The sequence below is a fragment of the Mytilus galloprovincialis genome, chromosome 9 (genome assembly GCF_965363235.1).
Source record: "Mytilus galloprovincialis chromosome 9, xbMytGall1.hap1.1, whole genome shotgun sequence".
NCBI classification, from domain to species: Eukaryota; Metazoa; Mollusca; class Bivalvia; order Mytilida; family Mytilidae; genus Mytilus; species Mytilus galloprovincialis.
The window spans coordinates 17856237-17993091 of record NC_134846.1 but is presented as its reverse complement, the minus strand read 5'-3'; the positions used below and the strand labels follow the sequence as shown (position 1 = coordinate 17993091).

The 136855-nt window shown below is 33.1% G+C and overlaps 3 protein-coding genes across 5 annotated transcripts; all 3 read right to left on the bottom strand.

The window, feature by feature from the left end:
• Positions 1-27551: 27551 nt before the first annotated feature.
• Positions 27552-32130, bottom strand: LOC143044542 (uncharacterized). Its single transcript, XM_076216602.1, has 2 exons — positions 30496-32130; positions 27552-28127 (listed from the first exon to the last, which is right to left on the bottom strand). The coding sequence occupies exon 1, from the start codon at positions 32075-32077 to the stop codon at positions 30509-30511; it is 1569 nt and encodes a 522-aa protein (XP_076072717.1). The 5' UTR covers positions 32078-32130; the 3' UTR covers positions 27552-28127; positions 30496-30508.
• A 3380-nt stretch (positions 32131-35510) lies between these two features.
• Positions 35511-85366, bottom strand: LOC143046504 (multidrug resistance-associated protein 1-like). Its single transcript, XM_076219660.1, has 33 exons — positions 85219-85366; positions 84149-84313; positions 78704-78823; positions 77778-77918; positions 76783-76905; positions 76266-76336; positions 75101-75232; positions 73943-74095; positions 73306-73486; positions 71480-71648; positions 70209-70294; positions 67342-67407; positions 66237-66374; positions 64472-64618; positions 62024-62108; positions 61297-61363; positions 58503-58629; positions 57310-57486; positions 56467-56634; positions 53979-54171; positions 52347-52413; positions 51672-52061; positions 50201-50312; positions 49231-49476; positions 48198-48518; positions 47269-47468; positions 45872-45998; positions 44530-44631; positions 43136-43282; positions 38294-38452; positions 37285-37451; positions 36677-36871; positions 35511-35724 (listed from the first exon to the last, which is right to left on the bottom strand). Exons 1-33 carry the CDS (start codon positions 85222-85224, stop codon positions 35610-35612), a joined length of 4863 nt encoding a protein of 1620 aa, XP_076075775.1. The 5' UTR covers positions 85225-85366; the 3' UTR covers positions 35511-35609.
• A 7095-nt stretch (positions 85367-92461) lies between these two features.
• LOC143044541 (multidrug resistance-associated protein 1-like) lies at positions 92462-128756 on the bottom strand. 3 transcript variants are annotated; one of them, XM_076216599.1, is made up of 32 exons: positions 128642-128756; positions 126461-126622; positions 125158-125289; positions 124076-124210; positions 123530-123664; positions 123005-123081; positions 122246-122377; positions 121160-121336; positions 119830-120007; positions 118884-119052; positions 118056-118141; positions 117063-117128; positions 115425-115562; positions 114135-114281; positions 113573-113657; positions 111870-111936; positions 111211-111337; positions 110519-110695; positions 109324-109491; positions 108040-108226; positions 106731-106785; positions 105975-106125; positions 104338-104548; positions 103369-103679; positions 102891-103090; positions 102133-102259; positions 101597-101698; positions 100854-101000; positions 99322-99480; positions 98450-98616; positions 97389-97583; positions 92462-92658 (listed from the first exon to the last, which is right to left on the bottom strand). In XM_076216599.1, the coding sequence occupies exons 1-32, from the start codon at positions 128657-128659 to the stop codon at positions 92544-92546; spliced, it is 4503 nt and encodes a 1500-aa protein (XP_076072714.1). In that variant the 5' UTR covers positions 128660-128756; the 3' UTR covers positions 92462-92543. The 3 variants fall into 3 exon arrangements, with proteins under 3 accessions (XP_076072714.1, XP_076072715.1, XP_076072716.1); XM_076216600.1 differs by having other exon boundaries at positions 126461-126616; positions 128642-128745; XM_076216601.1 differs by lacking the exons at positions 92462-92658; positions 97389-97583; positions 98450-98616; positions 99322-99480; positions 100854-101000 and having other exon boundaries at positions 101596-101735.
• Positions 128757-136855: the final 8099 nt, after the last annotated feature.

Genomic DNA, 136855 nt, shown 5'->3' with positions numbered 1-136855 from the left:
CGCACCACATAACCATCTATCCAAAGAATATGAGGTTTCTTTTTTACATTTGGCAGCACATCATTTGCATTTACAGTCTGACATGAATCAGAACGACAGGAATTGAATATCTCCTTTCCGGAAAATTTCCAGCCATCTTCACAGTTGTTGGCAGCCTTATCCCAAGTATGGTTTAATTGACTGACATTAACATGACGAAAAGCTGAAAGATAGGGAAAAACATTGAGCATATATTTTACAAGGATGTTTTCAACATTTCCAATTCAAGCATTTTTTATACCTCAGATACAAATATGTAAATTTGATTCACAGAATAAAAATAAAACAACTGAAGAATAGTATTTGGACGATATGATACCTTTTGGTTTTCAAACTCCTACGACTCGAAAGTCATTACCACGGAGTGAAAGTTTATTTGTTGACGGGCGACAAATTTCTCTGGTGCAACAGTATGTATTGCTGTTTCAGTACAGATCCGCCGGCATTATACAATTTAGGATATTGAAAGCTGCACTAGGCAACACCAAACGAACAAGCCACAAAGCATGGTATAATCACACCTTCACAGTTATTCTCGTACTTTCATTTAGCGAAAAGAATTGAGGACATTTTTTATGAAAACAATATTTACTTTCCATTTCTATATATAACTCCAAATTGATACGATATTCCCGGGCATGTATGTGCTATCATGATTTTCTTAATATAGGGTTGTTTCTCACAAGGAAGCTATTAAACCACGAGTTCCAAATGGTGAATTAAGTCATTCCTTCGTAAATTGTACGGACGCCATCACGAGCTGATTGACCGTTATAGAATAACCGTTTCAAAGATGATATCGGATATGTTCCTGATGTCGTACATGTATCTACAATCCCCTTCTCATTTTATGAATATTACCTACTGAATTAGACTATTTACCGGGTTTGTAATAACATGAGCAATACGACGGGTGCCACATCTGGCACAGGATCTGCTTACCCTTCCACAGCACATGAGATCACCACCAGTTTTTGATGGGGTTCGTGTTGCTTAGTCTTTAGTTTTCTATGTTGTATGTCGTGTACTATTATTTGTCTGTTTGTCTTTTTCATTTATAGCCATGGTGTTGTCAGTTTTATTTTCGATCTACGAGTTTGTCTGTTCCTCTGGTATATTTTATACACACAATACAACAGTAAAGAGTTAATATGTTGCCATATTTGTGTAGTATTTTTTTTGTCTCTTTACAGCGAAACTGACATTATACGACATTTAAATATCAATTATTAAAACACGTTAAAAAACTTACATGTAGATGTAGATGGATATGTTTGAGATAACAAATTTCCAAACACAAAAATGGGTATGACACAATACATATATCTTTTTACAGTTACATAAGTGTGAATATTGTGTTAAACTGAAAGATTTATCGACAAGTACTTTTACGACATCCGACAAGGCAGGAAACAACTATGAATTAGTCTGAACCACATAGTTATTAAACACGTTAAGTGCTTGAGGTGGTTTCTTGTTTTTTTCTTATGCTATCTGTAGTAAACTGCTCACGCCTAACTGTTGTTTTGTATTCATATTTTCATATTCAGTATTAGATTTATATATTATTGATTTCTCTTTTGATATCACATGACCCAAAGGGTCAAATGAGTTATTGCCATCACGTCTGTCCTCGCCGTAAACTGTTTTAAGAACTTTTGCTTTTTAAACAGCATAAATGTTCACTATATATTCATCGATGCAAGATCTACACAATAAATTTCAGGTGAGCGATGCAGGCTCTTTGGATCCTCGTGTTGGGTCACTGATCTTACATATAGAAACAGATATAACGGTGATAGGAATATATATTGATGTTACCGAAGTTTGATATAATATGAAAGGCGTTTTGTTTGACCATTACCATGTTAAATACTGCGATCCTGAGTATACATATGACATTTATTACAACCGGTGTAGCTCTGTAAATGCCAGTTGATATGATGTCATGGATATATGGATTGCTGTGGTTCCTCAAGCATTGATTTAATCACAACAGATGAAAAACACTCATAGTAATTGACACAACAGTAACTACGTGTTGTTGTATATGCATGACAGATCACACGGCGGCCATACGTATTCGCATGCTACTTGATACAATAGTTTTACATGTGGAATTTTTATTTCCCGGTGGTTTTACCAGCCCAGAAGCCAGCACTACCGTGTTTACCTGAATTATCATTGAAATTATAAAATAACTGTTTAGACAACTGCGATTTGTTTTATAGACTAAGGTTTTTCTATTTCAGGAATTAATACCTTAGCTGTATTTGCAATTGGCAAAACGTTTTGAAATTTTCGCTCCTCAATGCTCTTTAACTTCGTTCTTTTTTGGCCTTTTTCTCTTTTTCATTGAGCGTAATTGATAAGCTTATGTAGACGAAACGCGCGTCTGTTGCAAATACAAAATTTCAATACTGGTATCTATAACAATTAAGATAACAGTCCTGTGTATAATATTATCTTTAGAACATGTCAGTGTATATCTTTAGTTTTTTATATCAGAGTATCAGTGCATATATTTTGATATGAGATAACAACAAGTATGACACTCTTATTATGAATTTTAGTGTCTCGAAGTAATGATATGTATAAGAGGACATATAAACATAAATCCTATGGTTGATATTCACTTACATACTGAGTGAGAGTTATAAGTATGGAACCAACTGATTGCAGGGTATTTTTAATTCCATTCGTATCTGACAACAATTACAATAATTTCTACGGGAGTTCAATTATATTTTGTATTGGAAATCTAGCTACTTTCTTCAGACCAAACTAGCCGTCATGATATCACAACGGACTCCGTGCATTGATTATGTTTAACGCCAACAAACAAACAATTTCAAATGTTGATTATTGCCAATGTTGTGCAATACTGAACGTCACATTGCAACGTATAGTTGCTTATATCTGTTCTGGACCATATGAGTATTTGGACCATACGCGTATGGTCATGACCATATGGGTATATACTCATATGGTCCGACCATACGCGTATGGTCCGACCGTACGCGTATGGTCGGGGTAATTACTATTCTGTTACAGCTTACTTTTAATTTCTTATAAACTCTTCATATTGTATGACCGTTCATTAAAAAGACGCTATCATATAGGTCATTTTATTATAATATGATATTGTAATTATTATGTTTATTTATGTTGGCCTAATTTGTGTTGTATGGCCTGATAGTTGTTTACCAAATAATCTTATAACTGTGCAGTTTAGGAATCACTGGAACAATCACAGAATGATTGGAACTTTCCAGAATGATCCTTATAAAAGATGCGTAATTTAAACTTCTACGTTATTCCAGAAACTTCCGTTGTAACTTTTCAGGATTTTCCACAATGTTCCATTATAGAGTGTTCTAGAATTTTCCATGACAACACTATATATACAGACACTAAAGTTAAACTCTCATATTTAAACTTGGACATAGACATTGATAGACATTAGTATTGACAGCATTTGGATTGACACTTTTATTCTATAAACAACATCATACTGGATTGTGACATTAGTAGTGAACGTAATATTCAAATTGGATTCCGAAAGATTTCCGGATACAGATAAAGATAACAGATTGGACTCATATTTTGACAGTTAAGTTAACAGTAATATTTGTGTAATACCTTTTGTAAACTTTTGTATATTAAATATTGTTAAATTTTACTATTGATTTGTGTCTTTTGTTGGCTACAATTTAAAAGCGATTTCTGGCCGTAACAGAAATTGGGGGCTCGTCCTGGGATCTTAAAAATATTTTATTCAAAATTTGTTTAGTATTTGTATTATAACTAGCCAACAAAATTCTACAAAATGGCATTTGATGCTGGTAAATTTTTGAAAACGCCAGACCTGGAGAGTTTTGATAATTTAAAGAAAGAGGAATTAGTGTTGCTTGCTAAACAACTGAAATTAGTTTTTAAAGTATCTATGAGAAAACAAGTTATAAAAAATTTGGTTATAGACAAATTAGTTGATGCAGAAATTTTAGGTGAAGAGGCTCTTGAACTTAAGGTCGAAAATGTTGACGCCTTTAAATTAAAACAGCTTGAATTAGAACATGAACTCAAATTAAAAGAACATGAATTTAAATTAAAACAAGCAGAACTGGAAATGAAGGAAAGGTTGGAAATAGAGAAAAAAGAAAAAGAAGATGAATTTAAATTAAAAGAACTTGAAATGAGAGAAAGGCTAGAGATGGAAAAACTGAAAATTGAAATGGTCAAAGAAGAAAGCAACACTAAAGTCCAGTCGAAATCAGAATATTTTAATGCAGCAAAAAATATACGTTTGGTTCCCAGATTTTGTGAAAAAACAGTCGATAAATATTTTCCACAGTTTGAGAAAATTGCTCATAATTTGAATTGGCCAAAGCCATATTGGACTACAATGCTACAAAGTGTTTTTGAGGGTAAAGCCGCTGAAATATACTCCGCACTTCCATCAGAAAAACGTTCTGATTATGGCACGGTGAAACAGGAAGTTTTGAAAGCTTATGAGCTAGTACCAGAAGCATATAGACAGAAATTTAGATCTTATAAAAAGTTTGATTCACAAACCTATGTGGAATTTGCTCGAGAAAAAGAAGATCTATTTGATAAATGGCTTACTTCAAAGAAAACAGATAACAATTTTGATAACCTAAGACAATTGATGTTATTAGAAGAGTTCAAACAATGTGTTCATTTAGACTTAAAAACACATTTAGACGACAAAACTGTTGGGACAATACATGATGCAGCTGTAATTTCAGATAATTATACCCTTTCACATAAAAGAAGTTTCAAGGGTCAAAATGTTAATACTTCCAGTGGAAATTACAAAAATCAAAGCACTGAGCATACTGATAGTAAGCCTGTTCCACAGAATAAGAGTCAGTCCAGTTATAATATGTCTAGTCCAAAATTTGATACTTTTGAGAAGAAGTCACTGACTTGTGCTTATTGTAAGAAGATTGGTCACCTGATGGCTGATTGTTTTAGACTCCAGAAGAAGAATGAACGAGATAATAAGCCGAAGTCCAGTGCTTGTACGACACCTTATATTACCAGTACGTTGGAATGTCCTGCGAGTCAGGCTTTTAAGTCCAGTTTTTGTGATTACATGGAGGAATATAAACCCTTTATGTCTGATGGGTTTATTTCTATTGTTGATGATACCACTCTTCAGCCTATTAAGATTTTACGAGACACTGGAGCTTCTCAGTCTTTATTGTTAGAAGGTGTGTTGCCTTTGTCCGAGAAGACTTCTGTTGGTGCCTCCGTTTTGTTACAAGGTGTAGAGTTGGGTTGTATAGATGTTCCTCTCCATCGTATTTATCTGAAGTCAGATTTGATAACTGGACCAGTTATTGTGGGTGTTCGTCCTAATCTCCCTGTTGAGGGTGTTACATTATTGCTAGGAAATGATCTAGCTAGGAACAAAGTGGTTCCTGAACCAATTGTTACCAGTGAACCAGTGGTGAGTGTTAAATTACCTGAAGATGATGCTGAATTGTATCCAGCTTGTGTTGTCACTAGGGCGATGGCTAGAAAACAACAAGATGAGGATTTGCAAGAAAACCAGTTTGATTACATGGACCTTTCTGACACTTTTATAGCTGATATTGAAGATCCTGGTAACTCAGAAAAGGCTATTATAAAACCACCTAGTGTTAACAAAAAAGTAATTATGCCATGGCCAGATGTAAACAGCCATTCATTAGACCGAAAGAATTTATTCGAAGAACAACATAAAGACCCTGAGGTTCTTCAGCTCAACCAGCGGGCTCAACCACAGGAGGAAGCAGACAAAGTGGCCGAATGCTATTACCATCAGGACGGCATTTTAATGAGGAAGTGGAGGCCTCCTGATGCTACCCCAGAGGAGGAATGGAGAGTGGTATACCAAGTGGTGGTGCCTAAAGTTTATAGGCAAGAAATAATTGGTCTTGCCCATGACACCCCCTTGGCTGGACACTTAGGTATAAGGAAGACTTGCCTTAAGATCTTGCAGCATTTCTACTGGCCCAGACTTCGAAATGATGTCGCAGAATACTGCAAATCATGCCATATATGCCAGGTTGTTGGTAAGCCTAACCAGAAAATACCACCAGCACCACTTCTGCCTATTCCAGCCTTTGACGAACCTTTCAGCAGAGTTTTAATTGACTGCGTTGGACCTTTACCAAAGACCAAAACTGGAAATGCGTATTTATTGACAATCATGTGTACATCCACACGCTTTCCTGAGGCTATTCCGCTGAGAAATATCAAGACACCTACTATTGTCAAAGCTTTGATCAAATTTTTCACATTAGTAGGACTTCCTAAGTCTATACAGTCCGACCAGGGATCAAATTTCATGTCAGGTTTATTTCAGCAAGTCGTATACCAGTTAGGGATTGCTCAGTATAGATCAAGTGCGTACCATCCAGAATCTCAAGGTGCCTTAGAACGTTTTCATCAAACATTGAAGAACATGATTAGAACTTTTTGTCTTCAATTTGACAGAGACTGGGATGATGGAGTTCACTTTCTACTTTTTGCAGTCCGAGAGGCTGTTCAAGAATCCCTTGGATTTAGTCCCTTTGACTTGGTATTTGGCCATACTGTAAGGGGACCGTTAAAATTGATTAAGGAAAAGTGGCTTACTGAACATACTGACTTGAATCTTTTAGACTATGTATCTAGATTTAAAGAAAAATTGTATACTGCTTGTCAAATTGCTCAGAAAAACTTAAAAAATGTACAGAACAAGATGAAAATTTGGTATGATAAAGATGCCAGGGATAGAGTTTTTGAGCCTGGTGATAAGGTACTTGTATTTTTGCCAGTCCCTGGACATCCTTTACAAGCTAAATATTGTGGTCCTTATACAATAGAGAGTAAAATCAATGATTTAAATTATATTGTAAAAACTCCAGGTCGGCGCAAACAAAACAGAGTGTGTCATATTAATATGTTAAAACCATATTTTGAGCGTACTAATGAATGTCAGAGTAAACCAGTTGCCACTTTAGGCATGGTTAAATTTGAGAACAATCATGACAAACCAGATGTAATTGAACCACCTTTTAGTTCTAAAACTCTGGAAGAGACAGTTAGACTGAAAAATTCAGAAATTTTGTCAAATTTAGACTCAAAACTTGCACATCTGTCTTTTGATCGTAGAGAAGAAATAAAAACTTTGGTATTATCTTTTAAAAATCTTTTTCCAGATGTGCCAAACAAAACCACTGCTGTTTGTCATGATGTTGATGTAGGAGATGCTTCTCCAATTAAGCAACATCCTTATCGGCTCAATCCACTCAAACTTGAAGTTATGAGAAAAGAAATTAAATATATGCTTGACAATGATATTATTGAGCCGAGTAACAGTGAATGGAGCTCTCCTTGTCTCCTTGTGCACAAACCAGATAAAACTTTTCGTTTCGTGACTGATTTCAGAAAAGTAAATTCAGTCTCAAAATCTGATTCCTATCCGATTCCAAGGATAGACGATTGTATTGACAATATTGGTCAAGCAAAATTTGTGAGCAAATTTGATTTATTGAAAGGTTACACCAGATGGCTTATTTCAATATACTGTAATGCCGTTTGGCATGAAAAGTGCACCAGCTACATTTCAAAGAATGATCAATAATGTTATAAAAGATTTAAACTGTTGTTATGCTTATATTGATGATCTAATTGTATGTAGTGATAGCTGGGAACAGCATTTAACACATTTGTATGATACTTTTGATAGATTGTCACAATCAAATTTGGCTGTTAATCTTGGTAAAAGTGAATTTTGTCAGGCCACTGTTGATTATTTAGGGCATACAGTTGGCCAAGGTCAAGTAAAACCTATTATGGCTAAAGTGGAAGCTATTTCCAAATTTCCACCTCCTACAAATAGAAAACAACTTATGAGATATTTAGGCATGATAGGATTTTTCAGGAAATTCTGTTCAAATTTTGCTACTGTTGTTCAACCATTGACTCATCTTTTACGAAAAGATTCTAAATTTATCTGGAGTGAAAATTGTCAAAAAGCTTTTGAAAATAGCAAATCACTTTTAATTAATAGTCCAGTTCTGATTACTCCAGACTTTGAAAAACAATTTAAACTTGCCGTTGATGCAAGCGATGTAGGAATAGGAGCTGTTTTATATCAAGAGACAGATGATAATGTTGAAAAACCTATATCATATTTTTCTAAGAAATTAGATAAACATCAGAAAAATTATTCAACTATTGAAAAAGAGTGTTTTGCAATGTTGTCAGCACTTCAACATTTCGATGTATATTTGAATCCCACTGTATATCCTATTCTTGTTTATACTGATCATAATCCTCTCACCTTCATGCATAAAATGAGAAACAAGAATCAGAGGTTGACTAGGTGGAGTTTATTGTTACAGGAATATGATGTAATTGTAAAACATATTAAGGGTAAAGATAATGTAATAGCTGATGCTTTATCTAGAGCTTATTAAATCACTTTGTATATATAATGTATTTTTGTTCATATTATTCATGATAAGTTTTTGTTCCACTAAAACTTCTTTTAAGGGGGGAGGTGTTATGATATTGTAATTATTATGTTTATTTATGTTGGCCTAATTTGTGTTGTATGGCCTGATAGTTGTTTACCAAATAATCTTATAACTGTGCAGTTTAGGAATCACTGGAACAATCACAGAATGATTGGAACTTTCCAGAATGATCCTTATAAAAGATGCGTAATTTAAACTTCTACGTTATTCCAGAAACTTCCGTTGTAACTTTCCAGGATTTTCCACAATGTTCCATTATAGAGTGTTCTAGAATTTTCCATGACAACACTATATATACAGACACTAAAGTTAAACTCTCATATTTAAACTTGGACATAGACATTGATAGACATTAGTATTGACAGCATTTGGATTGACACTTTTATTCTATAAACAACATCATACTGGATTGTGACATTAGTAGTGAACGTAATATTCAAATTGGATTCCGAAAGATTTCCGGATACAGATAAAGATAACAGATTGGACTCATAATTTGACAGTTAAGTTAACAGTAATATTTGTGTAATACCTTTTGTAAACTTTTGTATATTAAATATTGTTAAATTTTACTATTGATTTGTGTCTTTTGTTGGCTACAATTTAAAGGCGATTTCTGGCCGTAACATTATATTATGATAAAAAGATTAGCTCAATAAAAAGTTTATTTTACTTACATGTCAAACCTATAATAAACACATTTCGATTTTTTTTTACGAGTGAATGGCAATATGTCGACTTATATATTTAAATTTCAAACATTTCTTAATGAACTGTTACACAAGGAGTTACTGGAAAGTAACATAGTTTAAATTAAATGTCCTGTGAATATGGTGTATTGCAGTCATTTTGCGATATCTGAGATCTAGTAAGAGCTTCTTAAAAACACCGTAGAGATCAGAATGGTCAAAGACCTCGGTATCACTGTACGCAGCTGCAACAAGGCTAGCTTTTCACTCGCAAACAAAAGGTGTGACTGAAAAGGATCGTGCACTAACATGACTCGCAAATGCAAAAAAAAAAAACCATGATACCGTGCGGTAGTAAATGTCACCCAAGCCTACATGCAAGAATGTAACTAGCGATGAAAACTAACTATGGCACCAATATTTAATTTTTACGTAATTTTTTAATTATAAAATTAACAAACTGTCTATCCCAAATTCATGTATTTGGTTTCGATGTTATATTTGTTATTCTCGTGGGATTTTGTCCGATGCTTGGTCCGTTTCTGTGTGTGTTAGTTACATTGTAGTGTTGTGTCGTTGTTCTCCTCTTATATTTATGCGTTTCCGTCAGTTTTAGTTTGTTACCCCGATTTTGTTTTTTGTCCATGGATTTATGAGTTTGAACAGCGGTATACTACTGTTGCCTTTATTCATGTAACCATCATTAAAATTGAGAATGGAAATGGGGAATGTGTCAAAGAGACAACAACCCGACCAAATAAAAAACAACAGCAGAGGGTCACCAACAGGTCTTCAATGTAGCGGGAAATTCCCGCACCCGGAGGCGTCCTTCAGCTGGCCCCTAAACAAATATATACTAGTCCAGTGATAATGAACGCCATACTAATTTCCAAATTGTACACAAGAAACTAAAATTAAAATAATACAAGACTAACAAAGGCCAGAGGCTCCTGACTTGGGACAGGCGCAAAAATGTATGTTTGTGAGATCTCAACCCTCCCCCTATACCTCTAACCAATGTAGTAAAGTAAACGCATAACAATACGCACATTAAAATTCAGTTCAAGAGAAATCCGAGTCTGATGTCAGAAGATGTAACCAAAGAAAATAAACAAAATGACAAAAATACATAAATAACAACAGACTACTAGCAGTTAACTGACATGCCAGCTCCAGACTTCAATTAAACTGACTGAAAGATTATGATTTCATCATATGAACATCAGTCACAATCCTTCCCGTTAGGGGTTTAGTATCATACCATCATAACATATATGAGAAGAACATAACCCGTGTCATGCCAACAACTGTTTTTTAAAAAAAAAAAAAAATGTGTTTAGTTCCGATGCAAAGACCTTATCAGTGACTCAATATTAAAGCCAAAATATGCAATCTTTAATGACTTGACAACAGTATCGTAATTATATCCCTTCTTAATAAGTCTATTCAAAGGTTTTGTAAGTTTCTGAGGTGAATACTGACACCTTTGTGCTTTATAAAGAATATTACCATAAAAAATTGGATGTGAAATACCTGAACGTATTAGAAGTCTGCATGTTGAGCTATATTTACGAATGATGTCTTTATACCGATGATAAAATTTAGTATCATTGTTTGTTTAGATAAAGTTATTGTATTATCGAAACGTTTATAATGTAATTTGAAAAAAATACCTAAATGGTCTAAATACTCATATATATATGGACCGGCCCGTTAATAACCAAACGAGTATTATACTCATATGGTCCGACCATACGCGTATGGTCCAAATATTCATATGGTCTGGAACATATCCAAGCACTTTGGTATCCCTCTGTTAAATGTGCGAGTACCTGCATGCACATATACTTTTTAGCAACCAATTTCTATTTCATTTGTTATTGCATTGATGCAAGCATATAGTATTGTCTTATCCAGTTGGAGGTATTATGTTTTTTTATTATCCTTATTAACCTACCCTACATGTACCTGTTACTGAAAACATAAATCCGAACAGAAAATATACGTGATGAAACATATTGTCACAATATTTTGCATTCAAAATGGATGCAAAAATGGAAAACTTTGAACAATCTAAACACTAAACGCAAACATTTTTCATCTCAAATAATAGGGAGATTTTGTAATAACCAATTAAAAAGCACCTGTGGTGTTCATGTGGCTGTACGGATTTATAACAAAAAATTGCAGCCGCGTTTGGTCAAAATGAAGACATTAATTTCGATGTCTTGAGTAGAGATAGTTCCATGCTCCCCCCACTTCTAAGACAATTTTATGTGACCCATTCTTTTTTTGGAAAATATGAAGGCACTCGATGAGAAAAAAAATTTATAGGAACTATCCACTCAGAAAACAATAATATTCAGTTTGAACCTAATAAGAAACCCATTTCTGTTCGTCTTTGTGTAATGTGCATCAAGTAAATAATATTGTATTATTTTTTTTTTTTGAAAGAAATTTCTTCTAAACAGTTCCATAGATATACTGATATGGGAAGTAGTCAACTGACTACATTTCTCTTTTTATGTACTGTACATGTACAGTGTGTTTACCATTTTCATGATCCTACCATAAAGGGCCCTACATAATTACTATTACAAAACCATATTAACGTGAAAGCCAACGGTCTAATATGTATATAAAAAAAGAAAAACGGTGAACACTTATGAACCACATCAACAAAACACAACTACTGAACATCAGATTCATGACTAAGGACAGCTGCAAACAATTGCAGCGGGTTAAAATGTTGGTATCTGACCTTCACATGTTTAAGTCTGGTTGAGAATTGTTCTATTTTACCCTGTCGTACTGCATCATGATGTACTGACTTTTTTTATTCATAAATGTATTCAAGTTTTTGTAGTAAAGGAATACATTGAGATATAATCCTGTACAACGAACATGTACCTTCTATACATTTCTGGGAATATGATTGGTTAAAAGCAACCTCGTGAATACCGTGTATATTCCATATTAGGTTAGAAGAGAGCCGGGGTTTATTTCAATACACGATTTGTAGTGGTATTACGTCACTTTATAAAAACAAATCTTCACTGAGAAAAAGGTTTAACAGACGAAAACATTGGCGATGAAAGATTGAAATAAATTCATAAAAAAATTTTGATATTTGTTTTTGTATGACGAATGGAAGCAGTTCCTTAATGCTAACGGTATTGAAGACTTGCTCATTTTGATGTGTCACTAGTCTTAATACCACATGTAAAGATAGTTGGTACGAGAACTTTTTACAAAGTGTGATAGTGACGTAATTCGGAATATATGTGGGCAGTATTTCGAACTTCAATATGGGTATTCGAGATTTGCTCTCTCCAAATATGGAATTCAGTAACTCCATATAGACCGTACTAGTTTAAACATATTTATATATAGTGAATTTGGAAACAAGTAATGGCAACATATATTGATCCCTTAATGGCCCTTTCCACTTTTCGGGTGCGAGGTGCTGACTTGTAGCGACATGAAAGATGCCACAACCCTTTATAAAACAACACGGTGTTGAGGAAAAATCTGAAAGGATTCAACAGACGAATAAATTGACGATGAAAGGTTGAAATAAGTTCATAACACATAATTAAAGCTAAGTTGTTACTATTGGCATAACGGAGTTACTTTCCTTTCAAAACAAACAAAAAAAGAAATTTGAAAGGATTCAACAGACGAAAAAATAAATACGTGTAATACATGATTGAAATAAATTCATACAACAAATATAGAGCTAAAAAATTGTTATTGTTGGCATTTGTTTTCTGTAAACATAAATAAAAGTATAGGATCTTAATACTAAATATTGAAAACTTGATCACTTTGATAGGCCACTAGTCAAAATACAACATGTGTAGATAGTCGGTAAGATAAATTCGTTACACGGTGTGCTAGTGACCTAATACGAGATATATGGGGTCAGTAAATTCCATATAAGGATTCGAGCTTTGCTCTCACCCCATATGGAATTTCCTGACCACATATTTCTCGTATTAGGTCACTAACACACCATGTAACTAACAGTATCATGACATCAAAACATTGTAACCTCACTTTTTCAAAAAACAAAATCATTGGAGGACTCAAACTACGATATGTCTACAACATCTTAAATATGTCATGTTCAAAATCGAACACATTTAATGTGCATTGTAAATGTAGCAAAGAGCATTACACAAAAGTCAATTATAACACTTTAAGATATGAAAACATATTTAACATCTGGCAAATCTCTCCTCTTCGAGAAGGAACATGGATATTTAGATTGGAGGGACTTACGTAGTTTATCTTTTTAGGTCAACGTCATTTCCCATGGTTCACTGACAGTTACTAAAGTATATTATTCTTTCGTAAAGTTACACATATCTTGAAAATTTTCGCATATGAAATTACCATTATCCGTTTCTTTATTTTTCTTTGCTGTTTACTTTTACTATATAACTGTGTATTTTCTATATACGAGGAACATGACAAATACTCAAAAGTTGTTGTGCACATTAGTTCTTCTCATACATGTCATAGAAAATGTAAAGAAAAAATAGTGTACGTTGTATGAATTTGGTTAGATTAACACAGTTAGTTTTCTCTGGCTTAGGGTGTTGTGAGTTCAGGTCTGCCAGATGGAAACGATAGATTTTAAAATTAAAATTTGTGACGTTTCCATTAACCATGGAAAACTATACATAATTGTAAAGTCTGGTGAGTGAAGAGCTATTCTTATGTGTCTTAATAGATAAATTTAATCGTTCAAACTGCTAAAAAATTGTTTTTTGAAACTTATTTACAGCAACCAAAGACGGCACTGGGTAACATGTCCAAGTGTTGGGTAAGGATTTTAAACATTTAACGCAGCGTATTAACAACTTGATACTCAAGCCTCTCTTAACCTTAACATTAGAATCTGTGATGTTTCCATAAACCATTGCAAAATAGAAGTTATTGTAAAGTCTTGTTAGTGAAGAGCCATTCTGGAGCTCATGGTTAACATGTTATCGTTTAAAATGCTAACCAGTGGCTTGATTTATACTGATTTACACCAACCAACGACGGCACTTGGTAACCATGGTAACAGTCACATATTGGGTCAACTATTTAAACATTTGACGCAGTATATTAACAAGTTGATACACAAGGTTCTCCCAACCAGGCAGATAGGTATGAAAGTCAAATATAAAAAAGGATTCGGAACGTCAGATAAAAAAACTTTATATGCCCGAAACAAAACAATCACAACTATTCACAAATATAAACAAAAGAAACAGTACCGATATTGTTTTATAAAATTTGTTTTGTTTCTGTGGGCTTTTTTTGCCATGGCGTTGTCAGTTTATTGTCGACTCCGTAATGTCCTTTTAGTATCTTTTGACTATCTATTGTTGTGTGTTTGTTTTTATAAATTTGCTAGAGGTATAGGGGGAGAGCTGAGATCTTAAAAAACGTGTTGAACCCTGACGCATTTTTGCGTCGGTCCCAAGTCAGAAGCCTCTTTCCTTTGTGGGTCTTGTATGCTTCTTACTTTTAGTTTCTTGTGTATATTTTGGACTTTAGTATGACATCACTGTACTAGTATATATTTTTATTTAGGGGCCAGATGAAGCATGCCTCCGGGTCCGGAGTATCTCGCTGCATTGACGACCCATTTGTGACCTTCGGCTGTTGTCTGCTCTTTGGTCGGGTTGTTGTCTGTTTGACACATTACCAATTTCCAATCTCAATTTTTACATTAGATGACTACATTTATGTAACCACACCCCTGGTTTTCTTTTCCTTGAATTGGACTTTTTCATAATTGCCTGCCTATGTGATGTCTTTTCTTTTTGCGTTTTGTATTTACATGTAGTACATTTTTGTTTGTTTGTTTCAGCGTGTTCAATACTTTTTATGAGTATTTTTTATAAACTGAATAGGGATTCAATTAATAAACGCAACATTAGATATACGCATTAGGCATATTTCTAAATAAAGAAATTTTATGTTATAAATTGTATTTGTATCTGAAATGATACAATCAGGGATACAGCAATGATATTGCATCATTATGAAAAGATTGATAAAAATGTAAAAGTGAGATGATATCACCCCTAGTGGTAATAGTATTGCTCACACTTTAATTTGTTATGTTGTGTTTTATGAACGGATTATATTTTAATCGTTTATTCGTTTTTTTGCAATGACATTCCCAGTCTGTTTTCGACCTATAAGTTTAACTACTTCTTTGGTAATTTGTGCATTTCTTTAAGTTGGCATATCTTACCTGTTATTCAAAAGCTAAATACATTAGTCATGTAACAGGTCGGGAACTCTACCTTATATGGAATATGCATATATTAGCATACTTATGTCCTCGCACATATAATTGTTTATTTACGTGTGACGCAATTTATTTTTACCTAGGTTTTTTACCAATCCAATAAATGAGTAACAATGCATGATGGACTACATGTTTACAATCAACCGAAAACACGTGTTATCTACTGAAAACAACACATTTTTTCATGCATTACGGGATTCACAATTTTGCTTAGTTTTTCACTTTTTGTATACACATTTATAGTTCGTTATATAAAGTATTCTTTCCATGCTCAGATTAGCGAACAGTTGTTTCTATGCAAAGAAAAGAGTGTGTGAATTAGACGATATTTAGCCATTACTATGATTGATAACACAGAAATTTAAGGTAATCATGCACAAGACAGCAACGAAACAACAGTGAAGAACAAACTTACCCATATAACAAACTAACAAATGCAAAGCAGCCATTAATAACAGTCGGTGCTAATATTCACGAGATCAGCAACTTTCGTATAGATATTTACACAAAAAAGGGATCCTTGAATTTTGTGTTCGTAAAAAAGGAGAAAAATTAGAGTGTGTCAAATATCAGTTGAGGTCATGGAATTAACAAAAATATATTTTATGATATTTTACCTTCTTTTCTGATTAAAAAGTAATTCAAGGAAAAGTATTATTATTTTGATTTGTCTTTAAGAAACAGCAACGTATAATCGTCAATCGGGGAAATTTACAGCCGATTATACGGTATGTGTTCTTCTCATTGTTGAAGGCATTACGGTTGCCTATCATTACTTACATCCATTTCGTTTGAACTTAACATACCACATCTCCTTATTTTTGTATACAAACATCTTTCAGAAAGATCGGTTTTCTGTTATGAGATTTACTGTAGAATACTAAGTACTAATTTCATATGTAGAATTTGACATGTACAGAACATGCATTAAGCCTGTATCATCAATCCTATTTCATCTAAACTGAAAACACATTTTTTTATATTCTTATCTAACAATGTTAACAAAATCTGTAAGTATTGATTTTTGACATATTTCAGTATTTTGGAAAACAAAATTTCTGTATCAAACTGTTTCCTATGTTTTGAAGGTTATGAAGCAATCAGTTGAAATATCATTTTGTTTTAGTCTTTTCAAAGTTCCTTTTTTTCTTTCTGATGTAGATATTGTTTTTTTATATATTTTTAACGGACTCGGACATTTGCCAACCTCAATAAAATCATTGATCATGATGTTATCCATGTGTATGTGGAACAAGGACGTGAACTTTTACATATTTTGCGAAAATTGTGGCGTTGGATCTAAAATAAATATTTTTCTTTTCATTTATAGCATACTTTTCAGCGTTGAATCTATGATTGCTTACTTTAATAGATTGTGTCTTGGATGGAAAGATATAGCATTTGGAACTCATACCTCATCTTTTTGTTTCAATATACAAAGCACGTTTTAGAAAACCGTAGCGGGCCATATGGCACCCTCTATGATCAAGAGGACTTATATGATTGAAAATATTGCACATAAGTCAATAGGACAGCAGTCGATCGATAAAATTCCTGTAAGACATATTTTGGGATAAAATTAGCAATAGACGGACATAAGCGATGGACAAAACTATCAAAATTAGTTGAGCTTTTTATCGTCCCCGCTTTTATAAGATTTGTTTTTAGCATACTGAATATCATGATGTCCTTCCTTTAAGTGTAAGTCCTAATAAAAAGTTTACACATCCAGTTCAGATAGTAGTGTTTCTGTGCCAGTTCTTCGTGTTTTTCGCAGTAGAAATACATATAAAATGTCAATATACAAATTTGAAAGAGCTCAACAAATTTTCAAGCTGGACTGTGGACACTTCATATGCAATTTTATTGTTTCACGCCATGAAATTAATGCACAGGTACAATGCACAACAATAGAAAAAAACTGTTCAACTACTTTTACAAAGCGAAAAAGAAAGTCGAATCGTAAAGCCAGTAAACAATACTTTTTTTTATTCTGAGCATGCAAATTGACGTTTATGTTATATATTTTACATTAAATATATTCGCAGAACAAAAACACGTATTATAAGAGTCCCATACACTTTATTAGTCGACAGTTTTCCCACTGATTCCACGTGTTTTCAAGTGGTAGTAAACTCGTAGTAGCCCTTAATGCATTGTAGTTAATTGAGTTTTTCAAGGCCATATTTGCCTTGTGTTTGGGAAATTACTATGCAAAGGACAAGGTACGATAAGCTATTGCAACTGGCCCCCCATTTTCGTTGAAATTAGAATGCATAATATCCAAGAAACATGGCTATTTCTAAAGAGAATAATGTCTCATCTAACAAAAAATCAATATATCTTTTCTTTTTCCGTGTGAAAAAAATATTAAATACCTCTCTCTTTCTCATGAAAAACGTAAATTTTATGAAAATCCGAAGTTTTTCCGTCCGTTTGAGCAATTTAAAACTATGAGCGGACGCGAGTACCACGAAGATATTTCAATGTGTTGTTTGTTGTAAGGAAATAATTCACTGTTTTAAATATATTCGTGGTACTCGCGTCCGCTCATGTTCAAAATTCAATAATTCTACACTGAAAATTCCTTGTTTTTACGGAAACGTCGATAATATGTGAACCAAGGACCGGAACGAACTTGCATTTCCGAATCTGCTCGAGTATCTTATTTTAACTCAGGTGATCTTGATTGAGTTACAAAACTTCAATGCCGGGAAGGAAAAAAAGCTTTTTCGTTCTTTATCATGTTTACGGTTTTTTTTAAGTTGGGCAAAGAAAAGGAACATGTGATTTTGCATCAGTTTTTAAAAATGTCAGTTGCAGTGTTGTCAAAGAACAACCAGCAAACTGTACATTCAACAGCACTAAATGAATAAAGACCCTACCAAATTATAACCCTTTTTATCCGTGTACATAGTACGTAAATGGCAACTGGAAATTTAAATCGATTTCACGTGGAAACAAAATTATTATTTGAATTATTTTTTTTTAAATAATTTTAAAGAAACAAAAATCTTAACTCATTAAATTTATTATAGATATTTTAAATATATAACATGTATTAAAAAGAAATACTGCAAGGTTTAGATATAATTTTGAAACTTTAATTAAGTGTATGCAAATATTGTAAACCTTTGAAAAAATACAAAGTGAAATATGATACTATATAATAATCTCAACAAAATTCGACTTTCAAAATCCGAAGATACATTACAGATGTATGCTTAATTTTTTAAAACGAAAATCCATGCGTCTACTCTCTTATATAAGCTCATCAGCTGTTACTTGCTAAAAGCTGACATCATAAAATGATAAAAGCTTCAGTTAAAAAAGTATAATACTATCTTTTCTGTGACTATTTTATTTTATTTCTGTTTTACTGTTTCTTTTTTGGAATCTTTTCTCTAATATAAAATAAAAGGAGAAGCTGCTATGTGTGCGACTTGTCAATCGATAAAAGGATAACAACTAATTTTTGTAAAAGAAATAAATTCACTTTTTGACACATCCCCTATCCAGTCCATTCCAATTTTAGACAAATGTATATTAAACTTGTATTTTTTGTATCTTCTCAAGGGATGTAGAAAAATACATTTCCTTACTCAAGAGAAGCACCTTTTAGATAATGAGGAACAAAAAGATTCAGTGTGACTGTATTTTTTTTTTTTTTTTGGAAAGTACAAGTACTGGGCCACGTCCACTTATTTGTAATATTTGTATTTTTATTGATCTTAGCCTTTTTTAATAGTTCGTTCTTATGTTTTACTGTTACACCACTGTCCAAGGTTAGGGTGAGGTTTCAGATCCCGCTAACATGTTAAACCTGCCGCATTCTCTATGTATGTGCCTGTCCCAAGTCAGGAGCATGGAGTCAGTTTCACAAAAAAAAACTTACGATTAAGATTGATCGTGAGTCATGAACAATTCAGTATACTTACGATCATTCTTAGTCGTAAGTTTGTTTTGTGAAACCGACTCCTGCAATTTAGTGGTTATCGTTTGTTTATGTGTTACATATTAATTTTGTTTTTGTTTAATTTTTGTCTGCATAGATTAGGCCGTTGGTTATCTCGTTTGAATCGTTTGACATTGTTAATTCGGGGCCTTTTATAACTGACAATGCGGTATGGGCTTTTCTCATGTTGAAAGCCGTACGGTTGTTAATTTCTGTGTCATTTTGGTCTTTTGAGTAGAGAGTTGTCCCATTGTCAACCATACCACATCTTCTTATTTATAATAAATGCATTAAACAAAATGACTAAAACCACTAGACTCCTATCATTTTCCGGATTGCCCAAAGATATACATGTTATTATTATACTTTTTCATGATATATTCATCTTTTGTCTTAGATTAAAAATAAAACTGTAAAAGAACCCAAAGTCATCGTCCCTATGATCTCGGCCCCAGTGGAAAAATATCAATATGTAGATCAATTTAACAATCACAGTGTACAGTATGCACCAATTTACTCAATGTTCTAAATAATAATATGAATGGTACTACTTTTTACTGCATAAAATTTATTTTACAACTAAAAGGTTGAAAAAATTGGACGTTTATGTAAATTTTGAAAGTCAGCAGCCAAGTTTATACATCAATAATTCCTACTCTTATAATTCTCAACTATTTTTTTGTGCGCCACGTATGAAGTAAAGAGCATGCATACGTCCTCTCTATACCAGAGCGAGCATTAAGTTGTTCCCTTGTCCGTCTATACATACATACATACATAGGTCCGTCCGTTTGTACGTTCCAAAATTGGTTTCCGATCTCTAATTTTAGTTTGCTTCAACCAAATGTTAAGAAACTTATACACAATGCTTATCACCACAAAACACAGGTCAAGTTCGATTTTGCTGGCGTCACTTGATACTAGAGTTTACTGAGTTATGCTCCTTAAAGGGGCACTAGCTGTCAAATTCATTGTAACCGATTTGACTCAAATTCTCATATTTGGTTTATAACAATGTAAAACATTTATACAAACAATCAAAAGTTTAAAATAAACAGTTTACAGAGCATGGGGTAGATAATATATAGATTCGTTTCGTGTGTATTTTAGTCCAGACGCCTGAAATAGTAATCAAATGATTTACCGTAGTTTCACTTTCATTGTTGACAATCTGTTTCTTTAAATAACCAGTACACGTACAATGCATGCGGCTAGGGGTTAACTTGAAGTTCACATGAATACCGGTTAGAATGAGGTCGACTAATTCACTTGCAAGTGAATGAGTCAAAAATTATGTTTAATCGCTTATTTTAACAAAATTAAAGCAAATTGATTGCTAAAAGCAAATTATTATTTCATTATTCCAATTTGATTAATGATTGATCTAAAAAAAATCATACTATATTTTTTTTTTATATATCGTAGCTAGTGCCCCTTTAACAAAAGGAAAACAATGCTGAATTTTTCGTTTCCGTTTTCCAACTTTAGTTTGTCTCTACCAAATGATATAAGACTTATACACACTGTTCATTACCACAAAACACAGAGAAAGTTTGAATGTTGATGGCGCCACTTTTCCAGTTCAAGAGTTATGCCCCTGTACTAAAAGCAAAAATTGCTGAATTGTTCGTTTCCGTTCTCTAACTTTAGTTTGCTTCAACCAAATGTTATGAAACTGATAAACAATACTTATTACCACAAAACACAGGCCCAGTATGAATTTTTGTGATTTATTTTTTCTATTCTAGGGTTATGCTCCTTTACAAATGAAAAAAAAATGCTGATTTTTTTTCTTCCGATCTCTATCTTGTAATGAGTTTGTCTCAATTCAATGTTATGAAATGCATATATAATGATTATTGCCACAAAACTCAGTTTCAGTTCAAATTTTAGTAGCGTCACTTTTAAAATTCTTGAGATATGTCTCTGTATAACTTTATATGTTAGCGGGGGAATCAACTGAGTCTCTATGTCAATGGACACATTCTCCATTTATTTAAGTTAAATTATTCAATCTTTGGGCGAAGAAAAAAATACGGAAATTAATTGAAACCATATAGTCATAAATAACATTGTCCATTCATCAGATCATGCACAATTGATTTTGTTTTAAAAATAACAATAGAGGGGTGGGGGTGGCGGGTGTGGGTGTACATGTCATAAGGCTGTTGTTAGCAGCAAAAAATCCTAGATTATTATACAGTATGCAAAACTAAAAAAATATGTATCTGCTGTCTCTCTTTTATATGAAAATACATACTTAGATATGCATAAGAATTATTTTATCTGATTTGCGATGGTTGCTAAGCAAGATATTATATCATGGATACGTTCCTGTGTAACCATGGAAACACTGAATTAAGAATTATATTAGAATTGCACATCTGCACTAAAGGTACTCATAAATATCATTTAGTTCTACGTTTCAAGCTTTAAAGTTACCCTCAGTGACACTAAACATCTTTTTAAATGTTCTTCAACTGTTAACTTAAAACTAACTATGCGTTGCTAAGGAAAACTCGGGTTGATTTGACCATGGAAGTAATATTTAAATATATATTACTTCCATGATTTGACGCATTATACAGATACAAAATCAAATTGTTTTTTCATGCAAACACTGTTACTAAATATATCAATATAGGAGTCGACTTAATATGAGTTGTATGAAAACATTTGAATTTTTCATTTTTTTTTTTATGGATAGCATTGGATAAAAAAGTACTTTTGTGTGGTCACTAGGCAACATTGTGGTTGCTAAGTTACTATTAAGAACTTTTTAAAATGATAGACCCAACAATAGTAAATATTCAAGTGTTTGGTAACACATCACCATTCATTTTAATAGATTCAGAAGTCTTTTCCTTTGGCAATTGCAATAAAGATTGATATTATAGTTCATTTTATAAAACCCGTTGCTAGGCAACCAAATAATCACATAAACACAAAATGTTCAACATTTTTTTAAGTCACTATGCATAGACTAGTGATGGATTGAATATGAAGTCATTTGAAGAGGGGGCTAAAAATGCTCCTTATCATACCTTGACGTCAGGAAATCTAGAGTTCGCGACCTGTGTAAGTTTTACGTTTTTGGTCGTAGAGAGGGAGACATTGTTCTTTGTAAAAAATCAATACTATTCAAACACAAAATTCTCTGAAACTGACATAATCAAGGTGTTAGATTTCTTGATTGCCAACATACTTGTCACGTTCGTAGAACGTGTTTTTAAACCCATGGGGAACAATTGTAGTCCTATTCTGGTGACGTGTTCCTTTATTCATATGAGGAAGCTAAGACTGTATAAAGGAATTGCTAAGGAAGAGCGAAAAGTACTTAGCTGTTTTCGCTATAAAGAAGATGTACTCGGGGTAAATAATTCAAAATTTGGTGACTATGTTGAACGCATCTATCCTATTGAACTTATAATAAAGCTAAGGATACATAATATAAAGTAAAATCAGCCTCATATTTTGGCTCCATCATACGGTTTTTATACATCCCAACTCGTTCGTTATGCCCGTGTGTGTAGTAATGTCATAGATTCTAACGAACGTAATCAATGCATTACCGGTAAATTATTAAGACAGTGATTTCGTAATCATAAACTACTTAAAACTTTTACTTGATTCTTTTATAGATACAAACGAATGGTTAGTAAATATGGCTGTCACTGGTAGAAAATTTATTAGAAGCGGTATTTCATATCCTAAATTTTACGGCAATATTCTACATGTTGTACTTTAAACGTGGGAATTACTGTGTTATCCATACAAACTCATTTAAACAAACTTATTAGTAAAGGTTATCTTACAAATGTTGTAATAAGATATTTGAACATAGTTTACATTGGCACACGTATCGATATTGTCATCAACAAAATAAAACATAACTAAATTTGTATTGTTTTTTCAAGCGGGATGTTCACATACACATATCCACATGTCTTTTTCTATATAAAGGTTTACTCCTAACTATCGTACAGCCTGTCGATACTTTTATTTTTGGCTTTAAACACAAGTCGTGCATCCTTTGACTGTGCGTGACGTCAAAATACTTAATCCCCTGGATGTGTTTTAGTTGATTGTAGTCTCCGATGCATGATCTGTTTTATTTTTGATTTATCTGGGCGATTAGCTAGCTTTTAATAACTGCGAGTGCTCTCAAATCGTACTCTCACCTGTTGATACATTTGATTTTTTGTTTTGTTTGTTATTCAATGTTTCTCTATTCTTAATATATACCAGCTTTGATAAGTGTTAAGTATGACTATTTATTATCATTCTGTTTTTCGTACTATGAACAAAATTATCTATTATGTAAAAAGTTTCCGTTCTCCATTTAAACTGTATACTTCACGACAAAATTATTTTCTTTTACCTGTGTACAATATTTTATATGACGGCAAGGTTATTTGTTCAAGGTTCATTGATTAATTTCTGTAATTATTCTACATTCCACAGCTGTATACTACTGTTGCATTTTTTATCCACTCCTTATTTTATGGATTTTGTATTTACATTGGGACATAGATCTAATTTATTCTTTCAGTGTAAGTAGACTTGTATTTATATGTCTTTTGAATGTGTTAAACGATTTCAAATGATATATTTTTTTAAATTTTGATATAACACTATCATTTTTGGTAAGGTTGAAGGCTGGTACCTATTAAAACGTCGAAACCCGCTGCATATGTTCGCACCTGTCTTAGGTCAGAAACCGGATGTTTAGAAGTTTTCATTTGTTGAAGTTGTTTCTCGTTTCTCTTTTCTTTTTTTTTATATAGATAAGATCGTTTGGTTTCCCGTATGAATGGTTTTACACTAGAGAGGGAAACATAGTTTTTTGTAAAAAATCAATATTGTTCAAACAAAAAATTCTCTAAAACTGACATAATCAAGGTGCTTGATTTCTCGATTGACACCATACTTTTCACGTTCGTAGGACGTGTTTTACAATCCCATGGGAACCAACTCGGCAACTGTAAGTCCTCTTCCTGTGACTTGCTCCTTATTCATATGAGGAAGACTGTATAACCTATAGAAATTTCTAAGGAAAAACGAAATGTAGTTAGCAGTCTCTGCTATAAAGATGATGAGCTACGGCTAAATAGTTTCAAGTTTGGTGACAATGTTGAATACATCTTTCCCACTGCACTTATGATAAAGCTAAGGATACAACAGATAAAGTTAAGTCGGCCTCATATCTTAACTTAAATCTAGAGATTGACAATTAGGGTTGGCTGAAAACAAAACTTACGACAATGGATATGATTCCAATTGTACACATCCGTTTTCATGTAGCAGATTCCAGCACCACCTAAGGAGTATATATCTCCCAGTTGATACGATATTCACTGGTTTGTATTTCCATAACAATTTCCCCAATATAAGGTTGCTGCTTACGAGGAAGCTATCAAACGAAGAGTTCCAAGTGGTGAAGTTGAAATCATCACTCTAAAAATTGGCAAACGCCATAACGAGCTTGGGTTGGTTAACAGTTATACAAGTTTTGTTACAAAAATGACAATAGATTTTCTCCAATTGTTGTAAGCGCAATCCAGTCCCCTTTACCCCGACAATGACCTATCGAATTGGACGGAAGCCTAGGTATGTACTTACATGAGCATTACGACAGGTGCCCCCATTTAAAGCCGAATATACTTACCCTTTTGGAGCACGTAAGATCTACTAACTTTTTTGTGGGATTTGTGTTGTTCACCCTTATAAAAAGACAAACATTGCCGCAACCTTGCGGTAATTTTTTTAGTTCGCCAGAAGACCTGAAAGTTGTTCACCAGTGTTCGCCGCTAGCAGCGACCTTTCGGCAAACATATGTAAAAATTTAACGCAAGGTTGCCGCAAACTCGTAACTTTCTTAAATTTGAAGGAACTTTGTAAAAAAACTTTAAAGCAGTCCTAAAGTTTGCTGGAACTTCGCCGCAAACTTTATAGCATACTGAGCATGCTCCCTGCACTAAAATCAGACTTCCTGTTTCTTTGAATTTGAAATAGGAGGGAAGTTTTAATGTTGGTGTTTTCATGTAAAAAGTAAATGGATGTTATATATGATAGATGTCTGAGTAATATATGATTCAATTAGTTCCTGGAACAGGCCATGCATCATTCATCATCTCTTAGTAAGTTAATTTAAACAGTTTGTGCATGTTTATTTGCTATTATTGGTACAAAAATTATGTTTGAAATAACAATTGTGTTACACTCTTATTGCCCTTAGAGAAATATCATTACAGTTGTAATCTTAAACTTTGTCGAAAATGATGTTTTGCAGGAAAGGTCTTCAAAACAATTTTTAATTCTTTATTGTTTAATCACATTTGTCAGATTTATATTTTAGATATGATTTTATGCTTAATGTTGTAATGCCTTAACTCTTTACCGTTCCTATGACCCGAATTCGGGTCATAAGCACTTTTTTGCGTAAAATTTAGATTAAAACCTTAAGTTCTCTGTCATTTGACTATCAACAGATTTCACCAAGGGCTTAAATGAAACCTGTGAGTTTCAGCTACACATTAAAACGCCAGTTGTGTATTTTGGGGTTGATCTTTATGGTAAAATAAAGCAATTAAACTATCGTCGTTTTTTTAAAAATCTGCTAAAATTTTGTAGAAAAAACTTTAGGATTGTGTAAATCTTGAATTATCGAAACATTGTGTTTGGTTTCTATAAACTGCAAAAATCGGTTCTTAATGGATTGTTTTCTTTCAGTTATGTTTTGAGCTTTATAAAATGAAGGTTCAATAAGTTTTCTTATGATTAGTTTCTACGAAAAACGGATACAAACAGTTAACATTGTCAATATGTCAGTAACTTTCAGCAACTATTTCTTAGAATTTCTGCCAATACCACTTAAAACGTGCATATTGTTGTGCCAGAGGCCAAATAGTATAAATAAAATGCATTTCTTACTACTTGTGTTACTTGGTTTTGACATTAAATCATAAGTACCCCCCCCCCCCATTTCCACCCTCTTCCCTATTCTCTCCGGGTTCACACACCATTCCACATTGTGTGTTGTTTTGAAAATGTAAAAAAATGCAGTTTTGACGTCTTTCTTAGTATCTTATTAGAATCTAATATTTGTATGTTAATGGTCAACTTATAAATAAATATTATAAATAACATTGAAAATAAGTATGAATTTAATCGAATTTAACTGTCTGCCTCCGTAGCTGAGGGGATGCATCTAAGGCTAGTAATCAAGCGATCTGAGTTCGCATCCCGCAATGGTGAATGTACGGTTAAAAAAAAAACCAACACAAATATTAAATATCTTGACTTGACTTTAATTTAATTCTAATTTCAAATTAAAATAATTTAATTCTAATTTCAAATTAAAAATGCTTTTTTCCTTGTGACAAAGTAAATTGTCTGTTTTTTTTAGCTACAGTCGTTTATCGAATAATAGAGACATACATATTAAGATAATCTATTACAAATTGAGAATTTGTTATCAAGTTCTAATTTTATGAATTATTTTTACTTACCAGTCAAGGAATATACATAAGGATTATCTCCCTTACAACGTTCTCATAACTCGCAAAACCTGGATGATTTCAAACATCTATCTAACATTGATCATCCGGGTGAATGCCTCCTCAGTTTATCGGCGGGAACAAAATATTCCCTTTTACCGAAAATTATTTATAACTGGGGAGGTGGTGGGAGCCTTGACTGGTAAGTAAAAATAATTCATAAAATTAGAACTTGATAACAAATTCTCAATTTTATATCATATATATTTTTACTTACCAGTCAAGGAATATACATAAGGATTACTACTGATTTCAAAGCAGTCTGAACCTTAGGAGGAGTGTTATAAATAAATTATCTCACCTGAAGAGACTTTCTACAACACATGTACACATCTAATAACAGCAAAACTTCTCTGTGATTCTTTGTCATTTCAAACTTCATCATAAGTTGAAATGTAGTTCATGTTCATATTTAAAAACATATAAAATACTTCCACCATTTAAAATGCTTCCACCACTAACATTTTAATGAATAACAAAAACATACTGTGCAACTCGCCGAAAATATCAACTTAGTCTATTTTCTGTAACACATTTACATCTAATTCACGCAAATAAAATCTACTAAAGGTAGATTCTGAACTCCAATCTGCAGATTCTAAGATCGAATTGATAGATGCTCCTTTAAAGAATGCCCAAGTTGGGCCAATAGCTCTTGTAGAATGCGCATGTATTTTCCCTTTCCCTGGATATTCAAAATCAGAATAAGCCTGTTTAATAATTTGAACAATCCAATGTGAAATTGTCTGAGAGGTAACTGGTTTGTGAGGTTCACATAAAGCTAAAAATAATTTTCCTCTTTGGTCCTGTTGTAATTTTTTACGCAACGGTTTTGTTTTATCTAAATATTGTAACAGACTTTTCCGTGGATCTAAAGAGGTATTCTCAGTGTATGTAGGTACGAAAATTTTTGCTCCAAAATGTTTCTCCCTATCCTGTTTGGCTAGGCCATGTCTTATAAACGTAATTCCTTTAGTCTGTATTCTCATGGAGCCTTCATCCGTTCTTAGTGCCTGCAGATCGCTACATCTCCTGAAAGTAGTAATGGCAGTTAAGAATACAGTTTTTAAAGTCAAATCTTTTAAAGTCATTTGTTCAACATTGTCAAAAGGACTATTTTCTAACATTCTTAATACTACGTGCAAATCCCATTCAGGTAATAGTTTTGCAACTGGAGGTCTTGTATTGAAAACACCTTTAATCAATCTAATTATTTTAGGATGTTGTCCAATTTGGAAATTATCTATTGGAGGTAATACCGTGGACAACATTGAGCGATACCCTGCAATTGTTCTGTATTGCAAACCACTATCAAATAAATATGATAAAAAATCAGCTATCTGACTTAAAGATATTTTATAGGGATCAATTTTCCTTGTACTACACCAGCTATTGAACCTTCTGAATTTTGAGCAGTAATCTTTTTGAGTACCTTTTCGCCATGAGGCGGAGAGTAACTCTCTAACCCCTTTAGAAAAGCCTTCTGTTGTAAACCGTTCGTTGATAGAAGCCATGCAGTCAGCTTGAAAACTTGTGGATTGGGATGATAAATCCGAGTTTTCGGTTGACATAACAATTCCGGAATTACTGGTATCCTGATGGGGACTGCTATCAATAATTGTAGCAGCTCTGGGTACCAATGTCTCCGTGGCCATTGGGGAGCTATCAACAAAATCTGACACTGGTACTGCCTCATATATTGCAAGACTTTTGGGATCAGACAAATTGGGGGATAAGCATAGGCGTACATTCTCTCCCATGAAATTGTCAAAGCATCCAGAGCTAAGGCTTTCTGATGTGGGATCCATGAACAAAAAATTTCTGTCTGACGATTGTCTATTGAGGCAAATAAATCTATGAGAGGAGTTCCCCAAATTTGAAATAGATTCTGAACCACAAGTTTGTTCAGAGACCATTCTGTATGTTGAATTTTGGTTCGACTGAGTTGGTCTGCTAAAATGTTCAATTTTCCTGTTATATGAGCAGCCTTCATTCGAATATTGTTTTGAATTGCAAGATTCCATAAATCCCATGTTTGGTAGCAAAGAGTGGGCGATTTCGTCCCCCCTTGTTTGTTTATATATTGGACCACTGTGGTATTGTCCGATCTTATCAGAACATATTGACCTTTCAACTGATTTAGGAAGTGTTTCAGCGTTAAAAACACTGCTTCCAATTCTAGGGAATTTATATGTTTCTTGCTCTGCATTTCTGACCATTCCCCTTGAAAAATTTGATTGTTCATAAAACCCCCATACCCGGTTTTCGAAGCATCTGTCGTTATGGTTACAGAGGTTTGAGCCAGTTGAAAATATTGGCCTCTCAGCGTGTTTGCTGAATCTTTCCACCAACTGAGATGTGATTTCAGATGTGGTGTAACTGGGATCTTTATGGAAAGATCCTGACAACTTGGTCTCCAAAATGAGAGGAGATGTAGTTGAACCGGTCTCATGAACAAGCGTGCATTCGGAATTAACTCTATGCAAGATGCCATTATGCCTAGTAATTGTAGGAAGTGAAATGCTGACACTGCATTCCCTGATGAAAGAATTAGTATTGCCATATTCAATTTGTCTATTCTTTCCTGAGTTGGGCAAACAAGTCCCTTGTCCAAATGAAACTGCCCCCCTAAGTATATCAAGTTTTGAGTTGGCACTAGACTTGATTTTTCTCTGTTGATGAGAAAACCTAGTGAATTTAGGAGATCGAGACATTTCTTTCGATCTTGATATAATTGATTCTTGCTTTGATTGACTACTAGCCAATCGTCTAGATATACTACTAGTCTTACATTTTGAGTTCTCAAAAAAGCCGCTACTACGGAAACCATTTTTGTAAAGACTCTCGGAGCCGAAGTTGGTCCGAAACAAAGAACTTTCCACTGATAACACCGGTTCTGAACCGAAAATCTGAGAAACTTGCGATGCTTCTGAAAAAATGGGATGTGTAAATAAGCATCGCTTAGATCCAGAGAAATGGCCCAGTCTCCTATTTTTACTAAGTTTAATACTTTTGTGAGAGTGTCCATTTTGAAATGTATTTTCTTGAGATACCTGTTGAGGGGTCTGAGATTTATTACTGGTCTCATTGTCCCGTTCTTTTTGGGGACTAGAAAAAACGTACTGTAGAAACCTGTTGCTGCATCTTGCTGGCGAACAGGTTCTATAGCATCTTTTTCTATAAGAGTATTTATTTCTTGGATTAAAATATCCGAGTCTTTTAAAGACACAGAGGTTTTCCGTATGCCTGTCCAAAATGGCATTTCTAGAAACTCTAGTTTGTAACCCTCTGCTATTACTGACAAGACCCATTGATCGTCTGTTATTTTTTCCCAATTGTCTCGAAAAAATCTTAGACGACCCCCAACTGGTATCTCGGCCTGATTCTGATAAATTATTACCTTTAACTCTGAGTCAGCTACTGTTTTTCTTTGGGATCCGAAAAGAATTCCAGTTGCCACCTGCTTTCTTTTCTTTATCTTTTTTCCCAAAGTCATCAGCTTTATTGTCTTTCTGGAACTTCCTAGGAGCAGATCTCACAGAAGATTTATTATAACTAAAACCTGAACGTTTATCAGCTGAATTAGCATTGTTATAATTAACATGAGTAGAACTATTGTTAGAACTATATCTAGGAGCTTTATTTTGCCAATCTTGACGCACCTGAGTAGATTCAAACTTTCTCTTATTATTGTTTTTATACTCTGGTAACAGATCGTCTAGTTGCTCACGTTGTTCTTTACGTTTCTCAAGTTTGTCTTCCAAACCTTTACCAAATACACCTTCATTCGAAAGAGGTAAATACAAAACTTTAGCCTGTATATCTTTCAAGTTATTTAAACCAGACTCAGTAGCTGCAGCCTTCCTGCGTATCATATGGTTAAACGCACCTGTGCGTCCTACCTGATCAAGAGACTTTGTCGAAATTGCAAACAAGTCCTTCACCATTTGACAAGTTTCATCACTAACATTTTCATTTTCAACCCTCTCTAATAAGGTTCCTAATGTTTGTTGCATATACAACACTGATATAATACCCATACGTGAAGCCACCTGCCCTTGATAGGCTAGATTCTCTATCTGTTTTAAAGGTTGAGTAACCAACTGCTTATGTTTGTCCCATGACTTAACACTATTTGTACCATGAACAGTTCTTATCATTGGTTCTAATAAATCATCCAAACTGGGTACTTGCAAAAAGCTTTTAGATTTATCATTAACCGGAAAACAACTACGGTATTCATCTTTATAAGCTGTAAGTTTCTCTGGATTTTTAGTTCTCCAGGAACGTTCTAGAATTCTAACCTGTGCCTCATCAATGATCAAGCCACCAGAATTATCAGAAGATTCTGAAGGAATATCTTCCTTGAAAAGTTTAGACAATAAATTTAAATTATCTGACTGCTTGTCTACAGTTTTATTGTTATTATTATCAATGTTACTTGTTAGTCTCTGATTTGACTGACTTTCAACATTGTTACTAATAGTAGGTTGAGTTTGTAGATATTGACTAAATCTTTCAACATTTCTAGATTTATTGCCAGCCTGAGAATAAACAGGACTACTGAGGCCACGAGAATATTCATCCTCTGATGAACATAAACCAAGTAAATCAGCCTTTTCACGACTGTCTATATGAAGAGAAATTTCTGACCTATTGTCAAAATCAATATTTCTGATGATTCTAGGACTTCCCAAGTCCTCATCAAGATTTGCATTCAAAGAAATTACCGGTCTACGCTCCCCTGTACTTGGGACGTTATCCGAACTTTGTTCTCTCTGCGTGGCTAAACCACCAGATTGAGAAACCTGTGCAACAGTCGAACTACCTATAGTAGCACATGACTTGTTCATAACAGCAAATAACATATCCATTTTCTTATCAAACCTGTCTTCCATACTGTTTAACTTATTCTCAAGTTCAGCCGTCTTTGACACACGTTTCTTTTTCTTTGAAGAAGCGTCTTTTGTTGTCCTCGCCATCTTTTTCACGAGAAAATCACCCGTTGGCGTTTCACCTGCACTATCTGAATCAGCATTTGCGTCAGTCAGTAAGTGTCTATATTCTTCAGCCATCGTCCAATATGAGCGGACGATAATATTAAACGTACATAAATAAAAATTGCAACGACGAGACTATAATAGAAAGTCTCAAAGTGAGAACGTCTTATTTTGTTGCCGCCGAAAGATAAACTGAGGAGGCATTCACCCGGATGATCAATGTTAGATAGATGTTTGAAATCATCCAGGTGTTGCGAGTTATGAGAACGTTGTAAGGGAGATAATCCTTATGTATATTCCTTGACTGGTAAGTAAAAATATATATGATATAAAATCGGTAACTAAGGGATGCTGAGGCTGCCAGATATTTGGTTTTCTGCCCTTTAAATGATTGTGGGGATAAAAGTGTGGATGCACTTCAGTTGCACAGTTGAGCTACGTTTTTTACCCCAAAAGCTCGAAAATAGCAATTTTGACCCAAATCACCACATAGCATGTTTGGCTATAAAAATTGCTGTTTCTCACATAAATAGACCATTGAGGGTTCTTTTTCGTGGAGATGTTATTCCTAACATTGTATTTGAATGCTCTGTTGATACTATTTCCATAAATAAACTACAAAAAAAGTACATTTTGAATCGATATTTTATAATTTTCCGATTTTTTTGTTGTTGTCACGTGACATTGGACTGATTATCACGTGATCAAACATGACAAAATAAAATCACAAACCTTTCATTAATAATACTGAAAAACTGTTTTCTATAAAAAGTCTTAGTTGATAAGTCTACTAACAGTAACAAGAAAGTTATGAATGATTGAAATTTGATCATTCCTCTGCGGCAAAAATAGTGCAATTTTTGCCGAATGGTAAAGAGTTAAACGTCAATTAACTCTTTACCGTTCCTATGACCCGAATTCGGGTCATAAGCACTTTTTTGCGTAAAATTTAGATTAAAACCTTAAGTTCTCTGTCATTTGACTATCAACAGATTTCACCAAGGGCTTAAATGAAACCTGTGAGTTTCAGCTACACATTAAAACGCCAGTTGTGTATTTTGGGGTTGATCTTTATGGTAAAATAAAGCAATTAAACTATCGTCGTTTTTTTAAAAATCTGCTAAAATTTTGTAGAAAAAACTTTAGGATTGTGTAAATCTTGAATTATCGAAACATTGTGTTTGGTTTCTATAAACTGCAAAAATCGGTTCTTAATGGATTGTTTTCTTTCAGTTATGTTTTGAGCTTTATAAAATGAAGGTTCAATAAGTTTTCTTATGATTAGTTTCTACGAAAAACGGATACAAACAGTTAACATTGTCAATATGTCAGTAACTTTCAGCAACTATTTCTTAGAATTTCTGCCAATACCACTTAAAACGTGCATATTGTTGTGCCAGAGGCCAAATAGTATAAATAAAATGCATTTCTTACTACTTGTGTTACTTGGTTTTGACATTAAATCATAAGTACCCCCCCCCCCCCCCATTTCCACCCTCTTCCCTATTCTCTCCGGGTTCACACACCATTCCACATTGTGTGTTGTTTTGAAAATGTAAAAAAATGCAGTTTTGACGTCTTTCTTAGTATCTTATTAGAATCTAATATTTGTATGTTAATGGTCAACTTATAAATAAATATTATAAATAACATTGAAAATAAGTATGAATTTAATCGAATTTAACTGTCTGCCTCCGTAGCTGAGGGGATGCATCTAAGGCTAGTAATCAAGCGATCTGAGTTCGCATCCCGCAATGGTGAATGTACGGTTAAAAAAAAACCAACACAAATATTAAATATCTTGACTTGACTTTAATTTAATTCTAATTTCAAATTAAAATAATTTAATTCTAATTTCAAATTAAAAATGCTTTTTTCCTTGTGACAAAGTAAATTGTCTGTTTTTTTTAGCTACAGTCGTTTATAGAATAATAGAGACATACATATTAAGATAATCTATTACAAATCGGTAACTAAGGGATGCTGAGGCTGCCAGATATTTGGTTTTCTGCCCTTTAAATGATTGTGGGGATAAAAGTGTGGATGCACTTCAGTTGCACAGTTGAGCTACGTTTTTTACCCCAAAAGCTCGAAAATAGCAATTTTGACCCAAATCACCACATAGCATGTTTGGCTATAAAAATTGCTGTTTCTCACATAAATAGACCATTGAGGGTTCTTTTTCGTGGAGATGTTATTCCTAACATTGTATTTGAATGCTCTGTTGATACTATTTCCATAAATAAACTACAAAAAAAGTACATTTTGAATCGATATTTTATAATTTTCCGATTTGTTTGTTGTTGTCACGTGACATAGGACTGATTATCACGTGATCAAACATGACAAAATAAAATCACAAACCTTTCATTAATAATACTGAAAAACTGTTTTCTATAAAAAGTCTTAGTTGATAAGTCTACTAACAGTAACAAGAAAGTTATGAATGATTGAAATTTGATCATTCCTCTGCGGCAAAAATAGTGCAATTTTTGCCGAATGGTAAAGAGTTAATCATGTTAATCCCAGTTTCTTTATAATTGGCCTTATAAAGACAGATCTGTTCTTGATTTTTTCATACATATGAATCTGTTAAGAAATTAATCATCTCATTCTGAATTATGCACTGAGTAAATTAATAAATATACATGTACCTACATTGTTTTTATTGTGGTCACAACTTTTATTTCTCTCTTTCACATTTCTTTACAAATGTAATTTGATCAGAAGGTGAGCAGGTAAATATCAGTTATTGGTCATAATAATTAATGCATTTTAAATTTTGATCCACATGTGCATCATTTTGAATAAGACGTACAATTCTGAAAAAGAATTAACATATAAAGGTAGTCATAGGACATCATTATCACTCGATTTGCCAGAAGTTCACCGCAAACTATATAAGGCTTTGAAGGTTTGCCAGAAGTTTACAACAAAAATCGCCAGAAGTTCGCCACAAACTATATAAGGCTATCAAAGTTCGACAGAGGTTCACCACAAATATTCGCCAGAAGTACACCACAAACTATATAAGGTTCTCAAAATTTGCGGCAGACTGCCGCAACCTTCATTTGAATGGCAAAAAGTCGCGGTGAAGTTGCTGCAAACTATTTGCAGCAACCTTACCGCAGTGTTTGCGGTAGATCTGCCGCAATAGTTCGCCAGAAGGCTGATTTTTCAGTAAGGGCAGTCTTAAGTATTCTATTATGTGTTTTGTGTTCTGGGTTATTTTTTGTCTTTTTCTTTTTAGCCATAGCGTTGTCAGTTTGTTTTCGTCCTTTGAATGACCATTTGTTATCCTTCACTTTTCATTTACATAAATCAACTAATGGAATAAGTTGATATGATAAACATTTTAATCCAAACTATTCATATTGTAAACGTTTAAAATAAATCCACACGATAATTGTTTGCTTGATTCATAGAATCATTTATAAATTATACAATAAATGCATTTGCCTTATATTTGACGTCAAACATGAATGCTTTCTACAATTTGTTCTCTTTTTTAATTTTATTTAACGAGACCAGCATTTTTCGCCATACTGTAGAATACGCTGTCCTTGTTCTGTAGTAAAGTGGTCGGGGTATCAAACTCCTTGATTCTTCCAGTTTCAAGTACCATAACTCTGGAATAACCAAATGCATATAAAATTAAGATTCAAGAATGAAAAAAATATTAAGACAACTTGTTTACATGCACTGGACTAAATCTAGTCACCATTCTTTCTTCAAGTCAAAAATGAAGTCACATCAATAACTATAATTATGCCATATTAATCAATAGAATATATTTTAGGTAGCATGAAATAAGAACAAAAAGAAAAGCAAGAAAAAGTTATTTAAATTAAGATCTGGAAGAAATAACTCATCAGATTACAAGGTTTAAAACAAAGGATCCTACCCTCGTATGAACCATCAATGAAATTGTCAAACGTATAAATATAGGTTTAAAAGTGATATTAATTACTATTTTACGTCGTATAAGGATTTTAACTGTTTAGCAAGAACTAATGATGAAATCATAATCTCAACTGGTTAACATTTGTTGCCTTTTATTTGTGTTTTGACATACTAAATATTATAAATTAAGTGTATAGGTGCATTGTTAGACATGTGCCAGGTGCTCGTATCACTGTAACAAACGGTTACAGATCATTACATATAATTGTATATAAAGGTAAACCAGATTGGGTTCAATTCATTGTCAATCAGAAAATTCAATAACCATCTTGTAACTTCAAATATCGCTTAGATCTTTTGAATGCATATAATCAGTGAATAATTCAGTAGATGTCTTTTGTTGCTGTATATGTGTGTTGTTCGTCCAGTATTTTGCACTAAAATCAGGCTGTTAATTTTCCCGTTTTCTCATTTGAATTGTTTAACTTTTTTTCATTTTGGGGTCATTTATAGCTGAAAATATGCGGTATTTGTTCTTCTCATTGTTGGAGGCCGTTCGATGACCTATATAATTGTTAACGTCTGTGTTAGTTGGTCTCTTGTGGAAATTTTCTTATAAAAATCATTTCTCATCTTTGTATTTTAATAATCAATAGGCATTATCATAAATAACCTCACCTCGTGTAATCCATAATTGTGTTTAATCTGTGTGCTATGGTCAATACTGTACAATCAGCAAATTCTGTCCTAATTGTGTTTTGTATAAGTTCATCTGTTTTTAAATCAACGGCAGCAGTTGCTTCATCGAGCACCAAGATTTTTGTCTTTCTGAGTAAGGCTCTTGCCAAGCATACCAACTGGCGCTGACCAACACTGTAGCATAAGTTGTAATAAGTAAAGGCAATATAATGAAAAGTAAAATTAAAAAAATATGGAACTGCGAGGAATATTCAAAACAGAAAGTCCCTATTCAAATGGCAAAATCAAAAGCTCAATCACATCAAACGAATTGATAACAACTGTCATATTTCTGATTTGGTGCAGGCATTTTCTAATGTAGAAAATGTTGGATTAAACCCGGCTTTATAGCTAGACCTCTCGCTTATATGACAGACACATTTTGATTTAAAAGAATATTCTTTTTTTTTTTACGAAATTTCAAACATATGCTTATCAGGTACATATATCATGTATATACAACTTGAAATATATAAAAAGGGCATTTTATACATGTTTGCTTTCAGGTTTGAACTGTAGAAACAATTTTAAGATTATAGTTTTCGTACCTTAAGTTTTCTCCCCCTTCAGAACATTGGTGGTCCAACCCGTCTTCCAGTCCCTGTACGAAATCTTTTAAATGGGCATGTTCTAGTGCTCTCCAAATATTTTCATTAGAGAAAACGTCAAAAGGGTCCAAATTCATCCTGATGCTTCCACAGAAAAGAACTGGATCCTATGTTTAAAAAGAAATAGGAATATTATTATGTGCATATAATTCGTCTTTTCAGAATATAATGCATTCTGGGTAATTTTTTCAAAAGTGTACAACAAAACGTCGTGATTGGTTGAAAACGTCCAAAGCAATGGAAATTCAACCATTGTCGTGACGTTATTTAATGATGGTGAACGAACAATGAGATTACCCATAGTCCTTTAGTTTCTGAAAAGGCGAATTTAATAACTGAAAGTTTCGTTGACAGGAAATTCATAAAGAATGACTACAGAAAATGTCTAGGATAGTTGAAACTACAGTTTAAAACTTTTCTCCACGTTTTGTTTATAATTTCACTAAATAAAACATAATCAATCTCGACATTTTAAATTACAATAGTATATACCTAAATGAAACTTGATAGGCTTTTAAGACATAAAGAAAAAATCAGAAAGGAAAGAAACATATATTTGAGGTCAGTTTCCTACCAAAAGTTTCTTTCTAATTTGATTATTTGAAAATAATAAATGTTTCTTTGGAAATCATACTTGAAGTGTAATGCTGACTACTGAGCGGAGAATACCTATTGTTTCTGAATGTGCTACATAACACTTTAGGAAAATAGCTCTTTACAATTATGCTGAACGTTTTAATCATACGTCAAACTTCTATACATTTAATGAAAATTCCGATATAGTGTCTGGCTATATTTTTGTCTTGGTAAATATTGTAATTTGTTAAAATTAAACCAGGAAAATTAAGATTAATCAATGTGTTTAGTACCACCTTAATATAAATGAAATTTGAAATTAATATTATGGAACATCAGATGATTTCTGCTCTAATTTATGATAAAATCTCACCTGTGGTATTATTGTGATCTTTGATCTCAAATCGTGAAGCCCAATTGTAGAAATATCGACCCCATCGATAACTATATCACCTTGTGCCGGTTCAAGTATTCTAAACAGAGCCATTGTCAATGATGACTTTCCTGCTCCAGTCCTTCCAACTATTCCAATCTGCAGTCAAGTGAAAAAAATATAAAGGAGTAAAAAGGAAATTAACTTGTATATAACACTAGTATGTATGATAATAGTCCTGACAATATTACAAGCATGTTCGTATTTCAATATTAAAACGTGTTTTTTATAATCAAAGAGTTTATAATAGATGTCAAGCTTAGACTTAAATATGTTATAAAGGTGTTGCGTCTCAATTATTCTTATCAGCGGTACTCAATTTATTATTTGAAAAGCAAAATAAAATGCAGACATACACTTAAGATCATATAATAACCATTGGGATCTCGCTAACATGTTTAACCCCGCCACATTATGTATGTATGTAACTGTCCCAAGTCAGAAGCCTGTAATTCAGTGGTTTGTCGTTTGTTTGTGTGTTACATTCTTTTTTCGTTCAATCTTCGTACATCAATAAGGCCGTTAGTTTTCTCGTCTGAATTGTTTAAATTGTTATTGCGGGGCCTCTTATAGCTGACTATGCGGTAAAGGATTTATTCATTGTCGAGATCCTACAGTGACCTATAGTTGTTAATTTTTGTGTCATTTTGGTCTCTTGTAGAGAGTTGTCTCATGGCAATCATACCACATCGCCTTTTTTTTTTTTATTTATATCAAGTAAATAGTAAACATTGTCAAATGAAATATTGAAACAATATAGTTTTATATGCATGTCTAATAATGACAAGATAGCGTACAGTTATGGAACGCCACAGCTGTCTTATATGGAGCTCTGATATTACTTTATGTTGTTTTGTCTTTACTTAATATGGTTTTGACATTACGTAATGATGTTTTAATATAAATCAATATGGAATAGTCATTACTTAATGATATTTCGATATTACACGATATGGTTTCGTTTTGACTTGATATAGTTTTGTCATTACTCAATATGGTTTTGTCATTACTCGATGTGGTTTCACCATTATTTAATATGGTTGTGTCATTAGTCAATGTGGTTTTAACATTACTTGATGTGTATGTGACTTAACGTAATGTAGTTGTTTCATTACATGATGTGGTTTTGTTATTTCGTAATGATGATTTGTCTATTCTTTATATGGTTTTAACATTACGTAATGATGTTTCAAAATTTGACGATTTTACGCTACTTGATGTGTTTGTTTCATTATTTGATGTGGTCTTGTCATTCTTTGATGTGGTCCTGTCATTCTTTGATGTGGTTATCCCATAACTTGATGAGGTAAAACCACGTGACCAATTCGGAAAAACCTGTACCTTGAATGGTCTAATTATTGTTCAAATTAAAGTTCGAGTTACTGTTTGAATTAAACTTTGAGTTAGTTTTCGAATTCAAGTCATGCTTAGAATTAAAGTTCCAGTTAGCATTGAGTTTTGAGTTGGACTTCGAGTTTGAGTCACATTTAAAGGCAGAGTTCTAGTTACAAGTTTGAATTTGAGTCACTTCTTGAGGTAGAGTTTGAGTAAGATTCGAATTTAAGTCTCATTTAGATTAATTAAGATTTCGAGTTGAAATTCGAGTTATTTTATATGTCTTTTTGAATTCCTAATTAAATTTTCCATCGCGGAACAAGGGCTTTTGCTCGGGCTTCCGATAAGAGGGCTCCGGGATATGCGTACTAAATTAACAATGTTGTAGTATACAAAACGCAACATATGAGTTGAAATAAAGTTAGATGTGGTGTGATTGCCAATGAGACAACTATCCACCAGAGTTTAAATGCAGTGGGTGTAAGAACTCATAAATAGGCAACCGTACAGCCTTCAGCACTCCAAATAGTCAGCTACAAAAGGCCACCATGCACTATGTGAAAAAAAAATCAATTTTTTAACAGATTTCAATATGTCGTTTGTTGAAAGTGCTTAATGGGTATCACCAAAGTTTAAATTCAAATTAAAGTTCGAGTGGTTGTTCAGAGTTTTTTGGTATGAAAAAGGGGAACGGCAGACAATAATAAAAAAATTAAATCCTAAAAATTTTATAGTATTTCGGACATAATTGGAATATCCCCAAACCACTTGGTCCTGTTATTTGATCCGAAGTTCTCAAATAGAAGCAGTATTATAATAAATTTGTAAAATAGTCCACGGAACGCCTGATATTGCTGCTTTCAGTGTAAAAGCGTAATGTTGATGGGCTGAACATTCATCGATCAAAAAAAATAAATTAAAAAATGTTTTTCTGTAGATGCTTTTTCTTGATATTGAGGAAAAACTCATGTACAAGTTTTAAAACACTTCATGGAGGTAATAAATTTATCTTGTCGAAACAGTTTAATTCGGTTTTATTTAACTAAAACAAAACTGTATTGTTTTAAACAATGAGCAAAACCCATACCCCATAGTAAGCTACAAAAGGTCGCGAAATGAAGCCACTTTCGACGACGTTGTTGTGTCTCATTGCCGTTACATTGATGTCGCAGGCTCGACACAAATCAAAAGACTAATACTTTTTTGTTAACAAATGAGACACTTCAAATCAACTCACATTTAAGTCACAGGAAAATCGGCGGAGGGGGGTTCGGACTAAGCGACAAAGCGTCAATACTATAAAATAAGAATTCTCCGATTTTTTTTAGCGTTAATGGTCATTTGAACAAATATACGAATATCAATCTTTTACTTTTAATCCATTGAATTCTCTGATCTACCTGGAATATCTGTTTCACATGTGACGACGAACATGTTCCAGTTGTCGTAACCGTAATACCTTCATCTTTTACTCGAATGTGAACTTCCAAATTAAACCAAATCACTCAGTTTGTAATTTCGCGAATAACACGACGGGTGCCACACGTTGCGCAGAATCTCCTGACCTTTCTGGGGAACCCGAGATCACACCGATGGCTTTAAATTACCCAGTCATACCGATCTATTGAGTCAGCCAATTGAAACTGTTTTTTAAGCTACCGCAACTTTACCGCAACTGAAAGTTGGGGGCATAGTGGTTAACATCTGTCCGTCCGTCGGTCTTTCCGTCCCATTATGGGTATATAGTTATTCCGCATAACCTCTCCAACAGTTTGAATCCTAAGAAGTTTTCTCTTTACTGTCTGTTTGTACATATATTGAAGGTGTGATGCATGTGGTCAGGGTTTAATTTTTATTATTATGTGCTCTTTTTGGGAGAATGTTGAACTTTATCATTTTTGGGAAATTTACTTGCATAAGTAGGGCGTTTCCAGATAACTCCTACAGTTTGAATGCTTGGACTTTAACCCTCTGCTAGCTGTTTGTACATGTATCGAAGGTGTGCATGTGGTCAGGGTTTTTTCTTTTTATTATTTTTCCTTTTTTGGAAGAAAATTTGACCTTTGTCCTTTTTGGGGTATAAGCGGTTAAATGAGTGGAGTGCGGGGGCATCACTTTGTCTAGTTTACATTTTTTCTCGTGTTGTGCTGTTACACTATTGTTACAGTCCGATATTTGCTCACATACATGTTAAACTCCGCCCCGTGCACTTTCTTTATGTACCTGCCCCAAGTCAGGAGCATGAAGTCCAATTGTTATCGTTGTACATATATGTGTCATATTTTTTTTTGTAAAATAGACCGTTAGTTTTTTCGTTGGATTTTTTTTTCACATGGTGCATGTTGGCCTTTTGTAGCTGACTATACGGAGTGTTGAAGGCTGTATGGTTGCCTATTTATGATTTCTTACATCCACTGCATTTAAACTCTGGTGGATAGTTGTCTCATTGGCAATCACACCACATCTAACTTTATTTCAACTCATATGTTGCGTTTTGTATACTGCAACATTGTTAATTTAGTACGCATATCCCGGAGCCCTCTTATCGGAAGTCCGAGCAAAAGCCCTTGTTCCGCGATAGAAAATTTATAATTACGAACTCAAAAAGACATATAAAATAGCTCGAATTTCAACTCGAAATCTTAATTAATCAAAATGAGACTTAAATTCGAATCTTAGCCAAACTCTACCTCAAGAAGTGACTCAAATTCAAAGTTGTAACAAAAACTCTGCCTTTAAATGTGACTCAAACTCCAACTCAAAACTCAATGCTAACTAGAACTTTAATTCTAAGCATGACTTGAATTCGAAAACAAACTCATGGTTAAAGTCAAACAGCAACTCGAACTTTAATTTGAACACTAATTAGATCATTCAAGGCACATACAACATGGAAATCTATCTAAAAATAGAACAGGTTTTTCCGAATTGGTCACGTGGTTTTACCTCATCAAGTTATGGGATAACCACATCAAAGAATGACAGGACCACATCAAAGAATGACCACATCAAATAATGAAACAAACACATCAAGTAGCGTAAATTCGTCAAATTTTGAATCATCATTACGAAATAACAAAACCACATCATGTAATGAAACAACTACTATAACGTTTAAGTCATATACACATCAAGTGATGTTAAAACCACATTGACTAATGACACAACCATATTAAATAATGGTGAAACCACATCGAGTAATGACAAAACCATATTGAGTAATGACAAAACTATATCAAGTCAAAACGGAACCATATCGTGTAATATCGAAATATCATAAGGCAATGACGATTCCCTATTGAATTATATTAAAACATTATTTTGTAATGTCAAAACCATATTAAGAAAAGACAAAATATCATTAAGTAATAATAAAACAACATAAAGTAATATAAGAGTTCCACATAAGACAGCTGTGGCGTTCCATGCACAATAAGCAGTTTCTACCTTTTCACAGGGCAAAATTTTGCAGGTAATTTCTTTTAATACTAAATCAAGGTCCTCTCTGTAGCGAACACAATAGTTGTTCATATCAACACGACCTTCATCCGGCCATGTTGGTTTTGGTTTCGTTTCTTCAATCCGCCATAACGCCTTCATATTATAATATGTTTAAGTTAACATTGTACACAAACACATAATACCACGAACGTATATTAAATGGAATTATTGGGTTTACAGAAAACATTTGACAAGAAATGATAGCTCTTGATAGTGATAATAAAAATATATTCTCTTTTTTATATGTTTGTACGTGTGTGTATGTGTTAGCTTCTGTGTTTGTTAGTCTATATCTTGAGAATCTTGACAGTAAGCAGTATTGATGAGTACCTGTCTAGCAATCTTTTATATAAGCCACCACAGTCGAGTACAACTCGCAACGAGTGGTGTTTGAACTTTCAAACTCCGTGTTGAAAGATGAATATTCAAGAACGTATGGTCCTTAATGTGCATGTGATTACTAGGATTAGTTTTTGTAAGTAACTGGGTTTAAAGCTAGTACCGTATAGCGGGTTATTTTCTCGGGGTGTTAATGTTCGGTTATTTTCGCGGATAGAATAAAATCGCCAAAATAAATTCCGCCAAATTAAAAGTGAACATGCAAAAGGTATTGATAAAATTTTCGAATCCGCCCAAATAATAACCGGCAAAATATTTCGTATACCTTATTTAATGAAAATCGCGAATTTTTAAACCCGCAAAAATAACCCGCTATACGGTACGACTTTGTTTTATTGCAAAATTTAGTCGGTAGATGATTATGAAAAAAATTGAAATCTAGACATTTAGTTGATATTGTTTAATTCATTCCTTATATGTCAAAACTTAAAATGTAATCAAGCAGACATTCGGTAAACGTATAATACAAAAATCCTACTAAAGAAAGATTCAAAACACATTGGTTTAACGAAATTATTGAAAGAGCATATCAAAACCAGTTGCATTATTCTTATATTATGATAATAATTGTGGTATAACTACCAATCAAACACAAAGTTGAAACTAAACAGTTGTAAATGTGCACGACACATTTAGTATACAACACAAATGACGCAGAAACATCCAGTTTTTTGACGAGTTCTAATTACTAAGTTTATAGTTTTTTTTATGAATTGGTTTGTAGAAACTAGTTGTGTCTATAGTTTCTTATGTATTTGTTCGAGGAATCCAGTCGTGTCTAACCCATATTTCATTTGTTTGTTTGTTTCACTTCGAGGTTGAGAATCCATTTTGGTGAATTGATATTTTGTTCTTGTTTAAAGGCAAAAGAATGTAATCGAAAATTTGTTTGTTAATTCTCTCTCCATTTGAATATAAAATTTCAAAAAATCTAAACATACCTCTTTTGGAGTTTCAATGAATTCGGTGACTCTTTCAATACTAACTATGTTGGTTTCAAAATTGGCGTAGTTCATCATAAACCATCGATTAAGATCCTTGATCTAAAGATATGAAACGTTGTTATTGCGCTTAATGACAATGGAGTATATAAACTTGTCAAAATATATTCGTAACAAATATAAAATCCTCATGTGAAATGGTAAATAAACCATCATTGTTAACACGTTAGTACATGTACAGGCATAGGTATGCAAAAAACGCAAAACAAATAACAGAAATATATACACCAACAGAACAACTTAATATAAAAAAATCATGAAAGGGGCACTAGCTGTCAAATTCATGATAACCGATTTTAATCAAATTCTCATATTTGGTTTATGATAATGATTTTTGTGTATTAAATGAGTCAATAAAATAATTTACCTTTATTTCACTTTCAATGTTGACATTATTTTGCTTCAAATAACTTTAAACATACAATTCACATGTTATCTCAAGCTAAGGGGTTAACTTTAACTTCACATGAATACGGAGTCAATGACTTCGAATTATTCACTTGCAGGTGAATAATTCCTAATTAATGTTTTTTAATCTTATTTTGACAAAATTGAACCATACTGGCTGCTAAAAGAGAATTACTATTTCACTTTTTGCATTTCGTTAATGATTGAGCAAGAAATATATATCTCTCTTAGCTAGTGCCCCTTTAAGACAATCAGTGACAATGAGAATTGAGCATGAACATATTTCCCCTAGAAAACTAACTAATGAGTATACACAATGTAAAACGAAAGAACATTAAAGAGCAACAGAACCAGCTCGCAGAGACCAAAATGGCACAGCAATTAACAATTAAAATTAATATGTTTGTTTTGTACGACTCACTGTTGTGCTCCTATTGGCTAATACTTGTAAAATAATTAACTTAGGTAATCTGGACGTTCTGCCTAAAGGTTTTCTGTAATAGCCCAGTAGTCAGCACTTTTTGTGCTCACATGAATTATCATTGATATGGTTATATTTATAAATGTTTACAAAATTTAGAATTTTTGAAATACTAACTAAGGCTTTTCTACCTCATGCATAGATTACCTTAGCTGGATTTGGCAAAACTTTTAGGAATTTTGGTCCTCAATGCTCTTCAACTTCGTACTTTATTTGGCCTTTTTAACTTTTTTGGATTCGAGCGTCACTGATGAGTCTTTTGTAGACGAAACGTGCGTCTGGCGTATATACACAATTTAGTCCTGGTATCTATGATGAGTTTATTTAGACAATTAAAACTTTAAGATAAGATATAAGTGCATTTATATATTAAGTTGTTATCATTTGACTTACTTTATAGGCATACGTAAATGTTAAAGCGGCAATCCCTACAGAGAGATGATCTTTACCAATTAGCGAAAAAATACAGGCACAAAATACTACAATGGCTCCAAGTATATCATTCCTGATGTGTGTCCATCTAGAATAAAGATCATATGTAAAAAATTATAAGATGTTCAATTCATGTAGATTCAATAATATTATGCAAATCTTATCAGGATTTTCTGGTTTGTCAACTCTACGTTTAAAAGTTCAAAACCTTGCTTTGGCCAAGCATATTTTACTTTATTATTAATCACTTACATGTCAACTCAAGATATGTGCTTTGGTCATTTGCATTCGACTGCGATCGTTTCAGAGACCACCATCCTGCCAACTAGAATCATTACTTTCTACATCTCCTTTCGATCAGAGGTATTCGACTCCGATCGTATCAGTGATCACCATCCTGCCAACTAGAATAATGTACTTTCTACATATCCTTTCGATCAGAAGTATTCGACTCCGATTGTATGAGTGATCACCATCCTGCCAACTAGAATCATGTACTTTCTACATATCCTTTCGATCAGAAGTATTCGACTTCGATCGTATCAGTGATCACTATCCTGTCAACTAAAATAATGTACTCCCTTGGGAGTATTCGACATAGAACGTATAAGTGATCACTAGATTTTTATCTCCGCGAATGTTACATGCATTCGACATCAATCTTCCTTGCATATTGACAGAATTGCCAATTATCAACATAATCAAGTCAAAGGTCGATAGTTTTATCTGTTTACTCCAGATGACTTCATCTATAATACTGGTCATCCTGATTGAGCTGTAAAAGAGGGACGAAAGATACCAGAGGGACAGTCAAACTCATAAATCGAAAATAAACTGACAACACCATGGCTTAAAACGAAAAAGACAAACAGACAAACAATAGTACTCATGACACAACATAGAAAACTAAAGAATAAGCAACACAAACCCCACCAAAAACTAGGGATGATCTCAGGTGATCCGGAAGGGAAAGCAGATCCTGCTGTAAGTGGCGTTGACTCACAAACGACCAATGAACCGTGGTATATATATATTACAAAGTTTAAAAAATATTCCATATACCATCGAGACTGACACTGTCCTACTATATTTGAATGTGTAAGTTACAAAAGCCTTAATTAGAAAAGTACTGTAATTTCAGAAATTATTGCGTGCATTTATTAATACGATTTTGTCATTTTAAACTTAAATGTGATTTATTTTTTACAATTTAAAGAAAAATCCTGTTTTATTCCAATAAAATATTTCAAAATACGAGTTTAAATGTTGCGTCTGTCGTATTTTTCGCAATAACAAAAACCTCACAATAATTTCTGAATTTACAGTAATATATAATTATGAAAATAGTATTAACTCACTTTCCTGTTGACCAAATAAGATTAATACAATTACTATAATCATCGCATCGATCTATCAACTCTTGTATAAATCTACTCTCCTGCTGGTATGCTCTTATGGTTGAACAGCCTGATATAGTTTCACCCATATGGGAGTATATTGGTGATCTCGCAGCTGAACTTAATCTTTGCAATTGACGTCGGGTTGGCACTGTTGTTCGCTGAATAAAAGAAGGGAGTTAACTACACTTTACTATAATTCATGTTGTTTATGATTATTTGTGAAAAATTAAGTATTGCTAAAGTTGAACCAAAACAAAACTTTTGAGCATTTCTATCCTTGGTCATCTTTTATTTTTCTACATGTAGGAAAAGTACATAATAAGGACATTGATGACGTTAATGTTATTTGCCAGTTGTTTTTTTTTTAATTGTGTTATCAACTGGCTGTTCGCCGTGACTTCGGCTTTGTTCCGTTGACCGTTTATACCTTAGCATCTTCCTGCCTTTGTTGATTACAAAAACTACTTCTTTGAAAACAAAACGATGGATTGCACTTTAGATAATTTAGGAAAGCCATGTCCTATATCATGTCAGAGTTGTTGCATTAACGGAATAATGCACGGACGATACCAATAAGAACTAATAAACTAAGGTTAGGGATAATTTGTCATTACTCTAGTTTCTTCTTGGTCTATGGTTTCTGATGGAGAATTGTCTCATTAGCTATCAAACCACATTGGATTTTTTTAATACTAGAAACATGAGGGATATGGGTATCCATTCATTACACAGAAGCAGTGCATGCACGTCAAAACACACAGAAACAAAAGGAACAGCCGGTTAACTGTTTACTTTTTTTTTGTGAACACATTTAGACAAACTATGTAGATGTAGAGATAACCTATAAAATATGAATGCAGCTATGTTAAAATATAGAATATACTCACTTGGATGTTCCAAAAAGCTATACTTATTGGTATAACGACCAAAATCATACGAGGTGTCCCACTGCACATGGCCATTACAGCCATGATGAAATAGAAGGCGCTTACTACTACATCTTTGAACATAAATACAATGCGCTCATCAATAGACTCGATATCTTTTGAAAATCTGTTGATGATCCTACCAAGAGGCGTTGAATCAAAAAAACTCATCGGTGACATAAGCACATTGTTAAGTAAATTAGAATGTAGCTTTTTAGCACCATTTATCATAGCAACTTCAACCAATTGTTCTGTTATCAGGATAAGTATGCCTAAAATGATTAAAACACACATTCAGGGTTTGAAGATATATTTTTGCATGTCTCTTTCCATTAATTGAAAGAGACCAACAATTTTTTTATCATTATCAAACATGAGAAATTACACTTCATGTTGCTTGCAAACGGCTTTTCCGAATTGGTCTCTTTTCAAATATTGTTGTCACTTGAAAAAAAATTTCAATAAATACCGAAAATATCTACCCAAATCAAATATGCACGAGAGAGTTTAGTAACTTTATTATTTAACATGATGGAACGGTATTACGGTGTAATACCACCATTGGTTTCCCCTATAATTCTTATTTTTAAAAGGTGCAGAATTAAAAAAAAAATCAAACAAGGACAAAATTTGCGTTTGGCATAAGTAAAGTTAATGTTGCCCAGTACTTCAGACAGAATTTCACATTACATGTCATTCGTTTCATATAAGATAATAACCATCATTGGACGTTTACCAATCAAATGTTTACCCTTTTTTCCTGTATACAAGCTTTAATAACCATTTCACCTCTAGTTACTAAATATTCTCTTGAAAAACAAAATAAAAAAAGGCTGGTGTTTTCAAACACCAACTATATATTTTGATGGATCACAATGTTTACTGCGAGGAAATTTAGGATTATTTTCTACAACTGTCAAATTCAAAGAAAGATCTTTCGACCCTTTTTCGTATGCAAACAGGGGTGATATTCTATGATTTAGTGGTATTACACCTTCAAATCTAGTTTTTCACTAATTTTAAACTTGCCTCTAATCAAGCCTATAGCTCCATACACACCAACTCTCATTTTGATTGATGGTCTGTCCTTTTCGTCAGAAATAGCATCATCGGTTATTTTACATAGCCACACGTCCAAATATATTTCCGCTACGTAATGTGCCATATTAAATGCTAATGCAATAATACATAGTTTCATTCCCATAGCTCGCACATACGACATTATAACACTGACCTTCACCTACCCAGAACAAAAGTACATTTTGCCATTATGTCAAAACAAAGTTTGTTTAGAAATCATAGTTCAGTTGATTTTTTTTTGATTTTTTGTTTCATGTCACAGAACGTTTTAACATCATATACGTTTCTGTCTGTGTTGCATTGTTTGTTTGTTTATTGTAGCACTTCAGTGATTCTGTTGATACGTTGGGATTTTTTCCTATAGTTGATGTGTTTCCCTTAGTTTTAGTTTGGGACCCAAAGTTGTTTTCTTTCAATCCATTTATGACCATTCAAACAGCGGTATACGTCTGTTGTCTTTAGCTACGAGATGTGTTTTTATTTTGCTTTTTGAAGAAATAAATGATGACATAATCTTATAAAGAAATACTTAAAGGTTTAATCTTGGCGAAATAGAAGAAATAAGGATATCTAAACTATTTAAACCAATCATGTCATTTATACAATAAATACATTTTGTGAATAAGTTGCCATTGTTAAAACTAACAACGTTGAAATAAAAAGCGTGTGTTGTATATTACTGTAAATGATAATTTATCTATTTGATGAATTAACTTAAATAAAAATTAATTATTGATATATTTATTTTGCTTTACATTTTATATGCTGTTGATTTATTCTTGATTGCATTAAAAATTACTGACATGAAAACGATATGATCGAGATGAACAACTGTTATATTTTGATGATATGTAGTATTGATATGATTGAGTTAAATAAGATACCGTTCCTGATTCAATGGTCTCATCTTCTATCAGGGTTGCTTTGGTGCATTTTTCCTTATCATTCCTTGTGTTACACATTGATGCCTGTCTCGACAAAGAACGTGATGATTGTCTGCAAGAAAAGGTAAAATAACGAATAAACAAATTCAAATGGAAAGGTGCATATCAAATAGCAAAATTAAAAGCTCAAAAACATCAAACATTTCAAAAGAATGAAAATAACTCTCACATTTCTGACTTGATACAACCATTTCCTTATATAGATTTAATTCTGTTTGACAACTAGCTGCGCCTCTCATTTCGTATATAATTGTTTTCCGTCCTTTTCATCTTACACATTATGTCAAAATGTACAGTGTTATTAAATATGCTGTTGGTTGATTCTTGATTGCATTAAAATTTACTGAAATAAAAATGATATGATCGAGATCAACAACAATGTTATATTTTGACGATATCTATAACTGTGTTTACAATTGATTGAACACAATTTGATGATGTGTGTATTTATCATTTTAAACATTTCACATGTTTAGTATTTGATGGAGTGTTTTTTAATCATACCACCTCTTTTTTTCCATACAAATTATAAAGGTTATGTTGGTTTTGATAAATTATGTTAGATAAAGAACAACCTTATATATAAAAAAAGATGTGGTTTGATTGCCAATGAGATAACTCTCAATAAGAGACCAAAATGACATAGAAATTTACAACAATGCGTCATCATACGGCCTTCAACAATGATTAAAGTTCCTACCGCATAATCAGCTATGAAAGTCCCCGAAATGACAATGTAAAACAATTATTACGAGCAAAGTAAATATGAAATACAAAACGAAACGACAACCACTGAATTACAGGCTCCTGACTTGGGACAGGCACATACATACATAATTTGGCGGGTTTAATCATGTTAGCGGGATACCAATCCTCCCCTAACCTGGGACAGTGGTACAACAATACAACATAAGAACGATATATAAAATCAGCTGGAAATCGTTAACTAATCAAATAGACAAAAAAATACAAGTGTATAATGTAAGTCTCCATTTTCCTTTAAGAATTTATTGATAAGGAATTTCTTTTTAGTAATGAAAAATAGAAACAAAAAGCCTCTTTTTTATCAAATTGACATATATTCAGAAACATATACGAATCATCGTCAGTTATATGTCTACCATAAACGTTCCATGATGAAGCTACATCCTATGATCAACACGAAAAAAACTTGTGAAATGTTAATAACCAACATTTTACAGTTATTCAATAGTGACATGACCAAGGGGTCAAAAATGTTATAAATAATCAATCATCTGATAAAGACAAGAATCAAAAAGCGCACACAGTTAATAGTATATACCGATTCCAATTTAGCCTCAAATATCCGCTTCTCTACGAATATATGCATTATGTTTAATTCTGTATGTTGGCTCTGTTTCAACAGCTTACTGCCTTTAGAAAATCTTACCTATTCAATTCAGTGCTTTTGCTTTCGTCATCCACGCACATTTTGTTTATAATATCATCTAAGGGGTCTGGGTTGTACATACTTATGTCGTCTAACCACTGTAAATGTTGATTGGAAGTATGATACAATTTATCATGTAAGGAACTATTCAAATATTTTGTATTACAATGAGGATCTGCCGACTGTTGTCTGAGAAAGTTTTTCTTCAACAAATTTTTTTCTATGGATTCATTTTCTAATCCATTATCCGTCGTCTTTTTATGTATTTCAGAGTGACGTCTAAGTAATGATGGTCTTTCAGAGTGACGTCTTAGTATTGAGGGTCTAGACTTGTATGATTCCTCCTCACTTGATTCCAATCTTTTCAAGTGTGCTATCTCCGACAGCTGTCTATAAAGAGTATAAATTATATATGATTTACTCTAATTATTGATATGGTATCTAAAATATAAAATATGTTTATGTTTTAAATTTTCATTAATAGCGCACTATTCATTGCATTTTTTTCATATCTTGTGTCTTTATTAACATAATAAGGTTTGAAACTTGCTATTTATTGTAGTATACATTCCTTTTCAAATGATATCATAGTTTTATTGAAATTAAAACTAAAACAATTATTAAAAAGTGAAACAATGTTAACAATGACAATAACATTGAGATGAAGTTCTAAACCTCATTAGTTCTGATGAACTTCCGCTTCTCTCTAGTTCGGATGCAACTTCTGCTGTTAATTCAAGTGCTGTAAAAAATTAATGATACACATTACTAAATATTAAAAAAAGATAGCGATTAACGAAAATGTATAGGGTAGGCATTCATGTGAAATTAATGAACTTTAAAGAAATGATTGTTTATTTCACAGCAACTATATCATAAATTATTGGACAAAACAATGTACAGTTATACCCTTCCTTAAGGGAGGAACTAACGCAGTGTATTCCCCTCCCGTGTGATGGAAATACAATAAACAGTCCCCCAAAACAAAAGTTTCGCAAAAAATTAGAAAAACAAAAAACAATCAAATGTATGATATGTTTATAACAATGAATTAATATCCATTGATCAATTACAAAACTCATAAATTTTATATGTTTTCGAAATAACTGCTTCAGTTCTGCAATGTTAAAAACTGTTCCAACGAAAATCGTATGTTGTAACGGTTTCGGGTGAATGGCGTAATGGTTTGAGATGTATGGTGCAATAGTTTAAGTAGTATGGTGGGATGGTTTCGGGTGTATGGTGTAATGGTTTGAGATGTATGGTGTATTGCATTGTAATGGTTTGAGATGTATGGTGTAATGGTTTAAGTAGTATGGTGGGATGGTTTCGGGTGTATGGTGTAATGGTTTGAGATGTATGGTGTAATGCATTGTAATGGTTTGAGATGTATGGTGTAATGGTTTGAGATTTATGGTGTAATGGTTTGAGATGTATGGTGTAATGGTTGGAGATGTATGGTGTAATGGTTTGAGATGTATGTTGTAATGGTTTGAGATGTATGGTGTTATGCATTGAAATGGTTTGAGATGTATGGTGTAATGGTTTGAGATCTATGGTGTAATGGTTTGAGACGTATGATGTAATGGTTTGAGATGTATGATGTAATGGTTTGAGATGTATGGTGTAATGGTTTGAGATGTATGGTGTAATGGTTTGAGATGTATGGTGGGATGATTTTATATGGTGCATGGCATACGGATTTAATGTGTCTGGAAAATGGTTACGGTGCATGGTAAAATAGTTTAATGGGTATGGTATAAATGTTTTGAGGTGTATGGTGTTAAGGCTTAAGTGCATACTATAATAGCTTAATGTTTATGATGTAATGGCATTTACTGTATAGTGTGATAGTGTAAGTTATATGGTTTAATGGTTTAAGTTGTATGTTGTAATGGTGTTCGGGTTATTGTGTTATGTGGTAATAGTGTAATAGTTTAAGGTTTATGGTGTAATGGCTGAAGGTTCATGGTGTATGCTATATAGTAAATGGTATATTGTTCATTGTACATGAGGAATGATTTAGCATTTTTAACTTCAAGTAAACTTTAGAGTGAAAAAGCAATGAAGCAAGCTATTTCTTGACACACACTACTAGATTTATGTGGGAAATTTTAAACGGTGCGCATTTATTGCGATTCAGAGTCGAAAAGGGATTAAGGAAAGGGTGTGTGGAATTTTATTTTGTTTAATCTTGTATGATGAAGCTGTATCGTATTAGTTTGACGTTTACTCCCCTCAAGCACTTTATGACCTTTATTTAAGATTTAACAAAGATTAAAAAATAATTTCTAAACAGAATTATACCTTCTTGTTCTTCTTCTGGATCCCCACTTGTCAGTTCTTCTATCATGTATATTTTCAAAAATTTTGCAAACGCGCCATCATGTCCGATGAGTTCCGTAAATGATCCTATTTCTCCTATTTTACCATCAACTAGTGTGATTATCATATCCATATTTCTCAGAAAACTAAGTCCGTGTGTTACAAGTATTCTTGTCTGCAATTGAATATATAAAATATAATTGGGAATGGAAATGGGGAATGAGTCAAAGAGACAACAACCCGACCATAGAACAGATCTAGACAACAGCAGAAGGTCACCAACAGGTCTCCAATGCAGCGAGAAAGAAATTACCGCACACGGAGGCGACCTTCAGCTGGCCCCTTACCAAATATATATACTAGTTCATTGATAATGAACGCCATACTTAACTCAAAATTGTACATAAGAAACTAAAATCAAAAATAATACAAGACTAACAAAGGCCAGAGGGTCCTGACTTGGGACAGGCACAAAAATGCGGCGGGGTTAAACCTCAACCCTCCCCTATATCTCTAGCCAATGTAGAAAAGTAAACGCATAACAATACGCACATTAAAATTCAGTTGAAGAGAAGTCCTAGTCTGATGTCAGAAGATGTAACCAAAGAAAATTAACAAAATGACAATAATGAATGTGAAATACCTGAACGTATAAGAAGTCTGCATGTTGAACTAAATTTACGAATGATATCCTTTTACCGATGATAAAATTAGTAAACGCTTTGACTAGTTTGTGATATCGAAAACCCTGGTGTAATATTTTTTCAGAAATACATAAATTTATCTTGTTAAAATCTAAAACATTGTTACATAAACGCGCGAATTGCACAAATTCAGATATATAAACACCGTAAGATGGTGACAAGAGAACGTCATATTCATTACACATTACATATTCAAAGACTGATGTTTCAATAAGCTTGTATTATAGTTTTTGATGAAACATATGAGATATATTAACAACCAAAATATGATTATGGGGGGTGTATTGCCTTTATAGACCTATTAACATTTCCTACTTTTTAATTTCTTTGTAATTTTGTTTAAAGTTTGTGTCTTCTATATAGAATACCAGGACAGTGACCATTATTTTCTTTCTACTCTAATTATAAGTTCTGGTATTTAACTACTGCAAACTCACAACTAGTTTAAGAGCTTTAAAGCTTGTTTTATTTTCTCGCAGAGCAGGGCCATCATTATAATCAATAGATCTGCACAAAACATGCATTGATGTACAACACATAAAGCACTAACTAACAGAATATAAAAAGTATATACATTTGTAGTTAGACAATTATGTGAAGACTATTATGCATTTTGCATTTCAGTGTCCCATACTAGAATATTCATTTACCTTTGATTATTGCTGACCTGATTAATTTTATGAGATACGTATCGTTGAATGTTTTGTATTGTGTAGTTTTACAAGACCTAGGACATCCCTAGTACGGTCATACTCATAAATGTGTAATACCAACATCTGTTTTCCCAAATTAGCCTTTTTGAATATGTCATTTTCAAAAAAGTGTGTAGAATTTATTTTTGTATCAAATTTAGAAATACGTACTTGAGTATATTTTTCTCCTGTCTAGTACTTAGACAATTTTTCACATCACATTGCATTGCATTTACGCAAATAACCATCACTTGAAGTTAACCAATCATATTTTTATCCCTTTTTTCCCGGTACACAAACTTTAGTTATTATTTAACTTAAATTTCAAGAATATTCTATAAAAAAGCCAAATAAAAAAATAATGATGCTTCGAAACATCCAAGACATATTTTATGAATCATAATTTTAATGATGCAATGAAATGTATGATTATTTTCCTATAACTGTCAAATTCAAGGAAATATTTATTTCGTATGCAAACGAATATGACGTACTGCGATTTAGTGGTACTATGTATTACAGTACCACCACTTTTAACATAATTTTGATTTAGTGGTACTATGTATTACAGTTAAATACACTTTTAACATAATTTTGATTTAGTGGTACTATGTATTACAGTTAAATACACTTTTAACATAATTTTGATTTAGTGGTACTATGTATTACAGTTAAATACACTTTTAACATAATTTTGATTTAGTGGTACTATGTATTACAGTTAAATACACTTTTAACATAATTTTGATTTAGTGGTACTATGTATTACAGTTAAATACACTTTTAACAGAATTTTGATTTGGTGGTACAATGTATTACAGGTAAATACACTTTTAATATAATTTTTATTTATTCGAAACACTTAGTCTATTGAACTCCCAGGTAAATATATCCTCGGTTGTAGTGGGTATACACTTTTTAAAATTATTGATATTTTTCAATGTTTTCTAACTTTAAATTCTATTTTGCCTTATTAGATTCGATCGCCACTGAAAAACTCTTGTTTGATGAAATCATGTCTGAAATACCTAAACAATTAAGCTTGTTATCACTGATGGATCAACTGGTACATACCTTGTCCTTTAAAATGCCACTTGGACCTATAACTGAATCGAAAATATGTTTACCAACGTGTGAATCTACAGCACTAAGTGGGTCGTCAAGGAGATATATATCCGCATCTTTATACAATGCTCGTGCTAAGTTTACTCTTTGTTTTTGACCTCCACTTAGATTGATGCCCTTTTAAATAAAATGAGTATTCTAAATCAGGATATGTTTATTCATTTTAATGAGTATCTGCAGTTTTAACATATTTTTTTAGGTATGGTATATTCATGAACATTTAAAAAGATTTTGAGAGATGCTGAATAAAGGCAACAGTAGTATACCGCTGTTCAAAACTCATAAATCCATGGACAAAAAACAAAATCGGGGTAACAAACCAAAACCGAGCGAAACTTGTAATCAACAGAAAATCGAAATACATAGAAAAATTAGAATATAGATTACTAAATCCCGTCCTCATTTATAATCAAAATCTTTAACTCAAAGTTGTGCGAAATAAAATACGCAAACAACAAACGACAACATTTTGATTTTCAGTTTTGTTTTCTATTTTTACTAAAAAAATTGAAAACAACACGTTTAATAATTTCTTGCGTCCGAAGCGCTTTTCTGGATTTACCTTCATCAGAAACGATCAAATCCAAACATTTGAAATACGAAGATGTCTAAGTACCGAAACCGTTGAAGAGCTATATGTCAAAAATACCTAAAATAAATAGCCTAATTCATCTAAAGCCAACTTTTGCTGAGTACTAAATGCGCCAATATTTTATGTATTACTGCAAAGAAAAATATTGTTTTTAGAAGTTATAGATCTTAAAAAGAAGAGATAACAACTGCATATTTTACTTTTTCGCCGATTTCCGTTTGATCACCAGCAGCAAATATTTCTAAGTCTGTTCTTAGAGATGTTGCATCAATTATTTGCTCATATTCCTTCTTCTTCAGTTGATCACCGAATAACACATTGTCCTGTAATGTTGCATTCATTATCCATGCTTGCTGAGCAACATATGCAACCGAACCCTGAAGAGAGACATGATATTGAAATACATAAAGTGATTTAAAACGTAAGGAGCCCCTTATCAATGTCAACATCCATTATGATAGTAATTCAGAAAATATAAAAATAATAAGATGTGGCATGATAACCAAAGAAACAAATATCCATCCAAGCCAAAAAGAAATTTGAAAAGAGAGGATAAAGATAACAGATATTTGTGTAGATATGTGGTTAAAAATTCGTAAGAGTTCCGATGAACCCAGTAACTGGCCTACTTTAGCTGTTAATCGCCAGTTCAACAAAAATGAGGAAAAAAACTAATAAAAATGTTCCTCTCTAATGAAGGTGTCCCTACGTACCTTACCATTGATGTTTGCTGTATCCGAATCCATTTCACCAAGAAGAGACTAAGGAATGAAGATTCGCCTACGTACCTTTACATTGATATTTGCTGTATCCTCTCAATTTCACCAAGAAGAGACGTAAGGAATGAAGATTTTCCTACGTATCTTTACATTGATGTGTGCTGTTTCCGTCTCCATTTCACCAAGAAGTGACGATACAAATAAAGATTTGCCTACGTACCTTTACATTGATGTTTGCTGTATCCGTCTCCATTTCACCAAGAAGTGACGTTACAAATGAAGATTTGCCTACGTACCTTTACATTGATGTTTGCTGTATCCGTCTCCATTTCACCAAGGAGAGACGTAAGGAATGAAGATTTTCCTACGTATCTTTACATTGATGTGTGCTGTTTCCGTCTCCATTTCACCAGGAAGTGACGTTACAAATGAAGATTTCCTACGTACCTTTACATTGATGTTTGCTGTATCCGTCTCCATTTCACCAAGGAGAGACGTAAGGAATGAAGATTTTCCTACGTATCTTTACATTGATGTGTGCTGTTTCCGTCTCCATTTCACCAAGAAGTGACGTTACAAATGAAAATCTCCTACGTACCTTTACATTGATGTTTGCTGTATCCGTCTCCATTTTACCAAGAAGTGACGTTACAAATGAAGGTGTACCTACGTACCTTTACATTAATGTTTGCTGTATCTGTCTCCATTTCACCAAGGAGAGACGTAAGGAATGAAGATTTTCCAGATCCTACAGATCCAACTACGGCAATGAGTGATCCTTCTGGTATCTTCAGGTTTATGCTACAATAACAATAATACATTTAATAGTTATCAAAGATACCAGGATTATAATTTAGTACGCCAGACGCGCGTTTTTAACATATATCAATATTAGTAACGCAGCGACAAGGTTTGGTACCATTGAAACGTTTAATCCCGCTGCAAATGTTTGCACCTGTTCTAAGTCAGGAATCTGATGTACAGTAGCTGTCGTTTGTTTATGTAATTTATACGTGTTTCTCGTTTCTCGTTTTACACGTCTAGTAATTTAGCACCCTATATAGCTTGTTGTTATGTGTGAGCCAAGGCTCCGTGTTGAAGGTCGTACATTAAACTATAATGATTTACTTTTATAAATTTTTATTTGGATGGAGAATTATCTCTTTGGCACTCATACTACATCTTCCTATATCTACAGATGTACAAAATTTAGTTTGTTTGGTATGCATTTGTTACAGACGGTCGGGTTAAGCCTCATTAGAGCTGAATTTATGTCCTTGTTTGTATAATTTACCGACTTTTGATTAAGATTATTTATATATTGTTACTCATTTATGAGCCTTCTCTATCGATTCCATGTATGTTGTATATCTAGGTGTTTCCATTTTAATAGTTATTGTACAACTTATATCAGTTGATTAATAAATGGTCCTAAAAGAGGGACAGTCAAACTCGTAAATCAAAAATAAACTAACAACGTCTGGCTAAAACTGAAAAACAATAGAACACATGACACAACATAGAAAACTAAGGAATCAGCAACACGAACCCTACTAAATACAAGGGGTGATCTCAGGTGTTCCGGAAGGGTAAGCAGATCCTGCTCAATATGTGGCACCCGTCGTGTTGTTTATGTTATCAAAAATCCGGTACATAGTCTAATTCAGTAGGTCACATTCATGAAAGGGAATGGGATTGTAGTTACGACGTAAGTAACATATCCTATATCATTTGTGAAACTGGTCTTCCATAGTTATCAAAGGTACCAGGATTATAATTTAATACGACAGACGCGCGTTTCGTCTACATAAGACTCATCAGTGACGCTTAGATCAAAATAGTTATAAAGCCAAACAAGTACAAAGTTGAAGAGCATTGAGGACCCAAAATTCAAAAAATTTGTTGCCAAATACGGGTAAAGTGATCTTTTCCTGGAATAAGAAAATCCTTAGTTTTTGAAAAATTCAAAATTTGGTAAACAGAAAATTTATACAAATGACCATATAATTGATATTCATGTCAACATCGAAGTGCTGGCTACTGGGCTGGTGATACCATCGGGGACGAAACATCCACCAGCAGTGGCATCGACCCAGTGGTGTAAATAGTTATCAAAGGTACCAGGATTATAATTTAATACGCCAGACGCGCGTTTCGTCTACATAAGTCTCGTCAGTGACGCTAATATAACGGTCAATCAACTTGTGATGGCGTCCGAGAGAATTATAAATTTTCTATAAGTTGTTTTGGCAAAAATGATTTTCATTTTCAATGAAACATTGTACAGTTATTTATATAAGATATTTGATGTTCATGTGCAACAATCCTAATCTACTGTAGAACCAAAACTCACAACAAATTGTTATCATAATAAAGGAAACACTACGACTTTTCCCCCCGTCCGCAGATGATATCAGACTGAACTCTTAGTTTTGAAAAGACGTTAAAGGTGACCATTTTCCGGTTTTAAGTCTAAGATGCAGAGTTTCTTGTTATTTGATTTTTCAATTGAGTTATTTTGGCAACAATGATTTCCATGTTTAATTAAACATTGTAAACGTTATACATTTATATATAAAATATTTGAAGTTCCTTTGTACCATGAATTCAACAAATACTGAAGTTATAACTGAAAAACAATAACAATCAAATCCAAGGAGTAAACAAAGACTCACAAAACCAAACGACATTTACATCAACAGTTATAAATAATAAATAAGAAACAATACGATATCCACTAAAAACCGGGAGTGAAATCAGGTGCTCCGGAAGGGTAAGCATTTCCTGCAATGTATACGGTACCCGTCGTGTTATTTCTTTGTTCAGTTTGGTAATGATGGAAGGTTATTATAACTGAGGAAGAATATCAGATATGATTTCTGACACACTTTTATCTTAATTGACAATCAGCTCATGATGGCGACCGTAAAATTTCTTGAGTGATAACCTTAATTTGAGTGATTCATAGCCCTGTCTTAGCAACTTGAAAAATAATAAGACGTAGAAATTAAAGGACGTGAATGAGTGCCAAACAACCAAATCTCCACCCTGTAAACAGATAACAACTATTGGTCAACGTATAGCCTTCAACGTGGAGCTTTGGCTCACTTCGAACAGGAAGCTATATAAGGCTGAAGAATTACTGAATTTGTAATACAAAACAAAAAGGAAAACCAACGGCTTTTTATATATATATATATATAATTATATTTATAAGTACGTCTGAGTCAGTGACAACTCTACAACAGATTTATCCATCGGATCGCCACCAATGATGGTGCTACATGGCTGTGTACATAATGTATATACAACTCGTCTAAACATCAACCCAACAATGTTAGATCTGTAGAATGTGATGTTTATCGACTGTTTTAGGCGGGGTTTTTTTTCCAATATAATCATAAAACTGACTTTTATTATTTTGTTTTATTTCATACGCTAATATTTTTTAAAGTATCTAATACTTACTCTTTCAATATTGTTTCTGCCGTTTTATCCCACTTGAAGTTTCCATTATCTAACGTAATTCCATATTCTGCATATAAATTAGAAAATTATTATTAAAGATTACTAATTCTCTATGTTCATAAAAAAAATGGAACAAATGTCATGTTTTTCTCAGCCTGTCTTTACACTAAATCCATTGGATGTTGGATGTGTACGGATTGATTATTTAGTCTTAGTTGCATGAAATTTGTATTAGTTGTAAGTGGCTTTGAACTAGCTGTCAGTTAACTGCGAGTACTCTCAGATCTATCCTTTTGTTGTTGGGATTTACAAGTACCCGGCCACGTCTGCATGCATTTTTCTCCATCTGATCCTTTTTTTTTTTTGTATACATATAAGTAAGATTAATGGGTTGAAAAACATGTTATATATTTCCACTTGTATGTTTGTCCATCTGATGAGTTCAGCCTTTTTAACTGATTTTCATAGTTTGTTCTTATGTTGTACTGTTTTACCACTGTCCGGCGTAAGGGGGTGGTTGGGATCCCGCTAACATGTTTAACCCTGTCATATTCTGTATAGTACAACCTGTCCCAAGTCGGGAGCCTGTAATTCAGTCGTTGTCATGTGTTTATGTGTTATATATTAAAATTTTGTTTTTCGTTCATACTTTGTATATGAATTAGGCTGTTAGTTTTCTCGTTTTATTTGTTTTACATTGTCAGGCCATTTATAAATGATTACTTACTTGTCTCTTCACTCCGTGTTATAAAATCATCATCGATTTCCTCATTGTTCAGAAACTTTTCAATCCGTTGATACGATATGTAAGCCTATAACATAAATGATGCAAAAAACAGATGTTAAGGAACTTCGCTGTTATGTTTTGGGATTTTGTCAGATTATGGAATTCTCTGGTTTTATCTATTTGAAAGCCTAAAAAATTGGCCCATTGAACCCATGTTTCAAATTATAAATCTTTTACATGTATAATGGTAAGCCATCTGTAAAAGTCTTATAAAACTTTAATCATTTTTAATACTTTTTGGAGTTTTTGGTCCACAATGCTCTTCAACCTTGTACTTGTTTGACTTTTTCAATGTTTTGATAATAGTGTCACTGACGAAACGTGCGTCTGGCGTATTAAATTATAATCATAGTGCCTTTGATAACTATCAACACCACTGGGTTGATGCCTCTGCTGGTGGACGTTTCGTCCCCGAGGGTATCACCAGCCCAGTAGTCAGCACTTCGGTGTTGACATGAATATCAATTATATGGTCATTTTTATATATTTTCTGTTTACAAAACTTTGAATTTAAAAAAAAACTAAGGATTTACTTTCCCAGAAGTAGATTTCCTTAGCTGTATTTGGCACAACTTTTTGGAGTTTTCGGTCCTCAATGCTCTTCAACTTTGAACTTGTTTGGCTTTTTCAATGTTTTGATCTGAGCGTCACTGATGAGTCTTATGTAGACGTATTAAATTATAATCCTGGTACCTTTGATATTTTTTTGAGAAATTTAACTTGATAAAGCTATGAAAAGTCAAGAAAGAATATTTTCTTGCCAGAATTTCAATGGCTAATATCTCGAAAACAAGCACATTGACCTATATGTACCAAAATTTGCGAAAGCAAATTTACAGATCTTAAATTGTCGGGTTGATGTTTAGACGAGTTATCCTTTATTTATCCCCTATCAATATAAACTAGTTATTTGAAAAGTTGATCATTTTTAAATTGAGATGCGAGTTCTCCTAAGTTTTACTGCAATCTTGAGAGTAAAGAAGTCTTTACAATTGTGGAGAAGTTTGAAACAGGAACATGATATATGAAGCCATACTGCTATGTGCAAAAAAAAATACATTAAGATCAAATTATTACTGAATGTGTAATTTTAAACGATGAAAGCTTATTATAAAGGAAAATGAGGTTCAACAACGGGGGCAAATTTGATGTCACTGATTATAAACTCTCGACGTTTGATTTACACATTAATTATAACCTCCAAGATCAAAGGCTTGTTTTTAAATCTTGGAAATTAAATACCTCCAAAAATACCAAGTGATATTCATTTCTTATTCGTTATGATACCTGTAATTAGCAACTAAAACCCAACGTTTTCATCGCTATGCTTTTCCTCTACTATAATCATCGCATTGGTAAAAAGTTTTTGCTTGAATGCAGCCATTCAAATCAAAATACTAGAATAAGTGTTAATATTGACGGCAATCCTTTAAATATTCCCAAAACACACCATCATGTGTTTATTCCGAAATGGAATATTTTTCACAGATATTTTGAATTCGTAAACATCATGTTTTATCTTTAGTCTTTGTCTGAATGTTCCAATGTGTCACTGATTGGGGCTAATCATTGCATTCCATTTGTTCTGAATAACATCACGAATGCCGCTTATGTTGCAGGATATCCTTAGTGTTTGTTATTTTCTGGGAATCAATCATGGTTTAAGGAGTGAATTGTCTTTCTCGCTATTTTGAAGGCCTTTGCTTTTTCAGTCGTTTGTAGTTTTCTATTCATAATCTTGTTGAATATTTGTTAATTTTTAATGTCTAATTTACCCTGTGGTATATCATTTTTGTGTTAAGGAGTACCTATGCCATTAGTAAAACCAAAGCAGGGTATTTCCATTTTTATTTTGGATTTTTCATTCATCATGAAATGGCTAGTTTCTAGTTCTAGTTCTTTCTAGTTCTTTCGTTCAAATATCCGAACTTAAATGAGAAAACCATATTTTTACCAATTTTCGAATCTCATATATATATATATATATATATATATATATATATATATATATATGATTCAATCAGGAACGTGCAAAATAAATTGAAAACCCCACCAATGGCATATATGTAAATATGATCATTTCGTTTGAGCTGTCAGTCATATAAGTGAGAGGCTTAGCAAGCTATAAACCCAACATTTATTAATCATTCTACATCTTCTTTTTTTGTATCATGCAATCATTTTCTACATAAGAAAATGTTGGTACAAATTCAGGGATATGAATACTGTTATCTCTTTGTTTGATGTGTTCGTGCTCTTGATTCTATCTTTGCTTGGGGATTTTCCGTTTATAATTTTCATCGGAGTTCGGTATTTTAGTAATTTAACTTTTTGCAATGCACGCATCATCCGTCAGGTGAAACATGTTTCTGGTTTTTTTACACTTACCGTGTTAAAATTGTTGATGGTATGTGTAACGGCATGCAAAGCCCAATGAAGATTTCCAAACATCCAGGTGAACAAGAATATTTTCTCAGCTGATATAGCATTGTTTGGGTACAAGAACACGTACGAACCAAAAGTACAAAATGATATCTGAAAAACAATTCCGATAATATAGTAAAGAGTAGTAATGAAAAATATAATCTTGCAACTTGTTTGTCTCTCCTTCTTATAAATGTCATTATCATTGGCATGACATTACACCTTGTTTGTCTCTCATAAGAATATATTTCATTATCGTGAGTATGCTATTGCTCTTTCTTAACATGCACAATTACTGATTATTTGAATGATTTATCGGTTTTAAGACTCCTCGATATTATATTTTAGATAATTCATGTCGTACATCTTGTTAATACTTATATGAGTTTTAAGCAATGCAGAATTTGGTGATTTCTATGACTTATACATGTAAGCGAATTTCACTAAATTTTGAATGTGTACTGATTGATATTTATGTCTTGGAACTATGACTTCAATTTTAGTGGTCATTTCCTGCGATTAGCTGTTAGTAATTTAGGGTACTCTGATATGCGCTTCATGTATTATTTTGTTAGTTGTTTTTTGTGCATTGTCCAAATCTGGTTAAGGTGGTACCTAACACTACAGGGAGATAACTCTGTAAAATCAGCTAAACGTTTTAATTACATTGTGTTATTTAGGGAATATTAAGCTTCTCGATGATCAAAATAAGTGTTTGTCAAACTGCTATATAACCAGTGTATTTTTCTGATAAAACGGTTGGTTCAAATTTTTTGAAATTTTTATATTTTTGTCAAATGGTCAAAGTAAATACTTTGTCAAAATTTTATGAAAATTAAACGAGCCAAATTAATTTTAGTTAAAGTGTTGGGTACCACCTTAAAAGATGTTTATAATTTGTTATTTTGCTGTGTTGTTAACCACTGTTAAATGATTGGAGAGGTTGGAACCCATATTTAACAACACTACATGCTGTGTGTGCCTGTCCAAGTCAGGGACACACAACTCAGTGGCTGTCGTTGCAGTTGCCTATCATACTTTGTATTTTTGTTGATTTTACTTGTATCAGGTCAATGGAGACGATGGATTTGGTTTGCTTATTTGTCTCTTTAGATTGTTTGTTGTCACATAAGCAATATCTTAACGAATTTAAAATCTGTATTCATCATGCAATATGAAATATCGAATGTTAACCTGTAAATACCATTAGTGTTGTATGCTTTGACAATTAACCGATTAGTTATTGTGACATTTTATTGATTGAGGATTCATATATTTGTAGGTCTAGTGGTGCATGTATAGCAAAAGCCTTTATTACCACATTTTTTCAAATTACTCCGCCATTCCATTTGTTATCTAGGTTTTAATGTCTATAATGGAAACGGAGTTACATATTCAAAATAATACAGGGCCTTTCGATCGTCGTTGAATGGTTAATGTTTATTGTGTTGTTTGCTGTTGCATGTGTTATAGTGGATATCCTTGTTGTTTATTGTGCAGAGTGTTTTCAATTGACTAAATTACCCTTTACACCCTTTGAAGTATCGTTAAACGTCTCAAAGGTCAACCATAAAATAAATAAAAACCTGCATATTCCAGATACCAACATAACATGCTTAATGAAATATCTGTCTGAATAATGTGAAACTTAAAAGAGTTAAAGAAGAACAACTTTTCTCTCTCACTTCAGCCGACGTGAAAATCATTTATCAGCAAGTACAATACTTACCATAAAAGGTGTTGATGATGACAATGCGAACTGGAATGTTTCAAGTCTTTTAGTTTTTTGTCTCATATTTAACTCTTTATCACGTATTTCTGTAATACGTTGCATAAACGACTCTTCCCATGCATACATCTTCATAACCTTCAACAAATTCAAAATAAGATTTTATGGGTTTGTCTTAAATTTTTAAAAAGGAACAGAGGACTTTTAACCCCAATGCTACTATTTGGTTTTGTTTTATGTTTTTTTTTACACAAATTAGGCCGACAGTTTTACCATTTCGCTATTTCGAGGCTTTTATAGCTTAGCTGCTATTTCTTCTGCTTCTGCTGTTGTGTGTTCTAGGGTCGGGTTGTTGTCTCTTTGACACATTCACCATTTCCACTCTCAATTTTACTATGCAGTATTGTTTTTTTCAAATGTTATCGTCTGTGTCATTTGGTTGATCTCATTGGCAATCATACTATATCTTCTTCTTTTAATACACGTATTACTATAATAAAATGAATTATTCTAAAGTATTTAAGGAATGACTGTAATATTTTTTCTGTCTATGAAGAAATAACATAAAAAATTTGGTGCACACTGAATAACGCGCGTAGCGGGTTATTTAACAGTGTGCACCACATTTTTTATGTTATTTCGAATAGACAGAAAAAATATTACAGTCATTTCTTATAATTTAATTCTAAATTCCATTTTAAACCGTAGAAAACCATGAATAAACGTTGATCACGTCACGGTCACATGACTAAATTATTTCTATGGTCTCATAACAAAATAACGTCAGCCAATCAGAAGACGCGTTACATCCAAAATTAAATTATTACAACTTAGTTTCATTAAAGGATCACACAGTATTTCACTGTCAGGGAAGTTGTTATAAATGTCTGTCAGCTGTTATCATTGAATTGTGGCGTTAAAAAAAAATTGATGCACATTTCAACAAGTAATGTCCCTTTGATGATGCTCAATGTCAAAATAATTGAAGGTTATAAACTTAACGCAAATGCTAAAGAGCTGGAACATTTAAGCCAAAATCGGCTGTAATTCTATAAAGGTGGAAATATCAATAAATGTCCTCAGATTTGATCACAAAGCTACTTACGCGTATCCCATTTAAAATCTCATTCATCATTTTGATTCTTGCATCAGTGAAACTCTTCTTTAAAACCTGTTAAAAATTATGTCAAACATTCATATCCGCTATTTGAGCATTTATGGATACCGGTTGAAGGTTATTCATTGACTGTATCAATATTTATCATATATTTAGCATTTATATGATAGCTTTTGGATATGTGTAATGAACGGAAGTACACAAGCCATAATTTCCCACCCGGGCTGATAACCCATATCAGGTCATCTCGTGCACAAAACCCATATCAGTGCCTCTCGTGTTCGTTACTTCCGGTATTTCCGTTTTCCGGTTTACTTTTCCATTGTGGCGTCAGATATTTTGTATTATGACGTCAACATTTTACAGAAATGTTTATGATGTCTATTAATGGCAGACAAAATGCGATAAGGTGTATTCGATCCAGTGGTAAATCTTTGTTGTACAGAACCAGCTATTATTGAAAAAAACAGATGTAATCAAACATGGCTAAATTCAATGCTATAGATTTTCAAAATGATGATAGTTCATCATGGATTTACAGGATCTCCAGGATCTCCATAAATATGTATGGAGAAAGTGGTGCTATCGTTTGATAATTATATTGTATATTATGTTGAATGCATAATTAAACTTCTTTGTAAAGTTTTTGACTGTTTTAGTTAACTCATTTGTTTATTTGTCTTACATAAAACAATTGTCGGAAGTATATGATAAAGAGATTAATATATGGCCTTTTCTATATCGGCCCATGTATTAATCTCTATATATTGCATGGTTGTTACCGAATATTGGTCAATATTAGAAATTGAAGGTCCAAATTGAAGTAAAATATGTATCTGGTGACGCAGCACATTGCAATTGCTGCTTCTGCTGAGGTTGAAAAGAGTATCATTGTTGAAGGCCGTACGGTGACCGATAGTTGTTAATGTCTGTCATTTTGGTCTGTTGTGGATAGTTGTCTCATTGGCAATCATACCACATCTTCTTTTTTATAAGATTTGCTGCTTCTGCTGAGGTTGAAAAGAGTATAAAATCCAAATACAGTATTGGTCGTGTTCAGTTTACTGCATTTACGTTAAGGCAAAACATTACAACACATAAATATAAAAAAGAAGATATGGTATGATTGCCAATGAGACAACTCCCAACAAAAGACCAAAATAACACAGAAATTAACAACTATAGGTCACCGTACGGCCTTTAACAATGAGCAAAGCCCATATCGTATAGTCGGCTATAAAAGGCCCCGATAAGACAATGTAAAACAATTCAATCGAGAAAACTAACGGCCTTACTTATGTTAAAACATGAACGAAAAACAAATATGTAACACATAACCATACGACAACCACTCCTGACTCCGACTTTGAACAGGCACATACATACAGAATGTGGCGGGGTTAACATGGAAGCAGGATTACAAACCTCCCCTAAACTTGGACAGTGATATTGCAGTACAACATACGAACGAACTATAAAAATCAGTTGAAAAACGCTTAACTCATCAGATGGATAAAAATAAAATGTCAATTTAACTCTGCGGTTCATTCGTGGTTTATGATTTAAAGTTTAACAACAACTTATCGAAACGGTAACATTTGGGAATGTAATTTTTCATTTTCATTACATTATTGTTATTGTCGAATATTGTTTTAAATTTATTTCATCAAAACTATGTGTCAGCTCTCATTTCCAAAATTTTACACATGGTACCCATTGTTAACTTTTATTCGTGTGTTTCTCTGTCCTATATATTTTCCAATTTATTTGTATTGTAGTCCTGTCATGTACTGTCTTGTCATTTTAATGATATATTTAACATTGCCATAAAAGCGGAAAGTTTGGCATGTCACAAAACCAGGTTCAACCCACCATTTATTTTTCTTAAAATGTCCTGTACCAAGTCAGGAAAATAGCTATTGTTATATTATGGTTCGTTTCTGTGTATGTTACATTTTAATGTTGTGTTTCTGTTGTGTCGTAGTTCTCTTCTTATTTTTGATGCGTTTTCCTCAGTTTTAGTTTTTAACCCAGATCTGTCTTTTTCTCAATCGATTTATGAATTTCGAACAGCGGTATACTACTGTTGCCTTTATTTTCCAACCTTTTTAAATTTACCTTGGTTTTCAGCAATTTTGATATATTTTTTAACTACATAATGACAATGGGATAACGACTAACTAGTCATTGTGCAAATATTACGTCTATAGTGGTTTCTCTTTGACATTTTTTTCCGACTACTTTTGCACACTTTGAATTTTTTTGACGGCAAAAAAAAATGTTGAGTTCATCAAGTTTTTAGAGCAAACAAAACCAACTAGTTATAAATATAATCAAATACTTTATTCGCTGGTATGGCCATTTGTTCATAGTTGCAGCTTTGTTTACTAAAGAGTGAACAATAATTATATTCATCAAAGTTGTACAAATATCAGTGCTAGTTTGTTACGTTTGGTAAGGTACATGTGTTTATGCTATTCATATAAAGGTCTGTTTGGATATATAAAGTATGCGAGTAGAATTGTATGCACGTGTGGTTTGATAGTAGTTAAAGTCTTTCGAGTCATTGCAGTTATGTGCTCTAGATTTTTTTTCCAAATAAATAAATATAAAAATTATTTATTTACAGTTTGATAGTCCGAGATGAGGCGCAAATATTGATGTGCTAGTTAGATATAGACGATTCTCACAATTCCTATTGATAATAAATGAATTACATGTACTTATTACTTGAATAAAGATGCACTTGACTTTTGCAAGTGGCTACTCCCATGTGAGAGTTTTGTATTATATTGATAAATGTGTTATATTCGGTTGAGGTTACGAATTAGAACATAATTACTGTTAATACTTACGTGAAAAGCATGCGATTTCTTTATGAATATTGAAAATATAGGCATGAGTACAACCAAAGCACCAACACCTATCACTACTGCATTTCCTGTTTAAAAAATGTACTTTACACATTATTATCATGCAAATGAAGCAATACGTTATAAATAAATGTACTGTATAATGCAAAGGAAGCAATGTGTTATGAATAACTGTACTTTATAATGCATATGAAGCAATGTGTTATAAATAACTGGACTTTATAAGGCAAATGAAGCAATGTGTTTAATATTTAACAAACAAACGTATTTGAACTGCAATTATTATGCACCATACAGTTATAGTCATAAATATATCAACTACGCGAAAACCAATCTGGTAATCAACTAAAATGGAGGGAAAAACATCAACTATGAGAGGAAAACAAAAATATAACTGAATTACCACAAAAACAATCGCAAACATATACAGACTATTTCATAAAAATATTGATATATCCATAAAAGAACAAGAATGCATATGGAGAATGCATATGAAGGACCAATACTTAAAATTGAATTGCAAAAGTGTAATAAGTGTCAACGGATTTCAAATAGTGTATTTCTTATTTCAAAGTACAGAATGTTGACCCCCCATTATTCTATTAATGATTGAGGTACTATAATATGTTTTGGTCGACCTTAGCTCACGCATTAATATCAATGATAATTGTAAGTTTTTTAAATTGATAGTTCTATTAGATTTAAGCCTCTCATATTTAAGGCGCGTCAGTCCCGCAAAAATAAGGGTACAAAATGTATTACCGCTGATTTACAGAAGTTATAAATAAACATTTGATTTCTTTCGATTGATTATAAAAGAGCAATAAGTAATGAGGAAAATCGGAAAAGTGTCGTTATGCATATTTTCCAAACGCAGTAACACTTTCAGATGATGATTTTGTAGTTATTGATTAGGACTGGAATCTTATTATGTTTTTCAACAACTCAGACCTTATAACTGCTTTTGTATTGGAATATGTTTCGCTGTTCTTTTTTGTTTTTTTTTTCTGGTTTATTTGACAAAATCCTAGCACTTACAGATAAATGATAACACGTTCATGGTAATTGTTACGTGTTTGGTCTTTTTGTCTGGCAATTGTTATTATTTACATGTTCTTACAATACAACATTAAAGCACTGCAGTATATTTGACTCAAAAGTATAGATAATGAATTATTTCTCCCGAGTCAAACCACTTCATGCAACATAAGGAGCTTTACAAAAACAGATATATAGATACAATGTATATATACCTAGAGTTCTCCATGTGATATAAAAGCAGGTACAGAAAACCAAGGGAACTGCCCATACATCATTTATACTCCACATACATTCTCCTATTTTGCCAGCATCAACCGACAATAGATTTATTATCTCTCCAACTGTAGATGATTTTCTTGATGTATTTGATAGTCTTAGTATCTGCAAAGATACAGCAAAGATACAATAGCATATAACTACATTCTCTGAAAGAGAAAACAATATAAGTGTTCTGCTGTTTAAATCTCATAAATCCATACGAGCATACAACTCGCGGTATTACAGAGGGTATTAATGTCCCATAACGTCAGGTGTCAAACACATGAAACAGTCATTTTCGGCTACCGTTAGCGTCAAATTAGTTAACATTTTACCGTGATTCGTCAAAATATCCTTATCGTAATTATCGTTACCGTCATTTTTGGAAACAAATTAAAGTGATTCGCAAAATCAGTCGATGTTTTATTGTCTAAAAGAAAGTGTACATTTTATCGTCCTATGCCAAAAATTACCGTTAACGTCAATTGGCAAGACTTTTTACCGTTATTCGTCATATAGATATGAATGCGACCGAAGAGCTTTTCCAGATGCTTTGTCCAGAAAGCTCAAAGCCGAATATTTGAAAACCAATGATGTTTATGAACCGAAACTGTTGAAGACCTGTGTAACCAAAAAGGACCTTTAAGAACAATTTTGCATAGGGAAGTTGAAATCTTAGTTTCTTTACAATTTCAAATTTAAAAACGAACAATCTTAAAGATCATGTCAGTATCGAAATACTAGCTGCTGAGCTGATGATACCCTCGGGACTTACAATCCTCCAGTAGAGGTATCGATTCAATGCTGTAAAAAAAGAAAACAACATGTTGTAAATGTCATGCGTCTATAAATTAAAACAAAGTTTTCTCTTTCAATTAATCTTTAATTAGTTTTGTGTCAAAACTATTCAACAAATCACGAAAAGCTTATTATATAGATATAGAAAAATGTGATATGAGTGCCAATGAGACAACTCTCCATCCAAGTAAAAATCTATTAAAGTAAACCATTATAGGTCAAGGTACGCCTTCAACACGGAGGCTTGGCTCACACCGAACAAGCTAGAATGAAATTCAAAACAGTGTGGCTGTGGCCATTGATTGACACATTAAATTCATCCATTGACTGGGACAATTAAGGTGAACGTTTGTATGTAACGACACTGCTCACTATGTACTTTTTAAAGACACTTAAACTATGGGGTCACCAAAGGTTCTCAACACCTTAATAAAGTAATTCGAAAAATTAATCAGAAATAACACGATGTTTTGATTTATATCAATTATATAAATCAAAACATAAAGGTTATTCCTGATTAATTTTTCGAATTATTTTATAATTAAAGGCGTTAAGAAACCTTTGGTGACCCCACAGTTTAAATGTCTATCGTAGGTACGTCGTGAACAGTGGTCGTTACAGACAAACGTTCACGTAAATTGTCCCAGTAAATGGATGAATTGAATGTGTCAATCAATGACCACAGCCACACTGTTTTGAATTTCATTCTATAAAGGGCTCCCCAAAAATTACTAGTGTAAAACCATTCAAACGGGAAAACCAACGGTCTAATCTATATAAAAACGAGAAACGAGAAACACATATAAACTACATAAACAGACGACAACTACTGTACATCAGATTCCTGACTTAGGACAGGTGCCAACATTTGCAGCGGGATTAAACGTTTTAATGGTACCAAACCTTCTCCCTCTTCTGAAACAATAGTATAATATCATAACATAGAAAAAACACACTATAAAATATATACATGTATTTGTACCTTCTTGTAAATTGCTACAGTAAGTGCTAGTTCGTTCTTTCTCCCTGCTTCTTGAGTCATGTGTATATGATGCATCACAGCAAAGGTTCTAATCAGTTCGATTCCGAAGATACAAAAGGCATACATGTAGCCTTTCTGTGTCTCTTCGGGTGACTCGGACGATATACAAGCTAACAACAATCTATAAATAAAATCAACAAGATGAATTATGAGCTATATCATCACATACAAATGTAGCATTCAACTTAAGACTTTATACCTAATTTCTGAAACTCTAAAATTTAAAATGCGACAAGTATATCATAGGTTGGCAAGAGATTGTCCAGTATATTCTTAGGGAGCTACCATTTGATTTTTATGGGGGGGGCTAGGATGAAATTTAAAAAAAATAGGCAGGACAGAAGTTTTGAGTAAAAAAGAAAGGCAGGATGAGACACTTGCAAAAAAAAAGTCAGGATCACAATTTAGGTAATAAAAAGTCAGGATAAACTAAAAAAAAAAAAAAGCAGGACCGAACAGAGTGAAAAATAAAAAGGCAGGACAGAGATTACAGCTAAAAATATGCAGGACAAAATTTTTCATCCTAGCCCCCCCCCCCCCCCCCCCCCCATATCATATGATCATATTCAAAACTTACGTCAATGTAAATGGATGTGCGATATCTGTTCCATGTGTAATTAATTTGTTCAATGCAGACAACAGTAACTGTGGTCCTGATGCCTTACAAATACAAGTCAGTAACCTGGCTTTTGGAATTTTCTTCTTATCCAAGTGCTTGTCCTTTCTCTCACTATCACAAATATTTAAAAACAATATAAAAAAATCAATGTTTTATCTGTTGATTGCAAGTTAAATGTCATATGAACCTCTGAATGACGTTATTTGCGGCTAGCCATATTCGTGATATTTTTTAAAATGAAACATTTGAAACCTGGTTAGCTGCCAATGCTTATTGGTGCAAACTTGTAAAGACTATCTATGTTCAAAAACGTTTACCTGATATATTTTTTGTCACTAATTTGGACAATAAAGAAAGTTTAAACTAATTTTTTGTTCTTACTTATCATCAGACTGTTTTGTGATATTTGATACATTGTACCTGTCCCACATGTAGAGCAGGATCTGCTTATCCTTCCAGAGCACCTGAGATCACCCCCAGTTTTTTGTGGGGTTCGTGTTGCTCAGTCTTTATTTTTCTATGTTGTTTTTTGTGTACTATTATTTGTCTGTTTGTCTTTTTCATTTTTAGCCATGGCGTTGTCAGTTTATTTTCGATTTATGAGTTTGACTGTGCCTCTGGTATCTTTCGCATCTCTTTTATATATACAAAGAGGGAAACCGTATGCTGTTAAAATAAAAATTCGCTTGAAATCTTATGCTCGTTAATGATTTTTAATGGATATCCGACAGAAACATGAGAAAGGGAAAGAAATGTTCTTTTATTCGTTACAATATATCTGATGTCAGGAATAACTCACACGTGCTTGCATGTAGCTCTGAATCTTGTCTGGAATATCATGTTTGGTTACTTTTTGTGAGATCAACCCCTCAGTGTGTGTAGTGGATTGTATATTTCAAAATAGTCTTGTTTAGTGCATCACTGAAGAGATATTGACAGTCGAAATGCTCAACGAACGCATTAAATTTGGTGAAGTTAACAAGAAAAATATTATTTTATAAGGGATATATATTGCTATAAAATTCATGCAACCGAAGACTGGATTCTATGCCAGAAAAGCTCAAAGCCGAATACTTGAAAGCCATTTTATAGGAGAGATAACCAAGGGTTGTATACCTGTTAGCTCGAGTTACTTCTTTTGTCCAATATTTTTCGAAGTTCTCCATGCATTTTTTAGTTGTACTAGTTGGTCCAAATGGCGGCAAATCGGTTAGTTTTAAGCAGTTATCACGTCCTTTTTCAAGCAGTCTGAAAATACAATGTTCAACTTGAAGGTAAAATGTTGTCGTGTGAATCTTATAATAGTGTATTTCCCATCTGGCAATAGTGTTATGATTTTATAGAGTTAACGTTTGAAAGAGCAATATCATTAAAATATAACTTAGTCATTAAAACTTATGTAGGAATCGGTTTCACACGTTGCACTCATTGTTCGAGTATTTATGTAATTGACCAGCATTTCTGCCAATAAAACACTTTAATACAAACAATGCTGTTATAAAAATGTATCCGTATATTTATCATGGAAATATACTATGTTTTAATTGTAATTTTCCCCCAGTTTTAGACTTTTTGATTCGCCAAGATTTGTCTCATAGATTGAGTTCAAACCCTGAAAACAATTTAACCGGGTTTGTACTAATATGAGCAACACGACGAGTACCACATGTAAGGCAGGATCTGATCACCCTGTTTTTGGTGATTTTCAAGTGCCCTAGTTTTTAATTTACTATGTTGTGTTTTGTGTTCTTTTGTTTGTCTATAATAATTGGGTTTTTTTTTGTTCTTTTTCAGCCATGAGTTGTCAATTTATTTTCTGGTTTATTTCTCCCCTCTTGTTTAAGCATAGTAAAACTAAGAGGATTTTGAAAACAATTATTTAGTAGCAAACATACATGAAAAAAAGAGTATTAAGATATTTTCCAGTGTAAAAACTCGGTGAATAATCTATCATAATCCAATGGGAATGCCAAGACTTGACAGTATATATCAGACAAAACCTCGGAGAGGTCAAAACTATCGTGTTGTAGTATAGGGAGATAGACCATTGCTCTTGGATATCAACAACCACAATACCATGATTTATAAGTTACATAAAACAAAACAAAACATAAAACAAAACAAAAAACAAAACAAAACAAAACAAAAAAAACGAAATATATTTATTATTTTCAACATTATTATTATTATTTATTAAATGTTATTATTATTATTATTATTATTATTATTATTATTATTATTATTATTATTATTATTATTATTATTATTGTTTTCAACTTACGGCTCAACCCAGCCAAACGTTAATGACGATAAAACAGATCTATTGGTTTTGCTCAAATCATCTTCAGGAATCTAAAATAAACGACACAATATGTGTGAATTTAACTCAATGCATTGTTCAGAATTTTACTATTTTTCTATTTAACTTTGTACTTTATTCGGCCTTTTAAAGTTTTTGATTCGAGCGCCAATGATGAGTCTGTTTTAGACGAAACTAGGCCATGACGTACAACAATTCAAGTGTGGTACATGAATGTATGATGAGTTCATTGTATATAGTGTTATTTGTTTATGTATTTGTGTCTGTATGTCTGTGTGTCTGCTTTTTCTGAGGAGTCGGGAGTTGGTTGTTCATGTAATATGTTGTATTGTCAAGTATTAATTTATCTTGCGATATGTTGTTTCATTTTTTGGTATTATTCATCATATACATGGTAAGCGTGTACAGCCCTATGGCACAATCTAATGTCGTAAAAAGTATAAAAAATTATATGTTGCTGCACATATGTAATAGTCACCTGGTTTCCTGAAGAAGAATCCTCCATTATACTGTGGTAAAACACTGACTCAACCAGGCGAGTCAATACCAGTACACAATATAACAAAAGGATACTACTCTGTAAAAAATCATAGGTTCCATTCTGAAAAAAAGAAAATGTTGATAATTTTTTTTATTTTTTTTTTTTTTTGGCACTACCATTTATTTTTCTTTATCATAAACAGATTGAGTCATTGATTGGAGTTAAACGTGTCTTGCAACACTATTATGCTTTTTCGAGGAGGATAGTTCGTATTGGTGGAGAAAGCCGGAGTGTTCGAGAGAAGAGGACTATCTTCATGTAGAAAATAGATAACAAACCTCACCATAATAACATATAGGATTTCTAGCTTGCAAAATCTTAAAACTTCAACGATATCTTTCAAACAAGAAAACTCACTTTAAAACAAATTGTAACTTCTTTTTTTTTTTTTTGGTGTGTACCAATTACAAAATGTAGTTGTTTTCCAGTCATTCTGTCGGTCGATATATAGGCTAGCGTTTCTTTTTTATGAACTTTCATTTTTTAGAGACTATTTTTTCCATACACATTTAAAGAGACTATTTTTCCATACACATGATCAATATTCATCATTACATGCATTCAAATAGTTAGTTTTCTTCAGCTTCCCGAAAAGGTAATCTAGAAAAGCGTTAAAAATGCACCAAAAGTTAAAACAGTTGTTTTTTTAAAATCATTCAAAATAAAAATTCCAAGCGCTTGACCCGAGCGAAATTGAATCCAGGGCATCGAATTATTATGCAAAGGGGTTGACTAATATGATGATAATAAAGGATGCCACGTTCATATTCTGTATGCGCCTGTCCCAAGTCAGCAGCCTATAGTTCAGTGGTTGTCGTTGGTTCATGCATATATGTCTGTCATATTTGTTTTTGGCAAATGTTTTTGTAGTTAGTATGAAGACTCATTTTTTTCTAAGTTGACTTTAAATTTCAAAACATACATGTACTTACACGGAACGTTACACCAGCTTGTATACTGCTAAAACACAGTTTTAGTAAAATAGACAAGAACAACATCAGTAGCAACAATGAAAAAAGTTTCGAACGAGATTGTGATATCTTCTTTGTCCGAGATAGACATGCTTCTAGCGCCTGAAAAATAATGAAACATTCTTGTTTTCCAGTCCTTAAAGTTTGATTTAAAAGAATAATTATTAATTTTTAAAAATAATCAGGTACAATGTATGCCTTATTTCAAGTACCTAAATTACTATATAAAAAAATTGAAACACAAAAAAGTAATTCATCCAAGTTGTAGTATATGCAAGCAAAGAAGATACTGCCCATTCTGATATCAAGTTTTGTTTAGTTCAGTATTTTAAGTGAAAAAGTGTAATATTCCAAGTAATTAAGTATTTGTAGAACAATTTGATCAAACTAAGTAGTTTAAAATCGTCCAAATACTTCATTATTTAATATTAAGGGGATTCCTCACACTTTGAATACAATTTATCTGGCTTGTTTGATTACCCTTCCGGAGTACCTGATTTCACTCCCGGTTTTTAGCGGAGTTCGTGTTTCTTATTTATTATTTATAACTGTTGGTGTAAATGTCTTTTGGTTTAATAAGTCTTTGTTTACTCCTTGGTTTTGATTGTTTAATACTGTCTTTCACAACATTATAAATAAATATTTATTTTATACTGATAACAGAAATTTCAATAGATTTCATGCGTAGTTTCAGAAATGTTTGCATTGGATATGACAATGCTCGAAAATCATTGTTTCGGATGCAGCATGCAACCATATTATTAAGTGTATGGATATAAATGAAGTACTTTAAAATTGAGCTAATATCTTTCAGTAACTGCGAGAATTTTGTTTACAACATAAGGCATCGAGCAATAGGCATTTTTAAAGAATAAGTGTAATATTACCATTGTTATAATAACAACCACTGGAAACAATTCCGTCAGAGATGGATCCCCTTCCAGAATGCCATGTGTATTAAGTGCTAACACACCCAATGTTAAAACAGCAATTGAAACCGTCAACATCTGCAATGAAAAATAAGACTAATTTGAATAGGTTCTTCTTATCTATAGAATGTAATATTAAGCCGAGTGATTTTTCTTATACTGGATGACGTACAAGATCACTTTTAACCACTCATTAGAGCTGTCAGAATAATCTGTCATAGAACTGTCTAAACTATCCTATAACAGTTCTACTCTAGATTTGGTCAGTTCTAAGTAGAAATGTTTAAAACTGTTCTAGGGTAGAACTTTCAGAGTCAGTTCGTAGTTAAGTAGAACTGTTTTAATCAGTTCTAGGTAGAATTCACCAAATTAGTTCTAGGTAAGAACTGTTCTAGCTAGAACTGTCTAAAAGGTGTCAAAATATGACTGTACATCTGTTCATAATTTTCAGTTAAATGGGTTTTTTTTTATGATGAGTAGCGTCTCTTATTCTTTTACATTTATCTGTAGCGCTGATATGTATAAAACATATCTCAGGCTTGACCAATCCAAAAAAGAAAAAAAACAATAGACCGAATCAACAGATAAATCCTCCGAAACAAGGACGTACAACAGATCATAGAAACAATCTAACAGATCGTGTCCACTTCTCATATAATATAGTCATCAAAAATATATACCTGCCAATTTCGTCACGGAAAAGGGTTTCCATTTCCGGTAAACAGACTAAAATCATATATGATTTCGTTTACTTAATGTGAGTCAATTCATTGTGTGCATTGCCAGCAGATTTTGCTAGATAATACACACTTTTCTATGCATTTAGGATTAAGAATGCGGACAGGTCGACTTTAAGACAGACAATCTAATTAAAAACCGATCTCTCATCGCTCCTGTTTCTGATATGTCGCGTGGGAGATCTAACGAAACCCGCTTTGAGGTCACATGTGAGTGACCTCGTATGTGTGTCTTTTTCGACCAATGAAATTGAGTCTTCCACGATCTTGGAAGTTTAACGTAAGGCAAAGGGATGTAACTCATTTTATTTACGACGAAATCGTCAGTCAAAATAATTCATAAATTTCTTTGATTGGCTTATTAATAGGTTGTCAACTCATTTGCATATCTTTATAAATTCATAACTTTTAGTTCACTCACATGTGACCTCAAAGCCGGTTTCGTTAGATCTCCCACGCGACATATAAGAAACAGGAGCGATGAGAGATCGGTTTTTAATTAGATTGTAAGACAGACTGATTGTGTGAACTAGCACGTTCAGATAAAGCTCGCTCTGTCGATATTGCGCAAAACATGGTTCATGTCCATATCACATTAACATGTTTTCGTCCTGATATATAAATAAGATGTGGTATGATTGCCGATGAGGCAACTCTCTACAAAAGATTTAATGACACAGAAATTAACAACTACAGGTCGCCATAATTCCTTTAACAAAGAGCAAAACCCATACCCATAGTTAGCTATAAAAGGCCCCAAAATGATCAAAATGTAAAACAATTCAAACTTCATAATTGATATGAAAAATAATTAACGAAAAACGTATATAACACAGCAACAAACGACAACCATGCACTGACTTGCGACAGGCACATTCCGAATTACAATGTAAACGCATGTATTATTTGCCACTGAAATTTGAATACTAAACTGTCTAACACAATAACATAAGAATTTATATGCAATTAAATTTAAAGCCCCAGTCCCTCTAGACCACGATCACACCACGCTCACCGCGATCTAAAATAAATTCAGATCGTGGTGAGGTCGCGGTATAAGCGGCATGATAATATAAATTTTCGTTGCTTTCACGATGCTACTACGTCCTCATTACGCTTCTTAACGATCCCGCTACGATTATACCACGTTCTCACCGCGCTTATCAAGATCTTTCTACGCTCATCACGTTCTCACTACGACCATACCACGAGTTAAACGATTGCAACACGATCTTACCACGCTTCTATTGCGATTATAGCACGTTCTTTCCACGATTATACTACGTTCATACCGCGATCTTACTACGTTCTCAGCAATAACGTCAACATCGTGTTCCAAATCAATACAGTTCCATTCTATGGCAAGCCGTTCTCGTCAAAACTATGTTTAAACAATTTTTTCGAAAAAAATACACACTGAGATTTAAAAACCTAAAATAACACACTGAGAAATCGAAATTACACACTGAGATTTAAAAAAATAAAAAACACACACTGAGAATTCAAAATTGCACACTGAGATTTTAAAAAGACACACTGAGATGAAATAAATTGAAAAACACACACTGAGAATTGATAATTACACACTGAGATTTCAAAAATACACACTGAGATTAATATGCAAATTACTAATGAATATTCATGAGATGAATAATTCAACAGATTAATATCTTGATCTCAAGAACTCTTGTCATTATAATGAAATGCGATTCCTTCAACCTACATTCGTAATAAATTTCAAGACTTAACATCGCTTATATTCATAAGTTAGTTTGTTGCCTATAATTCAGGTCATTACTACCAGTAATTAAACATGGGTCCCTTTTCAAAAGTCTTCCAACTGTTTTCCTGATTTCGCTAGTTAATCTTTTATATTTTTGTTACGTTTATATGCTATAATAGACACTTTCCTTGGACGAGAGGAGAGAGTAAACATTTTGCTGCATTCTTTTGCAGATTGTTCCAATGTTTTCTTATAATTTTAATAAAGTTTTTCACCATTTGGTTATATTTTGTAATAAGAGTAAGTGAGTATTTTTCTTGTTCTTGTATTTCTAAAGTTTTTTTTATTAATAATTTGGAACCAAATCGAAGGACTAACGAGTTATGTCCCCTTGTTGTTTTAAGCTTGTAATAGATTCAGATTAAGTATGCTAATTAGATATGTGCGCATAAAAAGTGCGCACAAATCTCAGTGTGTAATTTTAAATTCTCAGTGTGTAATTTTAAATTCTCAGTGTGTATTTTTAAATTCTCAGTGTGTAATTTCAAATTCTCAGTGTGTGTTTTCAGTTTATTTATTCTCAGTGTGTCTTTTTGAAATCTCAGTGTGTAATTTTCAATTCTCAGTGTGTAATTTTCAATTCTCAGTGTGCGTTTTTCATTTTTATAATCTCAGTGCGTCTTTATGAAATCTCAGTGTGTAAATTTTTAATTCTCAGTGTGTAATTTTCAATTCTCAGTGTGTAATTTTCAATTCTCAGTGTGCGTTTTGAAGTTTTTAAATCTCAGTGTGCTTTGTTGTAATTCTCAGTGTGTAAATTTTTCGAAAAATTGTTTAAACATAGTTTTGACGAGAACGGCTTGCCATACCATTCCTTCTATTTCTGATTAATACGTAGATTTCTCGGAAACAATGCAGTCATGCCACCAAAATCTAATAGAACACGTAGACGTGGTGGTAGGGGTTAATGTAGAGGCAGAGGGAGCTCTGATAGTAACGAATTCTGATCAAGCAGAGATGTCGGACCGACCTATCTAACCTAATTTACAACCTATTGCTGGTCCATAAAGCTTAAATGACGATATTTTAGTGAACGATAGCACAGATGAGTCAAAACTCAAAAGATATAGGAAGATGTTGTATAAGTGCCAATAAGACAACTCTCCATCCAAGTAATAATTTCTAAAAGTAAAAAATTATAGGCCAACGTACGGCCTTTAACACGGAACCTTGGCTCACACCGAACAGTAAGCTATAAAGGGCCCCAACAATTACTAGTGTAAAACCATTCAAACGGGAAAACCAACGGTCTAATCTATATAAAAATGAGAAGCATGGTTGAGCCTTCAAGAAAATGGATAAGAAGTCCTAATTAAATACAGACAAACAATACCTGGAGAGATTTATCATATTTTATGTGAAAATGACAATAAGAATGATGGTCGTAGACTGTATGAATGTAGTCAGGTCGTAAGAAGAGCGTGATGAGGACGGCAAGGGCGTGCTAGACTCGTACTATGGTCGTGGTATAGTCGGAGAGGAAGCGTAGTTCGGTCGCGGTGAGAACATGATGGTCGTAGTGAGGTCGTATTAACGTCGCTACATGATATAGTAGTGCAGTCTCTCCTGATAGAATCACGCATTCGCTACGCTCTCGCTACGATGATACAGCGACATTTGCGATCTTACTACGATCTTAGTGCGCTCTCAATACGCTTCTACTACGACTTGATTTCGCCACGACAGTACCACGATTGTTTTGAACAAGTTCAAAGTTGGTCATGCTTATCACGATCTTGAAGACCTCTTCAAAATTAGCATTTTTTTCACAGATCGTAGTGCGATATGGCCTAGTGGGACTGCGGTATTAAGCTGGGATCACACATTCACGATTTTAACTGCCGTCCTTGACAGGACCATTCCCGATTAAAATTTGTAAAAAGTCTGATCAGGATCCTGTGGATGGAAATTCAAACTTTAATTAAAATTTGTAAAACAAGTAATTTAATCACGACAACAATCTGATATTGTGCAGGAAGCGTCGATATTCAACCATTCAAGCGAATTTATCCCGATAATCCCGTTCTTAATCCGCTTCTAATCCAATTTGTATCTTTCGCCTGGTAAAATTCGATCGAGCCTGTCACGACTGCGTCCCGATTCTACCGAATGTAATTCGACAGAGATCAGACAGTGACCAGACAGTGAACCGACGCTGACGGAAGTTATCCGTTCGAAAACTGTCGGCATACTCGGGATGAGCAGGTACTGTTGGAACGTAATCATATCACGGTCCGCTCTATCGCAATTGCAAACGGCTTTGTCTGGTCTCAGTCGTATTGTATTCTATAATTGTCGGGACTCTGACGTGGGTATCATTGACGAATTTCGTATTAATAACGGGACTGTTTCTGAACGGTTTCGGCAAAAACGGTTCGCAATCGACAAGATTTGGATGCAATCTGGACTCAATCGGCAGAAAAACAGCAATGAAATATTTCTCCAGATCATTCCCGTTCCACAGGACACCGTCCAGAATACACAAAACATTGTTAGGATTTTGATCCGATACAGCAGAATCTGTCACGACATAGGCACGATTGTAATCCGACTAGACTAAATCGGCTGAGTTTCCCCGAATGTTACGGGACGCACCTAACTCTCGGGGTGCTTCGCCGACCTATTCGGACCCTTGCCGACCCATAGGAATCTGTTACGAACTTAAACCACTGCGTTCAGACAATGATAGGACATTCCAGATAAATGTGGATAGTAATCCGACTTTTTCACTTTTCGTGTCGTATCGCTGTCTGATCTTAAACTGGAGCAATAATCGACGATGTGTGAACCCCGCATTATACGTCTGCCTTGTTTTGATTTACTACTTCTTTCGTTCCCAATATCACTATATGTAATTATTTTCATTATTATTATAAAACTTACAGTTCCGAGAGTATATATCAATTTTGGAGAATTTCCTCGACCAAAATGAAAAACTCGTAGTGGTGCTCCAAGTAAAAGGAGAAACCATGGGGAAGACTGAAAGAATGACTTCTCAACAAGCGACTGGTATGCTGAATCCATCGTGTTTTCTGCTGAGAAAAGATCCTACAAATTTAAAAAAGCGAATTTTGTTATATCTAGAAACCCCTAGCCACCTAACGAAACATAAAATTATATGAATAGCATTTTACGATACTGGCTATGATCTTCCTCAGCACACGATTTTTACATATTTTTAAGTATATATATTCGGGTATACCTTTGTGGGATCTGTAAACAATGTTTTTTTGTTGAAAAATAGCAATTGAGAGTACTATGTCTGCAGTTTTCGTATAAATAAGTGGCAAAATTAGTATTCTGTCCGCAGTTCTTTGAATAAATCTGTGCGCATTTTTTGCAGTAAACAAAATCAAAAGAGTATTCTGTGTCCACAGTTATATTTTAGTAATTAGATGCAAGTATGATTGATCGTGCCTTAGTTTTTGTACTAGTAATTTGCAAATATGAGCAATATGATGCAGTATTTTTTTTTGTAGTAATAAGTGGCAAATAAGAGTATTCTTCGGGCATTTTTTTTAGTAGTTTGTGGCTGAAACGATTATTCTTTCCACATTTTTTTTTGTAGTGAAAAATTACAAAAAAAGAGTATACTGTTCGTTGTTCTAAGTAATTAGTGGCAGTTAGGATTACCCCCAGTTTTTTGTGGGGTTCGTGTTGCTGTGTTCCTCAGTTTACAGTTTTCTACATATGTTGTTTCTTGTGTACTTTTATTTGTCTGTTTGTCTTTTTTTCATTTTTAGCCATGGCGATGTCATTTTCATATAATACTTTCGATTTATGAGTTTGACTGTTCCTCTGATATCTTTTACCTCTCTTTAATTTTATCCCTCTCAGAGATAATCCCCTATAACCTGTTGTATTCAACATACGAAGCTTGAAAATCTTTAAACAAAAACAAATAATTTTAACGCGTGTGCAAACTTAATATTTATATATCTTACAGTTCATACCTGCATTTTCACATTCCAAAGATAGAACTAAAAATGGTCTACTATATCCTCCTCATATATATAGAGAGAAAGAAAAATCGGCCAAACATAAACACTATTAGTTGACCGTCACAATTTTAAATTCCCAAATAAATAAAGAACGTCAATTTAAACAACCGTAGAAGTAATGTGCTGATCTTTTACTTTCATGTAACAATGTATATGTACAATGGCACAGGTCAATAATTAAGTACACGGACGATATTGATTCTTTGTGGATTTAAATATACTAATCATCTAAAAAGACACAACACCAACAACTCTCTGGTTGATTGAATTTGTTTTCAATAATTAATATAGGTAAATCAGGTATCTTTTATACTTTCTATTGGATAGGGGCACAGGACGTTTGCGCCTTTTTACCTGTAAAACGATAGGATATTTGCGTTTCAAATACTATGGACATTTGCGCTTTTTACCTATATATACAAGTGAATTGAACTTAGATGTTCCAAATTTGCAGACTGCCTGACAGAAAATTATGTGACAATTGAACTTCACGATTTCTAGTCATTATACAGTAAGCGTACGACAAATAGTCCAGACTCCTTACATGCCCACTATATAGTATAATGAACAGTTTACTTAACTCATTCTGCTATTTGAAGAGTATCATTGGACAACAGTCGGTGAATTACATTAAGATTTGTTATATTGAAAAACAGGCACCCTAGTCAAGAATTTAGAAAGAGACTCTCGAGTTTTTTATTTGAAATGTGGACTAAATGTGGACCAGTCAGGACAGATAAAAAGAGCTAAATTTTTTCACTCCTTATGCTTCCGATATCAAGCGAAAACGGACCTGTGATAACTGTACATGTTTTGTGTCTTTAAAATGTATAGCCATATAGAAAATTATGACTTTTACTCTGCCAGGTCAGACCTGCCGGTCCTAAGCCCGTTTAAAAGAGGAGGATAGTCATAAAAGCCAAATATTACAAAAGCGCAAATGTCCTTTTATAAAAAGCGCAAATGTCCTATGATTTGAAGCGCAAGTGTCCAATACAAAAAAGCGCAAATGTCCTATGAAAAAGCGCAAACGTCCCGTGCCGTTGTATAGTTGGTTTGCTGATTCGTAGATATTTTATTGCTTTATGAATAAACAAATATATCAAATACTATTTTCCATAGTTAACTTTATTTACTGTTTTAAACACTGCAACAAAGTTCGATAAATTTTTGTCTTGCTGTAAAAATTTTGTTAAACGATCAAATTCCCCTTTTGCAACCTTAGGCAGTTAGATAAATTGTTCATGTCAAATATGTTTACCACATAACGTGACAATTAGAATGTCTACAAAAAGTGACATTTTTTTTATGTTCAGTATAAACAATGCCTTTTGATACACATTGATGTCCATTTAAAGGCTATTGAAACCTAATAAGAAATCAGATATGCTTCGCTGCGTGGTAATGCAATACACACTCACAATATGTTTAAGTATTAGATTGGTTATTACCCTAAAATTTACTGTATAGTAAAAACAAAATCTTTTGATTTCGAATCGACCTTTTTGAGCTTTCAATTAAAGATTTTTACGTTTAAACAGAGACACCTACTGAATGTATTCCCCGGTAAGTAAACGGGAATTCTCTTATCAATAATAGTTCAAATTATGTGTACTTTTACGGTTATTTTTGCTGATAAAAACAGTTTAGGATGACTGATGTCGATATCAAAGTAAACAAGTATGATACAATGACAGTCCCCATGACAAAATAGAGCAAAGAAATGAAATCAAATTTAAGTTATTTTTCTTTTTTTTTTTTAACTTTTGTTATAAAATGATGATGTATATGCTTAGTTGATACAATATTTTACAATTGTGATGCATTTACGGACTCACATGTTTTGAAAATAATGATAGATATATCGGAAGCATTCAGATATGAGCATAGAGTTGAAAACAAACCATGAATGAATAACAAACTTGACACAGTTTAAATCGTGGAAAAATATCAATTATAACTATGCATCAAGTTAAGAACAACTTTAGCAATAGAAGACACAACCTATAATTGTTGTGTGTATATCTAGGACGAACAGACGCCAAAGAAAAATACCTTAATAATATATACATGATATACACACCTCTTGTAACGGAATTTGCGATAAATGTATTTTACATTCTTTGTTCCAAGTATTTTGTACTCTTCGACATTATTTATCACGTCTTGGAAGTTTAAGTCGACAAGATATAGATCTAATTTATAGCACCGAACCGAATTGACCTGGCAGCCCTAACGAATCCGTCAGTGATGTTAACCTGCTCATGTATTCAGGTGCATTACCATTATTGATTTTTTCCAATTAGTCTTTGTTAAATACATGGAGCACTTCAAAAAATGAATTTATCTTGTTTTAGGATACTAGGCATGAGTAAAGCTTTCTGCTGTACAATACTACATGTATAGTCACCATTTCACATAGCATTTGATTGACCGTGACGGAATAATCGTTTCGGATATGATATTGGATATGTTCTGTACGTTGTAACGAATATCCCTTCCCTTTTAATGATTGTGACCTACAGAATTTCAATTGAAAATGGAAATGGGGAATATGTCAAAGAGACAACAACCCGAACATAGAGCAGACAACAGCCGAATTAGACTATTTGCCAGGTTCGTTATACATGAGCAAAACGACGGGTGCCACATGTGGAGCAGGATCTGCTTACCCCTATCGGAGCACATGAGATCACTTCGAGTTTTTGGTTGGGTTCGTATTCTTTAGTCTTTAGTTTTCTATGTTGTGTCATGTGTACTATTATTTTTCTGTTTGTTTTTTTTTTTTTTTCATTTTTAGCCATGGTGTTAACGTTGTCAGTTTATTTTCTATCTGTGAGTTTGACTGTCCCTCTGGTATCTTTCGTCCCTCTTTGGTTGCTTATGAGAAAATAACCATTACTGGAAGTTAACCAATCAAATTTTTACCTTTTTTTAAATCTGTGCGGAAGCATTAGTAAGCTCAAGTTCCAAAAATATCCTAAAGAATCCCTAAATAGATAAATAATGGTGCCTAGAAATTTGACAGTGTTGAAAATGACACCTTATTTACCTTAATATTTTTATCTGGATAATATTTTAAAGTTGGATTTTATGTCCGTAGTGTTTTCTTTTTATTGTAGCCTATATCTCTATTTGATGATTCTTGTTCAATTCCGTTATTTCGTCAAATCAAGGGAAACCATCATGCATGTGTTAAAGGTTGGTTAACAATTCTATAATTATGTCATTGAAAAAGCATGCATCGGACAGCATTGGTTTTCTGAAGCATGATGATAGAAAGTCCTATGAACATCTAATGTTTATTTGTCTTAATGTATAAAATCTAAAATATCGAGTCACAAATGGCTGTGCTAGTGTCTCTTCAATCCGCTATGATGAGAGTTTTGTAGTAGATAACTCAGTCTAATAAAAAAAATAAACTTAGATCTCACTTCCATGAATAGATAGTTTTCACGGCAAATGCAGTCTACTTGTATACTCTGGTCGACTGTAGATATAAAAATGAAGATGTGGTATGATTGCCAATGAGACAACTCTCCCTCAAAGAGACCAAAATGACACAGAAATTAACAACTTTAGGTCACCGGTTCTGCCTTCAACAATGAACAAAGACCATACCTTATTGTCAGCTGTGAAAGGCCCCGAAATGAAAAATGTAAAACAATTCAAACAAGAAAATGAACGGTATAAATTAAATGTATATCCAAAATAGATAAACGAAAAACAAATATATGTATGTAACACATCAACAAACGCAACCACGTGCACTGAATTGCAGGCTCCTGACATAAAACAGGCACATGCATACATGATTTTTTATACCCTAGTATACATTTTATCCCTTTCATTATATTTAATTCTGTTTATTACGCATTCGTCAAATTGAATGTATGTCTCCCTTAATACGATCTCAAATAACGAATGCGTATACAAGTTATGCATATGTTGGAAGGCCTAGGAAAGCAGACCTAAAAAAAAGTTTTAATTGTGCACTAACTAGTCCGTGTATTAGTTTGGCTTATTGTTGCAGGCCGTATGGTGACCAATAGTCGTTTTCTCCTGTTTCATTTTGGTCTTTGCATGGTAAAGAGTTGTCTCATTTGCAATCATATACCATTCTGTCTAATGACCTCGCCTACCAACCAACTTGGTCCACATGGCTAAAAATAGAACATATGGGTATTAGGCAGTTTGTTTTATCTCTCTTATATCTCTAAAAGTAAAGCAATTATAGCAAATCTGACTGGGTTAAAATATTCATCAGCTTTAGATCTATCTGCCCTGAAATTTTCAGACGAACCAGACATCCCGTTGTTGGGTTGCTGCACCTAAATTGGTAACTTTATTTAAATTTTTCAGGTTTTCATTTAAATTAATCTTAAATATCTTTATAAATAGAAAACTGTAAAAGAATAAAATAGCAATAATTTTCTACAAATTTTCAACAAATAAGTTTATATGACCAAAATTGTCAATTGACTTCTTAAGGAGTAAATTGTTAATTGCTTTATAGTCATTTTTTCGTATTTTTTATAATCTTTTACAAAACTCTTCTCCACCTAATCTACTGGGCCTAATATAATTAAACTTAGCCACAGTTTGAATAGGGTATCTTGATTGACAAATGTATCCGATGACCCACATGACACGCGATGGCTAAACATAGAACATAGGGGTTCAATTTTGAAGTCTAAGAAGAAATTGTAAAAATAAAACACACACACAATTTCATATGATTACAACTCGAAAACTAGTTTGATAAGTGGTCTTCAGTAATTATTGTGTGGCTAGAATAGGATGACTTTCTATTATATCTAATCGCCAAATTAAACCAGACTTGACCTCAATCATTATTAGGGTATCTAATACTAATTATGATTGTGGTCTTATTTTACAGGATTTCCAAAATCAAAGTTGATACAGGTGAGCGGTTTGGGCTCTGGAGAGCCTTTAATTTTTTTATGAATGAATAAGTAGTATTTTTCACTGAACTACTCACATTTTTGTTCAGGGGCCAGCTGAAGCCCTCTGTCGGGTGCAGTATTCTCTAGCTGGGTTAAAGACTTATTGTTGATCTTATGTTGTTTTCGGCTTTGGTCTGGTTGTTGTCTCTTTGACACATTTCAAATTTCCATTCTCAGTTTTAAGATGTCACAATTTACAAAGATTTTTAAGATGCGCATTTTAGCATCTAACTTGTTCCCATCAATGTGGTTTTTTTATAACTATTTTATGTTAAAGGTTTATTTAAAGTAAATGTCTATTAATTATAAGTTATATATTTTATACAAATGAATTGAGGGATCAAAATGGTAGTCTGGGTACTGCGAATCAGAAAGATAAATGTTTGACGTTTCAGAATCTAAAAATGGCAATTGTTACATTATAGTTCGTTTCTTTATAGTGTGTTACATTTTGGTGTTGTGTCTCTGTTGTGTCGTAGTTCTCTTATATTTTATACGTTTCCCTCAGTTTTAGTTTGTAACCCGGATTTTGTTTTTTCTCTATCGATTTATGAATTTTGAACAGCGGTATACTACTGTTGCCTTTATTTAAAGGACAATGGGTAATTTCATTGACCGTTCGCTAAACGGAAATTAACTTCACGTCGAAAGTAAACTTTCAGTTAGCAAATCCAGTCGTTTTGTGTATTATTTTACCATTACCCAGAATGCATTTGATTCTGAATCGGCAAATGGTCTTTATGGCAAGCCGTTCTCGTCTAAACTATGTTTAAACCCTTTTTTCGAAAAAAATACACACTGAGAATTAAAAACCTAAAATAACACACTGAGAATTCAAAATTACACACTGAGATTTTAAAAAGACACACTGAGATGAAATAAATTGAAAAACACACACTGAGAATTGTTAATTACACACTCAGATTTCAAAAATACGCACCGAGATTAATATGCAAATTACTAATGAATATTCATGGGATGAATAATTCAACAGATTTATATCTTGATCTCAAGAACTCTTGTCATTATAATGAAATGCGATTCCTTCAACCAACATTCGTAGTAAATTTCAAGACTTAACATCGCTCATATTCATAAGTTTGTTGCCTATAATTCAGATCATTACTACTAGTAATTAAACATGTTTCCCTTTTCAAAGTCTTCCAACTGTTTCCCTGATTTCGCTAGTTAATCTTTTATATTTTTGTTACGTTTATATGCTATAATAGACACTTGAGTAAAAATTTCACTGCATTCTTTTGCAGATTGTTCCAATGTTTTCTTATAATTTTAATAAAGTTTTTCACCATTTGGTTATATTTTGTAATAAGAGTAAGTGGGTATTTTCTTGTTCTTGTATTTCTAAAGTTTTTTTAATTGATAATTTGGAACCAAATCGAAGGACTAACGAGTTTTGTCCCCTTGTTGTTTTAAGCTTGTAATAGATTCAGATTAAGTATGCTAATTAGATATGTGCGCATAAAAAGTGCGCACAAATCTCAGTGTGCAATTTTAAATTCTCAGTGTGTAATTTTAAATTTTCAGTGTGTAATTTCAAATTCTCAGTGTGTGTTTTCAGTTTATTTATTCTCAGTGTGTCTTTTTGAAATCTCAGTGTGTAATTTTCAATTCTCAGTGTGTAATTTTCAATTCTCAGTGTGCGTTTTTCATTTTTGTAATCTCAGTGCGTCTTTATGAAATCTCAGTGTGTAATTTTTAATTCTCAGTGTGTAATTTTCAATTCTCAGTGTGTAATTCTCAATTCTCAATGTGCGTTTTGAAGTTTTTAAATCTCAGTGTGCTTTGTTGTAATTCTCAGTGTGTAAATTTTTCGAAAAATGGTTTAAACATAGTTTTGACGAGAACGGCTTGCCATAGGTCTTCGTATATAGCTCAATTAAAAAAAATCAGACACTTTATACTTTTTTTTTATACATGCGACAGTTTGTGCCATACAATTATCAGTTTGAATAGAGGTGTTCCGGAGAGTAGACACGTTTTTTTTTTCTCCACTAACTGTATTAGTTGTGCTGAGCGGAGAAGCAGCAAATTTAAATGAATAGTACAGTCTTTACTTGGATCCAACCGGTAATCGATCCCCAATCCCGCAATCGCGCAATGGATGCGAGCACTCTACCACGAGGCAAACAATGCCATTCCCGTCCATTATAGTCAGAGACACTAACACATATTGATAAGGATTCATCAGAATAAGGATAAACTATCTATTATTTGTCAAAAGAATTTATTGGAAAAAAATATATTTTTTACATAAAATCCTATTTATCAAAGACTTTAATACCATTATCATCAAGACACCAAGCCGGCATCTTTTGACATACCATAAAATATACTCTTCTTATCTAATAGTAAATTGGTTGGTGAGTCGAATTCCCTGATTTGTCCACAATCTAACACCATAATTCTACAATAGAAAAATTGTTAGCTATTTTTCATATCACATGTATATGTTTTTGTATTTTTGTCAAAAGTCATCATATAAACTGTACTCAAGCAAAAGATAATGAAGACAAACATTTGATGAGAGTTGAGAGTTCTCATAGGCAAACATACATGTAACACATCTTTATTTTTACATTGAACCACGTACAGCCACAAGTATGGTCAAGTATATTATACTGTGTTGTGTTTGCTGAAAATGAATCAATGTGAAGGCTTCAGCGTTATTTTCGGAAAATAGAACACATCAAGAAAAACTTCGATGTGTTCCCAACCAAAAAAGAATAACTTTTATATAAACCTAAATTAAAGAAATTTATCGCCCCACCCTGTATTCCGTATGTAATTAACTTCATACATACATAGAACCCGTTACTACAATTTCACTAATTATTCTAAATTCAATGATTATGGCACCCTCAACGGAGTTGGGGTGACGTATTGTTATTCTACGTTTCTTTTTTTTCTTATTATGTCACCCGATCGACAATGTCGGGTGACATATTGCTATTCCTCTGTTTCTTTGTTATTATTATTATTCTTCCAACTATTTTGTCCGCCACTTTTCTCGGAGCCAATGGAACCAATCTTAATGATAGTTAAGTATAATAGGGAACACAAAATTTCGGGTTGCAGTAGGGTCTAAGACCATAAAAAAATGGCTGCCGTTTCCATGGGCACAATTGTGAAAAATTCCACTTTTTGGTTTTTGTGAATAATTTGGAGATGCTTGAACTCAGAATCATTATATTTTGATACAATGAAGGTGCCACCCATATACTGGTTTTGGATGATTTTGGCAATCATTGGAACTACTATGTTGCCATGGAAACTACACCAAAAATTTCAAAATTATGAAAATGCTCCAAATTTTTTGAAACTTTAGAATAACGATGAGCAACTTTGGTAGATGTGGAATTTGGCGTTGGAATTTCCAAAATGTCTGCCGTTTCCATGGAAACAATGCAAAAAGGTCAAAATGCTCCAAAAACTTCCGGGTTTGGTGAATAACTTTGGTATGTTTGAACTTAAAATCATCAAATTTTAATGCAATATAGTTGTCCACTATATCCAGGTTTTGAATGATTTTGACAATCATTGGAACTACTATGTTACCATGGATACAGGATCAAATATTTCAAAAAATTCAAAATGCTCCAAAATTAATGAAACTTAATATGATTGTTGACTGTCAAGACTGCATAAGACTTTTGAAGTTGGAATTTCCAAAATGGCCACCGTTGCCAGGGAAACTGCAAAAATGTCAAATAATTTCGAAATGCTCCAAACCTAATCAAACTTAATATTATCGTTAGCTGGCATGTATAGATGAGATTTTTGACTTTGGAATTTTCAAAATGGCTGCCGTTGCCATGGAAACAGCAGAAATATGAAACTTTTTACAATGGTCTAAATGTACTGAAAATTTATAGAAAGATATATCGCAATTCATAGATCTGCATTAACAGTTAAATTGTTTTGAAATGGCTACTGCTTAGTGGCAATGGGGGAAGGGTGACATCCGCTATTGCTTGCAATGGCAATTCTAGTTATGGCACCCTCAACGGAGTTGGGGTGACATATTGCTTTTCTACGTTTCTTTTTTTCTTATTATTATTTTTTTTCTTCCACTATTTTTGTCCAGCTTATATCTTGGAATTTTATGAACCAATGTTAATGGAACTTAACCATAATGTTAACCAGCATGTGCAGATTTGCAATCGGGGTATGGCATTTTCAAGATGGCCGCCATTACCATGGAAACAGCAAAAATGTCCAAAAAATCAAAATGCTCCAAAGTTAATGAAACTTCACACAAATATTGACTGGCATATGGAGATGTCCCATTTGACTTTGGAATTTCCAAAATGGCCGCTGTTACCATGGAAACAAGCTAAAATATCAAAAATTCTAACTCTTTCGTTATAAGACCCAACTGGATGAAACTTTATGAAAATGTTACCCAGTATGCTTAGATATCAAGACAATATTTGGATAGTCCAAAATGGCCGCCGTTGTCATGGAAACTGGGAGCAAGTTTTGCATTGACCCTATGGAAAAATGCATAAAATCAGCATTTTTTCAGAGAGTTGTGCACCAAAGTAAATGAAACTGTATTCATATATAACATGACATGTGGCAATGAGATGTACGCTTTTAGAATTTTGGAATTATCTACTGTAACCATGGTTGCAGCACAAATGTTCAAAATTTCCAAAAAAAATTAAAGTGCTGCAAACTGGATGAAACTTTAAGGAATAGTGACTGTCATGTGCGGAGTTGCATTTTGAAGTTGGAATTTCCAAAATGGCCGCCGTAACCATGGAAACAGCAAAATACTCCAAAATTTCAAAATGCTCCAAACTTAATGATTTTTTTCAAAAATGATAACATGCAGGTGTAGATGCACTCTTTGACTTTGGAATTTCCAAAATGGCTGCCGCTCGCCTGGCAATTGGGGGGACGAGGGTGCCATCCGTTATTGCTAGCAATTACAAATCTAGTTATGGCACCCTCAACGGAGTTGGGGTGACATATTGTTATTCTACGTTTCTTTTTTTCTTATTATTTTTATTCTTCCACACATTTTGTCCACGCTATTTCTCGGAATTGAATGGACCAATGTTGATGGAATTATACCACAATGTGGAACATCATGTGAAGTTGTGCAGCAGACTTTGGCATGTGCAAGATGGCCGCCGTTACCATGGAAACAGAACAAATGTAAAAAATATTTTTTTGGTTTTTGGTGAATAATTTGAATATTCCTGAACTGAAAATCATCAAATTTTTATATATTGTTGGTGTCCACCATATACAGGTTTGAGATGATTTTGGGAATCTTTGGAACCACTATATTGCCATGGAAACTAAATATGTTTAGCATTAAACCCTATGGGGAAAATCTTAAAGTAGTATTTAAACTCTTAATATGGTATATCCAACCATTAAAACTGTAATGGTATGTTCCTTATCATGTGCCAATGTGGTAGGTGTCTTTGGAATTTTGGAAATGGTCACCGTTACCATGGAAACAGCAGAAATGTCCAAAAATTTCAAATTGGTCCAAACTTTCTAAAAATTGACAGACATGTTAAGTGGCCAATCAAGAGTTGGTATTCGACTTTGGAATTTCCAAAATGGCCGCCGTTTCCATGGAAACAACACAAAAATAAAAAATTTCAAAATGCTCCAAAATTGACGAAATTTTACAACGTTGATAGACATCTGTAAATGCGCTCTTTAATCTTGGAAATTTCAAAATGGATGCGGCTCGCCTGGCAATGGGGGACGAGGGTGCCATCCGTTATTGCTAGCAATTACAAATCTAGTTTTTCTTATTCTTCTTCCACACATTTTGTCCGTCGTGTTTCTCGGAATCCTATGGACCAATGTTGATGGAACTTTACTATAATGAGGACCCCCATGTAAAGTTGTGCACCTTGGTATGGAATGGTAAAAGATTGCCGTCGTTTCCATGGAAACAGCACAAATGCGAAAAAAATCAAAGTGTTCCAAACTGGAAGAAACTCCACAGGAATGTTAACTGGCATGTGCTGATTTCCAGTTTGACTTTGGAATTTTCAAAATGGCTGCCGTTACCATGGAAACAGCTAAAATATCAAAAATTCGAACTCTTTCGTTATAAGATCCAACTGGATGAAACTTTATGAAAATGTTCTCCAGTATGCCAAGGTGTCAAGACAATATTTGGATAGTTCAAAATGGCCGCCGTTGTCATGGAAACAGGGGCCAAGTTTTGCATTGACCCTATGGAAAAATGCATAAAATCACCATTTTCTCAGAGAGAAGTGCACCAAAGTAAAGGAAACTGTATTGATATATAACATGACATGTGGCAATGAGATGTACGCTTTTAGAATTTTGGAATTATCTACTGTAACCATGGTTGCAGCACAAATGTTCAAAATTTCCAAAAAAAATTAAGTACTGCAAACTGGATGAAACTTTACAAGAATAGTGACTGGCATGTGCGGAGTTGCATTTTGAAGTTGGAATTTCCAAAATGGCCGCCGTAACCATGGAAACAGCAAAATTGTCCAAAATTTCGAAATGCTCCAAACTCAATAAAATTTTGCAAAAATGATAATTTGCAAGTGTAGATGCACTCTTTGACTTTGGAATTTCCAAAATGGCTGCCGCTCGCCTGGCAATGGGGGGACGAGGGTGCCATCCGTTATTGCTAGCAATTACAAATCTAGTTGTAACTCCGTCAATAGGAGGTAATTTTGAAAAGAAATGTGTGGGTTTTTTTTCTGTCCATTTTTTTATAATTCAAACCATGATTGATATGATGTGTCACTGTACTATCACAAAGTATAAAAAGTTCAGGGGTCGTAATTCTGTAATAATAGGTCAAATAAAGTTCATAGTTCTCATTAGTTACTGTCATTTTTTCTTCATATAAATGAAGTTTATATAGAAAGAGTTTTTTTAGCTGGTCCATTGTTTGTATGAATTTCAATATACAGCCTAGTGACATCTGAATAATATGTAGATAAAACATACTTGCTGAAAAGACAAGCGACACAAATGCTACATAGCAAAAAGATAAATTGATGATTGATACTCTGAACAACACAAAGCCAATCAAAAACTTCTTGAATATTACATAGTTCGTGCTCCACTGGTTTATCATTGAAAATAGCAATCATAATGTACTGTTACATTTACCTAGTATAGTCCATTATTGTATTGAGTCTGTGAGCTATAGTTAGTATAGTGCAGTCTGCAAATTCTGTTCTAATGGTGGTCTGTATAAGGTCATCTGTTTCCAAATCAACAGCAGCGGTTGCCTCATCAAGTACTAAAATTTTAGTCTTTCTCAGTAAGGCTCTTGCAAGACAGATTAATTGTCGTTGACCAACACTAAAATAAAGTTGAATAAGAGTATTTTGAGATGCACCTTCAAATCTTTTTTATATAGTTTATGACAAACATACTAGACATGCTTGATAAATCTGATGATAATGCTTTGTTATGGAAAATTTAAAAGCAATAAACATTTGTCATTTATTCGTTATGAGAATGTTTAGTAGAAATATTCATAATCATTCCTGTCTCTACTCTTTCTATGTTTTTGGTTGTAATGGACCATTTAAGTTTACTAATACGTTTTTTCCCTATACACCAGCAAACAGCATGACTAATAACTGAACAACCGACATGTTAACGGGAATTTGACACATAGATATCTCGAGTCATAGTGAGTGAGAAAAATCAAAATGTATTTACTAGTATAAACACCTCAAACCTCCATAATGAAAGAGAGTCTATAAGCTTCTCAGAAGGGCGATAGTATAAGACATCTTAGTTTGGTAAAATCATTATAATACGTTTCTTCTACATGACTATATTAATTTTGTGTTCACGTGATGACTTATCTTAAGTAACGAATATATTTCACCTTTGTATATTTTATATAGTATATACGGCGGAACTTGCCTTATCCGACACACTGGGGGGCCATGAAAAATGTCAGATTAATCAGGGTGTCGGAATACTCAGGTTTTCCTGCGAGGATAGGCCTATTGTGGGACCATGATGTGTTTTTCTATTAAAGCAGGATGTTGGAATACTCACGTGACGGATTAGGCAGGTTACACTGTACTAGGTAAATTACATATTTGAAAACAGTTTTAATTTTAATCAACTAATAAAAATATGTAATTTAAACATTCTGGTTATGAAAAGAAATTAAAGACCATTTCCACCACTCGATGACTAATTCATACCTTAGGTTATCTCCTCCTTCAGAACAATGGTGATCCAGTCCGTCTTTTAAACCAATCACAAAGGCTTTCAGATGTGCATGGTTGAGGGCTGTCCAAATGTCTTCGTTAGAGTATTCATCAAACGGATCCAAGTTCATTCTCATTGTTCCAGAAAACAAAACTGGATCCTAAAATATTATTAAATTACTAAATATATTTAACAACACTATACCATTTTTTAATATCAGTAACAAAATCTTTTTCTGTTGTTGTCTCTGTTTAATGTATATGCAGTCCTTTGCGAGTGTAAGTGTTTGAATAACAATCATTGTCCCGTTTATCAATTATCTTTGCTTGGAGTGCGTATATGGATACTTTAGCCAGCTTTCATAGTAGGAGGTTCAGCTAGGTGTAAGGCCAGAGTTACTAAACAATTTCTTCTGAAATTGCCTGTAACAGGTCAGGAAGATATCCTAAGTGTAGATTTTCATTTCATGCATATTGGTGCATCATCATATATATATATATATGAAGCCTATATTTAAAAGAACTTTGAACCAGTGACACAGCTACAACAGTTTGATCCATCGGATCACCAGCAGTGATGGTAAATACATGGCTGTGTACATTCTGTAATGTAAAATCTGTAAATTTGCTTTCGCAAATGTTTTGTTCTTCCCTCGCCGGGATTCGAACTCATTCTACTGAGATATCGTGACACCAAACCACCTGCACTGTATCCAGCGCGCTAGACCACTCGACAACCTGGGCTTCACAATAATGAAGCTTTCGGTGGTCGAGGGTTACCTTTCCTCGTCAGTTTTAATCTAGCGTCGTAATACAGTACATGGTATAAGGCATGAAGATGGAATCAAACCTATGTTTATATATACCTGTGGTATAATAGTAATCTTTGATCTCAGATCATGAAGTCCTATCGTAGAAATGTCGATCCCATCTATAAGAATCCGTCCTTGAGCTTTTTCTATAATTCTGAACAGGCCCATGGTTAATGAGGACTTCCCAGCTCCTGTTCGACCAACAATACCAATCTACAATGTAAACCGTACGATAAAATAATATGATCATAAGCATACGAAAAGGGCAAAGATACTACAATAATAATAAAAATAAAAGTCGAAGACCAAATCATGCCAAAAAAACTAACTGCATTGTAGTTGTTTTTGTGTAATATTTAGTAAGGTACATGGTACCAATTATTCTGAACTAAATCTGTTTATCCCTTCAGTGATGGTAAAGTAAAAAAAATAAGAAAATCTTTCAAACAGATAAAGAATTATTGATTAAACTGAAAGGATCTAATGAACTTAGAAATCCGAACTACTTGTGAATCCTTTAGTTAGAACAGTTGGATTAGAAATCCGAACTTCTTGTGAATCCTTAATTTAGAACAGTTTACTAATTGTGATAACATCAAATATCAACCTAACGATACATGTAATTCCTAAAGTACATGCTACTGGACTGTGGATATCGTTGTAATGATTTCCCCTGTCTATATAACATTCGTTCGACGAATTGTTCTTAATTTTGAAAAACAACAATAATCAAACGTTTTTACATGTTACAATAGTTATTAAAGGTACCAGGATTATATTTTATTACGCCATATGCGCGTTTTGTCTACATAAGACTCATAAGTGGCGCTCAGATCAAAATAGTTGTAAAGCCAAACAAGTACAAAGTTGAAGAGCATTGAGGACCCAAATTCCAAAAAGTTGTGCCAAATACGGCGAAGATAATAAAATCCTTAATTTTTCAAAATTCGAAGTTTTGTAACAGAAAATTCATAAAAATGATCACATAATTGATATTCATGTCAACACCCAAGTGCTGACTAAAATACAGATGGATTTTGAAACAATCGGAAAAGCATATATATCAAACCGAATAAGACAAGATGTAAAGAAAAGCAAGAGATATGAAAGGGATGTCTAAGTCCATAATTCTATGTCAAAACTGACAACGCCATGGCGAAAGAACGAAAACAACCAAAAGTCAACCAAAAGTTTACAAAACAAAATATACAGTACTCAAGACTAAGGAACATGTACCCACCAAAGATCGGTGTTATTTTGGGGTGTTTCGGAAGGGTAAGCACATGTTACAACTTACACGTATGTGTCGTTCGTGTAAGTATCAACTTGGTGGAAGTTATATATTCCATATGCAGGCGCTAAACGGATGCTGCTACATAATACGTTTTTTTTTGTAATATTTTATCTGTTGAATAGTATTAACAGTCATCCATGTAGATGAATGGTCTCTAGTTGGTCCAATTTATTCGTGTTCTGCTAACGAATCCCATTGAGTTACACATGCTAATATTATTAATAACATTGAAATAGCATTCCATAATTAACCATGCTGACCACAATTAGTATAGTTACTATGTGTTACTAACCTTTTCACATGGAGCTATTTTACATGAGATGCTTTTCAAAACTAATTCAAGACCTTCCCTATAGCGAACACCATAGTTGTCCATTTCAACATTTCCTTCGTTTGGCCAATCATTTTCTGGCCTTTTATTTTCCACTATCCAATCAGCCTGTTTGAAAAAGCAAAAGAAGAAAAAATAATAATTTTTAAAAAGAGTATAAATATTTTTTTATCGAAAAGTTTACGTTAAATGATTGATGATATGTAAGGATCGTTTTGTCATATAACTCTTTAGGTCTAAACTTTCATATGTTAGGTTTAGCGTTCTTGATGATTGTTATATGTGTTCATGAACATATCACTATTAACTAACAATTCGTGCAGGTTCCTACACCCCCCCCCCCCAATTAAATCGAATATATATTTGAATACTTTAATTAGTTTCATGTTGTTATAATGTAAGTTGTCAAAGAGAAAGTTTTTTTCAAATTCATAAATAAAAAAAACACTCCAGTAAAGACCGAAAAAGATGTGTAAATCTTACCCAGGAGAATACCTCAGCAGTATTTAGCAAAAACTTTACGATTTTTTGGTTCTCAGTGATCGTCAACTTTGTACTTTATTTGGCACTTTTAACTTGTTGATTCCAGAGTTGCTGCATGAATTGTTTGTAAAAGAAATGCGCGTCTGGCGTACTAAATGTGTATCTTGATATTGACGATGAGTTAATATATGACACAATCGTAAAAACACATAAGATCGTACCTCTGTATGTGTTTCTGAGTATTCTTTGATTCTCTCTAGGGATATAATATTCGTTTCTGCATTCGTAGTTAACTTTACCAACCATTCGATGCAATTAGTCACCTGTGATGCACGGGGAAGAGGAAAATATAGGATCATACTGCATAACTAGCAAAACAAAATTATACACACAAAAACGGAATGATAAATATGTATTTGAAGTAATTACCGAAACATATACCAACACAAATAGTGATCATCATGCGAAACTTTGCCTGTCAAAGACCATGATGCATATCTTTTATCAAATAATCTCTAAAAGATACCATACTACTTTATTTCGTATTTGTCATTCTTGTGCTACCCGCTGGAACTTTTTAATCGCAAGCCATATTAGACATGCTAGAAAAGTATTTAAAAAAATATGTTTCTGACAGGTTTTGTGCTGCTACCTCCTACGATCTGTGTTGTAGTTTGAAAACTAATTCTTTATCAACGAATATTCATGTTTTTTCATTGAATGATCGACTCTTTTGAAATTGGTACTGTTTACTTACATTCAAAGCGTACGTAATAGCCAAACCAACTATCCCTGGTGAGATATCGTCCTTATTTACTACAACTAGCAGGCAAACACACAATACTATAATGCTTCCTAACCAGTCTAGTCGGATATGTAACCACCTGTTTAGGAAGAAACAAAATAGTTTATGTATTACATATATTAGATGTCGTGTGTAAAATGACGTCATGCGCATAATTATGAGGCTAATACCAGGAACTAGGAAAATCTATACAGTAATAATATCGATAAGGTATAATGTTTTATCTGTTTGTAAAAGTGTTTCATTGGATATACGCTGCTGGCGAAATTTCATCTGCAATTTGTTTGTAGTGGTTTGATTTAGTATTGCTTCCATTCGTTTTTGATGCGTTTTGTTATTTGAAATTGACATGCGATTATGGACTTTCCAAATTGATTTTCCTCTAAGTTCAATATTTTTGTGATTTTACTTTTTATCGCTTCATTATGATAATTTCGTGCAATTCAAAACAGTGAAAAGACTACAAGATAGATTTCTGCCCTCAAACAAATCTCAACTCACCATAATATCAATCTTATTTAGTACCCTTGACGATTGGGTGTCAGATAAACATGTTTCGGTTCTGAATAACTTGTCGTACATTATGTGTAACAAAAAGATTTAAAAAACCTGATATGACGAAAAAACAAGTAACATTGTACAATGTGGTATGACTATAACATATATATCATACGGTCACAATGTCTAACGCAGAGACAGAAACTACATACTTTTCAACTGATCGTGCAAGAGAACGACGTGTGTTGAGTTCATCAAATCGACGTGCTGATTCAGTCATAAATCTTTTCTCTTGTTGAAAGGCCCGGATTGTCGAACATCCAGAAATGGTTTCCCCAAAGTGTGAAAATATAGGGGATCGAGCTGCTGATGCCATTGTCCTTAATTGTCGAGATGTTGAAACGTACAAGCGCTGAAAATATATCATGAAGTCTTTGTTATAGGGAAGCACTAAAAGTATTTAGAATTTACTGTTTACGTTACCCATTACGTTTCATTTTTATGTATAAAACGAATCTGTTCAAAAAATGGTCTATCGCTTTTAACTTTCATTTTTTATCATTAGGGACCGTTATTTAGTACTTGCATTTAAACCAAATAACTAGAAACAACCAATTAAAGAAAACATTCAGTATATAAGTGTTTGGTCATGGTAGTTCAATTACATCTTTATCATAAACAACCATTTACCTGTAAGGCGAAATACACAACCGTGACTGGAAGCATTATAAATAAGAACTGAGGTGTCCCAGTGCTAATGATGACTGTATTACACAAAACTAATAGCAAACATATGACCACGTCTTTAAACTGGTAGATCAGTTCGTCGTCTATGGTTTCTATATCCTTCGAGAACCGATTTACAATCCTGCCTACCGGTGTGGTATCGAAAAAACTCATTGGTGATCTCAGAATGTTACGTAACAAATCTTTATGGAGTTTTCTAGTTGCCTTTATCAGTCCATAAGTAACAAAGGTTTCCGTAATAAAGATTGACACACCTGGATAAAAAAGGGTAAGTATATTATTTAGTGTCAAATAAGGGGACTCACACCAAATAAATATTACACGAAAGCCAATGTTTCCTTGTTTATCTTATTTGGTTTCCGATATATTATAAATTATTATTCCAATATTTAAGCACCGTTGATGCGCATTTCGCATAACTATCTCCTCAGTGATGCTTGAGCCAAACATATTATAAATTAAAAAACCTTTAATCAGTTAATAGTTTTGAAGTGTAGAACATCTTTTAATTGTTATTTATTTTAATGCGTAATTCTTCCTCATTTCTTTACAAACAATGAAATGTTTAATACAGAAACTAATCATAGATTCATGTACCAATATTAAACTTTTGTACGCCAGACAGTTGTTTTGTCTGTAAAAGACACATTGATAACATGCGAGTAAAAAAGAGTTGAAAAGAACGTTAAATGTAAGCAATTATGCTTATGTCAAGTAAACACTGAGTAATCGGTCCTAGCGAAGGTGGTCCGAAATGAAGGACGTAACCCTTCAAAATAAGTACTTCACTTTTTCCCTATTTAGTACTTGTATAAACCTCATAAAAAGAAAGGTTTTAAACTCTCTGTAACACATATAATAATAAATAGTGCCATTGATACGGAATAACATATTTTCTGATATTCGAATTACCTCTAAAAAGTCCTATAGCTCCATAAATTCCAAGTCTCCTGTTTCTTTGAGTTCCATTAACTGTTCCGTTTGTATGATCTTGTGTCCATTTACTAAGCCACACATCTAAATACATCTCGGCAACTTCATGAACCATACTCATTGTTACTATAACTATTACAATCTTAACGCCAACAGCTCTTACATAGGTCATAATCACGTTTAATTTTACCTGGAATGAATACAAACAGATTTGGTTTTTTTTAAACCCTCGCCCTACTGAAACTCCTGAGAATTAATGTAAATGATGAAAACATTTATACGAATCAATTCCTAAGTAACGTTATCATTCTTATCACTTTGTGTGATAAACATATTACTGTAGATTCATTTGTTTTCGTGAGTACCAATTTTCTTTGTTCGTGGAAAACTTGCTTTTTCGTCTATATGTGATTTCGAGGTTTTGTCAAAGTTTGTATAACCAATGTTATTTCAATTGATTGGGCGGAGCTTACGTTTTGATTTCCATTCAGACAGTCTATTACATGTAGAAGATGTGTGTGATAAAGATGAATTCTTTTATAATTATTATTGATTTCTAATCACCTATCAGTGTTACCAAATGGACATACAAATGAATTGAATGTACGATATGGGACGAATAACTGGGCACTTCATTGATGAGTTTATCCCAAACACCTGTCCAAAGATGGACTGGTCTTTGATATGCGAACCGGTTAAACCCCGCCCAGTCAAGTAAAATAAATCAAGTAATATACAGACTGATAAAACATGTGTACATTTAATTTCGTGGTTTACATGTAACCCAGAAAACCACAAAAATTTGTAACCAATGAATAATAATGAATCCTCAAAATATTCAAAACAGCTTCTTTATATAATCATTAATCTACTTTGCTTTTTAATTAAGTTTTTTTTTCTGACGGTCATCTTAACATATATTAGTTGACAGTTAATTGTTTATTCGGCTTAATTTACTTCTATATATTTCTAACACACTTTTGATCTTACATGAATTGTGCTATTATTTGTTAGGCCTCTATTTGTCAGATATCCCGTGCGTGTTTCAATTTTATTTTTGTCATTGTCTGTAACATGCGTAAACTTTTTGTATTTCAAAGTTTCTTAATAAAAAAGCGCGTTGATTCCGAAGCAGACAACTAATAGAGTGTTATTTTCTCATTGAATATATTACATATATCATTATACATGTATCTACTCGATTTATAGATTATCGTTGATCATCTCAACGAGATGGATTTTTCACGCTTGAGCCGGTACGTTGAAAGCGAGAAAAGCAATCGAGTTGAGATGACCACTGGTAATCTGTTTCTCGCTATTTTACCTATGACGACATTATCAATTTCATGTCAATTTCTTTTTTATCAAAGGAAACACACACAAAATAGCGATAATAAAATTTATCGAATCAGAATGACTCATCATGCGTAAAAAAACCTAAAACAATTCCTGGCATACACTACTTGGATTTCCTTAAGTTACGCATACGGGACAATATATATTTACCCTGTCGCTTTGTTATCATATGGCCATAGTGATATCTTACTTTCTTTTTGTAAGCATGGTTTTTATTGAAATATGATGTATATGACAATACAGTAATAAGTTCTCCATACCGATCCTGGCTCTGTATTCTCCTCCTGTACTAATGTATTATGTGATAAAACTTCCGATGACTCGCTCTCACATGACGTCTGTCGTGACATCTGTCTGGCTATTGGTATATTTGAATTATCACTTATACTGTGTACAATATCTGAATGTGTACTGGAATGATTCAGAGTAACAATTATTTAATTAAAAATCCATTTATTTTGAAACTAGAATAGGTAAAATGAATACATATATTAGCCAATTAAGAATGTATTTGTGAAACCACACAAGCTTTATTATTTTTTTTTATACAGTACTGTCTTTGATAATTGTCAGCAATAAAGTGTATACATAAGTATATTATACACATTGTTGTCAAGATTATATAATTGTATGCGACTCTCATACAAGCGGGAAGTTAAGCTAGATATATAACCAGTTTCAACCGATCATTGTATACATAAGATAATGCCTGTTCCAGGTTAGGAATATGAGAGTTCTTATCAATTCGTTTGAGCATTCGATTGTACCATTTACCAAGGGACTTTTTCGTTCAGGTATTTGTTTTTAATTCGTTCTGGAATTTTTTTTAATTATATTTCAATGTTGCATGGTCGGTAGAATTTTCGATATCTTAAGTATTTGCTTGTTTTTCTGTAATTGTTTTGGCATTGCTGTGAATTTTCTCATTTAATATCGCTCATTGAATACTAGCATCACCAATTACACACGATATGCATAGACCTTAACCTGTACGCTATTATCGTCTGTTTACTTACCTATGGATAATTGTCTCGTCAGTGGTTGATTTTCCTTCTAATTTTCTGTACGAAACTATGAAAGAAAAAATCCATGAAAGATTGTTTTCATTTTATAGTATCTTTTTAAACAACATTGACAAACTTTGTATGTTGATTGATATTAAACCAATTAATGGTTAGAACGAACACGAGAGAATGATGTGAGAAGTTACACAATAGTGAACCCATTGTAACTATTGTAATTTCGAGAAAAATGAATTCTAGCATATTGCAAGTACTTTTAGTTACAGCGGTTTTGGCAAAAAGAAAAAAAACATCGAACAATTTTTGAATTTTATGAATTATTTCAGACATCTATGTCAAATTTAAGTTGCCGTTATTACCCAAACAATTCATGGATGCTACATTCCATTTCAAGAACAAATTAATCAGATTTCAGAACTTATTTGTTTTGAGGGTTTATCTAAATCTATAACAAACGAGATGCTTTCAACTTTGTAAACGCTCTCCTTGTTAACAATAAGATAAACTCTGTAATAGCGAATCGCTGTTTTGTTTATGTTTTGTGTGTCTTTCTTAAAACAGGTATAAAACAACGGGTGCTACATGTGGAGCAGGATCTCCTGTCCCTTCTAGGGCACCTGAGATCATCCCCAGTTTTTGATGGGGTTCGTGTTGCTCAGTCTTTAGTTTTCTATTTTGCTTCTTATGTACTATTATTTGTCTGATTGTCATTTTCATTTTTAGCCATGGCGTTGTCAGTTTATTTTCGACGTTATAAGTTTGACTGTTCCTCTGGTATCTTTCGGCCCTTTATTATAGTGATTAAGATTATATAACAATGTTTACTGCCGTACCCCAGTTTTTGACGTTTTTACGTATAATGTCCCGCTTGTTGGGTTTTCTTTGCTAACTTTTTTAAGTATAAAAAAATGTTTTGCGACTGTAATACTATTGAGAGGTTTAGCAAGCTATGCAACCAGTCTATTTTATCATTTGTTTTTCTACAGAAGGAAATGTCCGTATAAAGTCAGGTATATGGCAAGTTTTTTTTATTTTGTTTTACAAAAAATGTTTGATGTGTTTCTGCTTTGAATTTTGCCAATTTTGAAACGTTAACGAATTTTCATGGATTCTTTTGCATGTTCGTTGTTATTTTACTTTTTATATATCTGACGTAATACATATACGTTCGTGTATGCTGAAATTTTACGACTCAATAGTCAAATTGGTTCTCCATCCATACAACAGCACCAACAAAGTTTTGAAATGAACGACAGGAATTAACTGATTTGATAATTCGCTAACTACTAGTGACTCAATTTACCTATGTTTTGTTCATCATCAGTACTCAGTTCTTCCGCCAAATAATTTTTCATGAATCCTGCAAAAGGTCCATCGTGTTCAGTGAGTTCATCAAATGATCCTATTTCTCCGATTCGGCCATCCACCATTGTTATGATGATGTCGACTTTCCGTATGTAATTTAAACCATGCGTAACAAGTATTCTTGTCTAAATAAATGAGACATCATTCATAGTATTATCATGGTTTTAATAAATATCATAAAAGTTACAGTTTGTCTGTTCTTCGTAAAGAGAAATATTATCTTGAAGAGAACACATACTTTCTATGAAAGGACTACAATGAAATGAACATCACCATAAAAACATGTATATAAAGGTAATCTGAAAAAAATAAGTAAACTCAACCCTGCCAAACGTTCCGTGTTTAGGTATACCGGTCGTATAGTACAGATTAAATGCATTCGTCTTGACTTAACTAAATACTAGTGTCATTTGATTGTCTCCCATGTCGTATTGCATAGCAGAATAACAGTCATTGTAATTGTTCTTGTCAATTGTAAACATAAGTTAGAGCAAACGAATATAGTGGTATTCGAAGAATGTTCACAAACATATATACATGATATGCCTTGTCCCCGTTTTTCAAATAGTTCATTTGACGTTTAAAGTCTGTATTAATTCTCATTTGAGCACGTTGATGAAACTATCTTTTACATATCCAGAAGGTATTTGAGTATGGGAAGAAAAACTTCAAAAGATAATTAACAATGATTAACTTTACAATTAATAAAAACGAAACGTAGCAATACCAAAAATGGATTAATTTGGAAGACAATTTAGAAAATAAATCATCGTATAAAAAACCCAAATTATATCAAATATATATGACAATTGTGTATGCTAAGTCCTTCCGGAGAAAATGGAATCAACTCCGATATTAAAGGGTTTCTTTTAAGGTTTTGTCGAAAAAAAAAGTAAAATCACAAAAAATACTGAACTCCGAGGAAAATTACAAACGGAAAGTCCCTAAGCAAATGGCAAAATCAAATGATAAAACACATCAAACAGCTGTCATATTCTTGACTTGGTACAGGTATTTTCGAATGTAGAAAATGGTGGATTGAAGCTGGTTTTATAGCGCTAACCCTCTCACTTGTATGACAGTAGCATAAAATTCCGAATTTTCTTTGACAAATGTTTATTATTTTTTTATCATTTGCCTCTTTGTAGAAGACGTGCGGCTCATTAGAAACCAGACAGACGAAAAATGATTAATAAACGTAGACATAAAGATTAATAAATACCTTTTCTTTTAAAAGCCCATTTGAGCCTATGATTTCATCAAAAATGTGTTTGCCAACATGTGCGTCAACAGCACTTAAAGAATCGTCCAGTAAATATATGTCAGCATTCTGATACACAGCACGGGCCAAACTGACTCTCTGCTTTTGTCCACCACTTAAATTTATGCCCTGTATATGAAATGAAATGTCAAAAAAACAGACCTATTATATTTGTTTAAACTATCTGGGCGTAACTAGTAAGCCTTGTTCGGACGAAACGCACTTCTGGATTATTAAACTTTAAACCTGGTGACTTTTGTTAGCTATTATTCGTGTGTTTCTTTGTCCAATTTGTTCTTCTATTTATTTGTAGTGTAGTCCTGTAATATTGTGTTGTCAGTTTAATGTTATATTTAACATTGTCATTAAAACTGGAGGTCTGGCAGGCCACAAAACCGGGTTCAACCCACCATTTTTTTCTTTAACAAATGTCCTGTACCAAGTCAGGAATATGGCCATTGTTATATAAAAGTTCGTTTCTGTGTGTGTTACATTTTAACGTTGTGTTTCTTTTGTGTTGTTTGTTTTCTCTTATAATTGAGTGTGAATTCACATTATTATAAGACGTGTCACTGTACTTTTCGATCCCAAATTCATGTATTTAGTTTTGATGTTTTATTTGTTATTCGTATCGAATTTTGTCTAATGCTTAGTTAAAACACGTTTAATTTAGATAAACGACTTGACGTTTTTTTTACTCTATGCACATTGCATAATCCTCCACCAGGAGTCAATTTACGACTTTCATTTAGGTTATTTTAGCTTTCGTTTGTTTGTTTACATCCCTGTTAGCTATGTTTTATTCTAATTTCTTATTTTCGTGTTCACATAATAAAAATGTCCTAAAGTTCGCATAATTTCACCATGAAAGTAACCTTTGAACTATTCGAATGAATTTCATATAAATCCCTCAAATGCTTCAACTCCATTACAGGATTGTTAGGTGTTAGGCAATGCTATGTGTGGAAGGGCGAGTTTTGAAGTATAATTGTATAATTTTACAATTTGAGATTCGAATGGAGAGTTGTCTCATTGGCCCTCATAGCATATCTTCTTATATCTGTCTGAAATACAATGACCTTTTAATAGCATGTTCAGAATAATTTTTATGTACCCTAATGAATCTCTACATTTACGTATTATGAAACAAAATTACCTTTTCGCCAATTTCTGTTTGGTCCCCTCCAGGTAACACTTCTAAGTCTTTTCTAAGAGCTGATGCATCTACAATGAATTCGTACTTCCTCTTGTCCAGGTCTTCTCCGAAAAGAATGTTTTGTTGTAAACTTGTATTCATTATCCATGGCTGTTGAGCAACATATGCAATCGAACCCTGAATTGAGTATTACCCAGTTTAGTTGTGAGGATATTTCACGATTAAGGTTGTTTGTACTATGTTTTTTTCTTACAAATTATCACTTGCATCAACTTATGGTATAAAGCTTTGTGTAGATATATTGTGACAGTTTTACAGCAATTTTGAATATATTTCTCTGACATGATAGGGCTGTGAAGTAAGGTTGTTTGTACTATGTTTTTTCTTACAAATCATCACTTGCATCAACTTATGGTATAAAGCTTTGTGTAGATATATTGTGACAGTTTTACAGCAATTTTGAATATATTTCTCTGACATGATAGGGCTGTGAAGTAAGCGGGAAGTTGAATTCATCACTATTGTCAACTATTTTTGTTTGAAGATGTGTATCAGACCTCATAGTTTCTAGTTCATACAAGCTACATAAAAACCGAACAAGAGGTCTTTATCGTGCGAGGGCAGTTTAGCCAGTCAAGGTCGTTTAAAACGTCCAACATCATTAATATGTTGTTCATATACTAGTAGTTTACCTTAATATTAACTTTCGCTGTTTCTGATTCCATTTCTCCAAGTATGGCTGACAACAAAGAGGACTTCCCTGCTCCAACGGAACCCACTATTGCTACAAGTGATCCTTGTGGTATTTTGAATGTAATGCTAGAAAAGAGTTAAGAAAGGAATATACTCATCATAGAACTGCGCCCGACGCACGTTTTGTCTACAAAAGACTCATCAGTGACGATCGGATGAAAAAGGTTAAAAAGGCCATATAAAGTTATATTAATGAAAAAGAATATTGTTTTAAGATAAGGGTTTTATTTATTAACATTTGTTTTGAAACGCTGGCTAAGTTTGCATCACGAGTAAAATATACCAAGAGAGCAACATCATAAGCAAATCGAAACGCAATTTCACAGCCAAAAAAAAACATTAACGAAAGAAAAGAACGAAACACAAGTTTAAAAAACACAACACTCAAAACGCAAAACTAAAAACCAGCGCGAAAACGCAGTAATGAACATAAATATGTGATAATAACATTCTTTGATTCATCTTATCTCACAGGTACGATCACATTATAAAAGCGGTCTTTTATAGTCTTAAATGTTGTAATTGTATATCAATATCGTTTAAAACTTGAATTGACAAACATGTCATTACATGTATAAACAATCCCGAATAAACTCACTCTTTCAAAGTTGGTTCCATGGTTGTATCCCAAATAAATGTTCCGTCTTCAACTGTTATTCCATATTCTAGAAAAAAAAGGCATATGTGTTAGACTGATTTGGAATCCAGAAAACGCAGCGAAATCGGCATGATTGGAGATGCATATAAAACCAGGTGCTCTGCAGGGCGCAGCTTTATACGACCCCAGTGGTTGAACTCTGAACAGTTGGGGCAAATTTGGTCACAATATTCAAGCTTGATTCTGTCTGAATTTGGATTGTGATCAAATTTTTGACATAATATAGGTTTTTGTCATAAAATTAATGTGGTCAAAGATCTAACAAATCTATTGCACAATACTGTGCAATTAAAGATTTCTTCTTGAAACTTTTCAAAATTCGAAATTTGAAAAATTTTGAAAAAAAAGGAAGCCCTTCAAAAAATTGGTAAACAAAAAATCCCCCACCCCAACTTTTTGAAACTTCCCTGGAGCAATAACCCTTAAACTCAAACCCATGCTTTCCATTGCAGTATTGAACCTTGTAATACAATTTCAGAGAGATCCATACACTTAAACACAAGTTATTGTCATGATGGTTTGGAAACTAGAAACATGCTTCTTTTTGGCCCTTTTTTGGCCCCTAATTCCTACATATTTTGGGCAATTAACCCAAAAACTTAATCCCAGCCTCCCCTTTGTTATATGGTACATTGTGGTACAATTTCAGAGAGATCCCTACAATTACACTTGAAACTAGAAAAATGCTGTTTTGACCCCTTTTTGTCCTTTAATTCCTAAACTTTGGCCCCATAACCTTTAAAATGAATCCAAACCTTCTACTTGTGGTTTTAAACATTGCAGTATGATTTCAGAGCAATTAAAATACTTCTACACAAGTTATTATCCTGAAAATCAATCCCAACTTTCCGTTTGTGGTATTGAACCTTCTGAAAAAATTTCATGAAGATTTATTGACTTAAACTAAAGTTCTTATCCGAAAACCAATGTGTCTTCGGACGACGACGACGCAGACGCAGACGCAGACGCAGACATCATACCATTATACGATCTCAAAACTTTTTTGGGGTCGTATAAAATAGGATCGATAATACGACTGATACTAGTAGTTCTCGATAACGTTGGCCGTTATTCCACCTAGGCCAAATTGTATTGCAAAATAAGATACACATGCAATATCAAAAAGAATAAAAGAAAGTCAATCTAAAGAAAAATTTCGGAAGGAGCAACACTGACCCATTTTCCTTAGATGATAGCATTGGTTGGCAGTTTCTCTTTCAGTCATGACTATGCTCGAGTGACAGATGTTCGATATTTGAATATTTTGGCCTAAAAGATATGAAAATGTCTGTACCAAGTCAGGAATATGACAGTTGTTGTCCATTCGTTCGATCTGTTTTATCATTTGATTAGGGACTTTCCGTTTTGTATATTCCTCGGAGTTTGAATTGATATTTTTGTGATTTTACTTTTCATTGTCGATATGCGCATCTGGTGTTTTAAACAATGCTAACTTTTATGTTCTTATCTTGAAATTTAGAAGAAAATTGATTATCGTTCGCCTGTTGAACTTTCTAAAAGAAGATACATGTTGATATATTTCAATGGCTCCAATTGCCTCAACCAAAGATTTACCTAGTCGATTTTGATGGTGTTTGTAAAAGGCTTATATTTTGAATGTAACTAATAATAGTTTGACCAACCTGAATTAGTATTTCTTGTTATTATACTTGTATCCAGCTCTTCGTTGTTCAGAAAGTTTTGTATTCTTTTTAAAGAAACAGCTGTCTAAAGAAATCATTCAACGTCATTAGTTTGCCTTTCATGCTTTTACTTACTGTTTTATTATTTTAAATGACATTATTTTAAATATTAAGTCCATTTTCAAATGCAATTGTCATTTTCTAAAATGAGGAGGAAAACACACAAGAGCTTTCCAAATGCATGAGTTGATGAAAAAGGCAACACCAAGGTTAAAAGGAAACAATGTTAAACAACTTTACACGAATATGAACAATGTCCTGTACCAAGTCAGGAGTATGGCAGTTGTTATCAAATAGTCCATTTATATGTATGATCGAGTTTTATTTTGTTGTAGGTTAGTGTTCTATTTTCCGTTGTAATCATGTTATAGTTGATTTTTTCCTCGGTTTGGTTCGTGACGCTGCTTTGTTTTCGTTTAATTTCGTTCGATTTATGATTACAGCGGTATATTACTGTACCCTTTCTTTATCTGTATCTCTGTGTTAAAAAATGATTTCTTACCTGGATAAAATAGTTGATGACGTGTGGTAAAAGATGTAGTGAATATTGAAGTATATTGAACAGTGATAGAGATACAAACACCTTTTCTGCTGACATGACATTATTGGCATCCATTAACACGTACGTTCCGAAGGTACATAAAGATATCTGCAATTAAGCCAAAGATGACATAGGAGAATTACAACATGTTCTATACATTTGTTTTAGATATTTATTGTAACCTTGCAAAGTTTCATTGCAGATTTGTTATCAGATTGAATAAATATGATTGCTGGTCAATCCCCAAACAATCAAAAACATATTGTATATCATAATGATGAATGTTATCAAGAAACTTTGGTTTCAAATCCTCAGTAAAAAGTCAAACTTTATTGAGATTTGCTGTTATCTTTAAGACCATTTTAGTTGGTCATACACAGATAAGGACCTATACATCTTTAGCTTTTTATCAGTTTTAACATCCTGCTGAAAGATTAATTTTAGAAAATAATACACCCAAAAAAGATATTTTAACACGCATAAAAACTATATCCACTGTATATCATTCAGTTCATGAAATCAAGCAAGCAGAATAGTCTCTATTTTGCTGCTGTTACCGATGAACTGATAGAAATAAGTTTGCAAATTAAAGTAAATTTAGGAGGTTAGGTTGGTAATATATAAACGAGTACAAATGTGAGTTATTATCAGAAAGCAGTTGCATTTCAGTGCAGCTTAAAACATACATGTAACATTATCTCCAATGATAGAATTATCCACTAGATACCAAATAACGCTGATTCAAAATAAACAATAGGTCACCATACAACCTTACATTGTAAGGAAACCCACACCACATGTTTAACTATTAACTACCAATTATCAACTATTAATTATTAATTTATAAGAAAAGACTGTATATCGGTTGCAAAGGGCTTGATCTTTCAGATCGTCACGATTGCATTTTAAATTCCTGGATTCATTTAAAGGTTGACCGGTCAAACAGTTTATGTTCAAAATTAAGTATGTTCGCTACTCCTTTTCAAAAATAACAAACTCTTTAAAAGACTGAACGGCATGGTAGGTTTTGTTGAAATGAGTACAAATGTGAGTTATTATTATAATGCAGTTGCATGTCAGTGCAGCATATAACTATATGTGGAATTATCTCAAATGGTAAAACTATAGACCAGTTACCAAATAACTTCGATTTAAATAAACTTATGTTCACCGTACAGCATTGTCGTGACCGTACTTTACTGATGTCAATAGAACATAGAGTGAATAAAAAACTATTTAATATCTAAATACCATAAAAGGCGTCGTTGCCCATATCACATGCATCCAATTTTGAATTCCTTTTCGTCCTGCTAGTATATGTAGTTCTTTGTCTCGAATTTCTAAAATGCGCTTCTCAAAACATTCCTCCCATGCATACATCTTTAAAACCTAAGTGAAAGAACGTTATGAATGTATCCCTGTATGACTTTGATTAGCATTAGGCTAAGTTGTTGATGACGTGAACACATTTTGTCTGAGAATTTTTAAAAAAGGCCTGCAATCGGCAGTTCAGTAGAGTCTATAATTAAATACAACCGATTTGTACATTCCTGTTTTGTTTTCTACACTTTTACATAGGAGTAAATACAGATTTGTATGTAAAATTCAACAAAACTGAAACTTTTTATTTTGTTTTGAATAGTCTATTGCTTTCATTACGACCAGTCCATGCAGCCACAGTAATGATAAATTGTTTGTTTCAGTTTTCTAATTAAATTTTATAGTATTACGTAATATAACTGACATCACGGTTCTTTGTGACAAAGACCTCTGTATACTTAGTTGAACTGCAGTGCACTAGCAAGTTAACACTGACGTTGTGAAATCGAATTCCGCACGTGGCAAGTGTGCCTGACTCCCAATTCGTATTGACTAGCATTGTCAGTTTTCATACCAAAGTTTGGTTCTTTTCTGCGGCAAACTGACCGCTTTAACGTAGCACAATAGTAATAAAAGTAGCTTTAAACAACAATATATTAATCAATAAATCATTATTTTTTGCGACGTATTTTAAGGCCATATCGTTATGTTATCCGTGCTTGGATTAACATAGGCATAAAGCTGCATGTACTAATCATGAGTAACTATCTTCCATCTATGCACGATATATACACATAGGGGAACATAATAAGCGACGGCTCTTTATGGTACATATTGATGCACATTCATGATTCATATATAGTACAATTCTGGTATCAATTTTACAATAAAATTCATAATATACAATTTCTGCAATCATGGCTCATGTACAATAACTTATGGCGAAATATCAATCCGTGATACAAATATAATTATACTCTTTGAATGAGTTACTTAAAGATGAACAGCCAAACTAATATACTAGTAATAGAATGGAGTAAGTTTGAATGTATTTACGTCATGAATGTCAGGTTGGAATTAACAGTGAGGTAGGAAGAGCGGTCCGATTCCTAGAATGGAATGGTTGTCATTTTCTGTTTTTCAGTGACCTTTTCCGTTTCGGTTCATACTCTCGTATATTCACTTGATGAATCATGCAGAAAACAACCGAAGTTTGGTCTTTCGACACACTCAGTCTCGGATCATTTGGATTTCGTTTCACACCCATTTTTTAATCTGTTTTTTTTTTCCAATCAATGTGCTAAATTTTAACATACAAATGATAGTATGTATGTTGTTTAAAGAAAATTTGACGTAAATTTGTTCGGTTTATTTTTTATTTTTTTATTTTTTTCTCAATACTCATTTAAATATTTGCAAATTGCCGATCTGTGTACAAAACTAAAATCTAATTTACAAGTAAGTCATCTCTGGGAATACTGAAAAATATATAACTGTTATGAATGAAAACGGAAAAATTTAAACGAAAATAACAATAAATAAGCTGTCTGTTAAATGTGTTATACGTACCTTAATTCCATTTAAGACTTCATTCATCTTTTTTATTCTTGCGTCTTTTAAATTCATGCTCTCCAACTGTAAAGAAAATCCAAATTGAATTGAATCAGGAGCTCTATAAGTAGCTTCCGTTTGCAAATAGCGTATGTTATTGTGAGATCCCTATTCAGACTATTCTTTTTTAAAACATAGAAAGAAAGTAAAATATTAAAACTTCGAACTCCTAGGCAAAGTAGAAATGCATAGTCCTTCATGAAATGACAACTTCTAAAGCTCAAACACGACAAACGAATGTAAAACCGCTGTCATATTTTTTGGTAAAGGCATTTCCTTATGTGGAAAATTGAGGTTAATAACCTGGTATCCAGGTATCATAGCTATCAGAACCTTTCTTCAATGACAGTCACGTAGAGGTTCCATAATAATAGTATTGACATAATACTCAAAAATTTCAAAAATTGTGTCACAGCTGTTAAAAATTACATTATAATGGTAAACTATATAAACAAAACAATTATGTGAACAAACAAACTAATACAAAAGAATGTATCTAGGGCCCTGTATCCAAATGATCTTCCGAAGCCTTGTAAAGAAGGTGAAATAGCGGAAAGACGGAAGAAATGAGGAATGGGAAACAGAAAGACGGAAGGATGGACGGTCTAGGTTAACTCTTAATGCCTTCGTTGCATTTATCAGGGTGCATACCAATGACATTTAAACTATATAGACAAAGCACATGAGCAGAGATGAAAGAAAAGAATACAGAAAATTACCATAGCACTTTAGCGAGTCATACCTAGTCAGGCAAAAGGATACAAGTCAACAGTAATTCAATTTTCAACAAAACCTAAACAATTTAAATACAAGGGATTTTTTAAATAATAATAATAATAAAACATGAGCTAAATGACAAACAGTGACTACATAGGAAGTCCACATAACGTTACCTTGTCCTAGAGAAATTAAGCCTCAGTCTAAATACTTTTTAATTATTCTAAAACTTACTTGCAAATGTTTTGATTTCCTCATCAACACAAAATTAACTGGTACCAATAATAGTATAATTATAAGCCCAACCAAGACTGAGGGTCCTGCAAAATAGGAATTCAAAATATATATATATATAAAATAGAGTCAATATCACTTCATCTGACATCTATAACTGTTCCGCGTATACCGTGTGTTTCAATAATATAATCATTACATCATACGTACCATTTTAAGATAATGTTTTACGTGAATTAATTACTATTTTATATTTACTGGTAAACGTCTCGTCGAACTCTTGGTAGCGTGTTCATCTCGAGTGCAGGAGGTCATGAGTTCGAAACATGACTGTGTCACACCAAAGCATTAAACGTTGGTATTTGGTGTGTCATCGCACAACACGAAGCACAAACATTGACAAAGGAGTACGCACAAAAACTGGTCGACTCAGAGTCAAATAACATGAATAATGTGTCTGGTCAATTGACATTTCTTCCGGATCCTTTAATTTGGACCGTTACCTTGTAAACTAGCACGTTACGAATCCTGTTCTACCTGTTGGCGTTGTACAAAGCAGGGTTAACATTCTATTCTACATAAGAAAGAACATATACATAGTCAGGAATATACGGCGTTCGGTAATTTTGTGATTTTACTGTTATATTACATTAACGCGTGCTTTCGTCTGTATATGCATAATAATTTCCCGCTGGACGTAAACCATCCGTTCATCATCACTATGTTTAATGTTTTTCCGTTTATACATTTTTGGCGTAAATTTTGTCTTCTTCTGGATTTCAGGTTAATCTATACTTAAACGCATTGTTGACACTTTTTTTAACATACCTAAGGTTTGCCACAGGAAATAAAAAGATATTGAAAATAACAGAGGAATGGCCCATACATCATTCACACTCCACATACAATTTCCTATCTTTTCAGCATCAACAGACATCAAGTTGATGATCTCGCCTACAGTAGAATCTTGCTTAGCTGCATTTGTTAGTCTCAGAGTCTAAATATTAACACAAATGCCATGATTGTATTTTTTTCATTATAACTTACACCATAAACATGATAAAATATTCATTTTCCCTATCAAATAGAGAAAAAAACATTTAGCTACGTGATTGTTTACAGTCGACTACAAAATCTAAAATGCTGATGAATGTCATCATTCCGACACCTCTATAGCTTTTGCAAAAATCAATCCAAATAAGAATATCATGAATATGTTAGTAAGACAATGTAGGATGTGTTTGTTTTTCCTCTTAATTTATCCTATTCATCTTTTTTATTTTAAAAAGATACGTCCTCATTTTATATCGTACACATACTTTAAGTATTATAATTTGATAATTTTATAATGGCTTTGGTGTGTAAGATTTTCACTTATCAGTACAACAAACGTAACGAGACAGTCGTCACCACAGCGCGGCAAATCCCGTCTTTTGCAGGATAGTCCTTACCATAGACCGGCAAATACATTTTTTCACAAAGGTCGTCACTATAAAGCATCATCTCTCGATTCGTTCAGTGCATCTGAGTGCATCCTTCTTTTTGATTGGCTCTGGCTGTTTAACGTTTATTTTTATGTAAAGTTCTTCATTAACTTATTGAATATGCTTCTTTCTTTAAAATAAAATTGAAAATGGAAATGGGGAATGTGTCAAAGAGACAACAACCCGACCAAATTCTTTAAAAGCATGGTTTGATGTATCATATAGTTTATTGTATGGGTTCAGCTCTGAATGTTGACACCTAATACTTCTCAAAGTCAAATTTTACCAACCTTTTTATAAATGGCAGCAGTAAGAGCTACCCAGTTACTCCTTCCTGCTTCTTGTGTTTCATTAATATGAATATTCAAAACAACTGATTTGAATATTGAGACAGAAAACATAAGGATAGCAAGTATGTAACCTTTCCAGATCTCTTCTTTTCCATCTCTTGCTATGCCAATTAGGAGTCTATATTAATAGATGAGTAATATAACAATTTGATACATCCATTTGACACTTTGTGTTACTTTTTATAGAACAAATAGGATGCAGATAAAACAAGGCGAACTGTTTTTATTGCATACTAGTTATATTCTTCCGGAGCACCTGAGATCACCCCTAGTTTTTTGGTGGGGTTCGTGTTTTTCTATGTTATGTCATGTGTGCTATTGTTTGTTTGTCTTTTTCATTTTTAGCCATGGCGTTGTCAGTCTGCTTTAATTTATGAGTTTGACTATCCCTTTGGTATCTTTCGTCCCTCTTTTATACCCTGCTCTACTAGTTATACCCTGCTCTACTAGGTATACCCTGCTCTACTAGTTATACCCTGCTCTACTAGTTATACCCTGCTCTACGTGTTGATTACTGTGGATTCACTTATTTTCGTGGATATTAGTTTTCTTGGATTGAGTAAAAAATTATTTCATTTCGTGATTTTGCCAATTTCTGGATACAGATCATTTCAAAATTTGCAATTCGTTGTATAGTTGAGTTGGTGGTTCACCTGTACCCACGAAACCCACGAAAATTCGTATCCAACAAATAATAATAAATCCATAGTAACAGGAAATGGACCAGAATTTCAAAGTGGGTGTAAAAATGAATTATATTGTAAAGCAAGATGTCAAAATTATAAAGTTTAAACAAAATACCAATATGCTTTTACAGTTTCAATTAAAATAAAGATACATAATACAGACAAGAATAGAAAATACAGAGATGCGGTTTGAATTTCTGGTTAAGAACTTTTCATCTGATAGCAACGTGGATAAACTCAGATATATGTTAGAAGACAGCCTTTAAAAAGTACCTACTATATAGACAATATACCACTGGTCCAAGTTAGGCCATAGTTTATTGTTCTTAATCATTATCACACTACCAAATGTGTCTGTTCAACTTTAAGGATTATCGGTGGTTGTTGTCTGTTATATGATGTTTGTAATGTGACATTTGTTGTCCATTCGTTTGATGGGGTTTAACATTTTATTTTGCCATAGAGACTTTCCGTTTTAAATTTTCCTCAGAGTTCAGTATTTTTGTGATTTTACTCTTTTTTTTCCTTAAATGAGCAAACTCGATGATGACCAAACAAAACAAATAAATAAAACCGAAACTTACCTTATCATATAGGGAAAGGTGAACTCGGCTAAATGATACAATAATTTGTAAAAAGCTGACAGCAACAAAGCAGGCCCCGATGCTCTTATAACACAACGAAGGAGGTTTGCCTGAACTTTTTTCTCCACAGTAATTGTTGTTGTCTTAATCGTTCGCTTTTCTTGGGATTGTCTCTCTCTAGAAGCGAAAATGATAAACATAATTATCCTTAGCTATTGTTTTATTTTTTTGCTGTTACGTTAGTATTCAAGAATTAAATCTAGAATTATTTCCCTACATACAAATACAGATAAACTCAGCATTTTCTAATATGTTTATTTAAGTATAATAACTGCTTAACCAACATATTAATTGATTTCATATGCTTTCTTAGATAATATACTACTTCCGGTTTTTTTTTTTACTTTTTCTATGTCGTCCCATACTTTCGTTTGTTTTTTTGCATACATTTCAAGTTAATCGAATCACAAAAGTTTTCAACACGCACAGACACACATCAATTTTTTTTATTTATCGTTAAAATGTTGAATAGGTTGCTTTACGTCAGTAAAATATCACCTGATAATGTCCCTTCCATTCCTTTAAACGTTGAAACTGATCTATTATTATAGTCTTTTAAGTGCATGGCTCCATTAATCATCAATGTGTACTTTTCATGTTATCAATAATTTCACTGATCATTTTGTTTGGTAAAGAATAATTTTCTTTAAGTATGTATATAAATTAAAGTAGATTAACATGTTGGTTGATTTCTGTGGTTTAACGCCACTGTCATCAATATTGGATGAATCGTGATGGTCCATTTTTTCTATTGGTCGAGGAAGCCACAGAACTTTCAAAGAATAGACAAACTTCGGCAAGAAAGCCAAAAATCCTTGTCAATTATAATTTGATTCGAACATACTTTGAATGTGCACAGTTTAAACGTACAATCAAATTGCGATACAAAACTTGGAGATCACCGAGGTCTACATGAAGGAAAGATATGTCTGTAAAAAATAATAAGTTTCCAGCGACCAACATATATATATATATCCTGTATATTTAAAAAAAAAATAAAATAGGTACAATGTAGTTATATCTTACCTTGTAGCTTTCTCTACCTCCTCTTCCCAGTACTTATCGAAAATAGGAATGATATTTGTAGATAAATGTTCAGGTTTTAAGGGCCATAAATCTGACGGTTCGAGATTATGCCTGTATCCAAATAGTACAAATCTGTTAAAAAATAATTAAATTTTGCATTTATGATGATGATGTTAGCATATACAATGTCAACAAATGCAAAGAAAAACAAAACAAAAAATTAACATCACATAAATTGTTCTAAGAACTCTGAATTTTAAAATGTAAACGCTATTAGAATTACTCACTGAGCTGTCGAACTGTGAGTTATGTAAAGGCCAAAATTCTGTCAAAATTTAATCTTCATCTTTTCAGTTAAAATTCACAATTAAGAATCATTTTCAAATGACCCGTTTATAAACAACAATCGATACGGTGCTCAATCATACAATGGCGAATCTATGGTATTTAGCAGGACCAATGGAAAGGGCTCATGTAAACAGTAAACGTATTTATACTACAAATTACCAATAACACTGTTAACTAAAAAGTGGTGTAACCTTGATTTAGAATTAACAAAATAAATATATATAAATGGATATTTGCGTAAATACAATTGTCTAAAATATCCATTCTATCTTGTCTAAATTTCTTGTCTTTCCCAGTATATTGTCCTCTTATTGATCAGTCTTTACCAAACTCAAATCTCAATGTTTCCCTACTACATACGGCGTTACCCAACTCCATGTTAGCCCAGACAAAAAAGATGCTTAAACTTACGGCGTTACCCAACTCCATGTGAGCCGTGACAAAAAAGATGCTTTAATTTCTGGGGAAACGTCTTTGTCTGCTTTACCCTATAGGAAAGAAACAAAAGACTTGTGTTTGCTTAACAATATGAAATTACTGTCCTTTTCTTATAGTGTGTATAGAATTTAGATATCTACTCTTATTAACTTTCCCCACTTTTTAGTATGAGTGTATATACTATTCACATACTAGTTATATACTTTTAGTTATTACATGTATATGTATGTCCACATGTGGAGCAGGATCTGCTGACCCTTCCGGAGCACCTGAGATCACCCCCAGTATTTCAGGGGTTCGTGTTGCTTAGTCTTTAGTTTTCTATGTTTTTTTTGTGTACTATTATTTGTCTGTTTGTCTTTTTCATTTTTAGCCATGACGTTGTCAGTTTATTTTTCGGTTTATGAGTTTGGCTGTTCCTCTAATATCTTTCGACCCTCTTTTGCTAGCATAATGACTTCGAAACATATACGATTAAAGATTTGACGTAAAACAAACCTTTTCAAAAGACTGGTTCGCTCCAAGAACCTGTTTTAAAACCAGTATTACTGATTCTATCAGGTACACACTTATCAACACACAATATAGTTTTGTTGTCCACTCTGTTAGTTGTAATTCCCAGTTATTCTGAAACTATATGTAGTACATGAATATCAGATTGCTAAGAGAAGTGCAACTGGCAACATTCGTGGAGTAAAAGTAGAAAAAGTTTTTCTGGCAACTTTTGTAATGAACAACCACAACGAAATAGATCGATTCATCTATTTTGCAGTTAATTTCCTTTCTTCCTTTCTTATAGAAAACAATTTAAAACATTTTTTTGGAAACTAACCACAATCACAAAAATACACATTTATTGGACTTTTTGTGAACGAAATTTAAAAAAAAATTCTTTAAATCTGCACAATTATTCAGTACAAATTTGTTCTCTTCAATGAACGAATATTTACTTATAAATGGTTCTTGGTTAGAAGAATTATTAAACAAAAAAATGATGGAATTTTTTATTAAATCGTTTAGAATCGATAATCATGAAAGTATTACATCAACATCCTTTCGTTTTTGAAAAATAGAAACGAACGAAATTCCAAAACTGCAGAAAAGACCAAATATGTGGAAAAATCTGTATTTTCTCTTTTTCTTCCTCTGTGTTTTATGAGATTCATCTTGTATCAATATCTGTAAAAAAACAATAATGAATTTTAATTAACAAAATGTTTTTGATTATATTTGCGATTTTGGGAACATGTCCATACATTTAATTAGTTATTAAAAGTACCAGGATTATAATTTAATACGCCAGACGCGCGTTTTGTCTACAAAAGACTAATCAGTGACGAACAGATCAAAATAGATATAAAAGAGTACAAATTTGAAGATTATCGAGGACCCAAAATTCCAAAACGTTGTGCCAAAATGTTTCATATGTCAGAATGCGAGTTGTTAGTATTGCGTTATTGTCTCAAGGCATTATTCGCGTTTATACAAACTTCGCATTTATTTTGGAGTTAACAGAAGGTTGAATAAAGCATTAAATGTTTGTAATTTGATAAGGAAACAACACTTACATCATATAAGTTAACATTAATTATGTACGGCCTCAAAAGTAAGCTAGATGTCCATTGTCGGTCCAATTTTGAACCAGCATGTTTTAAATGTATAAAAGTTGGTTAACATATTCAATAGATATATTGAAGACAGATTAAACAACATGTATATCAATGTCCCTGTTGTGTAATGCTATAATAACATTACATAACAATCGAAATTGCAGAATTTAACATAGCAATCAATGGTGCTATGAATTAATGGGTTAATGCCAACAGCTGAAAAACAGATTAAAAATAATTTACATGGTCCCTGTTGTATGATGCTATCATTACAATGTATATAGGATTCATCAACGATTTTAACATGAACGGTAACGATTGTAAAATAAAAAGTTATTATTATTCTGGAATGCAAAATATTGGTACATTTTTTTTTATTCTGCTTAACAATTTTGGTACAAAGTTTTGTTTGTTTCTTTGTCGGTTTTTTAAAAGGCTGATCGGCCACATGTTGTTTTATTGACGTTTACCCATTATTCACTTTTATGTACATATATAGATACAAAGAGTTCATACCGTTGTCAACACTATACTAATTGATAAAATAAAACCATCAGGAGACTTTTCTCCAATCAAAACGTCATGAATATCTCTCAGTCCATAGGATAAGCTTAGTATGCTTAATAGTGTGATGAATATTGCTAAAATCTGAAATTGAAAAAAAAATGTTGAAGTTATTATTTTATTCTTCGTTTCTTTTTCTCTCTGTAAAATCATAAACAAAATAACATTAGAAAGAAAAAAAACTGTATGTGTATCTTTTTGACACGAGTGTTCAATTTTTTTATATATCTGATATACTCCATATTTCAAGTTCAGACTTATCTTAACTGAAGGTTAAACAAGTTCTTAAGTAAACAATTTAACGGGTTGTTTCCTAAACAATATCTTATTATAATAACATAATGCGTTTGTTATGATTTTTTGTACTTAAAGTGAATAAATCATCTCCCTGAGTTACCCAAATATTGTCATTACTCATATACATTTAATTATAAAAGTGGGACAATCGGACGACACAATTGAGCCATTATCAACTGTATATGATATCAAATATTGTACGCATATTTTTTCTTAAAATTTGTTTCATTTTTTTAAGTCATATGAAACGAGTGACCGGTGAATTTTTTTTTATCGAATTCTTTAACCAATGCATTTATATATCATAAACCTAGTCTTCTGTGCACGATTTTATCATTTCTCATGCAAAACTATCGTATTAATCGTCATTTGTTTTTGTCTCTGTCTGTTAATATTTAAAAACAATGTGGCAGCTAAATAATTGCCGTGTTTTGAAACCGTAGTTTACCGATCGTCACCTTATAGGAAGCAATCAACAAAGAAGCATGGATATTGAGCATGTGTATAGTATGCATGTCGATTAGATAATAGTTTATTTCAATGACAGATCCATGCGTATTGTGATCACCGGATTTTACGAGAAGGGTCACGCTAAGATCACATGTAAACGGAAAACATTTCGGCGAAATGCTTCCTGGAAGCAAGGAATTAAAAAAAGTACTTCTTCTAAATTTGGACAAATTAAAGAAGTTTCTTAAAAAAAATAGTATATGTACATAAGTTTTATAATGAAAACTATCCATTTAGTTATAAAAAAAAAACTTATGTATCATTTTTTTTTTTAATTTGCGGTTTTATAATACTTTAAGAATGAAATTATATTATAGAGCAAAGCAAAACAAATCATTGTCAAGATAACGTGTTAATATGATCTTCCAAAATAAACTTATTCATATGTCATTATTAGTAAATTAGTGAATAGTTCTTTGAATATACCTTTGAAATAATGTATACTTACGAATTTGTACTGAACAATAGCTACTGACAAATTGCGTTTGAAATACAAAAAGTGGAGAGGTGCCCCTAAAACAAACAGCACAGTTGTCCATTCTGCTAAAGATGGTCCCTTTTCTATTGTTACTGAATCTATTAAACTTAACTGTGAACTGCATACATGTACCTAGAAAAACAATAATTGAAACAATTACAAAATTTTGCAAAATTTAGGATTCCAATGTCCAATTTTATGAATTGTGAAACTATATTAAGAGTAGATTTCGGTTTCAAGCCACTTTAAACGACGTTGGTTCTTCCTTATGTAAAATATGATAGATATATAATTAAAATGTAACTTTTGAGAGTTGAGAAACATCGTGTTGCACGAATTTCTTTTGTAGAATCGGTTTGTCTAATGAGTTATGATACTGTGTAGACAAACCTGTATCTTCCTTGTTCAATGATCTACGAAAACGAAAATATATGTTCTTCATAAATAACATGGCGTTAACAGGCATTTTTTTTTTTTGTAACGACCCAATTAAAAATGCAAAAGAAAACATGTAAATTTTACATTATTTGAATGAACTTTACTCGATTTGTGATATTGCACTCTCAATGAAAGGAAAATTCGTTAATAATAAAATTGTTAATGGGATTATTTAATATATTAATAGTTCAATTATGAATAATATCTACAGTCAGGGCCGTAACTAGGGTTCGAATTCAGGGGAGGCAGGGGTTTGGGGCCGCCCATTGAGGCCCCAAGAGAGGGGGTTGGGGTGAGCAGCCCCCCGCCGATTTTTTTTCCTCAGTAAAATGGCTAAAAATGACCCATTTTCCTTCGATTTCCTTACTTTAAAATTCATCAGTATTGCTTGAACCTGGAAGCAATTTTTATGAAAAAACAAACGAAGATTGCTGTTCGGGGTTAGCAAAGGCTCCGTCTTGAAGTCCGTACTTTGAACTATAATTATTAACATTAAATACATTGTGACCGCCTATTTTTTTCTCTCAATAAAATGGCTAAAAATTACCCGTTTTCCTTCGATTTCCTTACTCTAAGATTCATCAGTAATGCTTGAACCTGGAAGCAATTATTATCTGTATTTAAAGATATTTTTGTACGAAATCAAACTGGTAAGTTAAAAAAAACCTATATAAATCAAGATTATAGATCGCAAGATATTTTTTTTTATCGAGGACCTTGAATTTCAATATTGTTGAAAGCTGAACAGACATGTATAGAACTACAACTAATGGGAGTGTTTTTAAACTACTAAGGCATTGACCATAACGTTCTGGTATGATCGGGAGACGTACTGTCTGACTAGACACGTTAAAAAAATTACCCAACAGCTGATTCAGCAGGTAACGAATTTCCGATATCATAAAAGATTCACAATACAAAGGGAACTTCCTCTGCTTAATTGAGCCCCTAAATAAATGTGATTAGTTAAGTTTTGTTCAAAATTGTTGAAAGCAAAGTTTCATATGAGTTCTCGTACGTCATAGGAAATACTGAATAACAGATGGATTGCCACACGAAAAAAAAAACTATATCAAATACTGAAATGGTTCACTTTCAATCAAAAATTCCGGAAAACGACAGATATATCACATATCATGATAACTGTTAAATCTGTAAAGGTGTGTTGTTTATAATACAAATTCAAGTTCTTCGTGTACATCTTGTCAATATTTCATTTTATTACTTCAAAACAAATTTTGGAGTACAAAATTCAGGGGAGGCACTCCCTCCCCTGAGTTGCCTCCCCTGCCTCATAGGTAGTTACGGCCCTGACAGTGTGTTATTTTACGTTTAAGTATCCAACACTTAGGCAGATCATATACGTACTTATGTCTACATGTAGATGTTAGGACGGAAGTATAAAGAGAATACTTGAACTTTCTATATTATTATAGAATTAACGATCAACAAGTCTATAAAAAGATAAAGATGAGGTATGATTTTGCCAATGAGAAAACTATTCATCAAAGTACACATGCATGCAGTAGATGTAAATACAATAACATGTTTACATGTATAAGTGTTCCCCATTTCACCGGGGTTGTTTTAAAAATAATTGGCTTAAATTGAACTAAAATAACCGAGTATTTGTATCACATAAATGCGAAGTGCAAATTGACAATTATAACATGTATAATGGATTAATCTAATTTAATTTCTTCATTTTCTTACCGAAAGATTGTAATCCATCGAACAAACTGAATCGTTTGATCAAATTTTGACAATCCTCCATATAAAAGTGAAGTGTATTTCACCATCAAGGTGAAACAAGTTGTTTTTATTATCTATAGAAGTAGACAATCCTAAGTTAAAAATAGAAAAAGTAAAATCCACTGTAGGTGAACATGCGAATGTAAATATTCAATATTTAAAAATAGACCATTTACACAATTATTGTTTGTAAACAAATTCTGACAAACAGTACGTTAAATTTTTAGGTATTATGTATGATTTGTACAAAATTTGACTAAAATTCACTTATAACTTGTACAATAATGTGAAGTATGGATTTTGTTATAAAAAGCAGATACACACTTCAGAAATTGTATTCAGTTACCACATAATAAACCTTATATACAAAATACAAATATAACCAGATTGAGACAGGAAAAGTAATTGATACATGCATGCCAGTTTATTCTGATAGTACAATAGAAATTGACCCCAGTGACAATTCTGATAGTATAATAGAAATTAGCCCGAGTGACAATCAAGATGACACTGAGTCAGACGTTGAAACACCAAGCATACATGACAGGAAGCGTGCGATGTCTGACCAACAGATCAAAGCCGAATATCTAACCAAGAAAACGAAACGGAAATAATCAGAACTTGCTGTGGGGGAAAATGTCATTATACCAATTCCTCAGTGTGAGTGTGCCCCCACTGATCCGCAAAAATATTAGATGTTATTATTGAATCTGAAGAATTTGGGCAGGATGAATCAAATTAAAGCTGTTAAAGACACATCTATATTCGCAGCCACAGTTCCTGAGCTTCAACTGTCGCTACGTGAAGAAGTTAAAAAGCTTTCAAAGACTGCTGGTCACGGATTTCTTTCTTGTAAATGCAAAGGGGGTGTAGCACTTCTTAGCGTAAATGTAAAAAGCAAAATATGTATTTCCGATGCCATAATTTACTCACATGCTCAAACAAGTGATACAGAACTATTTTTCATATTTTGTAAATAGGGTTTATTAGAGGTTTCCCGATTTGCTACCGTACCAACCGTAGTACGAACTGGGAGCCGTCATTTAACTTTTGGAAATAATTGATGTATACACTTAATATCAACGTATGTTTTATGAATCATATACAGAACTATTTTACGAACTTTTTAACTATAATTTGGTACTAATTTCATGTGGTTACTTCTTGTATTCATAATAATCAATATTGTGTGAACTCGATTATGTATTCAATCAACCGTTGCAAGTAACCGTTGGTACGAAAGGTTTATAGTTAAGAGTTATTTCCCCCTAAAACTTCACAGACAAAAAGAAGCTAAATTACAAGACATATTTTAAACCTATATAAATTTTGTTCGTAATAACTTTTCATAAATATAAAGTGTTTAAGGTTTGTATTTTTAAGTTAGCTTTTTAGAAAAGTTGAACAAATAAATTTTCTTTTAACAAAATAAATTGACCTCAATAACAAAAACATAATGATTAAAATTAATAGCAAATTTAATAGTCAGGTGATTATAATAGACATGAATAGAAATGCAAAATGTTGTCATGAATGGAACGGTTATATTATCAGTTATGATGATTAGAAATTGTATTATTGAAGAATAAATAAAGGCAACAGTAGTATACCGCTGTTCAAAACTCATAAATCCATAGACAAAAAACAAAATCGGGGTAACAAACTAAAACCGAGGGAAACGCATTAAACGTAAGAGGAGAACAACGACATAACACCAAAATGTAACACACACAGAAACGGAGCAAGCATCAGACAAAATCCCACGAGAATAACAAATATAAAATCGTCCACAGTGACGCCCAGATATAAAAGATCGAAAGTGAAAAAAAGTACAAAGTTGTACCGCACTGAAGATCAAAAGTTGAAAAAGGTTGTGTCAAATACGGCTATGTTTTTATGCTTGGGATAAGAACATGCTTATTATTTAGAACAATTAATGCTATTGCAAACAGTAAATTTTATCAAATAAATATATAAGATATACATAATGAAACTGAAGTATTAATTAATTACAGAAAACAAAACCCGAATACATAATGCAAAGACCAACACAGAGTAATCGAGTGAATAGTGTTTAGTATGAAAAAAATGAACTTGTGATATGGCGTGATGAGATAGAAAATAGTCCCTGTAGCATAGATCAGCTTCTGTTTACTAGATATAAGAAGATGTGGTATGACTGCCAGTGAGACAACTCTCCATCAATGTCTCAATTTGTAAAGTAAACCATTAAAGGTCAAAGTACGGCTTATTATCTTGAAATCTTGGTATTACTTTGCTTCATAAAAAAGAATGGCCAACGTAGATACAAGTATCTTGTCTTAGGGAGGGATAAATCATACTTTGTAAAGAATCACTCTGATTCAAACAAAAAATTCTCTGAAACCGATATTATCAAGATGCTTGATTTCTTGATTGACAACATATTTGTAACGTTCGGAGGACGTGTTTTTCAACAGACTGTCGGCATCCCAATGGGAACAAACTGTGCCCCTCTACTTGCCGACTTGTTTCTTTATTATTATGAGGCTGACTTCATGCAGGAACTTCTTAGGAAGAAAGATAAGAAGTTAGCAATATCCTTTAACTCTACTTTCCGCTATATAGATGACGTTCTTTCACTAAACAATTCAAAATTTGGTGACTATGTGGAACGCATCTATCCCATCGAATTGGAGATAAAGGATACTACAGATACAGTTAAGTCGGCTTCATATCTTGACTTACATCTAGAAATTGACAATGAGGGTTGGTCGAAAACAAAACTTTACGACAAAAGAGATGATTTCAGCTTTCCAATTGTGAACTTTCCATTTCTAAGTAGCAACATTCCAGCAGCACCTGCATACGGGATATATATCTCCCAATTGATACGATATTCCCGTGCTTGCATTTCCTATCATGATTTTCTTGATAGAGGGTGACTGCTCACAAGGAAGCTATTAAACCAAGAGTTCCAAATGGTGAAGTTGAAATCATCCCTTCGTAAATTTTACGGACGCCATCACGAGTTGGTTGGCCGTTATGGAATAACCGTTTCACAAATGATATCGGATATGTTCCTTACGTCGTAACTACAATCCCCTTCCCTTTCATGAATGTGACCTACCGAATGAGATTTTTAACCGGATTTGTAATCACATAAGCAACACGACGGGTGCCACATGTGGAGCAGGATCTGCTTATCCTTCCGGAGCACCTGAGATCACCCCTAGTTTTTGGTGGGGTTCGTGTTGTTTATTCTTTAGTTTTCTATGTTGTGTCATGTGTACTATAGTTTTTCTGTTTGTCTTTTTCATTTTTAGCCATGGCGTTGTCAGTTTGTTTTAGATTTATGAGTTTGACTGTCGCTTTGGTATCTTTCGTCCCTCTTTTATTGCCCTTAAATGGCAATGTTTTTACTTTTGTAAGTGTACAGCAAAATATGGAAGATAGAGAGAGAAATTGAAAAAAGAAAAATGATCAACTAACAATTAACTGTACCCTCGGACTAGAAGTTTTTCTTAAAAAAAATACTCCTTAAATCACTATGCTATATAAATTTTTAGAAACATGTCATTTTATAAAACACAACAGTTCATATATCTTTTTCGCAGTAAGGCGAGTGAAGAAACCTAGAGTTAAAGTATTTTTGGTAAGGTCCTACTCATGATACATGTAAACCTGAACAAATTATCTAGAAAACCAGGCCAACCGATGAAAATGATTCTTCATTTTGAGTCCAGAAATCAGTTGTCAATGGTGCAAAAAATATTCTATAGCAACATAGTATTTCCCGTAGAACAATACCAAGAGTTAGAAAGAAATATTCATATTGCATTAGTGCCAAAATAGCGTCAACTTATCGCCGTAAACAGTTCTTCTATCATTACTGTACGATAAAAGGATTAATGGATGGATATTGGTTAACATTATCCCTCCCAGATTATATTTACTACTCGCAAGCTCGTGCAGTACACAACTTCACTCGCAATATTTAATGATATAATAATAAACGAACAAGATGAAATAACATCGTAATGATAAATATTTCGACTCAATAAATGAATTTCGTTAGTGTCATAAAATTTATATTCTTTTAAATAAGTAATATAATCAAAAACTTTTTTCTAATGATTACATCCACCCCGGAAAGTTCAGTGACAAAATATAAGGAAAAAGATAGATCGATATTTGTATAAAGTGTGTTGCGCTTCATAAAAATGTTGCTGCAATGATTGAAAAGATAACTTATTTTAAAAAATAATTAATAATAATTGGTTTTAATGAGAAATCAACACAATTGTGAACACAATTTTGCCATTTTAACGTATACTAGTTATGATGACACCAGTAAGATATTATTAATGAACAATTTCTAATTATTCAAAATTCTATTTAAGTATTAGAAAACATTCTTTATTCTATTTTATTCTAAATATACACAAAACTAAATCAAAGCCAAACAAACAGAAGCGCAAATCTACATTTAGAATCTAAAGGTCGAGGCAACTCAGTTCAAGTAAGGACTGTTTGATTCATACTCTTGTGCCCAACATAAATATTCTCGTATAAAATCACGAACAAAGTGTTCTAGAAGCATTGAAATCGTATTTAAATAAAAGATTATGTTTTTATCGCTGATATGCAATTCGATTTCTTTAATTCATCATGATGAATACAATAATCTCATGCATTAAATGATATCTCCAAAACTGCACCAACGGTTGTGTTACGTACCAACCGTACCTGATACGTAGCAAATCGGGAAACCTCTATTGTGCGGTCATTGATTACAAATTCTTTAGTTTGTATCAATGTTTTTTTTAATAACAAAATCCATACTATTACTGTACAGATTATCGGTGAATTTTAGTAAATTTCTGTACAAATTGTAATTTGCACCAATTATGATTTGAACAAAGTCAATATAAAACATTTAATTTATACAATTTTTTTTTTCTCCTAATTTTTTCTCATTGATGCCCATAGGGTTGCCCGAGGTAAGGTGATATTGTCATATATCGAATTTCCACGTACACGTAATAAATTTGGAAAATGGGATGTCCGTTTGGTTGTACATGGTGAATAAGTTTTCACCATTGTGCGATCGGAATCGGGACGTTAAAGAGGAGGTCTTGTCCTACACTGTTTGTACGAACGTTTCGGAACCATTTTAACAAATGTATAAGTGGGTCTCATTGGGGTCTAAGCGTGATGCGGGATTGCCGATTTTTCGTAAGCGTGAAACGTGAAAGTCAAATTGTTGTGTCGTGAAAACGGGTAATGAGGTCTTGCGGGACCCGGTAAATTACAAAAAAATGAGAATTGCTTACCCTTATGTGTAAGCGGGATACGGGAATCTAACAAAACAGTAACCGGGATTCGGGATCGGAACCTCCCAATGAGACCCCCTACATAAGTATACATTTTAAAACATAAAGTTAAGATGTTATGTCATGCATAATTGAGTGCTGAAAAAATCAAAAGAGAGACTCAAAGAAATAAATAAAAAGACTGATTGATTTATTCATTGTTGGTCTTTAACGCCACTTTAATCATTTGTTTGCTATTTCATGACGGCTTGCTTTTTGTTGATCGTGAAGAAAGCTTGAGCGCCCAGACAGAGCTACTGACCTTCGGCTTGAAAACTGTCAAACATAGTTTTGGAGTCCAACTAAGCTGCCACGTGTAGGGCATATGGGGTTTGAACCCTGAAATAAGCAATGAAGCAATAATTTGTACCAATGACACAAGCTTTTTTTATCACTTGATACAGTTTTCCTTTGATCGATAGTTTTTGTCTTTTTGGAATATAAATTAAATATAGCAAGACGTGTTAAAACGAATTGAAGAGAAAAAAAACGGTACCTGAAGGCATAGTTCTTTAAAAAATATTTGTTGTCGTTGAGATGCTGTCTAGTTGAGGGAAATCGTGTAGTCTGGCTTACATTCAAACTAAGCACATGCCCATGATTATTGATGTTGCTAGATAACTGTCTTTACTTCATATTGTCACTTTGATGTACAATACATAAGTATACATTTTAAAGCATAAAGTTAAGATTTATGTCATGCATAATTGAGTGCTGAAAAAAGCAAAAGAGAGACTGAAAGAAATAAATAAAAAGACGAAATAATCTGATTTTCAAAAGTGACCTGTTTAGTCGCTCGTAATCGGTTATAAATATAGTTCCTGGCATTTTGTATGAATGTAAACCTTTAGTACTGTGTCTTTTTACATATAAAAAAACTATGGTTAAAAGTATTAGTTATGTAATTTCTTTTATAGTGAACTTTATGATATTTTTGTATTATTACCGTATCACCATGGTGATACGGTCTGATTAGTCAGAGGCTAAACGTCAGGTTCGGGTAAATCTGTTAACGGTATTTCTGTTATTTCATTGGTTATAAATACTATCTAATGGCTGCTTCGTGGCTGTTTCCGGAATGATTCTGGGGGAAATGAAGGTCATTTTAACGTCTGATTGGCTATTAATGAGTGGCATGCATTATATGTTCTACGCGTCCGTAAGTGGGGTCGGATTGAAATCATGATACTAGGTTATAGGTACATATTATGATAAAGTGTTCATTTGCTATAGTGATTAGTTATGATGATAACTCACGTCAAACTGTCTATTTGGTGCAGATTATATAATCATGTGACAATGTGAGGATTTAATCTTGAAAGTATGTTGCTATTTTGGTAAGAAACTGTACATATATGTATTATTGCTATTCTCTAAAAATAGGACAGTAATGTGTATAATTTACACTTTAAACTGCGTATTAAAACGGTTAAATGATTACTTTTGTGTTAGATTTCTTCGTCAGCTTAGAATACACAAAACGTATGCTCTCTGTATAAAAATAATAACCATTTATTTTTCATTGCTTGGACATATTGATTAGAAAATATTAAAATCACGGAATTTACCGAAGATGTAATTTCGTTTCCAGCACTTTCATCGCTTCATTGATTTCTGGTGTAAATAAACAAACCCGACGCTACTGATTAAAAGAATACAAAAATTACAAGGTGAGCAATATGGTTTCTTATATGCAAAGAAGCCTACACCAAGCATCACGGTATTGTTATTGGCAAGGGTTTCAGTGCACTATAGGATACTATAGTGTCAGCTGTTGCATATTATATAATTTAGCTTTATATTTGACAATGACCCCCGAGGCAATCATTTATACGATCCTTCAAACCAAAAAAACTTGCAACACAGTGAACTCCGAAAAAGATGTTTGCATGTGGGGTAGACAGTTTGACGATCTTTGGTGTACTCGTACATGCTGTTCTTTGGAGTTGTCAGGAGTCTGATTTAGAAGGGGACCAGGGGGCATGCCATCCTTTTCTGGGAAATTTGGTGGGCCTGAACTTATGAAAATTTCTGCATCCGCCACTGGTTGTTGGACCATAATAGTCCCAGTATGGACACAGTGGTAATCAGCAGTCATTATAAAAAAGAAGATGTGGTATGATTGCCAATGAGACAACAGTTACTGTCTACAAGTGACCAAAATGACACAGACATTTTAAAACAACTATAGGTCACCGTACGGCCTTCAACAATGATCAAAGCCTATACAACATAGTCAGCTATAAAAGACCCTGATATGACATGTAAAACAATTCAAACCAGAAAACCAACGGCCTTATTTATATATACAAAAAAATGAACGAAAAACAAATATGTAACACATAAACAAACGACAACCACTGAATTACAGGATCCTGACTTGGGACTGACACATACATAAATAATGTGGCGGGGTAAAACATTGTAGCGGGATTCCAATCCTCCCCCTAACCTTGGACAGTGGTACATGTATAACAGTACAACATAAGAACGAACTATAAAAATCAGTCGAAAAAGGCTTAACTCATCAGATTGCCCATTGATATATCAAAAGCACTGAAAACTCTATTTGATACGTCTGATTTCAATTTATTCACATCATCAGGTCTTACACTTAGTATATTTTTTCGTGATGAACATTACTATTTGGTTGATTATGTAGGGAAGCACTGAAGCATGAGTGGAGAAATCGCCCCTCTCCCCCTTATTGTCCCAGCTGACCTGAGAATCTGCCCCTCTTTAACCATTAATGTCATACAACAATTACTATTCCATTGTGGCATCATATATTTTGTATTGAAACATCAAAATTTTACATGAA

Bases quoted from the DNA above. Each gene is read 5' to 3' on its own strand.
- LOC143044541 (XM_076216599.1), bottom strand. The intron at 110,696-111,210 runs GTAAACTACTAG...TACTCAATTCAG, and splicing joins CAGCGAAAGTTAATATTAAG to GGTTCGATTGCATATGTTGC. The intron at 106,786-108,039 runs GTAAATTGAGTC...TTTCTTTCATAG, and splicing joins TGATGATGAACAAAACATAG to TTTCGTACAGAAAATTAGAA.
- LOC143046504 (XM_076219660.1), bottom strand. The intron at 76,906-77,777 runs GTAAGTACATGT...TCTTTTTTTCAG, and splicing joins AAGCTGGTGTAACGTTCCGT to AATGGAACCTATGATTTTTT. The intron at 70,295-71,479 runs GTATATATACAT...TTTTTTAAACAG, and splicing joins TATCACATGGAGAACTCTAG to GAAATGCAGTAGTGATAGGT.
- LOC143044542 (XM_076216602.1), bottom strand. From the start codon at position 32,077: ATGGCGAGGACAACAAAAGACGCTTCTTCAAAGAAAAAGAAACGTGTG.